This window comes from Salvia miltiorrhiza, unplaced genomic scaffold (genome assembly GCF_028751815.1).
Source record: "Salvia miltiorrhiza cultivar Shanhuang (shh) unplaced genomic scaffold, IMPLAD_Smil_shh original_scaffold_209, whole genome shotgun sequence".
Classification (NCBI taxonomy): Eukaryota; Viridiplantae; Streptophyta; class Magnoliopsida; order Lamiales; family Lamiaceae; genus Salvia; species Salvia miltiorrhiza.
In genome coordinates this window covers 318,209-460,714 of record NW_026651501.1, presented here as the reverse complement: position 1 = coordinate 460,714, position 142,506 = coordinate 318,209, and the positions used below count along the sequence as shown (strand labels likewise).

Below are 142,506 nucleotides of genomic sequence, written 5' to 3'. Positions count from 1 at the left end.
ATAAAGTTGCACTTTCAACATGTCCAATGGAACGCCAAGCTCTGGGAGTCCGTCTACGAGAAGTGTTGCGCCACTTGGGGGGAACGGAATAAGTGATGAACAAATCACTGAACAAGCGCAAGAGAGCTATCATGCCAACCATGGGCTCCATTCGAGTATTTCAAAGCTTGGTGAGTTCTGTGCAAATCTCAATGTTTCACATCGACCGACGAGGATATCCACTCATGAAAGAGCTTGAATAGGGTGTACACGACACAATTAACAACGGGACTAGAAAACGGTAAAGCGAGACAAAGGGAAGGGCAAGAAGATAAAGTTTTCGACGGGCTGGGAAAAGGTGAAATACTATAAGGCCATGGATCGCGTCGCAAAAGACATTGAGCTCTTCAGCCACACTCAACATGGAGCTCTCAACTTCCAACTCAATACGGACAAATCAAAAATGAATGCACGAGAATTAGCATTGCTTAATCAACTGCTCGAGGAAGTCATGAAGTGTTGATGATTGATTTAAATTTTAAATATTGTAATGCTTTTTAATTATTGTATTTTATTTTAATTTAATATAGTGTTGAAATTTTAATTTTAATGACATGTTGGATTTTAAAATTAAAAAATTTAATTGAATGAAATAAAAATGAAATAATTAGAGCCCATTTTTGTAGAGTGAAGGCTCTTAAGTGAGGACTACCTCCTTAGAGCCCCGAAAGAGGCTCTATGATTGTGGCTGCTTTTATATAGATTGTCCAATGAGTACAGATTAATTAGAAAGCAATGTGTGATAAGGGATGTGAGGAAAATAAAATAAAAACAATGAAAATGTGATTATAAAGCAAAAAAAATTGAAATTTAAAAAATATAAGAAATAAAATTTCAAAAAATTCCTAAGGAAAGAAAATTATGTAAGCCTTATACGAGCATCTCCAGCCCTTGGCGCTTAGGGGTGGCGCTAATTGGTGGTCCCCACCTTAGCGCCACCCTTTCTAGTGCATTAGCACTATAAGTGGTGCATGCTATAATCTTAATTTTCATTTAATCCAATTTTTACACTTCTATTTTAAAATTCAACATTTCATTTAAATTAAACATTCAACATTTCATTAATTAAAAAAAATAAAAATTACACAAATTTATATAATTAAAATAAAATAAAAATTACATAATTTTAAATCAATCCTCTACGCCACATCACGTCTTGGATCATCCTCTTGTGCACTGCCAATTGAGCCTCCGACATACTCGAAGTGTCCGCAAAGAAGATTTTGTAATCGAGCTCCTTCCTTCGTACTTCGGCTTCTTTGTCTCGCACCACAGCTTCTTTGAAACTCGCCTCGACTTCTTTGGCTCACACGTCGGCTTGTTTGGATTTTGCTTCGGCGATGGAGCCAGTTTGAAAGGCATGTTCCTTTATGCTCTCGGCTACGTGTTCAAGTGCTATATAGTACGTCGACTTTTCTGACGATGATTCCACCTTGTTCCCATTTCCTTTGTGTCGCAGCCCGATATAGCCAGTGATAACATAGTCAAGTAATTCACATAGTCATTCATACATTTAAAATAATCAATTATTCCACATAACACATTTTCACAATATCAAAAGTAAGAGAATTCGAACACCAACTACTTACTACTCTGCTCTGCCTCGACTTTAAAGAATAAACTGTTTCATCTTAGAAGAGCAGAGCTAAACCAACAGAGCAGAGCAGAGCTTAGCAGAGCTGAGCAGAGCAAAGCTAAACCAACAGAGCAGAGCAGAGCTTAGCAGAGCAGAGCTGAGCTGAGCAGAGCAGAGCTGAGCAGAGCAGAGCTAAACCAACAGAGCATAGCAGAGCTTAGGAGAGCAGAGCTAAACCAACAGAGCAGAGCAGAGCTTAGCAGAGCAGAGCTGAGCAGAGCAGAGTAGAGCAGAGCTTCGCTAGCAGAGCTGAGCTGAGCAGAGCAGAGCTAAACCAACAGAGCAGAGCAGAGCTAAACCAACATAGCAAAGCAGAGCTTAGCTGAGCAGAGCAGAGCTGAGCTAGCAGAGCAGAGCTGAGCTGAGCTAGCAGAGCAGAGCTAAGCTGGCAGAGCAGAGCTGAGCTAACATAGCAGAGCTGAGCTGACAGCAAAACGAAGTAGAAGTTTTATAATTTAAAAAGGTAGTAAACGAAGTCCAAATGACTTGAAATTTTACAAGCATGTTTAGGACACCTCTGTCTACCCACCATAAAATTTTCAAGATTTTTGGACATGGAAAACCTTGTCGACTCAGCAGTACAGAAGCTTAGTGAAAATTTCTCAAATCGTTGAAAAACCAAAGCTGAGATAATCAAAGTCTACTTCACATATCCTCATAGATCTATAATTTCCACCACTATATTCATGATTTTTCATACCAAGAACTCATCATGCTTCAATTGTATACATGCTTATTCATCTTATACATACATATACACATATAATAAGATGAGAATATGAGCTTACTTCCAATCAAAATTAATGAAGGTGGAGTAGAGGATGATGCTTGGTACTTTCTTAAAGCTTGAGCTAGAGATGAACACTTTTGGGAACCTTAATCTTTTACTATATTTGGTGAGACAAGGGAAAAAAAAAAGAGTGAGGCTACATGAAGGGAGCTGCTGGCCGAACTTAAGGGAGGAAGAAAGAGAGAAATATTCTTAGAGTGAGAGGTGATGGGATGGTGTGGTCTCATCACAATAAATGCTAAATCTTCATGAGATTGCCATGGTTAGGAGGCTGAAGAGTGAGAAGAGAGATGAGAGAGAGATGAGAGAGGTCAAGAGGTGAGGGGGAGAGAGAGGGGAGAGAGAGAACATGGCTTGTGAGAGCATGGATTGGGGAGGCTTGTTGGCTAGTTAGAGTTAGGTCTAGGGAGGGTTACTATGCATGCATGTGTGCTTCATGTAAAGGAAAGAAAAGAAGAGAACGAGAGGGAGGAGATAGGTGGAAGAGAGAGAGACAGAGATATATATATATATACGCTTGAATAATTTTATCTCTTATTTTGTGTGTGGGAATATATATCTCATGAAAATATATCTATTCATGTGAGGAAAATTTATCTCAATTATGATATTACTAATATCATAATAACAATGCATCAATAAATCATATGTGAATATTCTACTAAGTACAAAATTTATATCACATAGACATTTCAATAAAAATATAGGGCGAAGATAGGTTTCTCAATAATAGAATTTATAAGACCCGAGAAAATAATATCGCCTCCTATTAAACTCTCAAAATTTCTTATCTCATTTATTCGCCCACTTGCATAATTACTCTAGCTACTATTTAATAACTTAATTTAAATTCGAGCTAGGGCACAAATAGTTTCTCAAAATACGGGGTGTTACATCTTTACCCCCTTAAAAAAAATTTGTCCCGAAATTTGAAATCTCACATTCGGGAAACAATTCTGGATATTTCTCCTTCATTTTATCCTCCAATTCCCAAGTCGCTTCTTCTTGCCCGTGATGTCTCCATTGTATTTTGACCAAGGCAATTGACTTATTTCTCAATTGTTGGATCTTCCTATCCAACACAACTTCGGATCTTTCTTCATATTTCAGTTCTGGTTCGAGAGATATATCTTCTCGATGAATAACATGCTTCGGATCAAACACATATTTTCTCAATTGCGACACGTGAAAGACATTGTGAACATTTGCAAAATTTGGAGGTAACGCGAGTCTATAGGCAACAGGGTCTACTTTTTCCAATATGTCGTATGGGCCTATAAATCTAGGCTTGAGCTTTCCTTTTATACAGAATCGGTGAATTCCTCGAGAAGGAGAAACTTTCAAAAAGACCTTACTTCCCACTTCGAATTGAATCTCTGTGCGTCTAGTGTCGGCATAAGATTTTTGGCGATCTTGAGCTTCTTTAATCCGTTGCCGAATTTGTCTCACAGTTGTGATAATTTCCTCCACTGCGTCAGGACCTAACACTTTTCTTTCTCCTACTTCAACCCAATAAAGCGGAGATCTATATTTTCTTCCATAGAGGGCTTCATATGGTGCCATGTTAATAGTCGTTTGGAAACTATTATTGTAGGCAAATTCAATCAGGGGTAACACTTGTTCCCATTGAGCTCATCTATCTAACACTACAGTCCGAATCATATCTTCCAAAACTTGTATAGTTCTTTCAGACTGTCCATCCGTCTGTGGATGAAAAGTTGTGCTAAAATTCAACTTGGTACCCAATTCCTTGTGTAAGCTCATCCAAAAACGTGAGGTGAATGTTGTATCTCTATCGGAGGTAATCGTCATTGGAACTCTGTGTAAACGTACTATCTCACGAATGTATGTTTGAGCTAACTTTTCAGACCCATGCGGGATAGGAATCGGTATGAAGTGAGCACTTTTCGTTAATCTATATATGATCACCCAAACGGCGGTATTCCCTCTATTCGACTTTGGCAAAGCAGTGACAAAGTCCATGGCAATGTGGTCCCATTTCCATTATGGGATTTCTAACGGTTGTAATTTGCCATAAGGTCGTTGGTGCAACGCCTTCACTTGCTGACAAGCTAAACATCGTTCTACAAATGAAGCTATGTCTCGCTTCATGCCTTCCCACCAAAATCTTGCTTTTAAGTCTTGGTACATATTCGTACCTCCCGGATGTGCTGCGTAAGGCGTGTCATGAGCTTCACTCATGATTTCGTTTCTTAATTTCTCGTCATTGGGTACACAGATTCTTCCCTCAAACATCAATGCGTTATCTGTAGCTTCTTGGTATGAATCAAGCTTCTCGGTAAGGATTTTCACTCGCAACCTTTTCAATTTCTCATCCTCTCTTTGCATACTAACAATCCTTGATCTTAGGTCGGGGGTAACACTGAGTGTCGCCATGATCAAATCTGTGGTTTGTGGTGGAAATACCACTTCCAACCTTAACCTTTCGAATTCCCTAACCAAGTCATTTTCCTTGGTTAGGATACACCCTAACTTGACTCGTTCCATTCTGCTCAAGGCATCTACCACGATGTTGGCTCTGCCTGGATGATAATTGATTCCACAATCGTAGTCCTTGACCAATTCTAGCCATCTTCTTTGTCTCATATTCAGATCCTTCTGTTCAAAGAAATATTTGAGACTCTTATGGTCGGTGTAAATTTCACACCTTACTCCATAAAGGTGGTGTCTCCAAATTTTCAATGTGTGCACTACTGCTGCTAGCTCTAGGTCATATGTCGGGTAATTTGCTTCGTGTGGCCTAAGCTGTCGCGAGGCGTAAGCTATTACCTTTCCATCTTGCATCAATACACAACCTAGTCCTTTCTTTGATGCGTCCGTATAGATAGTGTATTCCTTGTTTGCTTCCGGAACGGCTAGTACTGGGGCAGTGGTCAACCTCTTCTTCAATTCTTGAAAGCTTTGTTCGCATTCGTCTGTCCACAAGAATTTGACTTCTTTCTTGAGCAGATGAGTTATAGGCTTGGCTATTTTGGAGAAATCTTGTATAAAAAGACGGTAGTAGCCTGCTAATCCTAGGAAGCTACGAATCTCGTGAGGTGTGTTGGATTTGTATACTGAAAGCAAGAACCTTTTATGCTTGTATACAATGATTCCTGTTTTCACTGTTTTAATCTCCTATCTGATTGTGTTCATGATTGCATGTGTATGTTCTCTATCTCTATATAAGTAGATTATATGGTGTGTTGTAGATCACAGAAGACCATATAATTGGATTAACCTTAAGAGATACTCCCTCCATCCCAAAGGAAATGTCCTCCTTCTTTTGGGCACGGTTATTAAGGATGCATAATCTGCCTAATCTAGTAGAATATTAAGGAAATTTCAGTTTCTACTAGATTAGGCAGCATATAAGATTCAATGACAGATTATGCATCATTTCAGTTTCTACTAGATTAGGCAGATTATGCATCCTTAATAACCGTGCCCAAAAGAAGGAGGACATTTCCTTTGGGACGAAGGGAGTATAATATAATCACAGCCGAGATGACTTTAGGATGAGTCATCGTTTTAGGCTGCGGTATAGATGGAAGTAGTTTGTCTTGACTACTTATCTATACTGGTACGTCATAACGTATTGATAGGACCACAGTGAGATGTATTCTTCTATCTGACTTAAATGAAGAATCAAGATCTCGGTGACTTAATAAAATCTTAATACTAATAAGATTTCGAATATATATGTTAATTCGTGTATCACTTTGATTTACTATGAGTGAGAGTTATATAGTAACTTGAGTACTCTGTATCTTGGGTGATAGCGGTTAATATATGATATTTGATTATATGTATTAGTACTCGTATCCGATATAGGATAATGACATCCCCTTAAGGAGCTCAATAATGTTTATTGATTTATGCTTAATTGTTCTAAATTTTGGGGTTTGAATGCGCTTATTTTAAAGATAATCTTCTGGAAATTGATGCGTTTTATGGTTATTTTATGCTTTGCAGGAGATTTAGGTTTTATAGATGGAAGAGTGCAAATTTTGGAGATTTTGGGCTAAGAATCGTGTTTATGTGCATACTCTGGACTGCAGAGCCAAAAGCCCGCGCCAGAGCTGCGAAGATAGCTCTGTACCAGAGCAGAGCAGACATCTCCAGAGCAGAGCAGACATCTCCAGAGCAGAGCAGACATCTCCATGCCAGAGTCAAACGCCAGAGTAAAACGCCATAGTCAAACGCCATAGTCAAACGCCAGAGTCAACTTCCAGAGCTGACTTTTCAGCTCTGTACTTTACAGAGTCAACTATGCCAGAGCTGACTTTTCAGCTCTGGACTTTTCAGAGCACTCGACGCCAGAGCTGACTTTCCAGCTCTGCCCTTCTCGCCAGAGCTAACTTTTCAGCTCTGACTACCTTTCCCGAGCTGACGCACCAGAGTTCGCCTTCTAGAGCAGAGTTACTTTCGCCAGAGCTAAATTTCCAGAGCTGACTTCCAGCTCTGCCTTGACTGCCAGAGCTGACTTTCAGCTCTGCACTGCCCTTTTTAGAGCTGAATGTGCAGAATTGATGATTCTCGCCAGGATGGGATTTCTTGAAGAGCACGCCAGCTGGAGTTACCTTATCTTGCACGATTCTATTGCTTTTAGGAGTCCAGCTTTGGATGGCAACTTTTGAGGAGAAGTCTATAAATAGGGCTTTGTTTTGCATTGAAGAACTAACGTCTGTTGCCCTAATTTTGAGTTCACGCCTAGTTAGCCAAAGTTAGGTTTTTATTGCTTTCTTAGTTAGTTTCGATTTATGTTCTTTCAATTCATGTTTTAGATTAGTTTTCGTTTAGAGTTGTGATTACGTGACAGATTACTTCTCAAGACGAATTTACGGTATTTCTTTAATCAAGTTTATTTATTTGCTTTTACTTATGCTTTCTCTAAATTCTGCAAATTTAGTTTATGCATTTTTATAATGCTTTCTTTAAATTATGCAATTTAGTTTCTGCCTAGTTAGATTAGATTAGAAGATTTTAATTAAAGTTATTTAAATTTAATTTGCCTAGTTAATTCTTTACTTTAAGTTCATTTAATTCTTGCCTAGGGTTTAATAGTTTCACGCCTAGATAATTTTAAGATTAAGTTTTTAGTTAAGTTTAATTTACAAGCATTAGTCAATAATTCATTTTCGCCTAGTTAAGTTTAATTCACGTAAATTTACTTTCCAAGTTTTAGTTAATAATCCAACATTTACTGCTTTTTAGTGACATAATTAAAAGCCCTTAAAAATCTTCCTTGAGAAATGACACTAGGTCAACTTACCATCACTAGGATGTCCTTGTTCTATTGTAAGTCAAACTAGAGGTGTTCTAGGTTGAGTCATTTATTGCGCTAAACCCTGCAGGTTGATTAAGTTCAGGCGCAATAATGACGTTTGAGTGGTACTGCTTAAGGATTACAAAGAGATTAATTAAACTAAAGCTGTCAGAGCTCTAATTAATTAATGGATGTCGGATATTTTAAATACGGGGATTTAATAAGTCTAAATACAAGCCCCGACTCATCACCGACAATAAAGGGGTAAGTCAATATTGGTTCTCTAGTGGAATGAACTAATATTTATAAATTAATTATGGTCTGGGCTGACCATAGATAATTAATTTATTTGAGGCCCATCTTTATTCCTTGTATTTGGTCCCTGGACTGGCCCAAAGTTTCCTAGCCCAAGAAGGGCTAGAAATCGCCCCACCCTAGTTGGCGCCCCCTCTCTCTGTATTTCTTATTTAAATACAGCTGTCAGCTCTCAGGAAATACACACTGATAAAATTAGGGTTTTGAGAGAGCAGTGGGAGGCGCAGAAACGTGTGGGAGTTTTCTAGCTTGAGACTTTCATAGCTCGTTGTCCATCCAACGGTGAAAGCTGAGCGGGATACTGTCGCAGCCCGAAAACCCGACACTAGTAATAGTGGGGTACGAGTATCGATACGACTATTTTTAAAGAATAAAAGATAAGAAGAACTAGGTGAACGTCATGCGGAAGCTCACGTCAAAACATGCTAAGGAAAACCTTATAAAATTAGCCCAAGGGTAAAATCGTCAACATTGTCATAACTTTTTAATTATTAGGAATTTCACAAACAAAAACAAAACGCGTATAGTTCATTTTTCATAAGGAAGCATAATTTGCAGAGTGTCGCAGCAAAAGGCGAACCGATTATATGTATGAAGACACATAACCGTGAGTAGATTGCTTGATCTCAAAAGAAACTAAGTAATTCAAACATCAAGACTCTATTATCATAGAGGCAAAATAGTAATTTAATTTACATCATTTGAAACTCTCCCCCATCAGCACCAGTCCAATCTCACTCCCAGCTTAGCCTGCACATTTAGAAATACATGCAGGGCGTGAGTACATAATACTCAGTGGGCAAATGCCGAAAAACAAGAAAAGTGCTCTTAGAGCTATAGGTTTGAAGCTTGCCATATCTCAGCAACACACAGAAATAAATTAGCATTAAAAGAATCTGTGCATGCAGTTTTCATAATCAACATCATAAATAAGTGTCTGCAGACAAAGTATACGTCATGTATGTACCGCATCTACAACTCATCATCAATTAAGGTACTGAGAAGTAGGCCTCCCTCTCAAGTACCGTGACCGGCCGACCCGAAGACGGCTCACAGTCACCTCTGTGCACAAAATCCCGCTTGTGGCAGGACCGAATTCGTCTCATCAGTAGAGGGTAACACACAAGCTCAACATCAAAAATTGGCAAGTCAAACAGTTCTCAAATATCATTTATCTCAAAACATTTGTTAATCTCATAACATCATTATATCATTAAATCATTTTAGAAAGCTCGGATAATATTTGTATACTCAAAATATTGCCCACCTGAAGTCCTTCGCTTATTCTGGAAAGAAATCAGGCAACTTACTTCTTCGTCTCGCTCGGGCCTTCATATGTCATCATCACATCGTCATCGTCATCGAAGGTTCATGTGATAAAACAAACCTTAGTCAGAAACTCAAATTCTAAATCCAATTTCTTCTTTACTCTAACTTCTCACTCAACATCTATTTACCCGTTAAAACTCAATCCCTAGGTATACTTGGCTTCTAAGGATTCACACGTCCAATTTTCGACTTAACTCTCAACTCGACTCAAACTTATAGCAAACAAGCACATAAACAAGTATAAACACTTAGGCATATTAAAACACACATAGACAAGTCGAAAACAAGCTTTACTCTGCACTGACTCAACTTTAAAACCTCACAAGGCTCTGTACAGAACTCTCCTGGGGTCGTAACTCATACCAAAAGAAACCTCTTCGAGTCTAGTTTCATCTAAAAAAAAGTAGGATCAAAAACTCCACGTATTTTAGGAGATATGACTGTTTTACTACAGTCTACCATATTCGGCAGTTTTTAGCAACCAAAAAGTTGGATTTTTTAAAACTAGTAAACGTTGTCAAAACGGTCTGAAATTTTGTGGGTACTTAGCTAGGACACTCAGGTCTCAACCATAAAAATTTGGGTTCCAGAACGCTAAGGAAAACTACTGGAAACGATGACTCTATTGGCTACTCACCGAACAATTCGGCAGAACGTAGCAGTTTTAGTATTACATTTTATAAAAATAGCAAACGAAGTCCAAATGACTTGAAAGTTTACCGGTATGCTCAAGACTCTCAAATATACCTACCATAAAAGTTTCAGGGCGTTTGGGTATCAAGAACCCCTCGAAAACAGTAGGTCAGTGGGTCGTGAAAAACGACTCCGAAACATACACACAAGCAAACATGCTCAACTCAACATTTATACCAAGCAAACACATCAAAACTCATTTTAAGCACTTAAAGCACTTAAAAACATTCAAATACATCAAAATACTCGTAATACTCAATCTCGACTCTTTTCTTACATCATCCACTCAAATCTCATAGAAAATACTTCAACGAACATATCTAACAAATTCCTTCTCAATTTCATGCTCGAAATTTCTCAAATACTCAAATATGATCATTTACATCATATAACTCATTATTCTCATATTTACTCTCTTTTTATCATAAAAACTATATTTATTACATTTTTATGAAAATCCATGTATCAACATAAAACTCTTAGCAAAACATGGATAAAAATTCTCAAAATGATCATAGAGCAAATAAACCTCATTTTATAAAGCATCAAACTTACATCATATAAAAACTCAAAAATCATACAAACTAAACTTAGCCAAAATTTTATTTAGCCTACAATAGACTTAATCAAAAATACAAAGACACTACTATCATGCTTAAAAACATATATCCCAAGCAAAAACACTTAAATAACACATAGACTAAAAAGTCCTAATTTTTACTAACTAACTCTTTGAAATTTTTACAAACACATACAAATCTTTAATCTACTCATAGATCTTTTATTTTTAACCAATTAATCTCACATCAAAACCATCAATTCACAAATAAGGGCATATATACACATATCCCTAAATTTTAATAAACTAACCCACATCAAAACTCCAATTGACATCATATACTTAAATTAATCCATCAATCATCATCATCTACACCTCATAGACTCATTTATATCATCAATTCATCATTTAACTCATTAACTCAAAAGTTACCATTTTTGGGGTAAACTAACTAACTTCCATCAAAGATTTCACATCTCATGACACATATTTCACAACATATATCAAACATCAATATACATCACATAACTCTCATTTTTCACCCCCAAACAAGAAAAGAAAAAGAAAAATTTTGAAAGGGGTGAAGACCCACTTTTTCGAAAATTTGGAAAAGAAAAGGGAGGGGTGATTTTCTTGCTCATCCTTCAAGAATACACTTACATAACATCTTCCAAACAAGATTTTAAGGAAAACATGGTTACTTACCCAAGTTCTTACCAAAAATTCTCACTTTCTCACTCTACTTTGGAGCTTCTTCTTCAAGGATTCTCTTGATCAATTTAGGATAGATAGTGTTTAGGGAAAGTTTTAGAGTGATGTGAGGTGTTTGGTAGTTTTGTTGGAAGCTTCGAAGGTTTGCTCTAATGGAGGAAAATGGTGGAAGTGTGAGGTGAAGAAGATGAGTGTATGTATGTGTGTTGGGCGAAAATTGTAGTGAGGGAGAGAGGGGTGGCCGAAAATTTAGTGAGGGAGAGAGAGGTTTGGCTTTTGCAAGATTGAATTTGATCTTGCATATCTTATGAAATATTTGCTAATTAATGCTCCTCTCTCTCTAATCTTTTCTCTCTCTCTCTCTAATCTTTTCTCTCTCTCTCTCTAATCTCTACACTCTCCCATCTCATACTCTCAATTCTTTACTCTCTCAATTCCATACTTAGCAAAATTGAGACATATAACATATGGTATGGGAAATTAAATAAAGTGTGAAGGGTGATTAAATAAAAATCACAAAACTATGGTAAAGTCACTCATTAATAAAATACCATAGTATAATTATTCATGTGACCAAAATAATGATCATAGCACTATTATTAGTGCACTCACTCAATTATAATACTCCTCTTCGTAGGAAAAAATAATTTAAAAAAAAATATATGCCCGGAAAAATTTTCATAAACCGGCATCATTCGATTTCTCGATAAAAATAAACCATACTTGCTTTGGAAACTCAATCAAAATTTCGAATGCTAAGGTCTCGAATAAAAATCATAATAACTCGGTCACAGTGACACACATCACGAAAATCACATAATCGATCAGTCACGTAAATTCACATAATGTCACATTAAAGCAGTCGGCAAAGCAAACAAACTAGACATCTCTCGGACCGACTCTTTTGATCAGGGTTCTCGCTCTTTCTTCCTTGACTCTAGGTCAGACTCATTATACCTATTCTCTTTAATAGGTCAGTCAAACTCTGATAACTCAGTATCTGGTAAGTTTATTCCCGGTAATCGGAAATAAATAAAATCTCAACTCAAATTCAATCAGCATCTCTATCTCAGCTCATTTCTCGAATCTCATCATTCTAACTCTATCCTCGGTTTAGTCACTCGTATCTCTATTTAAAGACAATCTGTCTTATCTAATCATAAAAAAAAAGAAAGTCTCGCATCTCGACATCTCAGTTCTCTCAGTAGTGTTAAGACACTATCTCACATCATAGGAAAAGTACGGGGTGTTACATCCTACCCCCCTTAAAAAAAATTTCGTCCCGAAATTTGAGTTATTCACCTTCGGGAAAAAGCTCTGGATACTTCTCTTTCATCTTCTCTTCAAGTTCCCATGTTGATTCTTCTTGACCGTGATGTCTCCATTGGATCTTCACCAAAGGAATCGACTTGTTCCTCAATTGTTGGATCTTCCGGTCCAGAATAGCATCAGGTCTCTCTTCATAGCTCAAATCTGGTTCCAGGGACACTTCTTCTTGATGAATGACGTGTTTTGGATCAAACACGTACTTTCTCAATTGAGAAACATGGAAAACGTCATGGACGTTCGCGAAGCTCGGAGGCAACGCTAGTTTATAGGCTACTGGGCCTATCTTCTCTAATACATCATAAGGTCCTATATACCTCGGTTTAAGTTTTCCTTTCACTCCAAAACGGTGAACTCCTCTAGATGGGGAAACTTTTAGAAAAACCTTGTCTCCCTCTTCAAAATGAATCTCCGTCCTTCTGGTGTCTGCATAAGATTTCTGACGATCTTGTGCCTCTTTTATTCTCTGTCGAATCTGTCTCACAATAGTGATCATCTCTTCTATCGCGTCAGGTCCAAGTACCTTTCTCTCTCCAACTTCATCCCAATAAAGTGGAGATCTACACTTCCTTCCATACAAGGCTTCGTATGGGGCCATGTTGATAGTTGACTGAAAACTATTATTGTAAGCAAATTCGATCAGGGGTAAAACTTGCTCCCATTGGCTTCCTCTATCAAGCACTACAGTTCGGATCATGTCCTCCAAAACCTGAATAGTCCTCTCGGACTGTCCGTCTGTTTGCGGATGAAACGCTGTACTAAAATTTAATTTAGTACCCAACTCTTTCTGCATGCTCATCCAAAATCGTGAAGTAAACTTCGAGTCTCGATCTGATGTGATCGTCTTCGGTACTCCATGCAATCGCACTATCTCTCGGATATAAATCTGAGCTAACTTGTCAGATCCATAAGTAATCTGAATCGGTACAAAATGTGCACTCTTCGTCAATCGATCGATAACTACCCAAATAGCGGTATTTCCTCTTTTTGACTTTGGCAGTCCTGTCACAAAGTCCATGGCTATATCACTCCATTTCCACTCTGGAATTTCCAATGGCTGTAACTTGCCATAGGGTCGTTGGTGTAACGCTTTCACTTGCTGACAGGCTAGACATCTTTCAACGAAAGACGCTATCTCTCGCTTCATTCCTTCCCACCAAAACTTCGTTCTCAAGTCTTGGTACATCTTCGTACTTCCTGGGTGCGCGGTATAAGGGGGTGTCATGAGCTTCACTCATGATTTCATTCTTCAGCTCCTTTTTATCAGGCACACACAGTCTTCCCTCAAACAAAATGGCATTATCTGCCGCCTCTTGATAATTCTCCACTTTTTCAGTTCGAATCTTCATTCGTAACTCTTCCATCTTCTCATCCTCTCTCTGAGCTGTGACTATTCTCGTTCGTAAGTCAGGTGTAATGCTCAGTGCAGAAATTACTATCTCTGTCGTTTGTGGTGGTATTACTACCTCCAAATTCATCTTCTTGAATTCCTTGATCAGGTTCTCTTCTCGAGTAGGGAGAAATCCTAACTCTCCCTGATTCTTTCTGCTCAATGCGTCAGCTACGACGTTAGCTTTTCCGGGATGATAATTTATCCCGCAATCATAGTCCTTCACCAACTCTAGCCATCTTCGTTGTCGCATGTTCAGATCTTTTTGCTCAAAGAAATATTTGAGACTTTTATGATCAGTGTATATCTCACACCGTGCTCCATAGAGATGGTGTCTCCAGATCTTCAAAGCATGCACTACGGCTGCTAATTCTAAATCATGCGTCGGATAATTCACCTCATGCGGTCGCAGTTGTCGTGAAGCATACGCTATAACTTTTCCTTCTTGCATCAGTACACAACCTAGACCATGCTTCGATGCATCAGTGTACACTGCATACTCTTTGTCTGCTTTCGGAACAGCTAAAACTGGGGCAATAGTGAGCCTCTTCTTCAGCTCTTGAAAATTTCGCTCACATTCGTCCGTCCAGACAAATTTGACTTCTTTCTTTAGCAGGTGCGTTAATGGCTTAGCGATTTTCGAAAAGCCCTCTATAAAACGTCGATAATATCCTGCTAATCCCAGAAAACTGCGAATCTCGTGCGGTGTGGTTGGCGATCTCCATTCCTGTACCGCTTGAACTTTCGCTGGGTCTACCTCAATTCCTCTCGCGGAAACGATATGGCCAAGAAAATTAATTTCTTTAAGCCAAAACTCGCATTTGCTAAACTTCGCATACAGCTTTTCCGCTCGTAAACTTTCCAACACGATCCTCAAATGCTCTTCGTGTTCTCGTTTACTCTTCGAGTAAATCAGGATATCGTCTATGAAGACTAACACAAACTTGTCTAAGTATTCGTGAAAAACGCGATTCATGAGATCCATGAATACTGCCGGAGCATTCGTCAAACCGAAAGGCATAACTATAAACTCATAGTGTCCGTATCTTGTACGAAATGCCGTCTTCGGAACGTCTTCCGATCGTATTTTCAGCTTGATGGTATCCCGTTCTCAAGTCAATCTTTGAAAAGGTGGCTCGCTCCCTGTAGTTGATCGAACAGATCATCGATTCGAGGTAACGGATACTTATTCTTTAACGTCACTTTGTTCAGCTCTCGATAATCGATACACAACCTCAAGCTTCCATCCTTCTTTTTAACGAAAAGAACTGGTGCTCCCCACGGGGAAACACTAGGTCGAATGAAGCCCATATCTAAAAGTTCTTGAAGTTGCAGTTTCAACTCTTGCAACTCAGCAGGGGCCATTCTGTATGGTGCTCTCGACGTCGGTGCTGCACCAAGCTCTAAATCGATCGTAAACTCGAGTTGTCGATCTGGGGGTAATCCTGGTAAAGTCTCAGGAAAAACGTCTTTGAACTCTCGCACGATCCGGCACGTCATCAACGTTTGCCTTGGACTTCGTCTCTCTGGTTCAGATATACAACGTACGCGGTTGTATCCTTTCTTCGCAAGAGCTTTCTTGCTTGCAATGCCGAGATGATCGGTGTCTTCTTCCATTTTCCCTCAATGCCAATGAAGGAAGTAGGTTCTTGGCCAGGTGGCTGAAAAGATATCCGTCTCTCCTTGCATTGTATCTTCGCATGATTCTCCTCTAACCAATCCATTCCCAAAATTATATCCAAGTGCCACATAGGCATCAATCTCAGGTTTCTAGCCTCGAGCTTAATCGATTCTAACTTAAATTCTAAGTTAGGGCATACGTGCGAAACCGTAGTAGTTCTGCCTATAGGTGTGGTGACTCTTAGAGATTGTGGGGCAGGCTCTACTTTCAATTCTAAGGTATCGACACAAGTATGTGAGATAAAAGAATGCGAAGCTCCAGTATCAAACAAAACTACGATAGGCACTCCTTTCAACTCGCCTATACCTGTCAAATTTCTTTGATTCTTCTCTGGTGCCTTCTGATCCAGTGCAAACACCCTCTGGTGATGCTGTTGATTTGCCTGCGGGGCTGGTGGTTGCCTTTTTGACTGACGCGGTCGATAGGCTTGTTGTTGTCGTTGTGGCGGAGGTAGCGGTAAGATTCCATCCATTGCTTTGAGTTGTGGCCGGAATTGGCTTCGGTCGTCCTCCGCTCCCACTTTGCTGTACGATTCGGACACTGGTTCGAGTAGTGTCCAACTTTTCCGCAGGTGTAACAGGCATTCTGTCCCATTTTACACTCTCCCAAATGGAGTTTATTGCACTTCGGGCAAGGCGGTAATCCTCGCGGTCCTTCGAAAAACTGCTGCTGGGGCAGCTGGGCCAACATAAGGTCGTTTATCTCTGTTCTGAAATTGCGGTGGCACATTCTGACTCTGCCACGGCTTCTTGGGACCTTGATTTCGGTCATCCCATTTTCTCTTGCCCTTTTGGCCTTTGTCCAGAAAAAGGATGATTTCCCGATTGAGCATTCGGGTTTGATTGTGGAATCGAGCCTTGACTCGGTCTCTCTGGCTGCATTGCCAGTTCCATGTCTAGCGCTCGGTTTAAAGCCTCAGCGTAGGTTAGCGCACTCTGACTCGCTAAAACGACTCGTATCTCTTGCTTTAATCCGGAGCAAAACAGTTCTGACATCTTTTCATCTGTATCTACTCGATATGGAGCATATCGGGCTAAATCGCAAAACTGTCGGTCATACTCAGCTACCGTCTTACTCCCTTGCTTCAAATTTACAAACTCCATCTCTTTCTTCTTTCGATAGCTTCGGGGTATGTATTTCTCACAAAGAGCTTCTTTGAACTGCTCCCAGGTAAGAGCTGCTATCTGCTCCTCGTTCATCGTCTTCTGCTTCGCTTCCCACCAGAAATCTGCGGATCCCTTAAGTTGATACGACATACACATGAGTCGCTCAGCGTCATTACATCGAAGGAATCTAAAAATTCTCTCCATACTTCGAATCCACTCCTCGGTTTCAGCGGGATCTCCTTGATCCATTGAATGTTGGTGGATTTTGTCGCAGAAAAAGTTCCTCTACCCTTCCTTTCTTGTTGTGGGGGAGGTGGTGGCGTGGGATCTCTCTGCTCCTCTTCCTCCTCTTCTTCTCGATCTATGTTCCTTCTGTTCCCCCTTCTTCTCAGAGGCATACTAAACAGGAAAAGAAACATATAACTATCGGCCTCAAAACTAGCCGTTCGTCATAAAAAAAAAACAAACAAACGATTTCTGTTTTTCTCACTTCGCTTCTATATCTCGTTTGAAAAACTTAAAACTCTCAAAATTCTCGTCTACTCAATTTTTCGTCTATCATCGATCATTATTCTCATCAACCTCTATTTCTCGTTTATCACTATGCATCAGCATCATCATCATTCTCAAAACTCTGATAAGGAAGGTAAAACTCACTAATCATCAACATCTCAGTATATATATATATATATAGGGAAAATTGCCTCTCTCTCGAGGACTTTTACAAAAGTAGGATCCTATATACAACGGTCCTAATACTAAAATGATGCTCTAGCTATACAAGCATCATAGGTACTAAGCACCTATAGATATATGCTATCTACATATACACACTATACTATGCCTCTCTACATATATATATATCAACTATGCATCTATACATATATGCGCGTCTACTAAATACACGATCACCAGTCGTCATCTCCTGCAATCCTGCTAGTCGCCTCGTCATAATCCATGTCCTCACTCGGCTCCGTCTCCTCGTCCTGCTCTGCCTCCTGACTTCCGTACTCGTCAATCAGTCGATAGACGCTGTCATCACTCGGCTCATCCTCAACGTCAGTGTCCATCATCGGTCCAAAAACCGGCACCTCGGGAACAGGTACCCATGTCTCAACTCCGTCGGCTGTAGTGTGACGCTGCAACGGCTGAGTCCGTCCGTATCCGACCGTCATCTCTGGAGTCTCCTCATCCGGGTCCTCCTCATCACTGTCAAGAAGTATGGGCCGAGAACTTCCCTCCTGGGCGTCTCGGGACGGTGGGTATAAAATCGAATGCATGTATGTCTGAAAGGCCAAAGTGCCAGGCTCAGGTAGCGGGGCAACCCTCGGATATGGATCGAAGGGGACATACTGCATCTCAGGCTCGGTGGAAACAATCGGCTGTGCCAACTCAACCGGTGGCAGTGGCGAAGATGCCGTCGTCGGTGTCCAATCCCAAGGCGGTAACTCGGCACTGGAAAAAGGAATAAGTGATAGAAACGCAAACGGGTCATGCTCTACCACTGGAGAATATGCCTCAAAGGTAGTCGGCTCAGGAAACAACAGGCTCAGATAGAACTGGCATCGGATCAACTGGGGGTGGAGGTGCAATCGGAAACTGCTCCTCGGGAAGTGGGGGCACAACAAGTAGCTCCCTTCCCTGGGCTGGTCCCTCTAACTGTCCATACGGCGGTGGAGGTGGCTCGTCAAAAGCAAAATAGCGGTGGCTCAACGTCGCGATGAAACCACGGAAATCGGCGCTCACTAACCGCCCAAACTCAGTCCTCCTGATATACTGCGGCACCAGCGAAGCCGCCCAGTCTTGCCATCCGAGTGGCAGCTGTGGAATCAGGTGAGTAATAGCCTCAGCCTCGTCTATCCCATGGGCACTAGCCTCCAACCAGCGTCGGTGGTAGTACGCTAGAAACTCCCCAAGAGTATCGCCCTCTCGCAGTCCAGTAGTCCTGAACCATCGGCGCATCGCCTCGCTGTATCGTCTCTGTATCGATGCCTCCTCTCGACTCTGCATCCTGTAAAATATCACGTTCATTAGAAAATGGATACGAAACTTACTTGGTTCATCTCAATCAACAACATACTCGTCCTTGTTTGATATGGTGGGGCATCGGCTATACTAGCCTCAACATTTCTCCTCATATTCCACATCAACTGCCTCATATCAGATTCCATCCTCTCAAACAATTCCGTCATCAAAACAATTCATAACTCATTAGTGAAACAAACTCAACTTTCAATCAAGAAAGCGACAAGAAACAACATCAACTTCTTACCTCGTTTAAGCCGGAGGAGATGGGGTGCTGGGGTTTCGTTTCAAACTAACTTTCTCAAATTAGTCTAAGAATTCAAATTAGACTAGTACTCAATTTTAAAAGAGTAGAAGCAATCAAGGGTTCAACTTAGTCAAGCAATAGACTCAGAGCAGATGACCTGCTCTGATACCACCCTGTCGCAGCCCGAAAACCCGACACTAGTAATAGTGGGGTACGAGTATCGATACGACTATTTTTAAAGAATAAAAGATAAGAAGAACTAGGTGAACGTCATGCGGAAGCTCACGTCAAAGCATGCTAAGGAAAATCTTAAAAATTAGCCCAAGGGTAAAATCGTCAACATTGTCATAACTTTTTAATTGTTAGGAATTTCACGAACAAAAACAAAACGCGTATAGTTCATTTTTCATAAGGAAGCATAATTTGCAGAGTATCGCAGCAAAAGGCGAACCGATTATATGTATGAAGACACATAACCGTGAGTGTATTGCTTGATCTCAAAAGAAACTAAGTAATTCAAACATCAAGACTCTATTATCATAGAGGCAAAATAGTAATTTAATTTACATCATTTGAAACTCTCCCCCATCAGCACCAGTCCAATCTCACTCCCAGCTTAGCCTGCACATTTAGAAATACATGCAGGGCGTGAGTACATAATACTCAGTGGGCAAATGCCGAAAAACAAGAAAGATGCTCTTAGAGCTATAGGTTTGGAACTTGCCACATCTCAGCAACACACAGAAATAAATTAGCATTAAAAGAATCTGTGCATGCAGTTTTCATAATCAACATCATAAATAAACGATAGCGCTATCAAAGTACTCATCATGCATGTACCACATCTACAACTCATCATTATCAAAGGTACTGAGAAGTAGGCCTCCCTCTCAAGTACCGTGACCGGCCGACCCGAAGACGGCTCGCAGTCACCTCTGTGCACAAAATCCCGCTTGTGGCAGGACCGAATTCGTCTCATCAGTAGAGGGTAACATACAGGTTCAACATCAAAAATTGGCAAGTCAAACAGTTCTCAAATATCATTTATCTCAAAACATTTGTTAATCTCATAACATCATTATATCATTAAATCATTTTAGAAAGCTCGGATAATATTTGTATACTCAAAATATTGCCCACCTGAAGTCCTTCGCTTATTCTGGAAAGAAAACAGGCAACTTACTTCTTCGTCTCGCTCGGGCCTTCATATGTCATCATCACATCGTCATCGTCATCGAAGGTTCATGTGATAAAACAAACCTTAGTCAGAAACTCAAATTCTAAATCCAATTTCTTCTTTACTCTAACTTCTCACTCAACATCTATTTACCCGTTAAAACTCAATCCCTAGGTATACTTGGCTTCTAAGGATTCACACGTCCAATTTTCGACTTAACTCTCAACTCGACTCAAACTTATAGCAAACAAGCACATAAACAAGTATAAACACTTAGGCATATTAAAACACACATAGACAAGTCGAAAACAAGCTTTACTCTGCACTGACTCAACTTTAAAACCTCACCAGACTCTGTACAGACCTCTCCTGGGGTCGTAACTCATACCAAAAGAAACCTCTTCGAGTTTAGTTTCATTTAAAAAAACGTAGGATCAAAAACTCCAAGTATTTTAGGAGATATGACTGTTTTACTACAGTCTACCATATTCGGCAGTTTTTAGCAACCGAAAAGTTTGATTTTTGAAAAATAGTAAACGTTGTCAAAACGGTCTGAAATTTTGTGGGTACTCAGCTAGGACACTCAGGTCTCAACCATAAAAATTTGGGTTCCAGAATGCTAAGAAAAGCTACTGGAAACGATGACTCTATTGGCTACTCACCGAACAATTCGGCAGAACGTAGCAGTTTTAGTTTTACATTTTATAAAAATAGCAAACGAAGTCCAAATGACTTGAAATTTTACCGGTGTGCTCAAGACTCTCAAATATACCTACCATAAAATTTTCAGGGCGTTTGGATATCAAGAACCCCTCGAAAACAGTAGGTCAGTGGGTCGTGAAAAACGACTCCGAAACATACACACAAGCAAACATGCTCAACTCAACATTTATACTAAGCAAACACATCAAAACTCATTTTAAGCACTTAAAGCACTTAAAAACATTCAAATACATCAAAATACTCGTAATACTCAATCTCGACTCTTTTCTTTCATCATCCACTCAAATCTCATAGAAAACACTTCAACGAACATATCTAACAAATTCCTTTTCAATTTCATGCTCGAAATTTCTCAAATACTCAAATATGATCATTTACATCATATAACTCATTATTTTCATATTTACTCTCTTTTTATCATAAAAACTATATTTATTACATTTTTATGAAAATCCATGTATCAACATAAAACTCTTAGCAAAACATGGATAAAATTCTCATAATGATCATAGAGCAGATAAATCTCATTTTAAAAAGCATCAAACTCACATCATATAAAAACTCAAAACTCATACAAACTAAACTTAGCCAAAATTTTATTTAGCCTACAATAGACTTAATCAAAAATACAAAGACACTACAATCATGCTTAAAAACATATATTCCAAGCAAAAACACTTAAATAACACATAGACTAAAAAGTCCTAATTTTTACTAACTAACTCTTTGAAATTTTTACAAACACATACAAATCTTTAATCTACTCATAGATCTTTCATTTTTAACCAATTAATCTCACATCAAAACCATCAATTCACAAATAAGGGCATATATACACATATCCCTAAATTTTAATAAACTAACCCACATCAAAACTCCAATTGACATCATATACTTAAATTAATCCATCAATCATCATCATCTACACCTCATAGACTCATTTATATCATCAATTCATCATTTAACTCATTAACTCAAAAGTTACCATTTTTGGGGTAAACTAACTTCCATCAAAGTTTCACATCTCATGACACATATTTCACAACATATATCAAACATCAATACACATCACATAACTTCTCATTTTTCACCCCCAAACAAGAAAAGAAAAAGAAAATTTTTTTTGAAGGGGTGGAGACCCTTTTTTTCGAAAATTTGGAAAAGAAAAGGAGGGGTGATTTTCTTGCTCATCTTTCAAGAATACACTTACACAATCATCTTTCAAACAAGATTTTAGGAAAGACATGGTTACTTACCCAAGTTCTTACCAAAAATTCTCACTTTCTCACTCTACTTTGGAGCTTCTTCCTCAAGGATTCTCTTGATCAATTTAGGATAGATAGTGTTTAGGGAAAGTTTTAGAGTGATGTGAGGTGTTTGGTAATATTATTGGAAGCTTCGAAGGTTTGCTCTAATGGTGGAAAATGGTGGAAGTGTGAGGTGAAGAAGATGAGTGTATGTATGTGTGTTGGGCGAAAATTGTAGTGAGGGAGAGAGGGGTGGCCGAAAATTTAGTGAGGGAGAGAGAGGTTTGGCTTTTGCAAGATTGAGTTTGATCTTGCATATCTTATGCAATATTTGCTAATTAATGCTCCTCTCTCTCTAATCTTTTCTCTCTCTCTCTCTAATCTTTTTTCTCTCTCTCTCTAATCTCTCTCTAATCTCTACACTCTCATCTCCACTCTCTCATCCTCTATACTCTCAATCTCTACTCTCTCAATTCCATACTTAGCAAAATTGAGACATATAACATATGGTATGGGGAATTAAATAAAGTGTGAAGGGTGATTAAATAAAAATCACAAAACTATGGTAAAGTCACTCATTAATAAAATACCATAGTATAATTATTCATGTGACCAAAATAATGATCATAGCACTATTATTAGTGCACTCACTCAATTATAATATTCCTCTTCGTAGAAAAAAAATAATTTAAAAAATATTATGCCCGGAAAAATTTTCATAAACCGGCGTCATTCGATTTCTCGATAAAAATAACCCATACTTGCTTTGGAAACTCAATCAAAATTTCGAATGCTAAGGTCTCGAATAAAAAAAATCATAATAACTCGGTCACAGTGACACACATCACGAAAATCACATAATCGATCAGTCACGTAATTTCACATAATGTCACATTAAAGCAGTCGGCAAACAAACAAACTAGACATCTCTCGGACCGACTCATTTCATCAAGGTTCTCACTCTTTCTTCCTCGACTCTAGGTCAGACTCATTATACCTATTCTCTTTAATAGGTCAATCAAACTCTGATAACTCAGTATCTGGTAAATTTATTCCCGGTAATCGGAAATAAAATCTCAACTCAATTCAATCAGCATCTCTATCTCAGCTCATTTCTCGAATCTCATCATTCTAACTCTATCCTCGGTTTAGTCACTCGTATCTCTATTTAAAAGACAAACTGTCTTATCTTGGTCATAAAAAAAAATAATCTCGCATCTCGACATCTCAGTTCTCTCAATAGTGTTAAGACACTATCTCACATCATAGGAAAAGTACGGGGTGTTACAGATTCCCCCTAAAAAAAGTAAAATAGTAAAATGATTGGTAAGCCAAGTGAAGCTCGCAAGCTTATCAAGTCGAATATCTTAAAGCTCGCTCAAATTTTACATATATTCGAGTAGTCTATACTATATTAAAAAGAGAGTTTTCAATTTGAAATCAATTTCAAATTAATTTCAAAATGGAGTGACAATTTTGTAGTTATAATAAAAGAGAAGGTTTATGTTTAAACTATATATTTTTATTTTTATTTTCATTAACTTCTTATAAGTTGTTACATTTCTTTTCAAAATTGTGAAATTCGATTAATTGTAAAATAATTAATATGCATATCAACTTAAAGATCACGATAAGAGCTTTAATATGATATATTTTATGAAAATATTTGATTTAAACCGTAAAAATTAAATTTGTTTAAATATTAAAGTTTTATAAATTCCTCTCTCCTCTCTCATGTTTTTTTTGAGGGGTCTCTCTCATGTTTTTTTGAATAAATATATTTAATTAGTATTTTATTTTTAATTTTTTTAACTTATTTTTTTTTTTGTTTTTAATATCAATTTTATAATTGTGATTTTTTTTCAATATTCAATTCAAATATTATCCAATTAAAATATTATTCAATTAAAATTAATTTTTATTAAATTTATAAGTATAATAATTGAATTAGTATTAATTTTATATAAATATAAAAATTTAAAATATTTTCCAATGCATTGCACGGGATGCAAATGCTAGTTCAAGTTTAAACTCCACTCAATTCACTTCAATTAAAATTTATATTATATTTTTGTCTAAAAAGAGATTATATTTAAAATAATTACAATTAATTCGAATCGACTCAATTTATTTATATCTTAATAACAATAAACTTTTCCCGAAATTCAAACAAAAAACGATAAAGAAAGAAAAAGATAAATCATCAACACCTTACTCAATTAGTTTGAGACTGCTCCGAATTCCGAGTCTCGTTTTATCAAGTGCATAATATGGTTAATTCCCCTCCACACGATGTGAGTTGTCTCAACTTGTGTAAATTTTTTATTGCAAAATAAATTATTTGCAAGTTGGTTTAAGAAAAAGTAAAATTCCCTATTTCGTAAGTTGACTTGCATTTTGTAAACCTCCCATAAAAGTTGAAGAAAATTTCTCTATGAATGATACGTTAGTAAACTAGACTAGAAAATTAAAAAATAATAAATATAGATATTAGTCTTAGAGAAATGGTATGGAACATATTTCATGTAAGCACCATTTACATTTAGCACACGCTTGCGTTATTTTTTTTATTTTACATCTTTATTTTAATTTTATATTTCATACATTGTTATTGAAATAAATCCTTTTCGAACTTTGATTTGTATGTAATTTTATAAAATTAATGATCTCAATGACACTTTATAAATTATTAAAATTAAAATAAATATATAAAATTAAAAGATAATTCAATAACTTAAAGAGTCAATGTATGAAAATATCCACTTTGCAATAGTAAAAATAAAAATTGTCCACACACATAAAAAAAAAAACTTAAAAATTAGCCCTTTTGTGCAAAAATAAAAATTTACCCATAACATTCAATTTGTTTCTCTATGCTCTCTCTCTCTCCTCACGCACTTCTCTCTATCTCTGCTCACGCAAACTCTTATCTCTCCCTGTTTCTCTGCTCTCATCTCTCTCACATTTACTCCTTTCATCGATGCCACCTCCTTCGGCGAAATTCGCCGTCGTTGTGCGCCTTCATCCCTCGGCATGCTAGGCCTCAGTAGAACTCATATATCTCTCCATAAACAAGCTTCAACGAAGCTTAACTTACCCGACACTCTCTGCCTCCCCTATTCCGACAGGAAATTAGCAGTTGAAATTAAATCTAGATCTGTTAAAACAACTTCGTTGATCATCAATCCGGTCAGCACTTACTCGATCTACATGATCGACGATCAACACTTACTCGATCTACATGATCGATCGGCGATGTGTCAGATGAGTATTTTATCGACGTGAAAGGCATCGCCGTCATCGGAGTTCGTCTCAATTTGTTGGATTTCTATTTCTCCATCGACAAAAATGGAGTCGGCGACACCAAACTCAACATGATGCAGCACTTTAGTGCGGTGCACAACTCCATCTACAAGCGGTTGACGAAGGCGTTCATGGCGACATCCAATACGAGGATCAAGAGCGCGGCGATGGTGGAGTCTTGCAAGGCGTGATTCAGCTCGGACTCGATCACGAGGATGGCGGTGGGCTCGACGGTGTCAGAGATTGATCTTGTTTTGGCGGTGAAGGATGTGACGTGAAAGATGAGGGGGGTCGAATATGATGGTAGAGATTGATCGGAAAACGATGTGCCTGGGATTCGTGGATGGCGGTTTGAGTTTGAGGACCACGGTGGTGATCAGAGCGTATCAGTTGGAGGAGAATTTGCTTGAGTTTGATCGAGTTTCGTCGTAGTTAAGTTTCAATGAGTCTTTTTTGTTGTTGAACACCTAATGCTTTAAGGTTTGATTGATTCATTAACTACTGTATTTCTCTTATGTTTATTAATGTTGTATTCTTGTGGTTGAATCTCAAATAAATGTTTCCAGTGGAAATTTTCCACTATCAAACTACGTGTTGTGTGTGTAAAAATAGGGTTGAAATGTTTCGATAAGAAATGGAAAATTTTAGTTGTACTCCTCTCGTCCCACTTCGAGTGTCCAGTTTATTTCGGCACAATAATTTTTTAAAAAAAGTTAATTAGAATATTAAGTGGAGTATTTCTTTTCTATTTTTGAAATAAAAAAATTTAAACACCGTGCCTCATGAGACTCAAACCCAAGACCTTTGGCATTAGGCATTAATCCTTTACTGTTTGGCCAACAAATACACACGGGACTAACATCTTTCATAAAGGGAAACATGACATTTTGAAGTGAAATGACTCAAAAAGGAAAACAAGACACGTGAAGTGGGACAAAGGGAGTATCAATATTAATTTATTTTTTTAAGAAATTCATCTTTGTAATTGATCGAAAATTGTTACAAGGTGAGTTTGTGTTGTTAATGTTCTTGAATTCACAACCAATTATATGAATTCACAACTGAATCACTAGTGTTGATTTTGAATTCGAGTTTAAAGCTGGGATTCACAACTAGTACTATTTATAGTTGTGTAATCAAGTTTTAAAACTCGAATTCACAACTGCATACTTAAAGCTTGAATTCACAACTATAAATAACGTTAGATGTGAATTTCGAGTTTTAAACATTGAATTCACAACTATAATTAGTGTTGATTGTGAATTCGAATTTTAAAGCTTGAATTCACAACAAGCACTAATTTTAGCAGTAAAATTAAACTTTAAATCGCGAATTAACAATTGAATAGTTAGTGTTGGTTGTGAATTCAATTTTTAAAGCTCAAATCCACAATTAGAAATAGTGCTAGTTGTGAATTCGAGTTTTAAAGCTTCAATTACAATTAAAAGTAGTGTTAGTCATGAATTCGAGCTTTAAAATTCGAATTCATAACTAACATTATTTATAGTTGTGAATTCAAGTTTTAAAACTTGAATTAATGACTATAAATATTATTGATTGTGAATTATAGCTCAAAAACTCAAATTCACAACTAAAAAGAATTGGTGAATAATTTTTAAGTTTTTTTTATGTGAAATGTGAAATAATACGTGTGACTAATTTTTTTTATTTTTATTTTAGTGAATAATTTGTATTTTTATTATTTTAAAATAATCATTTTCAAAGTCCACTCTAAATTAAACGCGAACAATATTCACAGAAAATATGTAAAATATTACTCTCTCTGTCCTATTAATAATGACCCATTTTTTTTTTCATCTGTCACATTGATAATGATTTGTTAAAAAAAATCATATTTTCTCACTAAAAATTGTAGGTTTTACTATTTTTTATTATTTTTATTTTTTAATAATTATTTTTCTTAATGGTCGTGTCGAAAAATAATGAGCAATTACCTATTGGACCGAAGGAATATTTATGATTTAAAAAGACATTCTTAAACAATCACGCCTATATGTAATAGGTTTCCACAATAGTCTTCAATTCGCGCCCACATCCAATAAAAATCTAGTGGCAACTTGGTAAATTAAGCAAATTTGAGAGGCCAAAAAAGAGACATCCACCCAATATGGTGAGCTGTGTTAGCTAATAATGATGATACATACAATCATTGGATACATACATACATACGCATACATTCATCCATAAGCATAAGAAGGAAGAGGATTTGACTTCGTTTAGAGAGAGAATGAAACGAGAAAGAAAAAATTCAATCCAATCAAATAGAATTTTGACGTCCGCAATAAAACCCCTCTAAAGGCTCACATACCCCTCTCTCTCTGTTCATCCCTCTCTCTCTCTCTCTAAAAAGTGAGCTCAAATAAACTGTCTGCCTCTCTCTCTAGTTTCGCTGAAAGATTTGGGGACGACTTTTTTCGCGATATCTGTCTCATACAAACACTGCGGAAACACACATGTTTTGTTGCGCTTGTGCGCTCTTGACTTTGGGGTTTCCTTGGAGTGGGGAAGCGGAATTCATTCATATTGACGCTCGAAAGAGCTAAAAGAGGAAAAAACATTGTATAAGTTTTTAACTTCAATTACGAGGATTTAACGGATTGCGAGTTGAAATCATTGCTTCTGTAAGTGTGTGCACTGCGTAGCTAGTGTAATTCGCATTATTGTCAGTAATCGAGTTTTTAAGCCTTGCGCGCGCGCTGTGTGTGTGAGTTCTTGCCCCCTCTCGTGCTGTGTGTCGTGTTTAGAGTTTTGAACCCTAGGTAATATCGCATCATTCTTGGCTTTAGATCGAGTGTTCTTCGTCTTTTCTTTGAAAATTAGGGTTGGATCGAGTTTTTGCTGTTTGTTCGTTTTTTGTACGCTAATTTTGGCTAATTGTTTTCTGTTGTTTAGGAAGTTCAGTTTAGTAATTTGTTTGTTGATGCATTTAATTTAGTTATCCTTTTTTCTAAAGTAAGAATAATATCGTCTAGTGGTCATTTTGGTCTCTAAAAGATTTGTTTAAAATGATTTGGCTTATACTTACATATGTTTACCTTGCTCTCTTTGCTTACATGTAGTAGAGGAATCTGATTCGACTGTTTATATGCAGGGATTGACCAGATAGCTGGTGAAACACTGCAACTTGGATAGAAGAGAATCCAAAAGTTAGGATGTTCACCAGTAAAGCTAGCTTCTCTGGTTTCAAAGGTTTTGATAATCGACGTGGATTTGGCACAACATATTTCGAGAACCTCATCTGCGAGGCCTATCCTTTTGCTGTTGCTCACATTAAACATCCCAGAGCTTCTAATGATTGGTTGTCTGTTTAAACTCTGGTCAAATTGTACCATTTTCCCACTAGGTTGTAGTCTTGTTTGCATTATGGTAGTGAAGTTTCTAGATTAATGTGATTTAGAGTGTGGGAGTAACTAAGGCTGTTGTAGGATAGACTGTGCTGGTTTCTGCAAATATGGTGCCGCAAGGGCCTCCCCCTCCGCATGGTGGAGCCCAGCCGGTTCCGCCTTCATTGTTAAGATCAAATTCCGGGTTGTTGGGTGGGCAAGGAGGTGGGATGCCCTCCCAGAATGCATTTCCTTCTTTAGTGTCGCCGCGCAATCAGTTCACAAACATGAATATGCTCGGGAATGGTCCCAACGTTTCGTCTCTGCTTCACCAGTCATTTGGAAATGGAGGCTCAAGTTCTGGTTTGTCTGGTCCAGGTAGCTTTCCACGGGCACTTGTTGATGGTGGTCCCCAGTCTGTTCCACTTTCTAGTAATGGAAATGGGATGGGATTCAACACTCCTCCTTCTTATATCTCTACTTCTGTTGCAGCCAATCCAAACTCATCTGGTCACGGACAAGGACAACAACAATTCTCAAACCCTTCCAGCAACCAGATGTTGTCTGAACAGCAACAAGCTCAACAGCTTGATGCACAAAGTTTTCAACATAATCAGCAGCAGTTACAACAGTTTTCTGTTCCCAATTCGCAACAACAACAACAACAGCAGCAGCAGCAGCAACAACAACAGCAGCAGCATCAGCATCAGCATCAACAATTTCAGGCAATGCGTGCAGGTTTAGGAGGTGCGGGACATGTTAAGTTAGAGCCACAAACCACCAATGAGCAAGCCTCACAGCAACTGCAAGCTTTGAGGACTTTGAGTTCGGTAAAGATGGAACCTCAACAACTCCAAAGTATGAGAAGCTTGGGCCCTGTCAAGCTGGAACCCCAGCAATCAGACCCTTCTTTATTTTTGCACCATCAACAGCAGCAGCAACAGCAACAGCTCCTTCTGTCCCGGCAGTCCTCTCAGGCTGCTGCAGCCGCACAGATTTTGCATCAACAGAGGCTTATGCAAATTCAACAGCAGCAGCAGCTCTTAAAAGCTATGCCTCAACAAAGATCGCCATTACAACAACAGTTCCAACCGCAGAATTTGCCTGTTAGGTCTCCCGTAAAACCTGTCTATGAGCCTGGAATGTGTGCTCGGAGGCTGACACATTACATGTATCAGCAACAACACAGACCTGAAGTAAGATGTTTCCATTGATTTGATTGCTTAAATATAAGCAAAGTCTCCTTTTCAATGCCTAAAGTGAGTTGTCATTTGATGATTTTGTATTATTGTTTTGTAGGACAACAACATTGAGTTTTGGAGGAAATTTGTAGCTGAATATTTTGCACCCAATGCCAAGAAAAAGTGGTGTGTTTCGATGTATGGAAGCGGTCGCCAAACTACTGGAGTTTTCCCTCAGGTGTGTCGGGCTTAAGCCATTATTAGTTGTTTAATTATTGTCACCAGGTTTAATATATAACTAAACCTTTTCTTTACTCAAACGTCAGCTACTCTCTTTGACCGTAGCTTCTAGATCCATTTCTTCACCTATTATAGTTTTGAAGTTAATACGATCCTCATTGTCTATATACAGGATGTCTGGCACTGTGAGATTTGCAACCGCAAGCCTGGGCGTGGATTTGGTGCGTATATCTCTCGGTTCTGCTACATTATTTGTTGGATTGTTTCCTCTCTGCGATAAATTGGTCTGCACAGTTATTGATTCTCTGCGGTTCTGTTTGGAAGAATGTGCCTAAGAGTGTCATTCTCCAGAACTTTAAAGGGCATTACTATTGAAATGTGAAATAGATTGGAAAGAGTTAGTATAACATCTAACTACTAAATTTTGTTTTTCTACTACCAGAGGCAACTGTCGAGGTTTTGCCCAGACTATTTAAAATAAAATATGAAAGCGGAACTATAGAAGAATTGCTCTATGTCGATATGCCCCGAGAGTATCAAAATCCTGCTGGGCAAATTGTTCTGGACTACGCAAAAGCTATACAAGAGAGTGTCTTTGAGCAACTTCGTGTTGTTCGTGATGGTCAGCTGCGAATTGTATTCTCTCCTGATCTCAAGGTTAGATAAAAGCTTTCGATCATGCTTTTCGTTGTTTAAATTTGTACTTATGTAATCACATTCTTTTTCTGTTAATAATTTTGTCAGATATGCTCCTGGGAATTTTGTGCTCGGCGTCATGAAGAGCTTATCCCAAGAAGGTTGCTGATTCCTCAGGTTGACCAGTTGCTTTCACATATATAAAGTTTTTTTCCGCATACAGTTTACATATTTTGGTTTGTAAAATGTGCCATATCTAACATCACTATTTGAACTGCAGGTTAGCCAGCTTGGCACTGCTGCCCAGAAGTACCAGGCTGCTACCCAAAATGCGTCTCCCAGTACCTCTGTTTCCGAGCTACAGAACAATTGCAACATGTGAGTTTGTGTTACATACCTTCTGAGGATCTTTTAAATGCAAATTATTCATCTATTTTTTTGGCAAGTAGTATTTAATATCTATTTATAAAGGTACTTTGTTTATTAAGTTAGTCATGTCGTATACATAATGTTGTAGTCGTTAACCTTAGCTCCATTCATTTGGCATCAAATTAGTTGAGCATAATCTGTTAGGTACGGTGGCTGCTTTCGTTATTCAGGTCGTATGTTTTTATTTTAGTTACCTTGCTAAGAATAAAATTAAGCATTTAAATTAATACTACTTTTTGGATTGTCCCATCCCCACTTTACACTCTTATCACACAATTCTTAATCTCCGTGCCCAATTTTTTTGGGTTATTTAAAGCGGGACGAAGGGAGTAATAAATTCATTTCTTCACTCACAATATATTCAACTATTTTTTTGGGTTACTTTGTTTATTAAGTCAGTCGACAAGTATACATAATGTTGTAGTCGTTAACCTTAGCTCCATTCATTTGGCATCAAATTAGTTAAGCATAATCTGTTAGGTACGGTAGCTGCTTTCGTTATTCAGGTCGTCTGTTTTTATTTTAGTTACCTTGCTACTGTTTTCTAGAATTGTTTCAGATCTTAAATGTAAAAGCTCATTCTCGTTTGAATTTGTTTCTCTTGCTAACTTCCACTGGTTTAACAAAGCCTTGGGATGAAGTGGTAGAGAAAAAATATGTGCTCATGTGGGAAAGATGATGTCGTGTTGACCTTCTAGTCTTTAGAAGTGTGGAAGTGAGAAAAATTCATCAATTGACCATTAGTCTAAGATTGCAATTAATCACAAATAACCAATACAAGGGTTACTATCTTTTATGTTGACATCCTTGCCTGAAAAATCTGATGCTAATTTGAAGATAAATTTCTTATTTGTCTATCAAATTTTGTTTCAACAATTTTGTCTGCATCAAAGGAATTATGACTAGTTGCCAAGAAAAACTCATTCATGAGAAAGACATTATACTATTTATGTTAATCTTAAATTACTGCTATTTTAGTGCTTGGGGATTTGCTTCCTCCATATGGTATATAAATGTGTTTCCAATTATCAACCTGCAATTTTGCCTTTCAGGTTTGTTGCGTCTGCACGTCAGCTGGCCAAAGCTCTGGAAGTTCCATTAGTAAATGATTTGGGATATACGAAGAGATATGTGCGATGCCTGCAGGTAATATGCATTTCTTCAACTAGTCCTTTCCAGTTTCATTGTTAAAAACCATGTTGAGTTTGGCTCTGATTACTTGGTACAATTGCAAGAATGCTAGAGGCGATCTGTACTCTATGGGCCTGTTTGATATGGGTTTAAAAGCAGGATAAGTTAAATTAATATGGATTTATGTAGTGTTTGATATTATGTGTTACTAATATGGTCAACTCCAGGTTTATCCCAAGACCCTAGCTTATTTTGTGGGATTAACCCACACTAATTATCCCACCTCCCCCATGGGATTAACCCACACTAATTATTCCACCCCCTCCATAGCCTACTAATTTAGGTATTTGATATGTTAATCCAACCTATTTCAATGGATACCAAACACTTTTTGAGATTAATTACCAATGATATCAAACACCCATCTGAGATTAGAAATCATGACTAATCCACACTAAATTATTTGGATAATTTATATCCTGATTAATCCAATACTGAAAATCAAACGGGCCCTATATGTGTTAGTTGTTACTTGTTAGGAGCAAACTAAAGATTCTGCCATGATCGAAAACTATAACTAGTATGAGCTGTGTCCTTACTTGGTGGCTGTAATGTTCTAACTGCTATTCTTTTCAACTAACTTTAATGTTTTTATACTATAGACATGTTCCCTTGCTAAGGCCATGATAGTTGCCTTTACTCTTAGTAGGTATGATAGTTACCCTAATTATTTTAGAAGTGGGGATTGTTATTAGGTTGTAGTTTTTTACTTTTTTCCATCAAGAGGGAGAGACAATGTCCTTTGCATTTCTTTATTCTGCGTTTGGTGAGTGACTAAAATGTGCATTACCTTGGATTTTATAACTCTTTTCCCATAGATGGTGATTAGCACATAGATGATTATATCTAGCCTTCTCTTGTATGTTGTAAAAAAACGACCTCTGACCCAGCTTCATTAATGATGTATGGTAGTTGCTAAAGGTATTAGTCAGTTGCATGTCTTATGCTGTACTAAGAGGTAGAAGTTCAGTTGAGGTCGTTCCTGAAATTCCATGTTTCCTTGAGGCTTGCTATTTGCTAAAGTTACAGCTCTATACTTGAAATACTTCCCATTGTTGATTTTTTATGTTCACTTCAACATTGCAGATATCAGAAGTCGTCAATAGTATGAAGGATCTGATTGATTATAGCCGTGAAACTGGTTCAGGTCCTATGGGTAAGCTTTTTTTGTACTAAGACTTTTATTGTATTGGAAGCTTGAAACTGAATCATACAACTCTAGCTTTATGTAATAACCTGGTGGGGTGCTTTTAACGACTTTGACAGTAGATATTAAATGACAAGAAGTAATATTTGGGAATTACAGTTGTTTTGACCGATCTTATCTCCAAGATTGGCTATGAAGGGCCTTCTGATTTCTGAATCATGATAACAACCATACCCCTCTCAGTTATGATTCCAAGTTGTTTTTTCGACCCCTGCATATGCAGGATTGTTATGTGTGACCAAAATTGTTATATTATTTCTACAGAGAGTTTGGCGAAGTTTCCTCGGAGAACAAATCATTCACCTGCATTTCAAGGACAACCTCCACAACCTGACAGTCAGCTACAACAGCAGCAGCAGCCACAACAGCAAACAGGTCAAAACTCAATCAATGATAGTTCTGTTGCGGGTGCTGCTACACAACTTGCTTCTGCGGCTGGTACGCCTAGTGTTAATAATCCTGCGAACTCAGCTACCACTACTGCATCTACCAGTACAATTGTTGGGCTTCTTCATCAAAATTCGATGAATTCTCGACAGCAAAATCCAATGTCCAGTATTAACAGCCCTTATGGTGGTAATAGCGTTCAAATGCCATCTCCAGGATCTTCGAACACCATGCCACAGTCTCAACCACCTCCGTCCCCTTTCCGTTCCTCGACACCCCCATCGTCTAACAATCAACAACTGGCTTCACATGGTCCATTATCAGGAGGTCATGTGAATTCTGCGAGTTCGCCAAATATTTCAATGCCACAACCTACTCTTTCTGGTGATGCAGATGCAAATGATTCACAGAGCTCTGTCCAAAAAATCATACACGACATGATGATGTCTTCTCAGCTTCCTGGGGGTGGTATGGCAGGCTTGGGGATGATGGGTGGTGATGTGAAACATGTTAATGGAATGTTGTCAACAAGCAGTAATGGCAGTGTTAGCGGGGGCAATATCCTCGTAGGAACTGGAGTAGCTAATGGCAACCCCGGTATGGGTGTTTCAGGGTTTGGGAGTATGGGCAACGGGCTTGGCCAATCTGCTATGGTAAATGGGATCCGAGCAGCGCTTGCTAATAACTCTCTTTCCATGAATGGGAGAGTAGCCATGGCAATGGCACGAGAACAGGGCATGAATTCACAACAGCAGGATATGAGCAACCAACTGCTCACCGGTGGTCTCGGTGCAGTTAATGGTTTCAATAACCTTCAATTTGATTGGAAAACATCTCCATGATAAGCTTTACATCATTCTGGCATTGGACTAACGGCTGTTTGTGCAGTGTAGAGGGAGTGAGTTCCGTTGGTTGGGGATTGGAAATTCGTATATTGAGGGGGAAAGAGAAACAGGGTTTATGAGTTTGCATCCCTCCCTCCATGTTGTGTACTAATCTCAAGGAAAGGAAATGGTAAAGCATAGGTTTTTTGTTGATTGAAACAATACGTGATTCCCAGCGTTTTGAAGATTTACTCTTTAATTGGAACAAGCCCTGGTTGCCTGTTGGACTAACAGTTTCGGGGGAAAACAGCAGGAGTGGCGCATGGCCATCGGAACGTGCTTGTATTGCCCGTCTCAACACATTTGAGGCGTCTGCCAAACTCCGGTGCGGTTGCTGGTTCTTCCACTTGACTCCCACACCCTGCTCTGCAGTTCTGCTTCAACTTTCCCCAATATGTGAGTGTATATAGTTTGGATTGCCTTGAAGCTTATTGTAGAATTTTCTTATACTTCTGCTCAGGATTTATTCACAATAGTTTGATTACTATAATCATCTTTCACTAGTTCTAATATCAGTTTTCTCAACTTCCATCCACAGCTTAAAATTGTAATGGAGAAACCAGAAAAGAATTAAAGAAATCATTAAAGAGCTCTCTGTTGTCTTAGTTTTGAGTCCATTCTCTTACGAAAAACAAGTAAACAAAAGAAAAATGACATATTCCCTTTTTAGTACTGAATACTGATGTTTCTGAATTCCCCCTTTCTCAAGGAATAAGGATGAGTCTGACACTTCACTCTTAAAAAAAATAATAATAATAATAAGGATGAGCCCGACACTGATACAAATTTAAAATAAGGGTGCGTTTTATTTGATTGTAAATTTATCATCGGAAAATGAAAGATAAATAAAATTTCACCCTTTAAATCATTCCTTTCTTTTTTTACATTTCCTATTTGATCTTTACTCATTTCTCATTTACATTACAAATGAGGGATAATATTATCACACCATTTTTGGAGGGATAATATTATCTCTCCTTGTTAGTATAAATGGTCAAGTAGAAAATGTGGGAAAAGAAAAGATAATATTATCACATCATTTTTTGAGGGATAATATTATCTCTCCTTGTTAGTATAAATGGTCAAGTAGAAAATGTGGGAAAAGAAATGAAGAATTTAAAGGGTGAAATTTTGTTTATTCTTCTTTTTCTCAAAATAAATTTGCAACCAAAGAGAACGTATCCTAAGGAAAAGTAATGGGGAAGATCATAAACACTATAGATATTTTAATGTATGCATTTTAAAATATACTTTAAAAAGTGTGTTTATTTTGTTGTTTTGGTCCATCCACAATAAGTGAATCAATGCAATATTTTTATTTTGATACACTTTTTGTATTTTCAACTTCATTCACATTCAATATTTCTTAGGAAAATCATCTCATAAATTATCTGTGGGTTGTTAGTGTCTAAATATATGATCTTTGAGCTCATTTTGACTTTTTCCACAAACTTTAAAAGTTGTCAATAAATATATGAATTTTGACTTATTTTATTTTTTTCACGAACTTTGAGAATTATCAAAAAATGCACAAACTTGGACTCATGTTTTCTCTCATGAAATATATTATCATAAAAAATTATTCAAATATTTTTTTTAAAATTAACAATACATACGACTTTACTTGAGATATATTTTAATGAAATACTCCGTTCATCCCATTGCAAATGTTTCACTTTTCATAATGATATGTCTCATTATAATTTTTTTTGCAAAATATTCTCTCTTTATACCTAATATTTAAACAATTTACACCAACCCATTTTATCTACTAATTACACATTTCTTAATCTCTGTGTCTTAAAGTAAGTAGGACATTTGTAACGGGACGGAAGGAGTATATTTTATTTTATTTTTTAAAAAATAATGTCACCCATGAATAATTGTAATCTATCATTAATTAAATTAGTTAAGCTAGCTAATTAGAAGATAACAAGAGATAATGAGTGTATTATTAGCTATCACCCCATTGCATAATTATAATTAGCATCTCCCAATCCATTAATGACGTGAATACCTATCAAGTGATTAAGAAACTTTCCAATGCCTAATTTCAAGTGAAGCGATATTTATTGTTAATTACTCCCTCCGTCCCATTATTTATGGCACACTTTCCTTTTTGGGCTGTCCCAACCTATATGGCACGTTTCTATTTTGGGAAATAATAAGGGCTCACTTAGGCCTTAATTTAATCACTAATTATCTGCCTAAAAAAAAATTCTCCTACCCCTAATTAAATCTCCTACTTCCTCTCTCTCTCTCTCTCTCTCACACCCCTACCAGCCGCCTCTCTTCCTTCAAAATTCTCGTCCACCACCGCCTCTCTTCCAGCTCTACCGCCCCTGCACCACCCACACCGGTGACTGCTCGACGCCGGCGAGGGCACGGCGGCAGAGCTGCCTCCCTTCTCTCTTCAAAATTATCGCCCACCATCGCCCGTCGAGCTGCCTCCTCCACCGCCCACCACCGCCCGTCGAGCTCCATTTTTTTTCTCTCTCTGGTGCTTCCACTGCGCCTCTTCGACCACCCCCACCTCCGAAGCCGCCATCCCCTCACGCCGCCTCTCTCTCTCCTCCACAGCCGCTCTGCCCCTCTCCCTCTCCTCCACCGCCGCTCCGCCGCCTCTCTCTCTCCTCCACAGCCGCTCCGCCGCCTCGCCCTCTCCTCCACCGCCGCTCCACCGCCCCTCTCTCTTCTCCACCGCTTTGCCCATTTCCCTCTCTTCAATAACTAGGTTTTGGGATTTTGAAATTTTTAAAATTGTTCGATCTGCTTGCTCTCTCTCTCTCACACGCACATGAAATTGTTCTACCTTTCGTACAGTTCGTGGCCATGGGAGGGCAAATTTTTGAAATTGTTCTAGCTTTTGTACAGTTCGTGGCCATGGGAGAACAATTCCTAGAGTTAAATTTTATTTTCAGTAGTTTTTTTTCTTGTTTTCTTTTGAACTTGGAGTTTTGAGATTTGATTTTTGAAATTTTGTGGATTTAGGGATTTTGAAATTTGGATCTTTTGGGGCAGTCACCGGCGCCGGATTTTGGGAAGATGCCATCGCCGGAAAAGGGAAGTCAGCTATGCTTCACAGTCGGTTGAATTTAGGCTGAGGAAATGGAGATGATTATTTAATTAACAATAACTCTAAACATCAAATTCCTTTAATTCTGCTCTTCTTAATCTCCGTGCCGAAAAGTTTTGTCCCATGAATAATGGGACGGAGGGAGTATAAAAGAATTATTTGAATCATTTTTTTATAACAATATATTTTGTGGAAAAAAATAAAATGGACCAAAAGTTCATGTATTTTTTTACAATTCTTAAAATTCGTAGGAAAAAATAAAATGAGTTAAAATTCGTGTATTTTTTTGACAATTTTTAAAGTTCGTGGAAAAAATTAAAATGTACCAAAAATTTATGTATTTAAGCGCCAATAACCCATTATTTATTAAAAATCGTGTCTTTTATAGCACACTATATTTTTGATGGATGGATGTAGACTTTGTAGTACATAATTATAATTAAACACCTCGCTTTGACAAAACTAACATATATATCTAAAATTCATTTTTCGGCTAGAGAAAGATTATGTTGTTCGTTGGATCGTGAAATTCTGATATAAATATAGGGATAAGTATCAAATAAGCCCCTATCATAGTGACCCTTATCACGTTTAGATCCCTATAGTCGAAGTTGGGCCAACTAAACCCTCAAAGTGCCTAATTTTTAACAATCGGGCCCTCCACCCTAATGGTTGTTTAACACCGTTAAGATTTTTTTTTTTAAATTTTGCCACAAGATCGCCCACTGCTTCTTCATATTCGTCGCCGGCCACTCGATTGCTCATCAGGCTCTCATCCAGAACGGCACTGTCTTCGCCGATCGCCCCGGCCCCTCGGTCACCAGCACCAACCTCAACGCGCCTCGAAAAACAATCAACGCCTCCTCTTACGGGCCGACGTGGCGCCTCCTCCGCCGCAACCTCACGCAGGAGATCCTCCACCCGTCCAGCGTCAGGGCCTACTCCGCATCGCGACGGTGGGTCTTATCTCTCCTCATGGACCGTATCCGCGACGCCGCTGATTCGGAGTCCTCCGTCAAGCTGATCGATCACTTCCAGTATGCCATCTTTTGTCTGCTCGTGCTGCTCTGTTTTGGGGACAAGCTGTAGGAGAATCAAAATAAGGAAATCGAAACGATCCAGCGCAAAATTCTCCTGAATATCCAAAGATTCACCGTTCTCAATTTCTGGCCTCGATTGGGGTGGATCATATTCCGCAAGCGGTGGAAGCAGCTGTTTGAACTCCACGACGAACAAGATAGGATCCTTATTCCTCTCATAAGAGCGCGAACTGAATCGAAGGGAACGAGGGAGACGAAGGAAGAATTGGTGGCGTACGTGGACACGTTGGCGGATCTGGTTCTGCCGGAGGAGAAGAGAAAGCTTGAGGGGGAGGAAATCGTGAGCTTATGCAGCGAGTTTTTGAGTGCGGGGACCGACACCACATCGACGGCGCTACAATGAATGATGGCGAACCTAGCAAAGCACTAAGAAATTCAGGAGAAATTGTACCAGGCGATAATCGGCGTGGTGAAGAGCGAGGAGGTGGTGGAGGAGGAGGATCTGCAGAAGCTTCCGACGAGTTTCCGACCACTTTGGTGAAATTTTAAAAAAAAATCTTAATGGTGTTAAACAGCCGTTAGAGCGGAGGGCCTGATTATTAAAAATTAAGCATTTTGAGGGTTTAGTTGGCCCAACTTTGACTATATGGATCTAAACATGATAATGACCACTATAATAGGGGCTTATTTGATACTTATCCCATAAATATATTGAAAATGAGCTAGCACTAAAATGATGTTTTGCAACGTATGATATAAAAATAAGGGTTAATCCTGTTTTGAGTATCCAATTTTCAATATTTTTTTAGAAATGTCTCAAAATTTTGTTTTTTATTCAAAATTTTCTATCATTTTTCAAGAACTGTATAACTATACAAAATTTGATAATAAAATGATGAGTTATCTTATCGAATTCTTAAGTGGAATTGTGTTATTTTATTGAGCGAGGTTGAAAAGAAAGTCTCAATCTAAGAGTCCAATGAGAGAAATTATTCCATATCTAGATTTTGTATAACGAGATATTTTTTAAAAAACGCTAAAAGTTGGGGACTTTTGAATAAAAAATAAAATTGTAATTTTTTTTTAAACATTGAAGGTTGGGAACTTGGGATACAAAACATAATTTACCTTAGAAATAAAAATAATAGTATCATGCAACCACGCAAGTTTTGCGATCCAAAATTGAATTTTGAAATATTTTTGTTAATTTTATGATAGCTCAAGTATTTAATTATATTCAGAATATTTTAATTAAAAAGTAAATAGTTCACATATTTGACAAATCCGGACCCGTGTTACGATTTGGCCCATAATTTTGTGGACTTCAAATCGAGACATCCTAAGATATTCCCATCGTTCTATTGTATCTGAGACTTTTTCTATTTAAGACGTTCCACTATAAATGAGACTCTTTTCTTTTTTGATAAAGATTTTTCTTTTTAAATACATTTTCACTTTTTCACTTATAACTAAAATATACTTTTTTAAATTTTTGTGTAAAAAAAAAGGTCTCAGGGAACGAGGATGGAGCATATAGTTTCAAACAATTTTTTTTTAGAAATGAGCTTCCATTCCATAAACGCTTCCAATACATGCTACTAGTAAGCATAAGAAGAAGAGGATTTGACTTCGTTTAGAGAGAGAATGAAAGGAGAAAGAAAAAGTTCAATACAATCAAATGGAATTTTGACGTCCGCAATAAAACCCCTCTAAAACTACCCCTCTCTCTCTCTCTCTTCATCTCTCTCTCTCTAAAAAAGTGAGCTCAAATAAACTGTCTGCCTCTCTCTCTAGTTTCGCTGAAAGATTTGGGGACGACTTTTTTTAGCGATAGCTGTCTCATACAAACACTGCGGAAACACACATGTTTTGTTGCGCTTGTGCGCTCTTGACTTTGGGGTTTCCTTGGAGTGGGGAAGTGGAATTCATTCATATTGACGCTCGAAAGAGCTAAAAGAGGAAAAAACATTGTATAAGTTTTTAACTTCAATTACGAGGATTTAACGGATTGCGAGTTGAAATCATTGCTTCTGTAAGTGTGTGCACTGCGTAGCTAGTGTAATTCGCATTATTGTCAGTAATCGAGTTTTTAAGCCTTGCGCGCGCGCTGTGTGTGTGAGTTCTTGCCCCCTCTCGTGCTGTGTGTCGTGTTTAGAGTTTTGAACCCTAGGTAATATCGCATCATTCTTGGCTTTAGATCGAGTGTTCTTCGTCTTTTCTTTGAAAATTAGGGTTGGATCGAGTTTTTGCTGTTTGTTCGTTTTTTGTACGCTAATTTTGGCTAATTGTTTTCTGTTGTTTAGGAAGTTCAGTTTAGTAATTTGTTTGTTGATGCATTTAATTTAGTTATCCTTTTTTCTAAAGTAAGAATAATATCGTCTAGTGGTCATTTTGGTCTCTAAAAGATTTGTTTAAAATGATTTGGCTTATACTTACATATGTTTACCTTGCTCTCTTTGCTTACATGTAGTAGAGGAATCTGATTCGACTGTTTATGTGCAGGGATTGGCCAGATAGCTGGTGAAACACTGCAACTTGGATAGAAGAGAATCCAAAAGTTAGGATGTTCACCAGTAAAGCTAGCTTCTCTGGTTTCAAAGGTTTTGATAATCGACGTGGATTTGGCACAACATATTTCGAGAACCTCATCTGCGAGGCCTATCCTTTTGCTGTTGCTCACATTAAACATCCCAGAGCTTCTAATGATTGGTTGTCTGTTTAAACTCTGGTCAAATTGTACCATTTTCCCACTAGGTTGTAGTCTTGTTTGCATTATGGTAGTGAAGTTTCTAGATTAATGTGATTTAGAGTGTGGGAGTAACTAAGGCTGTTGTAGGATAGACTGTGCTGGTTTCTGCAAATATGGTGCCGCAAGGGCCTCCCCCTCCGCATGGTGGAGCCCAGCCGGTTCCGCCTTCATTGTTAAGATCAAATTCCGGGTTGTTGGGTGGGCAAGGAGGTGGGATGCCCTCCCAGAATGCATTTCCTTCTTTAGTGTCGCCGCGCAATCAGTTCACAAACATGAATATGCTCGGGAATGGTCCCAACGTTTCGTCTCTGCTTCACCAGTCATTTGGAAATGGAGGCTCAAGTTCTGGTTTGTCTGGTCCAGGTAGCTTTCCACGGGCACTTGTTGATGGTGGTCCCCAGTCTGTTCCACTTTCTAGTAATGGAAATGGGATGGGATTCAACACTCCTGCTTCTTATATCTCTACTTCTATTGCAGCCAATCCAAACTCATCTGGTCACGGACAAGGACAGCAACAATTCTCAAACCCTTCCAGCAACCAGATGTTGTCTGAACAGCAACAAGCTCAACAGCTTGATCCACAAAGTTTTCAACATAATCAGCAGCAGTTACAACAGTTTTCTGTTCCCAATTCGCAGCAACAACAACAACAACAGCAGCAGCAGCAGCAACAACAACAGCAGCATCAGCATCAGCATCAACAATTTCAGGCAATGCGTGCAGGTTTAGGAGGTGCGGGACATGTTAAGCTAGAGCCACAAACCACCAATGAGCAAGCCTCACAGCAACTGCAAGCTTTGAGGACTTTGAGTTCGGTAAAGATGGAACCTCAACAACTCCAAAGTATGAGAAGCTTGGGCCCTGTCAAGCTGGAACCCCAGCAATCAGACCCTTCTTTATTTTTGCACCATCAACAGCAACAGCAGCAGCAACAGCAACAGCTCCTTCTGTCCCGGCAGTCCTCTCAGGCTGCTGCAGCCGCACAGATTTTGCATCAACAGAGGCTTATGCAAATTCAACAGCAGCAGCAGCTCTTAAAAGCTATGCCTCAACAAAGATCGCCATTACAACAACAGTTCCAACCGCAGAATTTGCCTGTTAGGTCTCCCGTAAAACCTGTCTATGAGCCTGGAATGTGTGCTCGGAGGCTGACACATTACATGTATCAGCAACAACACAGACCTGAAGTAAGATGTTTCCATTGATTTGATTGCTTAAATATAAGTAAAGTCTCCTTTTCAATGCCTAAAGTGAGTTGTCATTTGATGATTTTGTATTATTGTTTTGTAGGACAACAACATTGAGTTTTGGAGGAAATTTGTAGCTGAATATTTTGCACCCAATGCCAAGAAAAAGTGGTGTGTTTCGATGTATGGAAGCGGTCGCCAAACTACTGGAGTTTTCCCTCAGGTGTGTCGGGCTTAAGCCATTATTAGTTCTTTAATTATTGTCACCAGGTTTAATATATAACTAAACCTTTTCTTTACTCAAACGTCAGCTACTCTCTTTGACCGTGGCTTCTAGATCCATTTGTTCACCTATTATAGTTTTGAAGTTAATACGATCCTCATTGTCTATATACAGGATGTCTGGCACTGTGAGATTTGCAACCGCAAGCCTGGGCGTGGATTTGGTGCGTATATCTCTCGGTTCTGCTACATTATTTGTTGGATTGTTTCCTCTCTGCGATAAATTGGTCTGCCCAGTTATTGATTCTCTGCGGTTCTGTTTGGAAGAATGTGCCTAAGAGTGTCATTCTCCAGAACTTTAAAGGGCATTACTATTGAAATGTGAAATAGATAGGAAAGATTTAGTATAACATCTAACTACTAAATTTTGTTTTTCTACTACCAGAGGCAACTGTCGAGGTTTTGCCCAGACTATTTAAAATAAAATATGAAAGCGGAACTATAGAAGAATTGCTCTATGTCGATATGCCCCGAGAGTATCAAAATCCTGCTGGGCAAATTGTTCTGGACTACGCAAAAGCTATACAAGAGAGTGTCTTTGAGCAACTTCGTGTTGTTCGTGATGGTCAGCTGCGAATTGTATTCTCTCCTGATCTCAAGGTTAGATGAAAGCTTTCGATCATACTTTTCGTTGTTTAAATTTGTACTTATGTAATCACATTCTTTTCTGTTAATAATTTTGTCAGATATGCTCCTGGGAATTTTGTGCTCGGCGTCATGAAGAGCTTATCCCAAGAAGGTTGCTGATTCCTCAGGTTGACCAGTTGCTTTCACATATATAAAGTTTTTTCCGCATACAATTTACATATTTTGGTTTGTAAAATGTGCCATATCTAACATCACTATTTGAACTGCAGGTTAGCCAGCTTGGCACTGCTGCCCAGAAGTACCAGGCTGCTACCCAAAATACGTCTCCCAGTACCTCTGTTTCCGAGCTACAGAACAATTGCAACATGTGAGTTTGTGTTACATACCTTCTGAGGATCTTTTAAATGCAAATTTCTTCATCTATTTATTTGGCAAGTAGTATTTAATATCTATTTATGAAGGTACTTTGTTTATTAAGTTAGTCATGTCGTATACATAATGTTGTATTGTAGTCATTAACCTTAGCTCAGTTCATTTGGCATCAAATTAGTGAAGCTTAATCTGTTAGGTACGGTAGCTGGTTTCGTTATTCAGGCCGTCTGTTTTTATTTTAGTTACCTTGCTACTGTTTTCCAGAATTGTTCCAGATCTTAAATGCTAAAGCTTATTCTCATTTGAATTTCTTTCTCTTGCTAACTCCCACTGGTTTGACAAAGCCTTGGGAAGTTGGGATGAAGAAATATGTGCTAATTTGTAGTGACCTGACCTTAGAGCCAGGATTTCTTGCTGACATGGTATGGTAGAGAAGAAATATGACCTCTTGGTTCAATAATATTCACATAGTAACTATAAGTTTTTGCATTTGTTTTAGTCATGGAAAAAATGACACTATAAAAAATGCTCAATTTAGCTATGAAATTAACTATGGATTTCAATTTGTAGTTATTTTACGACATAATCACAATGGAATCACGATGAATTTAGTTTGCCAAATTAACAACAGATGTCTGTTGCAACACTTTCACAACGGATATAATCTGTCGTTAAAGATTGAATGTGAATGAAATTAAAAATATAAGAATATGTGTATCAAATATAAAAAGGTATATATATCCTGGGTTTTAAAAAGCCCGAGGCGCACAAGGCGCAAACATTCCCCGGAGCCTAGGCGCAGGGCTTTAAGCTCAGGCGCGGGCTTTTCGTAGGCGAGGCGCACTAAAGCCTAAAAAATTCTAATATATTTACCTACAATATATTTTATACCAAAAACACAAATATTTAACACCACAAATACTTAAACACATAAATACTTAATTTAAAAACACATAAAAATTCAAGACACACAAATACTTAAGTTTTAAACTACACAAGTCTAAAAGTACGATCAAATATCGAATAACTAATCAATAATCATCATCATTAAGTGCATCATCCCCATCTCCTTCATCATCTTTGTCTTCACCAATGTCCTCTTCCATCTCCTCCGCACCCTCATCCCATCCTCATCTTCATCCTCATCTAAGAGTCTTCTCGTCCTCGAACCCGAAGCAACTACACCCTTTCCTTTATCAACTCTAGATGCATGTCTAGTGCTATAAATAGGGTCATTAGCTCCCGAAGCCTTGCTAACGGCACTCCATGTCAAATTATCATCCTCAAACACAAGATCACTATCTTCATTAGAAGAGTCCCCATCCATATGTCCAAGCAACCATTCATTGCTATCATCAATCTCTTCTAATAAAATAGGATCTATCGTGTCTTTCCTCTTGTATCGCCTTTCCAAACTGCGATTGTACTTCACATAAACCAAGTGATTGAGCCGATCTTGTGCCAATCGGTTTCTCTTCTTGGTATGAAGCTATAAAAATATAAAAGACAATAAGTTAAAATTATAGTTTATGTATTCTAGACTCTAGTGAAAGTAAAATAAAATAATGACTTACATGTTCAAAGACACCCCAATTTCTCTCGCACCCGGTAGCACTACAAGTGAGGCTAAGAACTTTTATCGCAAATGATTTGAGGTTGGGACTTGAAGATCCATAACAAGACCACCAATCCGCTATAGACATTTAAAAAATGAATTGTTGTTAGAATATGAAATGTTAATTATTTGAACACTTAATTAGAAATTTCAAATATTAAATCTTACCCGGTGATTTCATCTTTCTATGTCTAATCGCCATTGCATTGCCAAATAGACCCGTTGCATTTTTGTAGGCATCTAGCTCAGCCATGATCTTGTCTTGTGTTGAATTATCTCGAACTAGCCTTTGAATGCTTTCATACAAGCCATGCTCAATTTCTTGACAACTCACTCCCTCCGGATTATCATAATAGATTTCCGGATTTAGAAAGTATCCGGCCGCATGTAAAGGGCGATGAAGTTGGCAATCCCATCTTTTATCAATTATCCCAAAAGCTTCTTTGTAATGCTCCTCCTTGTGACCAAAACTCTTAGCAATAGCCTCCTTTGCTCTATCCATAGCTTCATAAATGTATCCCATAGCCGGTTTTTTATCCCCATCAACCATTCGAAGTACTTTCACAAGAGGACCTACCAACTTAAGAGCATACAACACATTCCTCCAAAATGTGTCTTGCAAAATAAAAGATGTCAGCTTCTTCCCCCCCGCATCCTTTTGCCACTTTGAAGCAATCCACTCTTCCGAAATGATCATCTTCCTCAAATTATTTTTTTGCTTGTGATATTGTGCAAGAGTGATGAAGGAAGTTGCAAACCTTGTGACCGCCGGTCGATGCAAATTCCTTTGATTGGTGAATCTCCTCATCATGTTCACAACGCCGACATGGTTATATATATAACCATTCATGAAGATCGCCTTCTTAAGGGCATTCTTGATCTTTGGAAGCTTTCCAATATCCTCCAACATCAAGTCCACACAATGTGCGGCACATGGAGTCCAATAAAGATGTGGTCTTTTGGCCATAAGCAATTTCCCTATAAAAAAAGGATTAAGCTTTAATCATTAAGTAAAAACAACTTGGAAGTTGGAACTAAAAATTATAAAATTAAAGATGAATAGATGATTTAAACTTCTTACCCGCCTTAACATAGTTAGATGCATTGTCCGTCACCACTTGCACAACATTCATCTCTCCAACTTCCTCGACAATAGAATCAAGCATCACAAACAAAGTGGTTGAATCTTTCACAACTTCGGAAACTTCCACCGATTTGATGAACACGGACCCTTTTGGAGAGTTGACAAGAAAGTTCACAATATCCTTTTGCACCACCGAATCACGCCATCCATCGGATAAAATAGAACATCCCTTTATGGCCCATTCTTTCTTGAACTCCATCACTTTGGTGTTCGTGGCTTCCACTTCCTTTTGAAGAAAAGGAACTCTTAGCTCATACATGCTCGGTGGAACCAACCCCGGACCATATTGTCCAATAGCTTCAACCATTCCTTTGAAGCTATCACTAGTAGCCGGATGGAAGGGAATTGCATTGTCATAAAAGAACCTTGCAATAGCTTCACAAGCTTTATCCCTACATACTTTGTCACTAGGACCAAAAATTCCCTTTCTTTCTTTCCTACCCTTCAATACTTCTTGAGATTGAGAACTAGGTTGCTTAGATGCAAATAAAACATCTAAGGGACCTTTCATTCTTTTTGAAGCCGGTGGCACTTTACTCGTGATGGTGCGTGACGAGCTACCTTCAATTTCCACCTCTTCCTCTTCTTCATCATAATCACCAACATCTTGAGACGGATTTCTAGCAAATTGATTAAGCACTTTACTAGTTGCTTTCTTAATCATATAAGCATTCACTTCCGTCCTTACATGCTCGGGAGCCTTAAGACATTTCTTTGTATTCCTAAAACCTCCCACCAAATGTTGCTTCATTCGATAGGATCCTCCATTTGTGACTTTCCCACAAAAATGACACGTCCATGCAATTTTATTCGAAGGATTGGGAGTCCCATATTTTTTAGTAGGATCATCATGATCATCCTCCGTTGATGATACACGTGACTTATCCGAAGCCATTGAAAGTTAAAACTGAAATTAAAAAAATGAAATTTGTTAAACTATAATATCAAAACTGAAATTATAAAACTAAAATTAAAAAGAACTTAAAAATTTGAATTAAAAACTGAATAGAACTTAAAAAATAAATTAGATAGACACTAAATCGAATAGAAATAAAAAACTGAATTAAAAAAATTACTTAAAGACTGAACTGAAGTATAAAAGAAATTTAGAAAAAGTTAAAAACTGAAAATATAAAAACTAAAAAGGAAAAACTGAATTAAATATAGTTAAAACCTAAAAACTGAATTAAAAACTAAAAAGGATTTGAAATTTGAAATAAACTACAAAAAAGGAATGGAAGTACTTACCTGACTGGAGCAGACTGCCGGCGGCGGCGGCGGCGGATGGCGGGCGGCGGCGGCGCAGCGGCGTGCGGTGGGCAGGGGTCGAGCGGCGCAGAGGAGTGGAGTGAGGGAGATGCGTGTTTTGTTTTTAAGTTATAACTCTAAACCTAAATTTGAAATAAATACTCCTAACCCTAAATGCACAAGAGGCGCAGGCTTTTGGGCTTTTGCGCCTAGGCGCGCTTTCGGCGCCTACATGCGCCTTGGCCGCGCCTCTCGTAGGTTTGTGCGCCTGGCACTTGAAAAAGCCCAAACCGTGCGCCCATACTAAAGCCCGCGCCTAGGCGCGCTTTTTTAAACCCAGTATATATCAACATAAAAATACCTCACTTCGTATATTTATAGATAATTTTTTTTGAATTAGTGTATTTATAGATAATTAATCCTAAAATTATTAGAAATACTATATATAGCAATATATATTTTATATCAGCTAGCAACAAGCACTCGCGGAACCAACTTAGTGCAAGGCTGGGGTGCAGTTGCAGCCCCAAAACAATTAAAATAATAATATTAATAATAATATAAAATCATTTTATATTGATGATTTGTACCTCCGATTCAAACTTATACCCCACTTAACCTAGAAAATATCTATCACAAAATATTTAATCCCAACTAAAAAAAATCATTACAAACTAAATAAAAAAGTTAAACAGACAACATCAATTAGTTTCAATGAGAGAAAAAAAAAAGCGCACAGAAATTTTATTTTGTTATCGTGCTAGCGTCTTCTTCCGTTCTTTCGTTGGCTCCTCCGATTATCGTCGCAAACAGTGCAAAATTTTCAGCTATTCCAACTTTCGAAGTCTGCCTATTGTCACAGCTTCAAATATAAAATCCTGGCTCTGAGGTCAGGTCACTGAACAAGAAACCTTTGCCTAGCATGAGTGTAGTGATTTGTCAAAAACTACAAGGGTTACTGAGATCATCAACAAGAAACCTTTGCCTAGCATGGTAGAGAAGAAATATGTGCTAAAACTCATCAATTAACCATTAGTCTAAGATTGCAATTAATCACAAATAACCAATACAAGGGTTACTATCTTTTATGTTGACATCCTTTCCTGAAAAGTCTGATGCTAATTTGAAGATAAATTTCTTATTTGTCTATCAAATTTTGTTTCAACAATTTTGTCTGCATCAAAGAAATTATGACTAGTTGCCAAGAGAAACTCATTCATGAGAAAGACATTATACTATTTATGTTAACCTTAAATTACTGCTATTTTAGTGCTTGGGGATTTGCTTCCTCCATATGGTATATAAATGTGTTTCCAATTATCAACCTGCAATTTTGCCTTTCAGGTTTGTTGCGTCTGCACGTCAGCTGGCCAAAGCTCTGGAAGTTCCATTAGTAAATGATTTGGGATATACGAAGAGATATGTGCGATGCCTGCAGGTAATATGCATTTCTTCAACTAGTCTTTTCCAGTTTCATTGTTAAAAACCATGTTGAGTTTGGCTCTGATTCCTTGGTACAATTGCAAGAATGCTAGAGGCGATCTGTACTCTATATGTGTTAGTTGTTACTTGTTAGGAGCAAACTAAAGATTCTGCCATGATCGAAAACTATAACTAGTATGAGCTGTGTCCTTACTTGGTGGCTGTAACGTTCTAACTGCTATTCTTTTCAACTAACTTCAAAGTTTTTATACTATAGACATGTTCCCTTGCTAAGGCCATGATAGTTGCCTTTACTCTTAGTAGGTATGATAGTTACCCTAATTATTTTAGAAGTGGGGATTGTTATTAGGTTGTAGTTTTTTTCATCAAGAGGGAGAGACAATGTCCTTTGCATTTCTTTATTCTGCACTTGGTCATCTGAAAATCACAATGAGTGACTAAAATGTGCATTACCTTGGATTTTATAACTCTTTTCCCATAGATGGTGATTAGCACATAGATGATTATATCTAGCCTTCTCTTGTATGTTGTAAAAAAACGACCTCTGACCCAGCTTCATTAATGATGTATGGTAGTTGCTAAAGGTATTAGTCAGTTGCATGTCTTATGCTGTACTAAGAGGTAGAAGTTCAGTTGAGGTCGTTCCTGAAATTCCATGTTTCCTTGAGGCTTGCTATTTGCTAAAGTTACAGCTCTATACTTGAAATACTTCCCATTGTTGATTTTTTATGTTCACTTCAACATTGCAGATATCAGAAGTCGTCAATAGTATGAAGGATCTGATTGATTATAGCCGTGAAACTGGTTCAGGTCCTATGGGTAAGCTTTTTTTGTACTAAAACTTTTATTGTATTGGAAGCTTGAAACTGAATCATACAACTCTAGCTTTATGTAATAACCTGGTGGGGTGCTTTTAACGACTTTGACAGTAGATGACAAGAAGTAATATTTGGGAATTACAGTTGTTTTGACTGATCTTATCTCCAAGATTGGCTATGAAGGGCCTTCTGATTTCTGAATCATGATAACAACCATACCCCTCTCAGTTATGATTCCAAGTTGTTTTTTCGACCCCTGCATATGCAGGATTGTTATGTGTGACCAAAATTATTATATTATTTCTACAGAGAGTTTGGCGAAGTTTCCTCGGAGAACAAATCATTCACCTGCATTTCAAGGACAACCTCCACAACCTAACAGTCAGCTACAACAGCAGCAGCAGCCACAACAGCAAACAGGTCAAAACTCAATCAATGATAGTTCTGTTGCGGGTGCTGCTACACAACTTGCTTCTGCGGCTGGTACGCCTAGTGTTAATAATCCTGCGAACTCAGCTACCACTACTGCATCTACCAGTACAATTGTTGGGCTTCTTCATCAAAATTCGATGAATTCTCGACAGCAAAATCCAATGTCCAGTATTAACAGCCCTTATGGTGGTAATAGCGTTCAAATGCCATCTCCAGGATCTTCGAACACCATGCCACAGTCTCAACCACCTCCGTCCCCTTTCCGTTCCTCGACACCCCCATCGTCTAACAATCAACAACTGGCTTCACATGGTCCATTATCAGGAGGTCATGTGAATTCTGCGAGTTCGCCAAATATTTCAATGCCACAACCTACTCTTTCTGGTGATGCAGATGCAAATGATTCACAGAGCTCTGTCCAAAAAATCATACACGACATGATGATGTCTTCTCAGCTTCCTGGGGGTGGTATGGCAGGCTTGGGGATGATGGGTGGTGATGTGAAACATGTTAATGGAATGTTGTCAACAAGCAGTAATGGCAGTGTTAGCGGGGGCAATATCCTCGTAGGAACTGGAGTAGCTAATGGCAACCCCGGTATGGGTGTTTCAGGGTTTGGGAGTATGGGCAACGGGCTTGGCCAATCTGCCATGGTAAATGGGATCCGAGCAGCGCTTGCTAATAACTCTCTTTCCATGAATGGGAGAGTAGCCATGGCAATGGCACGAGAACAGGGCATGAATTCACAACAGCAGGATATGAGCAACCAACTGCTCACCGGTGGTCTCGGTGCAGTTAATGGTTTCAATAACCTTCAATTTGATTGGAAAACATCTCCATGATAAGCTTTACATCATTCTGGCATTGGACTAACGGCTGTTTGTGCAGTGTAGAGGGAGTGAGTTCCGTTGGTTGGGGATTGGAAATTCGTATATTGAGGGGGAAAGAGAAACAGGGTTTATGAGTTTGCATCCCTCCCTCCATGTTGTGTACTAATCTCAAGGAAAGGAAATGGTAAAGCATAGGTTTTTTGTTGATTGAAACAATACGTGATTCCCAGCGTTTTGAAGATTTACTCTTTAATTGGAACAAGCCCTGGTTGCCTGTTGGACTAACAGTTTCGGGGGAAAACAGCAGGAGTGGCGCATGGCCATCGGAACGTGCTTGTATTGCCCGTCTCAACACATTTGAGGCGTCTGCCAAACTCCGGTGCGGTTGCTGGTTCTTCCACTTGACTCCCACACCCTGCTCTGCAGTTCTGCTTCAACTTTCCCCAATATGTGAGTGTATATAGTTTGGATTGCCTTGAAGCTTATTGTAGAATTTTCTTATACTTCTGCTCAGGATTTATTCACAATAGTTTGATCACTATAATCATCCTTCACTAGTTCTAATTTCAGTTTTCTCAACTTCCAACCCACAGTTTAAAATTGTAATGGAGAAAAAAAGAAAAGAATTGAAGAAATCTATATTATATACTCCCTTCGTCTCATTATTGTTGGCATATCTCTTTTGGGCATGGGTATTTAGGATAATAATATTGTTGTGTAAAAGTTTGTAAAGGTGTGTGGAATCATATTGTTTATAGTGTAAAATTATTATCAAAAATAAAACTTGACCAATATTAATGAGACAAAGGGAGTATAAAGCAGGAGTTTAACAGTAAGTTTTTATCGGGGAGTATAAAGTAAGTTTTTATCGCCTTTTTTCGGAGTTTAATTATTTTAACTATAACTATCTTTTATTTGTCGCAATTTATATAGCAAAATCATTACATTTCTCTACCCACATTTTGGATATTCCTACATGTCAAAATGACCCCTATATTATCCCTTTTCAATTTTTTTTTTTCTTTCTAGTGATCTAGTTTGATCAATGATAAAATACTTAATATATATATATATATATATATATATATATATATATATATCAAATTAAATATAAGAGATAGAAGATAAAATTATTCATAAATATTTTAATCCTCAAATTTTACATTTGCTAATGTACTAAATAAAGGCAAGACGATAATATCGATAAATGGAAATAAAAAAAGTTATATTGTAGCTTAATCAGGTTGTCAATTTTCTATGAAATCAAGACAATATTCAAAGTAATTATAACCAATGCATGCATCAAAAAATAATTATTATATATACACACATTAATTGATATTCTTATACACGAAAAATATAATTTATATTTAATTTTTGTGACTTTGTAACAAGCAAGTCAAATGCTGTCATGCGGGCATCGTCACTCAAATCAGGAATTTCTTTGATAGCATCCCAAGTTGTATTACTTTTTTCTTGTTCTCTTCTTTCCAGCATAGTATCTCGTTTCACGAAGAGGCTTTCAACTCGATCCATTGTGCTAGTGATTTTTTTAATTTCTACCATGAGCTCCTGATGCGAACTATTTTCAGTGTGGCCTGAATTTGTCTCAAACTGGCATTTGCTTCTTTTGGCGGGAGCTCTTCTCTTAGTGGACTCCACAGGCACTTCAGTGGACTCCAAAGGTGATTTGGAGCCGGATAACGGTGGATCATCTTGACCCAGTGCTACAAACGCATCATTATCAACATCGTAATTCAACTCCTCTATGAGCGGACCTCTACTTTCATCAACTCCTATTGTCCTAGCATCAGTAGCACTGCCCACTCCAATCGCGCTTCTTCCTACAGCCACACCGTTTCCAACAGCAAGCCCCAAGTCTTCAAAATCCGAAAAACTCCCAGCGCGTAAGTATGCATCTTTTGGGTGAGCCTAAAATAATAAATAAGAAAATTATTAATTAACTGTATTATTTAAATAACATTGTGTTTAAAAAATACTCCCTCCGTCCACGAAAGAACTTCCTACTTTTTCCTATTTTGGGACAATACCCCACCACTTAAAAAATACTCCCCTTTTAAGACAATTCCCACCACTCAAATAACATTAATTAAAACAACACAATAAATTATTAATACTTTTTCACAATTCCCAATACACTTTACAACTTTTTCTCCACTCTCAATACACTATACAACATTTTTATTAAAACCCGTGCCACTCCCTCCTAGGAAGTTCTTTCATGGACGGAGGGAGTAATTGATAACAAATTTACCTCTATATACGCATCTCATACTTCATCTGGGGCCGTGAATTTTTTGGTGTTGTTGTCATAGTCAAAACCAGAGTTAAACTTCAAGAGTGTTGAATAAGCATTCCAACGGCTCTTAAATCATTTGATACAACTTTGGTAGTGATTATAATTTTTATTGCACCTAAGTCTTTCATTCAGAACAGGCAATATCCTTTCCTCTACTGTGGCTTTGCTAAATAAACCACTATTATCGCGCCATCCCCAATGTGCAGACTCAACCAGAATATCTAACAATGCATCACTTTGTTCCTTTGTCCATGCTTCATACACTGCCCTTTTTTGGAATCTTGTGGTTGAGAGTCTCCCATAATAATATTACTAGACACCGAAAATAAATACAGATACAGTACTATATCAATGAATAAAAATAAAAAATAAAAAATATCAACAAAAAACTAAAATCAACTCACATGCAATATAAACACAGCATACAGTTGCTAACAACTTATAAAGGTACAACATTCATGCTATAGAAAAATTGCATAATTAAAATAACATGAAGATATAAAATTTATGAAAAAAATACCTGGCTAAAAGCTAATATAGAACCCTAAACTTGTCTTCTTTTTTGAAGGGGGGTAGGCGTCTGTGGAATGTGGAATGAGAGGGGAAAAAAATCGAAGAGGGTATTTAAAAAGCGTTGCTGGGCTGGGCTGGCTGGGCCCAGCGACCGCTGCAACCCAGCGGCCGCTGGGAACCCAGCGCTCGCTCAAATCCAGCGTATGCTGGACTCTCTCAACGGTGGCTGAGTTCCAGCGCTCGCTGGCTTCTTAGCCACGGGCGCTGGAACTCAGCGCTCGCTTAAAACTTCATGGATTTCAATTCTCGTGGTTCTTGGCCGGATTTCGTCGTGTGTATTTCTTGGATGAAATCCATGAAAGTCATTCCGGATTTTAAGTCAATGGAATAACGAATACACCTAGATTTGTATGGATTTTAAAAAGTCTGAAACGAATACACCCAGATTTATATGGACTTTTAAAAGTCTTGAACGAATACACCCAGATTTCTGCAGACTTTTAAAAGTCTGGAACGAATACACCCAGACTTTTAAAATCCATAGAAATCCATTAAATTCCAGAACGAATACACCCCCCGTAATAGAGTAATTATTTTATTGTTAATTACATATAAAATAGACTATATAATTGTGAAGTCTGTAATATATATATATATATATATATATATATATATATATAATTGATTTATATAAAATAATCTCAAATCGTGTTATTGTTATCATAATTCTACTATTTTATTTGTAATTTAATATTGTTATAAGTCACTCATTAAATTTAATATAATATTCATTGAGTTGATAAAATCATTATCATACACTACTTCAAATAAAATACTAATATATAAATTAATAGAAATTATTTCTTTGTTATTAATTGATCTAAATAATAAATGATGATATATTGTTGTATATAGTATAAAATATATCATGACACATGCATTGCACGAAAGAACATAAAAATAATGTCATTTAATTTCGATGATCTTTGCATCGCACAAGCAGGCAGAGACGGATCTATGTGTTCTAGCGTGGGGGCACGTGCCCCCACAATTTTTTTAAGTAATTATATACATATTTATATATTTATAATTTAAATATATAACAAAAAAGTAACTTTTTAAACTCTCAATTCGCAATACATTGGTTCCACTTACCCATTTCTATTTGTTTATGCAAAAAAACTTTACTTCACCTTTTGAATTATTATATCTTGTTTATCTATAAATTGTACTTTTATTTTAACTAGTACACCCATCCGTGCATTGCACGGCGAGTATTATTCTTAAATAACATTTTAAATAAATAAATATAAAAATAAGACATTGTATCCATACAAATAAAATTAAGTTATAACTAAATGCAAAAAAAAAAAAATCACACATAATGTCATACATTTTTAAAACCTTCCCTATATACAACATTTATAGTAGTAATAGTATCATCATTTCTACCATCCTCATAAAGCAATATTTTAAGTCCTACTCGACTACGTACTCTTGACATTGCAACATACAATTGGCCATGTGTAAAAACTGGTCTTGGCAAGAATAAACCAACATGAGAAAACGATTGATCTTAACATTTTTTTGATCGTCATTGCATAAGAGACAATCAAGGGAAATTGTCGTTGTTCAAATTTAAATGGCAATCTTCGATCAGCAAGAGTCAATGACATTCATTTTTTTTTATTCAAGAGTATTTATTTTATCCACCCTCAGCCCATCAAGTTGTTGTTCCCTTTTAAATTTACGATATATTTTTTAAAATATTTACAATTTAACGTTAAAAACATTTTTACATGTTTCTTTGAAATTATTGGCCCATCAGTTAATGATAGAAAATTTATGATCAATTAATAAAAGGATAAAACAAAATCTATATATTGAATATAAATTGAATATAACTGATGGGCCAATAAAATTGAATATAGATTTATAATCAGTTAAATTTAGCATCCCAAACAAAATCTATATATTGATTATAAGAATAAAAGGAATTTTGTTTGGGATGCTAAAAATTTAAAGTGTGAAATTGGATTAAATTATAAAATTTAAATTATGGACTATTGATTATTTTTTTTAATTTTGAAAATTAAACCTTATGACTAAATATTAATGCACATGAAAAATACTCCATATTTCTATTTAAATATAGTTGCACACATTTGTTATCTAATATATAATAAGCAATAAACAATAATATAAAACAATCGAGCTTGTCTAAAATAATAACAACAACAACTACTACTACTACAATAATAATAATAATAATAATAATAATAATAATAATAATAATAATAATAATAATAATAATAATAATTATTATTATTATTATTATTATTATTATTATTATTATTATTATTGTTATTATTATACAAAAATATTCATCTACAATTAATATGCAATATATTGTTCCCTCAAAAACTAAATTTGGGCTTAAATAAATGACACCTTATATTTTATATTAATATCATAAACAATTTATATTTTATATATTAGTTTTCGTTGTAATTAATAATTTTATTTTGGTAAAGTACCAAGTCACCAACATGTGGCATGGAATCATATTATTTGGCTCTAGAATCATGACACGTTATTGTTGTTATTATTTTAGACTATTCCCTGATACTAAAATTTGACTTACAATAGTAATTAGAATATCAGTTATTCTAAACGTCTTATTACTTCCGCTATCTCTCTCTCTCTCTCAAAAATATCAGAACTTTATTTTCTTATCTTTGAGAGCTTGTTTCTTTTGTAGTGCATCGAACACAAAAATGTGTATTCACAAAATATTGTTTTAGCTTCATTTGAGAACTTGTTCACAAAAGTAATATTTGAGAGCTTCGTTTTTAGTTCGATGCATTAAAACGAAATAATACTTATATATCTTTTTATTTTAGCTTTTTTTTTCAGATTCGTATTTTTATTTTGTTTAAGTCATCACTTTCGTTGATCTATAATATCTACATAAAGTTGGTAGATTTTTAGGTAGTATATCTATGAATATATCTACATAAAATTGTTAGATAATGAGAGTATTTATTTGAAATCTGTGCAAATACAATATAGAATGAGTAGTTGAGATTTGGGTCATATTTATAAATGTTTCATATTTTTTATTTAATAATTTTTATTACTAAATCGTGCTATGGAACTGATGCAATCGTGGAGGATGACAGTTAATATTTTACATCATTGATTTTTAATTAAATCATTTAATTTAATTGATGAAGTTAATTGCAGATATTATCTTTATTTGTATAAATTTTAAAAGTTTTGTGGTTTAGTTGCAATTATGAAATCGTGGCTTAATAAAGTAGTAAATGACAAAATACAATGAATTTAAATCCCACAAAAATCGGTTCCGAAAAAGGTGATAGAAGTTTTCAAAAATCAACAAAATCTCAGTTAATCGGTTCCGAAAAAAGTGATAGAAATTTTCAAAAATCAGCAAAATCTCAGTTTTAAAAATTGGCGGCAGCAGTGGCGGGAGAATATAGCCGTTGAACTGCTCTTTTATATTATATATAGATTTTTAACTATAATGTACATTTATTCCACTTTTTTGTATTAACATTATCCCTACAAATTATACACTTATTTTACAATTCTATTTACAATGAGACTTTTTTCGTGAACAAATTAAATGGAATAATTTTTTTAACGTATTTTATATTTATAGTTATTTTGTGCCCCCATAATAAAAAAATTCTGAATCTGTCCATGCAAGCGAGCATACTAGTTACTCATTAAAGAGCTCTCTATTCTTTGTCGTCTTAAGTTCGAGTCCACTTTCTCCTACCAAAATAAAAAGAAAAGAAAAGAAAAATGACATGACCTTTTGAATACAGAATACTGATTTTTCTGAATACCTCGCGTAATTTTCAAAAAAATAAAAAGTCCATTCATTCTTTAACAAGATCCTTACAAGACAAGACAGAAATGCGGATATAAAAACCCGATAGTTACATAGTTAGTTAGTCATTACATTACATAACCCAAACTAAAATAACCAACTAACCAACAAACTAACTAACAACCATTTATCTTCTTTTTCCCTCGCATCATGTGATATCAGCTATCGCCAAGCTGAGCTGACTATCAATGTCTTCTCCTCCCATCCAAAATGCAGAGCCCCTTTCTCCTCTTTCACCTTGTACCTCTCCGAGTACTGCTGTATGAGCTTCTCGATCTCGCTCCGAACGTTCCAGCTGATGCCGCACGCGGTGAACCCAGCCATGGTCATCCTCGACCTCCATTTCCCGGCCACCTCGTACCGCTCGATCCTCTCCTCCCCCTCGCATGCCACGACGTTGATGATGTCTCGGGCGAGGCAGTGCTTCTCGACGTTCATCCGGTCCTGGCTCTCCCTAGCCAGGGTCGCATCGAGGGATTCGAACACGGCGGAGTAGTAGTTGTAGGCTTCTGCGAACCTCTGCGGGAAAGGGGAGGTGTTCGTGTTCATGTCCTGCTCGACAACGGTCACGAGTTTTGGTTTCAAGCCCTTGATCATCCGGAGGAGCTGGTCGCGGAGGTTCACGGTCGACACACTCTCGTCGGGTAGGTGGTGGAGCTGGAAGGCGAAGTTCACGACGAGCGCCTCCCCGGGCCGGCAGTCGAGCACAGACGGTGAGACTAGAGCGGTTTCGGCTGGGACAGCTTTGAACTCGAAGGAGAGGTGCAGCTGTTTAGCAAGTAGCTCCAGCCTCTGCCCTATGATCTTTAGGCCCCCGACCGGACGTTGGACCGATTCTGGGTCGTCGACTCCTGTCAGCCGCACGTGCGGGCGGTCGCCGGAAGTATTAGCTAGCGTTTGCAGCAAAGTGTAGTACTGACTGCCTTGGTTCACATCAAAATCCACAATGTGAACTCTTTTCTCATCTCTAAATGCCTCGAGAATTGCGCCGTTTGCTGCCATGAAACCAAAGCGAAAGCACGGGCACACCTCGAAGAGAACCTGCATCGCCGAGAGGCGGTCGGACGAGGGGGCCTCTTTGCATTTCAGTGCTCGGTAGAGACCTCTCCCCGATGCTGCAATCCGGGCTACGAGAGCTTCAACCATGTAAGCTGCAATACGCTCCGAAGGGTCTCCCTGGATCGAGACATGCTGCCTGAGAACACTGATCATGCTCGATGCTCGCTTGAAATCTCCGTTATGGACGACAGCAGCACACTCGAAGAGCATATGCTTACGAGACAGTGGACCGGAGATCACCATTTCCTTACCGCTGGTTGTGCTGCTGAGATTAGAATCAGAGGATGAAGATTCCTTTGGCGAGTCGAGGAAATTGCCATCAATCTCCATGGTGGCGGCATTATCATCGAGAAGCGCCTTCTCGAGTTCTTGAAGCTTTAAATTCAACTTATCTTCATCATAGTCTATGTTACGGGGACTATCCAATTCAGAGGCGTAATCGAACCCTAACGAGGATTGGAATGGATTTTCACCAGAACTATGCTGAGAAGACGAGGACTGAATCTGGTGGCCTAACACATCAGAACTAGATGGTGAGTCGAGGAAATACTTTGGATCGTAACTGTCACTGCTGTACGAATAAAAACCAGATGTTGATAGCCCCGAGCTATCGTTGTCATCTTTCAACGAATACGGCTCAGGGCTCCTAAACAGCGCGGCAGATCCGACCAAAGACATGTTCAACTCTTGGTTCAAACAAACGAAGCAAGAAAGAGAGTTACAGCGTCTACTTCAGCAAGGCCGTGTTAGGATTCCTACAATCATCATACGAGGAAGAATATGAACACGAGAAAAGGAAACACTTTTTGCCATCATTAACATGAAAACGCTTAATCAAACATTTTATGAGTGATGAGTAACTCTCTTTTATTGCATTCAAGAATTATCAATGAGCCTTAATGCTTAATGAAATCCCTCTCGCACAAACACACAGCGGCGAAGCCACATGGTGATGGGAGTCATAAGCCCATCTCGATCAATTATTTTTTTTTTTTGCTTAGCTTCCTCTTACAAAATCGTCAAATTATTGGTATTTTTCTGCATACACACACACACACACACACGAGCACCAATCCAAATTCGGACTATAGAAACACAGATGCTAACCCCAAAAAACATACCAAAATATGCAATTTCAGCAGTAATTAACAAGAAAAGATGTTGAAAGTTAACACGTCTTCCAAATAAAAACTCAGAATTGAACAAAGACTTCTCCATATAAGTGACAATAACTTCTCGAAAAGCAACATCTAAGTTGAAACAGAATCACCGTCCAAATTCAGAAAAAATAGTAAAAAAGAATCAGAGATTATAAGCTAAAAACAAAGGGTTTAAGCATCAATTTACCTGTTCACATAGAGAGCAAAGAGAAAGAAAGCCCTAGATGATCAAGTCAAGCACCAATTAAAAATCTGCAAATCCCTAAATTAAAAAAATCAGCTCAGAATTGGATTTGAGGGGTTTTGACACAGACAAAAACAAGGTAGTCTTTGAAGCAGATGGGATTAAATAACCTTTTAACTATGCAAAATTCGTAGATTTTGAGGTTTAGTTGGTGGAGAAGCAACAAACAGACAAAATCAAAAGTCCAAGCAAGAAATATCAATTATAAATAGTAAAAATGTTGAAAAGAAGCAGCAAGAAATTAGTGAAGCGAAGAGCCTGAAGAATTATCAAATGATATAAATAAGTACTATGATTATGACATTCGAAGAAGAAGAGAAAATCAAAGTCCTCTAGAAAATGAAGAACTTACCACTGTCATTCCTATCTCCCTTTAATTATGTGATAGAAACTTCTGCAACTTTGATTGATTATTTATCGTTGCTGGTTTTCTGTCTACCAAACTCGGCGTGGACCCACTGAGTCAAAGAGACGACCCCACCTCCATTTTCCTTCAATCAATCATCGCCATTCAATTTTCATCCAAAATGCTGCTATGGCCTAAGCATTCTCATTACTTCGCGTCATCAAATTCTTCAATCTAACATTCAATTTGTAAATCATAAAATTTCCTTAGCTCCTCCTCAATCCTAATTATTCGTAAATCTAACACTGAATTCAATCCAGATATATCTAGTCATCTGCAACTCGTAATAAAATATATTTTTATTAGCATTATTTAGATATAAATTATTATTCCCCAAACTTTAATTTGAAGTTTTGAACTATGCAAATAAAGGTAGCGATATAAAAGAAAGAGGCAAAATGGAAAGAGTAATGCTAAACAGCCACATTGTGGCTACCCACAATTTACTTAAGTAGAAAATAATTTAATTTATTTAACTTATTTTTTAAAATAAAAATAAGATTTAGTTATTTTATCATATTCTATACATTATAGTTATTTTTTTGCAATTTTTTGGTAACTTTTTATTTTTATTAAAAAATAAATAAAAAATAAAAAATGCAAAAAAAATTTAAAAAAATAAGTACAATGTAGAAAATATAATAAAATAACTAAATTCTATTTTTATTTTAAAAAATAAATTAAATAAATCAAGATTATCCTTATTATATTAGTGTGTGGGTGGCCACAATGTGGCTGCATAGATTTATTGAAATGGAAAATACTCATTCTCAAAGACAAAAACAAAAATATACCCACTATTTCCAAAGGGGTTATTGCCAGAAAATACATATACTTTGTCAATTTTCTGGTTTATATCATGACTTTATAATTTTGCCAGAAAATACATCAATTTTCAATTTAATTGCAATTATAACATGACTTTATAGTCTCGCCAGAAAATACACCAAATTTCAATTTATTCTCAATTATAACATGACCTTATTTAGATTATTTTTCATCATAGATGTATTAATATTTATTGTATTTATATTAAATTTTTATGTATAAAATATTTTTAATTGATTGATTAATTTTTATAAAAATTAAGTAAGATGATTAATTATTTCATAATAATTATTTCATATAATATCTTGTTATATATATATATATAAATTTGATTTTAATATTCTATTAATATATATTATATATAATAAGTATTTATTTATTTAAATTGTGAAATTATAAAATATTAGGACCAATTAAAAAATTACGTACATATATAATAGAAACTATGTTAAAAAGTAAATAATATTATATATTATTTACATATAGATGTATATTTATCAAATATATATGTATTTATATATAGTATATTGTGAGATGAAAAGAAAATTAAAAATATTTAATGTATTAAACTTGATATTATTATACTAAATTAATTACAAGGTCATGTTATAATTGAGAATATATTGAAACTTGGTGTATTTTTTGGCCAAACTATAAAGTCATGTTATAATTGCTATTAAATTGAAAATTGATGTATTTTCTGGCCAAATTATAAGGTCATGATATAAACCAGAAAATTGACAAAGTATATGTATTTTCTGGCAATAACCTCATTTCCAAAACATATAAAATCTATCCACTTGAGACAATTTTGCCCTTATGTACATTATTGTGCATTGCTCGCTACAAAAATGTCGAGCATGTAATTCTACCCTTCAGCATGTGATTCTCTATAATTCATTATGAATACAATTCCTCGTTCTTATTGGAAATAGTCGGTAAAGACTTATCAGGCCCAACATGCTTCCGTTAACATAAATAATTCAAAACATAATCCAACTTTATACATTTAGTTGATAACTGCTCCTGGAGTCAGTTCTGTTGCGTTTTACGGACCGTCTGCCACTCCCAGGCTCCGTCCAACCACGCACTTGCAAGTAGGAATGTCAATGCAGCCCGAAACTCGTGGGCTGACCCGAATAACCCGACAAAATTAGAAGGTTAGGGTTGAAAAATCGCAACCCGAAAAAACCTCCAGCCCGATTAGCCCGCACTCGACTAACCCGGAACCCGATAGGGCTAGCCCGAAAACCCGGTGGGCTGGCCCGGTGAGCTGACGGAATTGTGACTGATGCATCCAGTTATAACTTCTGCTATGTTTAGATCTATGATATTTGCTTAAATATATATATGTAGCCTCATTAAAAAAAAGTGAAATTAATTAGTTAGAATATATATGTGTGTGTGTGTGTGTACAATCTCATTAAAAAAAGTGAAATTAATTACGAATTTTTTGTAGAAATTGATTATTAGTATCTCATTAGTTAGAAATTAATTATTAGTATCTCATTTTAAAGTGATACCAATTTTTTTTTTTTCTGTCAATGAGACGTGCATGACAAATCTACTAATTATTCAGTAATAATCCAGATTGATTCTAGTGCATTGATACATGTTAAATTTTACTATCTCATTTTAATATAATTTTGTTTATGTAATCTTGAATATCTTATATTTTTGCATTTCATGCTTTGCTATATAATTTATATCTTTAATATCTATGTATATTCTATACATTATACATTAGATCATTAGGAATAATAAAATACAAATGATAATTTTATTTTTACGCCTTTAATTTGATTAGCCCGATGGGCTAGCCCGATGGGCTAGCCCGAAACCCGAAAGTTTAGGGTTAGGGTTGAAGATTTACAACCCGAAAAAATCTCCAACCCGATTAGCCCGCACCCGACTAACCCGAAACCCGATAGGGCTAGCCCGAAAACCCGGTGGACTGGCCCGATTGACATCCGTACTCGCAAAAGATGGTTGCGACCTTCCTTCCTCACAGTACCTTTTGAATTGCCCAGAATCTATCACCCTTGTTTTACGGATAAATCCAACCACGCACTCGCAAGAGATGGTTAAGCGATGATTTTTTTTTTTCTAAAAATTCTAAGGCTTCGACGTATAATACTTAGTGGGAAAATGAATGAAAATCTTTTCAACACCGGAAAGTTGAGCAAAAACTAAGCGTTTATAGAGGAATTATAAAATACTTAATTTATTTCATAAAATCTCCCTTGGGAAGGAGACAAACTTATTTTAGCTACTCATTAGTAGCTAACACTAGTATACATAAAAAACAAACAAACAAACTAAAATTAGAACTGAAAAAACTTTGAAAACGGAAATTTAAAATTACAAAGATAAATTCTAGAGAGAGAGTGTGTTGTGTGAAGATGTAGTAAAATTTTCCGGATGCCTCTTTAATAACCTCGTCTTCCTTAGTCTGACTCGTCTCTGGTTGATCCATCAGACATGTCCGAATCTTCAGAGCTGAAGACTTCTTCTTGTTCATATATACTCTCGTCAAATGATATATCTTCAAACTGATACACTGGTATCAGATCCTGGTTGTAGAGGGCATCTTCGATATCCGGTGTGGATTCGAATTTCCTTATCCTTCTTCTCTCGTTGTCAAGGCAATTGGTAGAAATGTGCCTTTTTGCACCACATGTCCAACAGTTGCAATCCTTAAAACTTTCATTTGTTTTAGTTTAAGTACGCCTGAAAGTTTTTCTCGCCGGGGTTTCCTTTTTAGATGAAAATCGGCTCCTGGATGGTCCGCTCCGTTGTCCTGATTTGTAGGAGCATGCCTTCTGTTTGGTCCATATTGTTCTGGGCCTCCAAGAATTTTGCCTTATTCTTGGTTCATTTTCATAGGGTTGATACCTATGTTTCTTCTTTCTCCTCCGTTGATACATCAACTCAGCCCTAATCTCTGTTGGAAGGTCTAGGTTGTCGCACATCAATGGAGATCATTTATTGAGCCTTCTCAATTTCTTGAGATTTCTCTGGTCTGCTGTCTTCTGGCACCATTCAGACAACTTCTTGTGAACATATGATATCCTTCTTGATGCACTATCAAGTGGATATTCCCCTGGTGATACGTACTCGTTGATGAGCATTTCCCTCCATGGACTTGGAAACTTTGTGAAAAAGTGGTCCCTGGTTGTCTAATCACCAACCAATCCCATATGGATATATAAGGCATAAAGGCGCAAAAATTCATCAAGAGCTTTTGGCTCCAGCACTACCAATCTTAGATTGGAAAGTGCTTGTCGATATTTTTTGCGCTTCTCTTCTCCTGATGCTTCGAATAAACCCATTCCAAGAAAATGGATTTTAATCTGGTGGGCGGCATTTTCAAGGATTTCCAGAGCTGATTCATTGGTGAACACTCATTCTTAGCCTCTGTTGATGCTTTATCCCAGAATTATTTTGTCATTCCAGCAAAACTTGCCTCAAAGATTTTGATAAATTCATTTCTATCATATTCTATCGTGGCAATCACGACTTTTATAGCTGAAGCCCAGTCATCGATGAGAACTTCTCAATCTTTAAAGCTGGCTTCATCGAGATTGAGAATCAATCTGTATGGGTGGATTGGTTCAAGTGTGGCTTTCCCTACAGGAGTGTCCTGCATCTTGGACCGGCGTCTTCTGGTTCATTGATAATGACTCGATTCTTCACGAGCCTTACCTCTCCTGAACGATTCTTCTTGTGGGTGCTCTGCACAGTACATTTAAGGCCGGACCTAATTAAAATCCAAACAATACAAATTTAGTTGGGAAAAAAAATTCAAATGTGAAAAAAGTTTCCGTTTAAATACAAGCTTTAATAAAAAAGAAAGAGACGTATATATAAAAAATAATACTACGACTAATTACACTAATCCAGACTCCACCAACCATATCCACTGGGACAACACAGATAGATGTTCTAAAGTACGTTAAAACTAAACATACAATAATACAATCCACTCCAATAATTGAGTCCTTCAGTTCAAGAGAAACTTACATAAGAGTCCAAGATTTTATATCTAATTATATATGAGTATTTGCTTTACCGATATTTTTCTCATTGGAATGCTAATATAGTAATATGTGAGAAATTGGAACCTTTATATTTTGCTTATGTACAATAATTTATAAATCAATTGTTGTAGCGATTGGGGGGAAAAAATCTGATTTTTGAACCAAAAACGATAAAATCTCGAAGCCCCAATAAGAACTTGTCACAGTGCAGTTATATTTTATTACTTGGTGTAATCATTATCAAGTAACAAATTGTCACGCCTAATTATTACACATATTAACAAAAGAATGTACTCATATAGACATATAGTATATTTTATATACCAAATTATTGATTTGGATAACTTTAAAATTAACTTTGATGAAAACACGTCTTTAGTTTCCGCGTGACAGGATTTTCCAAAAACGAGTCTTCTAGAAAAGGACAAATAAAGAGCATCATGTGATGGCCTATTCAACTATTTTGCCAATTTAATTTGCCATAGGTCAAACATTAGACAAATATATTTTTGGTAGAGTTATTTATTTTGGGGTGTGATGGATTAAGATTTGTATCGTATCCATCGTTTATATATAAATATATATTTATTTATTAATATATTCAATAATATTTCTTTTTAGGACAATCATAGATCATAAAAAGATTTAGTGCAAATTGATTCTAAAAAACTACACATCAATACTAGTCCTATATAGTACTCCCTCCGTCCCAAACGAAATGTCCTATTTCTTTTTGGCACAGAGATTAAGAAATGTGTATAAAGTAGATAAAATGGTTGGTGGAAATTATTTAAATATTAAGTATAGAGAGAGTGTGTATTACCAAAAAAGGAAACATGACATTTCGTTTGGGACAGCCCAAAAAGGAAAACAGGATATTTCGTTTGGGACGGAGGGAGTATAATATTAGATAAGTGATATGCTGCATACTGTCTATGAGCCTGCAGTAAACAATCCTAATGAATCACGATATTTAGATTCAACAGATTTTTCTTTTATTATAAATTTTAGTATTGTTGGTCTTGACACGTAGCATGTAAAATGAGACTCTATTTCTATTCTCGCTCGATTAATAAATTCTCTAATAGATTTATCAAACTATGGAGTGAATTAATTGATGAGTATTCGATTTATTCTTTGGCGTGAAATAAATTTAGAGTGCTTTAGAATTATTTTTTTTATGTTCATTTTCATTTTTCTCTTATATCTCATAAATTATGGTCATAATTATCAAAATTATATACTCCCTCCGTCCCAGAAATAAGTTCCTCTTTTTCCTTTTTGGGACGTCCTCCAAATAAGTTCCTCTTTCTTTCTTTCCATTTTTGGACAACTACCCCACCACTAATAATACTTTATTTATTCTTACTTTTCACTATTTCACCACTCCCAATACTAATTATAACACTTTTTCACCTTTTCACAACTTCCAATACTAATTATAACATATTTTTCTCCACTATCAATACACTTTACCATTTTTTCTTAAAACTCGTGCCGTCCCCAAAGAGGAACTTATTTTGGGGACGGAGGGAGTAATAATTAATGCCTAATTTATTAATTCTATTGCTCTCGTTGAAGTGAAAGTGGAAAAAAAAGAAGCAATAAATTCATGTTTTTCCAGAAAATAGAAATGCATGAAATGGTCACATATGATGCTCGATCCCCACATTCCACGGTTAGTGTGAAATGAATATTTTTGTTACACTATTTAAATTGTGTTTACAATAGTGAAATTACAGACCAACTTCAATCATATTAAGGTGGAACAAAAACGAACACTCGTGCATGCGTGTATTGGTCAAGCGATAGAATAATTAATGTTTAAAGTTAAAGATCCTGAGTTCGAATTCATCATGAAATAATTTTTAATTTTTGTTATTTAATATTGTTAATTTATAAAAAATAAAATTGAAGACTCATTATTTCGCAATTGTCAGTTCTTAATGCGTTCCTTGCTTATCCAAAAAAAGAAAAAGAAAGAAGAATCACTAGTGGAATTTGTTCAGTTTTTATCCATAAAACAATCAAGTGCAATATTAGCTAAATTCTTTATTTCAATTTCAACAAGCCCCACCTAACTTACCACATTCAAATTGCATATTTATAACTATCAAGTGTACGAAAATACAAAAAAATTTCGTGACATGACTCGTTTTGTAATAGTTAAAATGAGTACTGCTTTTTACCTACAAAACGCGTGATTCGATAGGACTTGGTCCAACGAAATTCCTAAATCAAATAATAATAATAATAATAATAATAATAATAATAATAATAATAATAATAATAATAAAGTATGTATAAATCTCGAATCTTTTTTTTTTTTTTTAAATATCTCGAATCTAGTTTGTTTTCATTCTTCGTCATGAATTTTAATGGGTAAGAGTTGGCCATGATTAGGCCCAACTAAATTCCTTTTTTCCCAGAGAGAATAACTTTCAGCCCAATCCATTTGCTGATCTCAAAGACAAAGAGCATAAAGCTCAAAATATAATTCTCCAATTAAGCGTTTATTTTGCATGATTGAGTATTTTATTTTTTCAAGAATATATTTTTCAAATTCCACCATTTCCATGGAATAAAAATTAAATAAAATTAACTTGAATAATAAAAATAATCAAGAACCTTGGGATATCCCAAAGTTTCAATGCATCAAAGTACATAAAGGATTAATCTTATTATTTTTATCTATCAAGACTAATCTTCCAAAATAAACGCCCCGCTACAAACCCTGGCCAAGACCTTCGGTTTAGTAGACTAATGGTGGAACCATAGTGAGTAAACTATACACTAGTACTATATTTAACTAAGTCAAATATATATATATATATATATAGGGGGCCGCTCCAATGAGACCCCCTAATTTTAGTGAGATCTAGGGCACGATCTGGTGCGTTTATTTTATCAATCCTATGGCTGATATTGTATCTGGAGGGTGATTTTTTTTCACAGGGTTCGAATCCTGGAGGGAGCAGAATATTTTAAATTTTGTTATTCATCAGCATATACTGCATTGTTCATCAGTATATACGGCCCTGTTCATCAGTATATATGTCTTATTCATTACGAATTTTTTAAATTTTATTTTTCATCAGTATATACATCTTGTTCATTAGATATACGTTTTGTTCATTAGTATTATATGTCTTATTCATTGTCCTAGTGTTTCACGAAAATTATGGGGTCTCACTGGAGCGCGCCCCTATATATATATATATATATATATATATATATATATATATTAAAATAGAAAGATGTTTAAATGAGAACCTTATTTAAATTAAAAAGTGAGAATCAAAATTAGTCATTCGATTGCGAAAATATATCTATGATAAAAACGTTATATTGATATATGAATGCATCACCTGAATTCAATTTTATGAGGAACAAAATTTTTAATTTTTTTAGCACAATTATTTTATAGCGAATACAATAATTTTTTAAGTTTAGTGCAATAGCATTGAGATTAGAAAACATATGGTTTGAATTTCTAAAAATTGGGGTTAGCTAGCATTTCTAAAAAAATTTATGCCACGCCAGTTTCGAGTCGAAATTTTAATTTTGGTTAAGTTCCAACAATTATCAAAATTCGTGTATTTATCACCAATTTTATATAATATGGTGGGGGGGGGGGAATCAAAATTCGCTAATGTTAACAAATTAACCATTTATAATTCTCAAATTTAATAATGTGAACATATTTGATAGGCAACATTGCAATATTTGTGTGTCTTCACCAATTTCTCCCACCCAAAAAGGAAAAAATGAAGAATTCTTTTTTCATTTCTAAGTTAATTGGCCGTGTGACCACTATGATTTTCCATTTCACAAATTAGACAAAGTTATATAAATGCTCTTTAGTGGTGCAAAAAATTAATAAACAAATATACATATATAGACTAGGTACCTTATCACGACATTATTATTATCCACCTAGAAGTTGACATCACAACCACTCCATTAATATTCAAAACATGCACTTCGTAATTTCATACAATTGTTACACAACGTTGCAAAATAACCTTTGATTTCACTGATGATACCTCAATATTGCAGCAGATTACAAGATTAAAATAAAAATAATATTCATGTATGCCTCATTGCCCCTAACAAAACACACACACATATATATATATCCAAAAAAAAAAGTCAAACACCATGGAGGTCTTCCATCTGCACATTCTTAGCCATCAAAGGCACATAATCCCCCAAATAAACCTCGAGATGGTCCGAGAGCGCAGACTTATCGATGTTCTCGTGGTGGTACGACTTGCACACCAGGTATAGAACTGTCTGAACTACCAAACCGAACAAAATAGTCATCAACAAGACGACCAGAAAAAAAACCCCTAACCCTAAACTCCGAGCCAGGCCCACTGATCTAAAGCTCCCGTACACCACAAAAATCTTAAAGAAAATGTTCAACAAAAAGATGGAAATGTTGAGCTTCAAGAATATGGCCGCCGCCACCACCATCTTCCCCTTCATCAGCCTCTTCCCCTTCATCATCGCCTCGATCCCACGTGAATCTTCTAGAACCGAAACCACGCTGGCCAGCTGCCAAACAATGGTTAAGTACACGAAAACGACACCGTATAAGATCAAGACCACCACGAAAATTAGGATTCCGACCGTGGAATCGGATACGGTGGCGCTCCACACAAGTAGGGTTACGACAAACCCTATGTTGTAGAGGAAGAATGCGAAGAAGGCGCAGAGGAAGGTGATCATGAGCCTCTTCCAAACCCTAGGGACGACGCTCATGACGGTGGTGAAGGTGGCGTCGCGGGCGGTGTAGGCGCAGGCGACGGTGTAGACCACCGCGGAGGTCGAGAGGAGGGAGAATACGAGGACGAATGCGAAATAGGCGAGCTTGAGGAGCACGTACTCGGCCCATTCGGCCGACACGAGGTCCGAGAGCTTGTCGTGCTTAGGGCTCCCCGGCGCGGAGCTGTGGAGCCGGAACTCGTTGGTCCGGATTTTCCAAAAGAGGAGCTCGGAGATTCTCTCCTGAGCTAGGAAGATGAAGGAAAGTGGGAGGATTAGGGCTAGGGTTATTTGGGAGAGGATTTTTCTTAGCTTGTAGATGAGTTTGAAGGTTTCTTTGTAGATGCCGAATAGGCCTAGGAATTGGAGTTCTTCTTGCTCCATATCCATGGTGATGTCTGAGAGAGAGAGAGAGAGAGAGAGAGAGTGTTTGGCGATAAACTAATGAAGTTATAAATATATTGATGAAATGACCAATGAAGTTGCCTTGGTGTTATTGAGGTTTTTGTTTGGGTGCAATTTTTTTATTTTCTTTCCAGGGTAGGGGGGTGGGGTTGGTGGGTGGGGGGGGGGGTGGACTTGACTCCGTCTACATGGGGCCAATTCCTGTAATTTTTTTGTTTGAAGTGCTTTGAAAAGGATAACATAAAATGGAAATTATGGAATATATGGCTTGGAATCGTAGAGAAAGAAGGCAGGAGAGGAGAAAAGTCCACTTCTTGAGATTATATGCTAGTTTCATTTTTGTTTTATTTTATTAGTTTGTACATTTTTTTTATAAAAGGATAAATCCGAGAAAATTGAATGAAATTACTTCACAAAAATGATGGTATATTACTAAAATTGAGTCTGACTCTGACACTCTGAATCGATGTGCAAAATTAAAGCATATGCAATTTATGAGTCAATATATCGAACAAAGAATACAAGAGAGTGAATGTGGAATTTGTGGCCACACCGCACTGACAGAAATTGACCAAGACTAGTCAATTAATTGACAAGTCACCCCTAAGAATATTCAATTGAAAAGGCAATATTGCAGTCTGTCTGCAATTTTCCCAATGTTCAAACCTCCTCCTTTTCTTTTCGATCCTTCCTATTTCTAACAGTATATTACTAATAAACTCTCAAAATGCAAACGGTGGAAATTTCATGGTTGGAATAGATATTTCAAATATTATTATAATTGAGAGATCTCATTGTTGTCCCAACATTGTAATACTCGAGCATTTGTTTCTCTTGTCCATAATACTTTGTCGTCAGATAAGGTGCAAATATTTTCTATCGATTTTTTGTATTTGATTAGAAGAGATGGGCATTCGTGCCTACATCTCTCATTCTCACAGAGATATTAAAGTGGAACCAGAAAATAATATATGCTTGGGTTGAGTCATGAGGAGAAACGAGGAGCTATTGTTGATCCTTCTTTAAAAAAAGTTTTATTCTACCTATGGCAAAGGTAGCATCAAATTTACCTGGTATAGTAGGCCAAAACAAGTACAAGAAAACCTTTCCCACATCTCAAAATGTAATCCCTTTTTTGCAAGTAAAGAAATCAAATCAAACATAAAAGCAGACCCCAAAGGCAGCCACCAGGTTTGAGATGAGCATAGCACACCTGAGATTCAGCTTTGATCAGCAGTTTTGCTGAATTTTCGCCCGGACAAGTTTTCAGACTCATATAGCATATGGTTGATCAGTCCTCTTGCCGCACTGTTGTATAACAAACAACATGAGCGAGCCTCGATAGAGGATGGCAAATGCAACATGCACTCACAGATCTTATCAAAGGGTCTCAAAAAGAAAGAGCAAATGGGACTCACTCATCCTTCATCTTTTGAATCTTATCTGGATCCGTCTCATGCATGTTCTTCTTGAACTGCTCTCTCACCATAGTAATTAGAAGTTCAGTGTTGAATTTCTGCATTCAAATAGTTAAGGGAAATAGGTTAGTTCGCATTGTTTCTCCCTGAAAGAAACACTGCTGAAGGAACTCAATCATCATCCAAATAGTGATGAACTTGAAATAGTAAAATTAACTACAAGGCATTTTATAATTTGCTTGATTCAGTGTGTAACCTTGATAGAGATATTTTTTCATTTCTCTCATGAATACTACACAATATTCCCACCTACTTCACACAGTTCTTCAAAAGGTTAAGACTGAAATACCATGGACTAAATGTGGCAATCCACTAGAACCATCCTTTCAAATAATCAAAATGAATTACATGGATACTTTGATATTTACAAGATTATTTATGTTTAATAATAATTAACATTGATTTCTTTGAGGAGTCTCTTTTTCTTCTTAGCATTATAGTAGTTTCATAGTAGTACGTACGAATCTTAATTTGTTCGGTATTTATAGGTCCTTTTTGTGATTATTCGGGGTTTATTGAAATTTCAATAAAAAAAATCAGAACTTTAAACTTTGTATCAACTCAGTTCATGGGGTTATCCTTTGTTGTTCGTTATGAGCTTGTGGGAAACAGTGAAAGTTTTCTTCCTAATTACCTGCTAAGGGGGGCTAAAGACATAGCCGTTCACTCTAGGAAAACCGAGATTGAGAGGTTGTGGACTATTCCCTATACTACACTATAACCTAATCCAAGCTCATTCACAAACCCTCGTGAAGCATTCCAAGCTAGACGAGGCAAATGTTTATTAATCCACAGCTTAGTCAGACTGCAGTCATGTGTATGCATTGATAAATCCATAGCCTAATATACAAAAACACATGTGGCATGAAGTTGAGCATCAATTTTCAGCTCTTCGGACTTAAGAAGTACAATCCCGAAACTCGCACAATTTAAAAACAAGCATGAAGGATCCCCACCTTATGTTATGCATTGTATGAATACTAGATCGAGAGACAAAAACCAACTCAGCACATCAAAGAATCACGCATACTCTGCAAGCTCATAAAAAAATATAATTCCATTTTACGAAATACCTTTTGCCCAATATATTTAGCTCGCCTTAGGCATTCGCGATAAAGCTGCATACCAAAAGATACAAAATAAGTTGCAGAACTAGCATAATCAAACCGATAAATGAACTTCTATTTTAGTTTGATAAGGCTGCAATTGGAAAGGGGCTAGAACATTAACTATATGACTACTAGATAAAACTGGAAGTGTTGATTTTGATGTTTCCAATTCTTATACAGCTCTGTTTCAGCATGAAGTTCATGACTCATAAGCAATAGCATAAAATAACAGCTAAACAATTAAGAGAAAGAAACAGAAAAATTCAGAACAAGAACTACTCTGACCCTGATGGTATTGTTGGCGAGCTCAGGAGGCAATGCTGTTTGCAGAGACGGCATTTTTTCTGCAAAATATTTCTTAGGTTTTAAATCACAAAACTAAAAGGGGAAGAAAAAAAAAAAAAAAGAATGCTGAAGTTTTGGCTGAACACACCGAATCAAGAACTGCATTAACAAACCATAAACCATAAAATTTGGTAAATCAATTCAACAACATTCAAATCGAAATAGCTGGCCGAATGATTTGGAGAATCGGATTACCTTATTGCTGGAACTCAAAAAAGGGAATCTGCTCTGTTTGAGATTGATGAAAGAAGTTCCCGTTTCAAAGATGAGAGCACATCTTTTACCAATGCAGAACATTCCATCCTTATTGTGTTAAAACAATTCTAAAGACAAACCTAAATTTGAAGTGCTATGCATACAACTATATGAATATCTATGGTTCCACAGCTCTTATCTATCTATATACCTATAAAAGCCAGCCAACATTCATCATTCATCGACGGAAAGCTTATTCTAGAAAGAGTAACAAGTGTGCCACAATTTACAGCGTAATAAATAAAAAAAAAAATCGAACTTCTAAAACATACAAATAGCCTGCCGGTTTACCTGCAATATCGGATATTGGGCGTTGGAAACTGCTGCGACTGAGGAGTCAGCGGACGGAGGCGGGGCGGAGTCACCCACTGCTGCTGCTTGCAGAGCTGGGACGGAGCGGGGCGTGGCCACGCGCGACTGGATGAAGAGGGCGGCGGCGGCGACGGAGATTTCTCGTCGGACGGCCTAGAGAAGTGAGAAGAAAGGGGTGGGGGATTGTGTGAGAGATAAATTGGATAGAGAGATGAGGGTGGTCGTGGTGGTGGTCGACGGCGAAGAGACGCCGGATCTTAGGAATGAAGAGAGAAGCTGATTTCTTTTCAGAGAGAGAGAACTGGTGAGTGAGAGAATGGAGAGATGCAGGATAGAAAAGAAAAAGCAAAAAAAAAAAAAAAAAAGTATTTTAATGGGCATCTTTGGGCTTGGTCAGGCTTAGTTATTTATGTTGGCCCTTTATTCCCTTCTTCGAGGTAATGGGCTTGCTTATATTAAGCTTATTTATATAAGTTTAATAAAGGGTGATTCTATTTATGACCCTCGTTTTACTCTCTATAGCTCCAACGTAAAATAATAATTAAAAATATTTAAAAACAATTATCCTATATTTCATAGCTCCTAAATTAAATTAAATTTAAAATAAATTATCAATTTCAAGTAAATTTAAAAGAATATATATGTATAACTCGCAATCATAATCTGAAAATATTTATAGCCCTCTATAATAATATGATAAAGAAACACGTTTATATAAATATAAACCCTACAAAAGAACTGTATAGCCCCATCTCAAAATTCTGAGTTTTGGATTCGATCATTGAATATATGGGCTTAAGATTTAAAGAATTTCCAAAGAGTCGATCCAAGGTGTTGAGAAAACTGCCTCATCGCATGAACAACAACATGCTTATCCTAGAGATTGTGGAAGTTGTTAGGAGGTGGGAGGAATTGTCGAGGTTGCGTATCTATTATCTCATCAAGAGAGAGATGAGTCGTTCCTTGGAGGAATGGACGCAGTGTGAGAGTGAAGCTTTTGAAATCACCAGATAGTTGCTGCATGTGTTGGTGGATTCAATTCTGATGGATCTTTGCAACATGGTAGATGTCACAAGGTATTCTTTGCACTAGAATTTTTTGCCCTTGTGCAGCGTCGAATTCCCACAACCCGACCAGCTTTCACCCTCACTTACACTCGTTCCCAACACTCGTGTGGGATGCTCTCAAATTATGTGGCAAGCAATACAAAGTTCACACGCAGCGGATCAACATAATGAACAACACAAGCATATACGGGCAACTCACCCAACCTTATATTATTTCCCACAATAAATACAAGGAATATGCTCAAGGCTTGCGCACACACATGCTTGCACGGCTCACGGCCAATTACATATATAAATATGTGAATGACATCCCCCTTCACTAGGAATAACCGTCGGGAACTGCCCAAGTAGCTCACGCCAATTGTTTGGCTTACTTCCCACTCATTCGGCGGTTGTTCCAGCCCACAACCGCCTAGAACATGTCTTGTTACTCCTCATAACTGCCTACGTTCGTGCTTGCTTGGTCCAAGTAACTGCCCGCTTCTGGGTCCCAACCACCAGTAACCGTCCTTGCTTGCAACTATCGGGAATCGTCACTCTCGGCAGCAACAACCATTATCGCACGCGCATCAGACGCCCATCGCCCGTGCCACAATTCTCGAAACCGCTTGACTCGGCATGCCTCGGCTTCAACGGCTGCTCGTGCCCCGGCCTCGCACACCCAACGCGCAGCGCTCGACAGCATGTGCGCCCAGCGCACGACACTCGTCCGATGCTCGCACTCGGCGCCCCGCACGCCCGATGTGCAGCGCCCGGAGTCACCCGGCACGCCCACTCGGCAGCGTGCGTGCTCGACGCACGACACCCAATATCCGTCATCCGTCTTTGACCCGATGCCACTCTACATCGGCCATCCGTGTTTCGATCGGTACTCACCCGAACATTGTGTTGCTCCGCATCGACACTTGGCTCCGTTGCCTAGCTTCTCGACAACCTTGCCCCAATCTGCCAAGGCACGTCGCACGGACTCGACGTGTCTCGGGCCTCACTTCTTAAGGGTCTAACAGTAGACTAGTAGAGACATCAATTCTTGTGTAGGACTCCATGGCCGAATCCAGATTGAAGGTTTTGAATTAGGGAGCGCTTCTTCGTAGGGTTCATATTCTTCATCATATTATTACGAGGGACTATAAATATTTTTAGATTATAATGGTGAGTTATATAGTGTTTATTCTTTTAAATTTATTTAAATGAAGTTGTTAGTTTATTATAAATTTAATTTGAAGGTTATAAAATATAGGATAAATTTATAAAATTTTAATTATTATTTTAAATGGCTCTTAAAATTATAAGTTTTTGAGAAATTTTAGATGATAAATTTTAGGTAAGACAAAATTTACGTTTGAATAAAATAAAGTATATATAATTAAAAAATTATTGAGAAAAATAGAAAAAATGCCGAGAGAGATGAATATTTTTTTTATTTATCATTTTGTTAAAATTTTAAATTTCCATAAAGAATTGTTAAACCGACTTAACAAAAATTACTAAAGTAATGGGGTTTTAATGCAAATTAATATGAGTATTCTGATTTTATATTAAACTTAAAATATTATTAGTCTATTTTAGCACGTGTTTTATAATTTAGTGAATATATAATTATAATTTATTTTTCTAAAATATATATAAATGTTAGTTTATTTTGAATTGGTATAATGTATATATATTTAAGATTTTATAATGTTGTAGTTCCTTCAAATATTTATATATTGTAATAAAAATATTATATATATGTATGTATATAACCGGATTTAAAAAGATAATTATCCAATTTAAATCGGATAAATCAATGATCATAAATGATCGGTTCATTGCCCAATTTAAAAAGATAATTATCCTTGGTAGTAATATCATCTTTAATGGACCTTCTCAAAAAAAATATATCATCTTTAATGGACGGTACAAAATGGAATTGTACATCTAGGTTTGAAAATTTGATTAGTAGTGATGATGAGAATTGTACATTTATTAAGAATGTACATATATTAAGAATGTTGTGTATGTGACAATTTTTCAATTTTACGATGTAAGATGTTTAACATGTTGTTTTAAAATATAATTAAGATATTGATTTTGTATATATGTAAAAAAATATGTATATATTAAATTTTGATATCGTGCATCGCACAATATAACACTAGTTGATGTAATTTTAAATACGTGAACTTTCAATTGCTTTGAGTTTTCACGCTATTATTATTTGCTTACATTGGTGTCGAACGGCTGCAGCTTGGTCAGCTTTGCAAACATGTTGTCGTAGAATTTGGCATTTTTTTTGTTGTATTCCTTTATTTTTCTCCTCAAGAACTTTGTATTCGAGCTTCACGTTCCTTTTTAGATATGATGGATTGAACAAAATCAGGATTCTCTTATTTCTGTTGTAATAATGATTTGAGAATGAGGATTATCATGTCAGCTGTTGGTTGGGTCTATTTGAGGGGCTCTTTTGATATCGATCTCAACCAGATCCAAGTCTGCCATGTTCATGTAAACTTGGGTTATTCTGTATAATGCTTTCACGTTCGTGCTCTTGAGTTTTAGTACCTGTTTACAGCAAAATCATGGCAGCGAGGTGGGCTGACATGGCATTTTCTGGCGAGCTTGGCGAAGAATAAATTGTGAAACTTGCATATTAAATGTGGTGGATCCCACCACATATGTAATATAAAAAAAATGAAAAGAACTAACAACGTTTAGGGAAGAGTTTAATTGCACCCAAATTGGGATATTGGAGGCTTGATTGTTTCATTGTTGAGTATAGGAGGCTAAACGCCATATGGGGTGTCCATATTAGGGACTTAATTGCTATTTTTCCCTAATGATAATAATAGTATAAGCCCCTTTTTAAAAGTTATTGATGTTATCACCAATTCCAAGTCCTGTAGGCCACAACGCTGGTAACCATACTTTACTCTACATGGACCACATTAATTGTGATTAGTTGAAGTGGTAAAATAATATCATCGTGATTAGATGAAGTGATTTTGCATATATAATTATATTATTCAGTTCATTGTCCATTTAAGCCGTGTAAATATTTTAGGCGCCAACTTCAACATTTTTTTAAGAGTAAAATTTTGAAGTAGCCAAAATGAAGCATAAAACACAATTTATGGCCACACATTGAAAAAACATAAATTTTGGCCATTTTTATTGATTTGGACGTTTTTACCCTTAATGAGGCGGACCGGATAAAATCAGGCACGCGGGTCGCGTGCCGGGTCGGGTTAGACACTTATGGCACTATTAGTGCCATAAGTGCCAAGATTTTACTTTGGTTTTATTTTGGATTTCCAATGGCACTTATGGCACTATTAGTGCCATAAGTGCCATCGGAAATCCAAAATAAAATCAAGTAAAATAGTCATCTTGGCACTTATGGCACTAATAGTGCCATAAGTGCCAACGAAAATTCAAAATAAAACCAAGTAAAATGATCATTTGGGCACTTATGCCACTAATAGTGCCATAAGTGCCATACGTGCAACACAAATACAGAAACAACATCATTTAAACCCTAAATGGAACATCTAAACCCTAAATGGATAATCTAAACCCTAAATGGATAATCTAAACCCTAAATGGAACATCTAAACCCCAAATGGATAATCTAAACCCTAAATGGAATATCTAAACCCTAGGAGGAAGCGTGCACTTATGGCACTAATAGTGCCATAAGTGTCATACGTGCAGCACAGATCAGATCAGATCAGATCAGATCAGATCTGTCGATGGCTGAAATCGAAGGAGGCGAAGATCAGATCTGCCGATGGAGGAGGCGGCGCAACGATCAGATCAGATCCACCGCCGCCGCCTCATCAGATCAGATCCACCGCCGCCTTATCAGTTCAGATCTGCCTTCGCCGCCGCCTCATCCTTCGCCACCTGACCGACCTCCTCCACGCCGCCGATTTCAGAGGACCAGATCTCCTCCACCGCCGCCGCCTCATCCTCTACTCCGACGAAGTCTACCCAAGCCGCGAGAGCTCCGACGAATTCTTCAAGCTCGGCGCCGCTAGAGAGAGATAGAGGGAGATGAGAAAGAGAGATGAGAGAGCGGGAGCCGAGATGAGAAAGAGAGAAGAAAGAGAGAAGGGTAGAATAGTCATGACATACAAAAAATGACCAAAATTTATGTTTTTTCAAATGGTGGACAAAATTTGATGTTGTATGTTGAATAGGGCCATTTGACCCTATTATCTCTTTTTTTAATGCAGTCAACCTCAACATTACTTTAGAGATACTTGTGTGAAAAATCATATTAATAATTAAAATACTGTATATTTGAAAATATAATTTTAGTTCGTGTGTAAAATTAAAAGATGTGTATTTGAAGATATAATTTTTAATTTATATGTAAAATTGAAATTATGTAAAAATCCGCGTATGTACTTCAATTATTTTTAAGTTTTATATTAAATATACTATGACACAAATAAATAAGCACAATGACTAGCAGAAAAAGTACAATCCTTTAGGCACAGGGTACAAACCTTCATCTTTATCGCTTTTGCCGTTTCCCACCGTCACGAAGCAAAATCTTTTTCTCAAACGACCGCTTTAGCCCTTTTTCATCAGTTTGCTTTCTTCAGACTCAATCAGGAGTATTATTTTACAGTTGTTAGGCGTATAAATTTAAGGATAACTACACACACGAAATTAATTAATATTCATATTTGTAAGTGCATAATTTGACGTTTATATCAGATCCGTTCCGTGGTGTGCATCCAGCATTCAATTATAGGTCATATTTCCATCTGGGTTTTTGTTTTTTGGGCGTCTTCTTTTCTAGGTCACAGTTCCCGAAGATTTTATTCTGTGGGCATCCGGTTTTATTGCAAGAAAAAGCTGAGATTTTGACAAGAAATATGGAATCATCATCTGGGGCAGCGCCGGAATTCGATTATTTGTTCAAGTTGTTGATGATTGGAGATTCTGGGGTTGGGAAAAGTAGTCTTTTGCTGAGTTTCACATCTGATGCTTTCGAGGAGCTATCTCCCACAATTGGTAGCTCAATGATCTATCTTCTTCGTGTTGCTTGATCTGAATATGCTTGTGTTTTTTATCATATGATTCCTATAAGTTTGTGCATTATATATTGAGTTTAGTTAATGTGGTGGGAAATTGGAAATTTCAATGTGGAGATTTTGATCCTTTTGTGCAGGGTCTTGATTGATAGGGTTGAGGAATTGTTGTGGTTATTGACATAGCTAATGGGTGGATTTCTTTTTCGGTTTCCCCCCCTCATTATTTTATGATCTGAAGCCAATTGCTAGGTTCTTGGGGTTGGATGATTTGTGATGTATTTGAGGATAGCATTCTGTAGGTTCCTGTAGTATATTTGATCATGGACCTTCTGGAGGATGAGCGTCTCACGTAGTATAATTTTGAATGTTGTAGTATTTGGAGTAATACCTCAATGCGATAGAGGGTTGGTTTATACTATGGGGGCTTTTACTTGTTATGATTGATAAGATACATGATTGAATATTTTTATCTTCTAGTAGGATTTCTCCAATCCCGCCCTTTCAATAGGATATGAATCAAGCAATATGAGCTCAAATGATGGAAATTATAAAGGGCCTTGGGATATCCCAAAGTTCCAATTCATCTTAGTAAACAATGAATTAGCCTATTCTATTTTTATATATCTAAATCTTCAAATAACATCCCTATAGATACTAATAATCTGGCTCTGTTTCCTCTGACTCGTGTTTATAAATGAAGATGTTTAACTATTCATCTAACCAACCCTAGTCATTTTTGGTGTTCGTTCGAGTTCTTTTTTATTTTGAGTTATGTGGTTTCTTAGTTTGTTTAATTGATTCCGTAGCCATTATGCTGTTTTCTTTTGTAGTACAAAACTACAAATGGGGTTGTGTTCTGTATCTTCTATGTGATATACGACTGTCAATACCCCCCCCCCCCAACAGCCGCCCTCACACACACTAAAAAAGTTGGTTTTCGGTTTGTGGAACCGTTATATTGCTACTGTTGTTAATAGATGCGGTTTTTGTTGTACTCATCAAATCATTTTACAATCATTCTCACTTTACGTCTATAAACGGAACCTGTCTATGAGTAAGTACCTACTTGTTTGGCCGTGGTGTAACAAGAAACTAAGCAAAGCATGTTTTTCTTGTGGATGGTATGGGTCTTAATCTTGGGAGTCGTGTTTATAATGCTCACTAGTTTGTTGCTTTCCAGTTTTCTTAGTGTTGAGTCTATCATGTCGTCATTTATTTGAATTGTGAATACTATTCCTTCATACGTGTGGTCTCTAGGATATGTTACCTCTGGCACTGAAACGTTCCATTTCTATCTACAGGAGTGGATTTTAAGGTAAAACACGTAACACTTGGAGGAAAGAAACTGAAGCTTGCAATCTGGGACACAGGTAAGAATGCTGCAGATTTTTTCTTCCAATGGCTTATATTCAATTAGCTACCTAGAGATTGAGTGATGACCAGACGGCTCAGTTTCTTTAGTAGCAAGGCTAGAATTATTGTTCTAACTATGAGCATTGGGGGGCATATAGTAGAATCATTCACTAACCATAACATATATGCATTATATGTATGTATATTCCAGCTTCTTTTACTAACTATCTTGTATTCAATTGTTGAACATCATTATTCATTATAGTTTTAATACCTAGCCAACAATTATGAACTTGTGATATACCAATAGCTTTTAAGGTGAATGTATCTTCTATTTTTTCTACCCCACCGAAAAAAAACTCCTATTTGGCATTTGCATGTGTTGTCTGTTTTATATGGATCTATATTACTTCAGAGTAATTGATTTCAGATTGCTTGCAAATCTAACTTCCCCTTTTGCAGCTGGACAAGAAAGATTTCGGACTTTGACTAGTTCCTACTATCGAGGGGCTCAAGGAATCATCATGGGTATGCCGAATGCCGTATAAACACCAAATTGTCTATTTCGACATTAAAGCGTTTCTTTTAATTTCACTTCCTAGCATTATTACTTAATATTTCCCAGTTTCTTACCCCCAAAACCATTTGTTCATGATACAGTATATGATGTGACACGAAGAGACACCTTTACGAATCTATCTGATATTTGGGCTAAAGAAATCGATCTCTACTCCACAAACCAAGATTGCATCAAGATGCTAGTTGGCAACAAAGTAGATAAGGTATTAATTCCCCTTTTTAGCACTAGCTGGCGCATGATATGGAAAATATTATTAGGTATATGTCATATTCTATTATCATTTAGGTTTATCTGTTAAATCTTGTCTCTGGTCACTTTCTCCGACTGTATTGTGTGGTAGTGTTCTTTTCTGCTTGCGATATCATTCACATCTTTTGCAGGAGAGCGAAAGGGTTGTCAGTAAAAAAGAAGGAATCGACTTTGCTAGGGAATATGGCTGCCTCTTCATCGAATGTAGTGCCAAAACTCGTGTCAACGTGGAGCAGTGTTTTGAGGAACTTGTTTTGAAGGTCAGTAGGTTTGCATAATCTATGTGTGGATTTCTTGTTTCAAAGATATAAAGGCGCGTTAACCTTAGCTCCTAGCACTGGATGGTGTTCTAAAATCGTAATTGGTTTTAATTTTGTCTTTATATCGACAGATCTTGGATACGCCTAGCCTCTTGGCCGAGGGCTCGGCTGGTAATAAAAAGAACATCTTCAAGCAGAGACCTCCCGAGTCTAGCGATGCATCGAGCAGTTGCTGCTGAATCTTTTATCGCTTGTGTTTTCGGTTTCGTGTTTCTGCAACTTTCATCTCTTGCATAATATCGTATGTTGCTTAAGTTATCTAACATGGCATTCTTGTTTGATCTTTTGTTTTCATCCATAGATTGGTGACTGCAAAAGAAAGTATAATGTAGTCTTAAAAGTTGGTTTCAGATTTACTTTTCTCACTTTTTATATAAACTAGAATTATCGTATAAAATATATTTTGCTGAAGGATTATGAATTTGCTGTAAAATATTATGAATTTATTGTGAAAAAGACGAATTTGGAAAATAGTAGTTTTACCACCTATAGGATTCAAACTATGTATCACGAATTTATTAAGCAAATCGATGAATTTATGATATATATCGTTAGATTTTTATAATTTAAAATGGTTGGAAATCATTCATTTTATATGACGAAATAAAATTGTTGTTACTTATATGATTCGAATTATGAAATTTTTAAGTAAAATGATTACATTATTTAAAACTGGAAAATGATTTTTATTTGAATGTGTATCTAGATTTAATTGAACACACTCCATATAAATATTTTGCTATCAAAATACTTTATCACATGTACGTGGCACTTTCATAACCTGTTATCATGATTGTTTTTATGGTGACCGACTTCATATCTAAATACAAGACAAAATAGAAGATAACTACAAAATTAAAAAACATTTTATTCCAAAAAAGTGGCACTTTCATGACCAGTTTGTAAACACAAATTTTTGTATTTTAATTTGATAAAATACAAAATGCGTTACAAAGGTAATTTGATAGAATTTGATAGATAGATTTATGCGGGTTGTAATCTCTAGTTAATCCTCTGATTCTTCTATTCCATTTGATTCTTGAACAAGCTCGAAGGTTCTTGAAATACTTGATTTGATGACGATAAATCCAAGGGACTCAAGTCATGATTTTGGATTGAACGTTGAACTTGATTTGATTTGAGAACATTCTTAGAATTTGTAAGAATGCCTTGAAGCTTTTGAACTTGATTTCTTTGGATACTTGAAGATCACTTCAAAGATTTGCAGGAATACTTGAAGAGTTTGAAGGATACTTGAAGATTTGAACGCTCAAATAATTGAAGATTCGAAGGATACTTGAAGATTTGAATGCTCAAATACTTGAAGATTCGATGGATACTTGAAGATTTGAATGCTCAAATACTTGAAGATTCGAAGGATACTTGAATGTTGCCTTGAAGATCTTGAAGATTTGAAGGATACTTGATGAATACTTGAAGACTTGATAGAATTCTTTGAACTCCTCAATCTTCCACTTCAACTTGCGATACTAGAGAGGATTTTTTATGCTCTTTGATCTTCCGCTCCTTCGAGTTGTTCCTAATGAGCACCCCAACACCTCTATTTATAGATTTTAGAGATGGGCTTCGTGGGCTTTATGGGCTTTGGGCCTTCATGCATGGGCCTTAGGGCTTTAGGTGTCCATAAGCCCATTAATTTATTTATGTTAAATATTAATTATATATCTATTTAATTTAGGAATAAAATCCCATTTAATAAAATAGACAATATAATTGAATATTTAATTCATGAATTTACACGTGGCACGATTTAATTCGACGACAATTTAATTGCCTACAAATTGCCCCATCGAGACTTGTTTATAGACAAAATGCCTTTGGTAATAGACGAGTCTCGAAATATATCTTGATAGTTTAAACTCTTATCGCGGAGTTCTTGATTTTGAATTTTGTAAATAGTTTATACTCGTATTTAGGAGTTCTTGAATTTCTTTGAATTTTGTAAATAGTTTATACTCGTATTTAGGAGTTCTTGAATTTTTTTTTTTGAATTTATAAATAGTTTATACTCGTATTTAGGAGTTCTTGAATTTCTTTGGATTTATAAATAGTTTATACTCGTATTTAGGAGTTCTTGAATTTCTTTGGATTTATAAATAGTTTATACTCGTATTTAGGAGTTCTTGAATTTCTTTGGATTTATAATAGTTTATACTCGTATTTAGGAGTTCTTGAATTTCTTTGGATTTATAAATAGTTTATACTCGTATTTAGGAGTTCTTGAATTTCTTTGGATTTATAAATAGTTTATACTCGTATTTAGGAGTTCTTGAATTTCTTGGGATTTATAAATAGTTTATACTCGTATTTAGGAGTTCTTGAATTTCTTTGAATTTTGTAAATAGTTTATACTCGTATTTAGGAGTTCTTGAATTTGGATTTGAATTTTAAATAGTTTATACTCATATTTAGGAGTTCTTCATTTGATTTTGGAATTTTAAATAGTTTATACTCGTATTTAGGAGTTCTTGAATTTGAATTTGAATTTGTAAATAGTTTATACTCGTATTTAGGAGTGCTTCAATTTGATGACCGATTAGGCTTTGTATTTTTAATCTGAACATATATTGACAATTGGCTTTTTAATAGTAACATATAATTGCCCCACAAAAAGCCCACGTCCATTATTTGAAAAATTAACTCCAATTTTGGCTTGAAACTTATTTTGGGCTTCTCAAAGTTAACTTAGCCCAATTCTCCATGGAGTGAGTAATTTCTTGTCTTGAGACTCAATCCCCATCATCGGACTAATTTTCTGCGGCAAGAAACCAGCACCTTTGATTCTAAAGCAGGAGAAAGCTGAGAAGTGACCTTATTCGAACTCTTCGCTGCCAACTTCCCTTTTTAATCCCATCTTGTCGTGGATAGAGGTTGAACAAATAGATGAAAATGGAGGGTATACTTTCGATAATTTGATGAAGGTGACAGCTTGCAAATTATGTTAAGGTATCAAACACCCATTTTGACAGAGTACTCTGCCCTCCACCTTTCACCATGGCCCAACCAATCAATTTAAAGTGTACTATTTCTGAAGTTTTGTTTTGAGGTTATAGTTTGTTGAAAGAGCCGTTGGCAGCCTGCAGAGGACTACCTTTTTCGAATGACATTGCTCATTTTTGCTGTGTTCTTCCAAACGTATTAAATGAATCTTAGGACCACATCCCTTTTAAGCTTTAACAGCTTGTTTTGAAGGGCCTTTCATAGCTGGAAGAATAGCTGGAACTCCACTCTTCGTACACTGACAGCTATGTTTAGAGATTTGGTAGCTAGGATTTTTTGGTGAGAAGTTTGCCTATAAATAGAGACAATGTTGCCACTCTTCCTCATTCACCAATTCGTTTGTATCTTACTTCTTCCTTCATTGAGTGCAGCAGAGCTCCGGCCAAGATTTTTTTGCAGAAAATCGGAGCAAATTTGGCGGCTGTGGCGGCGTCGAAATGCTTCATTCTCTTATGAGCCGAGAGGAATGCCGAAGGGAGTCGGGGGCAGCTGGAAGTGCGGCAAAGAGCTTGGCAGCATCGGTAATTTCCTTTTTCTTCTCCGTTAACTGAAACCTTGCAGGCGATGGAACAGAAGCGATTAGGCAAGTCTTGAATGTGCCTGCCACAAGCTTCACAGCAAGTGCCACCACCTTTTGTCTTTGAACTTTTTGCATCTTTTAGCTGAGGCCTTGGATTCAAATGTACTGCTTTCTCCCCATTTATTTTGTATGCTTGTATGAGAGAGCAGTCTAGATACGGCTGAATATCGTGGAGGCGAACGACATCGCGGTAGACGTATTTACAGATTTGCAGGAGGCGATGGAAGCAGCGGTGGTGCGGCGGCGTGAGTAGGGGCGGAGCTCCAAGTATCGGCTACTGGAGCGACATCGTCCGGCTCCAGTTTCGGGCTCCGGCTGCGAGGGCACGTCCTTCTCCGGGGCAGTGGGTTTTCTCCGCCACCGGCACCTCCTCAGCCGCGCATGCTGCCGCTGTCGGCTTTCTCGCGGTCTTCAAGTATTGCCGAATCACGTCGCCCATCTTCTTTCTTCTTCTCCGCAGGCGCTGCCACCTTTTCCGGCTCGGGCTCGGGTTCCGGCTGCGAGGGCACGTCCTTCTCCGGGGCAGTGGGTTTTCTCCGCCACCGGCACCTCCTCAGCCGCGCATGCTGCCGCTGTCGGCTTTCTCGCGGTCTTCAATTATTGCCGAATCACGTCGCCCATCTTCTTTCTTCTTCTCCGCAGGCGCTGCCACCTTTTCCGGCTCGGGCTCGGGAAGGATGGAGCTTATCGGGAGTGAACTTAAAGGCACGTGACGGTGGTGATACGAAACGACGGCGGCGGATCCCACCACTACCATCATGCAGAGAAGGACAGGCGATGGCGGAGGCTGTTGCTGCTCATGCCGGGAGATGGCAGTGACCGCGGCCGGAGGGAGAAGGGCCGTTGCTGAAGCTCTTGCTGTCGACAAAGGCGGTCAACCGCGGCGGTGCTCTTTCAGCGGGTGAGCTGTTGTCGGAGCTATACGGCGGCGCGACGCCGGATTCAAGAAAAGGAACGGATCAGCGTCGTGCATGTGTGTACGATGATGGCGGTGAGAGTCTGTTCGTAGACTTTGCTTATCCAGACGCGAGCGGAGGGTCCTCATGTTGCTCTAAAAAAAAAATTGACGAGGCCATTGAACACACTCCGACTGTCATTGATTTATACTCGGTGAAGAGCCGGATACTAAAGCATGCTGGTGATCCAGTAGCAGCTGCTGCATTGGCTGATGAAGCTAGATGCATGGATCTTGCTGACCGCTACGTGAACAGTGAATGTGTCAAACGTATGTTGCAAGCTGATCAGGTTGCATTGGCTGAAAAGACAGCTGTATTATTCACTAAAGATGGAGAGCAGCAACGTCGGCGGAAGGAGAGTAACGGCGCCAACAGACGCGCCTCGCCGGATTCAGAGGCGGCGCAGAAAGAAGGAACTTGAGGTCTGTGTACGCATCCTTCTGTTTCAGCGTGGATAAAATTAAGAGAAGAGAGGCCCACTAAATCATGTCTATTTGGAGAAAGCCCGTCTCAATTATACCAAGCCCATTTCTATAAATCAAATAAATCGGGCCCAATTTTGGAAACAAAGTATGGCCCAAGTTTTGAATTGATTTTTTTTTTTTTTTTTTTATCAAACCACTTATTGTTATTCAATAATTTGTATTTTTTTTTTTTTTTTTTTTTTTTTTGCAGCTGGTAGCAGCGAAAGCTTGGTGATGGCGATTTTGGAGGGTTATGTTCAAGATTGGCGCAGTCTTATCAACCAACTTCATGACGGATTTTGTCCCAAACGAGATGCTTTGAGTATTTGCAAAGTTTGGAATCTATTGTTATTTTTCTTCCAGCCTTGACATCTCCATTAGCCCGACTAAAGACCATCCTCAGAGAGTTCATCCAAAAAAATCTGGCAGCAGCCCATCTAAGACCTTATTTGAGTGATGTTTACTTTGCACTTCAGGTGGTTCAATTGGCTTTTAATCAGATATCGGGTGCGCTCGGATCTGGGCCATTGTGAGTCCAACCTTTGAAGATTGCTGGTTACATCTTCTATTTGCGCGCATTCGAGCAGGCTAGATGACTCAATGGTGTTCTATTATGTTTGGCGAACATGTGTTTCAACTTCACGAGCGGATTCAACTTTAGCTTGGAGAGAAGTGAATTTGTCGATGCATAGCCGACCTCAATGCCAGATGACTCAATTCTTTGACAGGTCTTGGGTGCGCTCAGGCCTGGGATTGTTTGAATCTGGTTTGAGTGAGGTTGTTGTTATGTTTGGCATCTCACGAAGTTGGGAGAATTCTGCACAACGGCTCGAGAAGATTGAGTATTTTCTTCTTGATGCTTAAGCCAAGGAGAATGAAGCCATCGTCCGAATTGCTTTGATCAAGGAAGTGCTTGCTATGATAGAGAGGTGGAAGACAGAGATGATGTTGTCCTTCAAGCAAGATAGTGCCTCCTTTCATATTGTCCGAGGTGCAATCCCAGAATTCAAAAGAGATTTTGACAAACATAAAGTTGCACATGTTGATGAGGAAATGCTGCGGAATTTTGAAGACTTCAGAGTCACTTTTGATCTCTGCTCAGAGAACTTTGGAGGATCAAGACCCATTTGCTTAGTATTGGTGCAAACCGCAGTTTCTATCATTTCTCTCTTGATGATTCTTATTTGGTTTGTGATGGATATTTTGACATCTTCTCCAAATGCTTGTGCTTCTTTTGATGGCTTGATTTTCTTCCCAATTTGAGACATATTCGGCTTCACATAATCAACTTAAATCATAACTTGATGATATAAATTGAAAAGAGTCAAACACAACTTATGACTGAACTTAGAAATTATCTAAGCTGCCTACGTACCCTTTTGAAAGGGATCAAGTCAAAACGTAGTTCATAAGATCAACAAGTGTTTGAGATTGGGTGCCGTGCACAGTTTATACTCATGCGGGCCAGGAGTAACATGCAGTTTAGGCTCGTGCGTCAAGGAGCTGTCTTCATACACTCCATTTTGTTGCTTTTCTTCATTTCTGGTTTTTCATCTGACTATCTTTTTGGCTTTTCTGCTTTTCATTTTTTTTTTTTTTTTTTTTTTTTGGCTTTTCTGTTTTTCTATTTTTTTTTTTTTTTAAATAACTATACACATATATACATGCTTCAACTTCTACCACCCTTCAAGGATAGTAGTACTTCAAGAACTTTCCGTTGAGAGTGATAACAATTGGCCTCCTTGCAGCGAGGGCCATGTCTCCAATTTGAAAAGAGGGCGCTCGCACTGCTTTGTTGAAGGATCTTGAAGGAAGAGCTTGATAGTATTCCAATTTTTGCTGGACTTCTAGTCTCTCTTCATCCAGAGTTTCCAGTTCTTTGGGGCTCAAGTGCGAATTCTCTTCTCCAACGACCATTTTCTCGCAGGAGGTGATATGGTTTGCTGTGACAATGTCTTCATCTTTTCGGCGATGATCTTTGCAATCAAAACACTTCTTTATGCTTTCATTTATCTGACGTATGAAGGCTATATTCTCTGCGACGCCTGTTGTGATAACGCCACTTCTAACGAGACTTGCAATTTCACGGCGCACTTGACTTTGAGTAGTATGAGGAAGAGGAACTGGATTACTAGCACTATTAGTAGTGTAGTAAGAGAAAGCCACACTTTCTCTATCTTCTTGATCTATGGCATCTCGTGTGAAGATGGTGGTCTTCATTCGAGCTTTCATTTTTTTCCCACATGACATAAGCAAAGTGGTGTATCTTTTCATTCGAGGAGGGATCAAACTTCTCCATTTCTCTGTTATGTGCAGTTCATCACTCCCTTTTGTCTTGCTTCGTTTCCATGATTTGCCTTTGCCAAGTCTTTTAAAGACAGATACTTGTTGAGCTTCTCTTCTACCCATCCTATTGAAAATAGAAACCCTTTGGGTTCTCCGATTGCTTGAAGATTCCAGGATTTGCTTGGTGCTAGCATAGTTAGCAGTGGCTCTCTTGATGGCAATTCGAATGGGGCTTTGCACTGTATATCCCAAACCTGCTTTGGAGTTTTGGCCTGCGTTATCAGTCTTTTCCAAATGAGACCTTGACATAGAGCTTTCTTGAGGATTGTATCCAGCATTCACGAGGAGTTTATATGCCTTCGGACCAAAGTGCTTTGAGAGTTCTTTGTTTGAGAGATCTTCATGCTCTGTGACGCCAGTTTGCTTTGGTCGGACAAACCCTTCAAATGGTTGGAGAATTGGCTTCTTGGCATCAATCTTCGTTAAAGGCATGGTGAATCCTTCCATCTTTAGAAAAGATTCTTCATTCTTTTTCTCCTGGCAAGATCTCAACTCGTCATGTGATGTATCATCTTTCACCATTGAGACTTTGGTTCTTTCCAAATAGAACTTAGCATCAGCAAAATGTGATTCTGCTTCCGTAAACGGCTTTTGATCACCAACCACTTTTCTTACGGCGCCATTTTGATAGTACTTGAAGCATTGGTGCAATGTAGAAGGAACAACACCATTTTCATGAAGCCATGGTCGACCCAGAAGCATATTGTAGGACGTCTTGGCATCGATAACATGAAGCAACGCCGTCGAATCCATGTCCTGCATCAGCAATCGCAACCTTATAGTTCCAAGAGCTCTTTGCCCTTCATGATTGAAACCTTGGATCATCAATCGACTTTTTGACAGCTCATCTACTTGGATTCCCAATTGCTTCAAAGTCCTTAGTGGCAAAATATTGACCGCTGAGCCTCCATCGATGAGAATTCGATTGACTTTCTGCTCCTGTGTATAACAACTCACGAACAATGGCCTGTTATGAGGTTCAGATCCAAGCTGCAAGTCTTCATTGGAGAATGTGATTGCCAATGCATCATCGTCTTCATCCAAATTTAGCTCAGGTTCTTCATCTACTTGATTGGATGTATCATACAGAGCTCCAATACCTTCTATTATGTCATTTAAGTCGGTGGAGACCATATTTACAGCAGTAGCGTCTTCTTCAAGAGATATTTTCCCTTCTCGAGCTAAACGCATGACCCTGTCTTTAAAGATGAAGCAATCATGTATGGGGTGCCCAACCAGACGATGGTATTTGCAGTAACTTGGATCATCTGTCCTCCCTGCTTCATTTGGTCGCTTCATTTCTGGCAACTCGATAAGCTTTTCTTTGAGCAGGTCATCAAAAATTCCTGAAACATCAGAGTCTAAGAAAGGGTATTTCTTTTGTTGCATTTCTTTCAAGGTAGATCTTCTTTGCCCCATGTCTCGGGAAGAGTTCTGATTGTCTCGTGAAGTGTTCTGGTTGCTTTCTTGATTAGCTTCTTTCTTTAGAAATTTCACCGAAGTTGCCTTAATCGCCATAGATTCATTCTTTGGTGCTTTGTCATATGGTTTTCCTCCTTTCTTGAATTCTGGCTTGAATTTGCTAGATTCCTGGATTGGTGGTCCTTCGATCCCGCTTGCCATCATGCTCAACTCCATATCATGAGCTCTAGTGGCTAGTTCCTCGAATGTTCTTGGCTGGATTCCTCGCAAGATGTATTGCAAGCCCCAATGCATCCCTTGAATACACATTTCGATGGCAGATGACTCAGACAATCGGTCCTTGCAGTTGAGACAAAGGTTTCTCCATCGGTTGATGTAATCAATGACTGGCTCTTCTTTGAATTGACGCGAACTTGTGAGCTCCACCATGCTGACAGTTCTTCTAGTGCTATAGAAGCGGTTGAGGAACTCATGCTCCAGTTGTTCCCAACTATCAATTGAGTTTGATTCTAAATCGGTGTACCAATCAAAGGCATTACCTTTCAATGAGCGAACAAACTGTTTGACCAAATGATCTCCATAAGTACCAGCGTTGTTGCATGTTTCAATGAAATGAGCCACATGTTGTCTCGGATTTCCTTGGCCATCAAATTGTTGGAATTTGGGGGGCTGATAACCAAGAGGCATCCTCATACTGTCAATTCGCCGAGTATATGGCTTGGAGTAAGTTAACGATGACTTGGAGCTTCCATCGGAGTTATTCTTCATTGTTGCTTCGATGAACTCTTTGAGTTGGTCAATGGGAATGAGGCCACCAGACGAGAAGAGAATGTCTTTTCCTGAAGCCCTTTTTCCATCACTCTTTGATTTGTCTTTGGAGATTTCTTCATCGTTATTCTCTCCATCTTCTTCGCTTTCTTCGCCTTCCCTATCGTTGTTGGCGTGGCTTGAATCTCCTTTTTCTCCTTTGAGCTTTGCAATCTGGGCATCTTGCTCTTGGATGTGCTTGGTTAGAGATTCAACCATCTTTGTCAAGTTCAAGAGTTGTTCCTCCATGGTGGAAGTGTTTGTCATCATGACACTTGCATGGAGTTGATAATTTTCAGTGGGGAATGTGAAGCTTCTCTCAAAGTTGTCATCTTCTTCATGGATAGATGGAAGATGAAAGATCGGCTTGGACACTCCTTGCAATGATTTCGATTTGCTTCGCGTGATCATACCAACGTTTGCCGAAGAAGCTTTGGATGAAGCTGGAGCAGCTGCATTTGATTGAGTAGACATAGTTCAAGATTTTTTGGTGAAGAGTAGAGATGAGAGGTAGAGATGTCCCACTGGGCGTGCCAAAATTTGTAAACACAAATTTTTGTATTTCAATTTGATAAAATACAAAATGCGTTACAAAGATAATTTGATAGAATTTGGAGATAGATTTATGCGGGTTGTAATCTCTAGTTAATCCTCTGATTCTTCTATTCCATTTGATTCTTGAACAAGCTCGAAGGTTCTTGAAATACTTGATTTGATGACGATAAATCCAAGGGACTCAAGTCATGATTTTGGATTGAACGTTGAACTTGATTTGATTTGAGAACATTCTTAGAATTTGTAAGAATGCCTTGAAGCTTTTGAACTTGATTTCTTTGGATACTTGAAGATCACTTCAAAGATTTGCAGGAATACTTGAAGAGTTTGAAGGATACTTGAAGATTTGAACGCTCAAATAATTGAAGATTCGAAGGATACTTGAAGATTTGAATGCTCAAATACTTGAAGATTCGAAGGATACTTGAAGATTTGAATGCTCAAATACTTGAAGATTCGAAGGATACTTGAATGTTGCCTTGAAGATCTTGAAGATTTGAAGGATACTTGATGAATACTTGAAGACTTGATAGAATTCTTTGAACTCCTCAATCTTCCACTTCAACTTGCTATACTAGAGAGGATTTTTTTATGCTCTTCGATCTTCCGCTCCTTCGAGTTGTTCCTAATGAGCACCCCAACACCTCTATTTATAGATTTTAGAGATGGGCTTCGTGGGCTTTATGGGCTTTGGGCCTTCATGCATGGGCCTTAGGGCTTTAGGTGTCCATAAGCCCATTAATTTATTTATGTTAAATATTAATTATATATCTATTTAATTTAGGAATAAAATCCCATTTAATAAAATAGATAATATAATTGAATATTTAATTCATGAATTTACACGTGGCACGATTTAATTCGACGACAATTTAATTGCCTACACAGTTAAAGATGTTTTTCACGATGACCGACTTCATATGTAAATACAGGAAAACAAAATAGAAGAGAAGTACAAAGTCTACAAAAAACATTTTATTCTAAAATAGAAGATCACCAAAAGGAAAAGAAGGAAGAAATAAAGATACACACGGCCAGGGGCGGAGCCAGACTTTTGATTCAGGGGGGTCCAAATTTTTTTTAACATAACTTTGAAAGTGTGGCGAAGTAACTCACTCATCTTTTTTAATTTTTGCAATTTCATCCCCCAATTTTTTCGATTGTCGAATTGTTAACTTAAAGTTTGTGTGAATTATTTCTCCATGTAATATTCATGTTACGGTGTATTTTTCAATAAAATTACTACATATTGAAAATTATGGTGCAAATACAAGATACAGTCTCTTTCTAATTTGGAAAAAAAAAATTGAAATTGTACGAAATGACGTCGTTTAGGCCTCACAAAAACGACGTCGTCTTTACTAATCCACGTAAGTTACAATTCAACACTCTGACGATCTAAAAAAAATAGGGGACGTAATTGAAAAAATAGTGATTTAATTCGCCACAGTCAAAAGTCATGTTAAAATTACAAATTTGAAATAGTTTGTGATTTTATTTGCAAAAATCTGATAAAACTTTGTAAGATAAAGTAACTTTCAATATCAAATTAAAAAAATAAATATCTAAAATCCAATCCAATCATGATATGTATAAATTAATTATGTGTTCACTTCTTCAAAACGTTTAACTCTAAATATTGCATACCAATTACTGTTTAAAATAGCTCAACATAATAATGTAGATCAAATTATATATTTTTTATTTTTAATATAAAATTACGAAAATACCCCCACTATTTTTGAAAATCCCAGGGGGGCCCAGTGACCCCCCTGCCCCACCCCTAGCTCCGCCCCTGCACACGGCTATAAAATTATCGATTTTAATTGCATGAAAATACATGAATTTTAATCACTTTTTCATTCGGCACACGAACTTTGAAATTTATATTTTTAATTATGAACTTTGCATTTGTTCTAATTTTTTCTAAAAATTGATTACCCCCAATTTGATGATGATGTGGAGTCCATGTGGCAGCCGGAAGTGTGCCATTTAAACCGTCGTCCGACTAAATAAACGACGTCGTTTTTAAAATAGATAAACGACGCCATTTCATCCCATTTCGAAAATTCTAGGGTTTCGATTCTTCGTTTCCATTTCAATTTCGTAATTTCTAGGGTTTCGATAGAGAAGGTTGTTCGCAATTTATTCATCCGTCACAATCCTACTTCTGCAATTTCTTCCCAAAATCATCGACCCAATTTGAACAACCCAGAAACAACTAAGAGGGCGGAATTAGGGTTTTCACGCAAAGCGAGCTCTATAGCCGCTTAGAACGCGAAAGGGGCGGAATCGGATAGGTGGGGGGACTCGAAAAATTTGAGGGCACTTTGGAAATCCGAGAGCTGGCGGGTGATTTTGAGGACGGACGGTGGAGAAGAGATCACCGAGCTTAGGGTTGGCTGGCCAGGAAATGAGATCAGAGGTTTGTAGGAGGGAGAACGTCTCAGAGATGGGGCAGGACATGTCTGGTGGTGATGGAGGCGGTGGTAGGGTTGTAAATGAATCGAATATTTTTGCTCGATTCGAGATTCGATTCGAAATTATGTTATTCGTATTCGAAATTATTCGATTCGTATTCGTTCGTATTCGATAACAAATATTCGATTCGATTCGATTAGTATTCAAATACTTATATGAAATTATGATATTCGATTCGATTCGATTCGATATTCGCATAGATACATGATTAAATATTTAAATATTATATATATGTATATATGTGTGTGTGTGGAGGGGCTAAAATAAATTATGAACTAATTTTCACCCTTAGATTGTAAATTTTGTGGTGGATTCATCATTTTATTGGATGAATTTAATTTTGTATTCATCAATATTTAATTATATATATAAGAATTATAATATTATAAAGAAAATATAATAAAAAGAATTATAATATTATATAATAATTGACAATTTAAAAAAAAATGCAAATAATCATAATATACATGCATTAAAGTAATTCTCCACAATTTTAAAAGTAAAACTTTACAATTTATAAAATCAAAATTGTAAATTGAAGTCATTCTTCCATTACAAGTCGCGCTTCGTCATTGCGATTGTAAACTAATCAAATAATTCGTATTCGATTCGATATTCGAATTTTGATATTCGTATTCGATAAATATTCGATTCGAAATATAAATATTCGATTCGATTCGGTTAGTATTCAAATACGAATACGAAATTATGATATTCGACTCGATTCGATTAGTTTACAACCCTAGGCGGTGGTGGCTGCCGGAGGGTTTAGGGAAACCCCCATCATGGCTATGAATTGAGGAACATAGTAGAAATAAATTTAATTTAGTGTAAAAATGATAATGCTCTAAATTGATGCTTTAATTCAATTTTGTGATCCAAACGACGTCGTCCTACAACAAAATGCAGTGTTTTGACAACCACTATCAAAACGACGTCGTTTCTGTTTCCACGTCGTTTTAAGTAATGAAATGTGTTACATACGCGTGGCATGTTTAAAGACACATCAGCTTTCCGGTAGCCGGACTTCAATTTTATGGAAAAATTGAAACATATGCAAAGTTCATGATTAAAAATGTAATTTTTAAAGTTCGTCTGCAAAATGGAAAAGTGACTATAATTCGTGTATTTTGATGCAAATAACTCATTTCTTTTTGAAGCGTAATTTTTGTTACCATTTTGTACTCCTCTTTGTTCACAAGAAGTATAATTTTTTAATGGTTTATTTGCATGTAAATACACGAACATTTAGCATTTTTTAATTTTTTCGTGAATTTTATTTTTTGAATATAAATGCACAACTTTGTGTTTGTTTGATTTTTTTCACAGTGAACAATCCCGATCAAATTGTAACTGACTTGGCTTTTACGTGGTAAAATATTGTCTATGTGGCGTACATATCTCAAGTTATTTGCGAGTAAATACACAAACTTTCAGCATTTTCTAGTTTTTCCCATGAACTTAATACTTTTCTGATTTTTCCCACGAACTTAAAACTCTTCTAATTTTTCCCACTAAATTATTTCCCTCATAATTGTCAATTAGTTTGTATTGCAATATTGGATAATTTTTTTTAGAGGCAAATATTAAAATAGCCATTTTGCTTAACAAAAGGTTAATTGTATCCATCAAAATAATAATGTATTAATTGTAAACACTCTTACCAAAATACCCTTTTATTATTTAATTTAATTTTTTTTCAATATTTTAAAATATTAGATTTGTATTAAATAATAAAATTGAAATTAAAAAAAATCAAATAAAAAAGTTCATAAAACCCCCCTCACCCAACCCAACCCCGTTGCTTTCCCCCACGAAGTCCATTCCCCGGCCTCCATAAATTCCTTGCGTCGCCGCCTCTGTATCGCTACCTGCGTCGCAACTTCGGCCCCAACATGCATCGTTGCCGCCGCCATAGGCACCAACCATCTACAACAATTTTCACGCCAATCGCCAAAGATTCCCCCCTAGTCGAAGTTAGCAAATTCAAAGCGGAGAAATGTGAGTAATTCTCCTATACTTGCAGAGAAAAAGGAAATTGGTGGAGGTGGGATGGGGGAGGGGCAAGCAGGGTGGGAGAGTGGGAGGAGGGGAGAAGAAATAAATTGGTGGCGGTGGCCGGTGATATCATGTACAGAGAAGAATGAAGTGTGGTTGAAATTGGGGGAAGGGGGAGGCTGCAGGGGGTGATTGGGGGACGGGAATATATTTACCTTTTTTCAATTTTAGTATTTTTTATTATAAGTTTATTAAGGGTAAAATAGTCTATTTACTTATAGATTGATTAGAATTAGTATTTTTATTTTTATTTTTGTTGTTAATATTAATTTTTTACTAAGACAAATGGTTATTTAAAGGTATTAACACTTTTTTTTATTGTGTCGAGAAATTGAAAATCTTTAATAGTGTAATATTTGGATCTAAAACCTCTATCATGACATATTTCTCAATGAGTTTGCACTTAATTAGTTATGGTTAAAATGCTAATTTAATTTTTTTTATTGTGTTAGTAAATTGAAAAGCTTTAATATGACATTTGGATCCAAAAACTCTATCATTGAGTGAGAAATATGGGGGAGATGAATTTCATGGGAAAAATAAGAAAAACATGAAGTTCGCGGGAAAAACCTAGAAAAGTTGAAAGTTTGTGTATTTACACGCAAATGACTCAAAAAAATAACTAAGATCGCCATCCGGTCATTCCACGATGGTAGCTCCGGAGGACACGTCAATATTAATTTGGGAAAAAATAAGTTTCATGGAAAAAATCAAACAATCACAAAGTTCATCTATTTATATTCAAAAAATAAAGTTCGTGGGAAAAACTAAAAAAATAAAGTTCGTGTGTAAATAATCCTTTTTTAAATTGATTCATGACAAATATAATATAATTATTTTAATACACATGCCCTTATATTTTAATTTTATTTAAACTTAATATTATTTATAAAAATTTATCTAATAACAAATTATTTAACAAATCAACTTCATTTATTCCTTTCTCTATTTATATATAAATTATTTATTAAAATTTTGTATTTTCAAACTGTGCCATAATTTTAATGGAGGAACAGAGTATTATTTTATTGATATATATTGTCAATGATTTTATTTTTATATAATCTCTAATTCTCTATAATTTCCAATTTTCCGATAGGACTTCGAAATGACTCTGGAAATATAGTAATATGACCACCCCATACACGTAGCCACATGACAATATCTCACAAGTCTACATCAAACCGTTGTAGTTATAAATAGGCTACATAAAAGAAATATCTAGCATAACATCCACATCCAAACCGATCATTCTCATCTCATCACTGTCCAAAATCAAATGATGTCGAAATTCGTTTGCTACGCTGCCATTATTCTTTGCATCTTCTCATCGGTGGTCTCGTCTACAGAGGTCACGTGTGTGCAAATCGAGCAAGTCCCGACGGGGCGATCGGTCAACTCGAAGCCAGAGTGGAAAGTCAGCGTCGCCAACAAATGTCGGTGCGCGCTCACTCTCTTGAAACTCATGTGTCCCAAATTTTTATCTAGCATCCAAGTCCGACCTCCCGTCGTTTCAATTGATAGAGACGGCCACTGTCTCGTGCAGAGAGACCGTGGCCGTCTCCAAATCCATCATGGGGAATCCATCGATTTTAGGTATGCTTGGGATCCTATTCAATTTCAAGTCTTGAACTTCAACCAAACTTGCTCTTAGTCTTAGATATTAGATGAACCTAGGGTTTCTATGCATCATTATGTATATATTATGTGATGGTTTTGTGAGAATTAATAAAGCTTACCTTTCGACACATGTTATAGGTAAAAGTGAGTTCAAACTTCAAACATATGCATGCATAATATATTGCTGAATATATCTAATTCCTATTATTGTGAAAAACACAGCTCAATTCGATTAATTTACAGTTAATACAGTAAACACAGAAACAATGGAGAAACTGTACATGTTTTAGCTCGGAAATTACATGAAAATAATTACTAGGTAAATATTTTTTGTTTCTCAGTGAAAGATAGTCCGAAAATATTCCTACATAGATATGGTTGAATTTAGCTTCATAGCCAAATACTACCAGAAACAGAAGCATGTTGTTGCATACTGCTCAAATCTGCAATAAGGAAAAACAGACTCCTATGATCACAGGCTCTAATCGAAGAAAAGGAAGAATCTATAACACGAAATCAATGGATACGATGTTGTTGTCTGATTGTCAGTTCTCAAATCGAACGACTAAACAGGTGATGTTGTCGGAACTCCCCTTGCCGTAGGCTTCTTCCACCAGTTTTCTTGATGCTGCTTCAGCATCTGCTATGTCTTGCACGATGTTTACAGCATCCTGGATGAACGACGAGTAGAGTTGGACTTAAGAAAACGTTCGCGTGCAGATCCAGACGAAAGCAAATCATGCAATGCGAGCATATATGCTAGCTGAATTCATGCGCGTAATAGAAAGGGACTAACCTTATTTGAGAGGACATTCCATAGGCCGTCGCTTGCAATTATAAGAAAATCTACACCGTCAATTTGTTCTTCCTAGATTCCATAACAAATGTCAAAACAAGGAAATCCCATTAAGTTATAGAACTTGCACGTTTGGTTTGCTTTCACATAATCTTCAATGAAGCATACCAGATTATCATCAAATGCTTTGTGGTCAAGAAACACTTGTGCATTAGAGTAAAATTACAAACTGCGATTCTAGAATGCAAGTTGGAGAAAATGCAATAACAATACCTGAATTTCAGGCTCCGCCACTACATATGGTCTAAGAAGTTTATCTCCAAATGCTCGAGAAACAGCAAGAACGCCACCAACCCTCCATGTACCTGACCAAGAGGCACAGTGTTGAGGCAAAAAAAGTAGCTAAACATGCAGCCAGACGAGAGGGGGATTGATTAACTACAACTCGATTTCAATATGTAAATGTCTCGGCAAATATTCCTATTTCGGTGGACACCCAAAAAACCACAGACAACATTTGACACCATAGTTGGTATGTGGTATACTGGTATTTAAGAATTATTACATGTGTTGGATACAAATTAAACAGAAACTAATGTGGAATACAACAGAAATGACAAAATCAAGCGTTATGATTTCGAAACACCAGAAGAAATCATGAGAAGCACAACTGACTGTAAGATATAATATTGACAAGAACAGGAAAGACGTGAGAATTCAAAGTTACCAGCCCAAACGATGAAACCACCAGCCTTTTCAATCCGTTCACGTTCATCAGTCCTATCAGGCTTGTGGTCAATCGACAATGGAATTGCTACATAAAGCAGCAAATGTCAGCAAAGTGCTAGAGCTAACGACTCGAGATCTCAGTATATGCATAAAGCGTAGATATAAAATGATCTCAAAAGAAAGAGTAAATCAATGGGCAAAAACCATATAGGACCATGAGTCCACTCGCTCCACCTCAAAAGCCTGATCTTAAGCTGAATTATAGTTGATTGAGTGATGAAGCATTTCAAGCTCTTCCTTAGAGAGTTTTCTAGATATACTATGAAGCAAATTCATCATTCCCCAATAAGGGTCGGATATGAGAGGTTCTTTTAGCGACAAGATACTAAATATTTCATATATTTATACAAAGATACTAAATGCAAAATCAGACAAAAACTATCCATGCAAAAAGATCGAGCTCCCAAGATGGCATCAAACCTGAACCAGCTCTAGAAGCAACAACTCTAGAATCTCCCACATTTGCAACAAATATCTTGTCCTGCACAAGGACAGCAGTTGATGCAGTCGAACCTGCATCTTTCTGTTGACCTTTCTCTTCATTGAGGTACTCTGTGTCAGTTTGTTTAAAAGCTTCAACTGCAATCAAGAGCGTGTCGTATTACAGGATACACCACCTCAGTTCTTCTTTTTTTTTTACAATATATCACATTAATCGTTACTCTTGGAGTCTTGAAATCCATACCGATAGCTAACTTTGTATCTTTGATAAAATCAGGGTGGCTTCTGAGATTATTAAAGAGATTCTTCTTAAGGTACTCTGCAGTTCGGAACCCACCATGCCCTGGTATCAAACATAAAAAAAAAAAAAAAAAAAAAAAACAAGAAAGCATCACACATTAAATAATTTTCACTTTCTCCATTAATACATTATAGCATAAATAAGATCAAGAGAGAATTGTGGTTGGATTCATCAAGGAGCTATAAGATAACCGAAGTTCATAGTGTCGTTATTTTCATAAAATGATGATGTACCATCATAAACGCCAAAAAGGGCAACCATTTGACCATCCACTTCTGATATCCGAATCTCGTAATAATCCTCCATGGATGAACGTTTACCCTTGAAACTGGAATATCCATAACTTATCCTTCCATTCTTATCTCTAGTGAGATTGCTGCAATTTTGAAAAAATAAAATAAAAAAAGACTGCATTTTCTCTTAAAACAATTAAACAAGTAATATCTCTCATGGTATCACAATCCCACAACAATAAATCAATCAATTCCATCCCCCAAAATACGCCTGATCGCATACAAACCTAGTTTCAATTTCAAGCTATCAATAACAACATTTCACCCTGCAAGCACACTGCAAGTTTGACTCTTTTTTTTTTTTTTTTTTTTGCATAATCCCAAAGCTATTATTTCTCTCTTAATAAAATAATCTCTCTCAATACATCATAATCCTACATTCAATAAATCAACCCATTCCATCCCCCAAAATACGCCTGATCGCAGCTAAACCTAGCTTCAATCAAGTTCATGCTATCAACAACAACATTTCAACCTGCAACAGCACACCATTGTAAATAAATATAACAAAATGATCAGAAAATAAAAAAAATGCACCTGGTTCCACCACCGCTCAAGATGGCATCGGGATTTTTAGACGGAGCATTTGAATTGGGCGGCGGCTCCGCCGCGGGCGACGGCGACGCATCCTTGAGCGGTACCGGCCGCTGAGATTGGTGTCGATCTTGATCAGTGTTCATTGTACATTCGGACAAAACCTTATTCCATAAAATCGATTTCTATATTTCATTCATCGTCTCTCTCTCTCTGTAGAAAAACGTTGGAGTTGGAGGGCTCATCCTTAAAACAGTTAACGGGCGGGGCAGCTAAGACTACGGGATAATGCAAATTTTTTTCTCTTTTCTTTTCCTTTTTCTTTTATTATAAAATTGCTATATAAAGTCAAAAACAAAATTTCAGTATTTATTAAATCCCTTTCCCATTTTAAATTTTAATTATTGTCGTTGTTATATTAAGGGTGCATTTGAATTTGCTGGCGTGATGATGTAAAATAGAATTATACTGTTTATAGAAATTGAAGTAAAATAGAATTAGTACTTTTCTTTTTAACAAAACAATTGATTACTAATCAACCATTTTTACTAAAGTGCTATTCATAATAAATTTGGACTGTGGGGAATGCCTAAACTGTCCTCCATAGTTCTATTAGTAAAAATTTAAATAGTTATTAGTGCTTAAATATATTATATAAGTTCCCTAAAATTATGTATTTTTCTACGTTTCAAATATATACATTTTTTACTTATAAAAATATTCTAACATTTATATTTATTTATTCATAATTAACTTGACAATATGTGTGAAATCATTTTTCACTATTAATACACTCAATAGCTTTTTAATAAAATTTGTGTCAAAAGATTTTCTACATATATTGGATGGATGAAATATCAATTTTGAGTGTATTCTAATTTTGCGAGTAAATTTTGAAACAAGTAAAAGACAACGCATAAATTTAATGGTTGGAGTAATAATTTTAGCGCTAATTCAATTCTCGCCCAAATTAAACATAACATGATAATCGAAATGTTGATATGAATAGACCGAAGGTATAAATTCTTGGATTAAGCTATATCTAAAATTTAACTTTTAACCATATTTATTTTTCTGATTAAAAAATGCATACATTTTTATTTTTTTTGAAATTTAACTTAAGCTGCAAGTTTACTGACTAATAACTTGATTGTCTGAATTTTGATGGACTATCCAAAGGCATGTTGGAAAGTTCTTAATGTTATACTTCTAATATTACTTATATTAATGGTTTTTGGTCATTGAAAGTGGTAAAAAAAATGGGATGAAAGCTAATGGCATGAAACTCTATATCTTTTTTATTTTTCGAACATTTTTTAGGACCAAAATCCAACAATATAAGTATAGGTTAAGTACCAATTACCCCTATCGATGGCGTCCTTATCGCGTACAGAACACTATAGTCAGGGTTAGAGTTGTTTACTACCTCAATGTGACAAAATCGCACCAAATACCTCCCGCTACTTAACAGATGTTAACACCGTTATAAAAAAAATATTTTTAAAATTTTTAATTATGATGGCCCCAACTATCTCTCTCTCTCTCCAGCCAAACCTTCGCCGTCGAGCTCCAGTCCACTTCACTACATGAAAATTCTCGTCGATCTGCATCTTTAATTGAAAAATATGAGAAAACCCTGATAATTAGAAGGAATCCAAATCTGTTGCTCTCACCCTAGCTAGCTCGATTCAAGGAAAAAAAAAGGGGGATCCAGATGGGCGGAAGCCGGTGATGCGCGCGGCGACGATGTGCGGTCCAAGGCACGAGAAGCGAATTTGATCGGCGGTGAGGAATAACCAGCTATTGTCTAGACGCCCAGCATCTCAACTTTGACTCTCTCTCTTTGTTCAAAAAATCCGATATGAGTTCTGAAAGAAAAATGGGGATCTGAGGGCTCGATTAATCAGCAATCGTTGTCTGATCTGCCGGAAAAACCTCTGCATCAAAGTTTTTATAGCAAGGAGTATCCACAATTTCAGTCTCCGGCTTTTCGCTCTTCAAGATTCCGTCCAGATTCTGACAAGGGTAAATCCCCTCAATCACCGGCCACCACGCCCAGGTCTGGCTCCGGGGAAAGCTATAGAATCTGAAGACCGCGAAACCAAGTTCCCGGATAGGAAGGTTGAAGAGAGTTCGAATAAGTTTGGCTGGAGAGAGAGAGAGTTGGGGCCCACCATAATAAAAAATAAAAAAAATATTTTTTTTAACAGTGTTAATGTTCGTTAAGTAGCGGGGGTATTTGGTGCGATTTTAACACGTTGAGGTTAGGGATGGCAGTGGATCTTGGACCCGGTCCAGATCCGTGGATCCAGATCCGTTTTTACGGATCTGGATCTCAATTTTTTGGACCCGACGGATCTGGATCTGGATCTGGATCTCAGTTTTGAAAACGGATCTGGATCTGGATCTTGAAATTTTAGATCCGGATCCGGCCCAGATCCGACCCGTGGATCCGTTTTATTTTATATGTATATTTTATATTTTATATTTAGTTTACTAATAATATTAACTAAATTAAAAATAATAAATAAATTATATTCAAAAGAACAAAAACTAAAAGTAATTAGATAAAAGTATTTTGTGTTATATTTTTCATGATGGAAATCAGATGTTGTTTATTTTGTGAAATTTTTTTAATTTAATTTAAAAATAGCAGATCCATGGATCTGGACCCGTGGACCCGCGGATCTGGATCTGGATCTAGTATATGAAAACGGATCTGGATCTGGTATTGGCCAGACCCGGTCCAGATCCGGCCCGTTGCCATCCCTAGTTGAGGTAGTAAACAACTCTAATCCTGACTAGGAATGTCAATCGGGCCAACCCACTCGGTTTCGGGCCAACCCATTCGGTTTCGGGTTATTTTCGGTTCGGGCTAGTCGGTTTTTTTATTTTTCGGGCTAAAAATTTTCGACCCTAACCCTAACCCACTCGGTTTCGGGCTAGCCCGTTCGGGTTCGCAAGTTTATGATTTTTTTATATGTTTAATTTTTTTTTATAAATAATCATATTCTTGTAATAAAAATATGTCATATTTTTTAAATAAAAAACATTCACCTTATTTTCGATACAAAAATTAGTACTCCCTCCGTCCCAAAGGAAACGTCCTCCTTCTTTTGGGCACGGTTATTAAGGATGCATAATCTGCCTAATCTAGTAGAATATTAAGGAAATTTCAGTTTCTACTAGATTAGGCAACATATAAGATTCAATGACAGATTATGCATCATTTCAGTTTCTACTAGATTAGGCAGATTATGCATCCTTAATAACCGTGCCCAAAAGAAGGAGGACATTTCCTTTGGGACGGAGGGAGTATTTTTTAACGTAAGTTTACATAATATCTAACTTTAACTTCGTTTCCGATATAAATTGTATATAGATTTAATATAAATGATTATCTTTCTTTGACTTTTATATCATAGATATTTGTTATTAACCCTTGGAAAAAATCAAAACATATTCTACAAGCATCAAAAAGTTATTATCGAATTAAAAAGTAAAGTATTAAAATTTAAAAATCAATTAATAAGAAAATGTTCGGTTAATTGGGCCAACCCACTCGGTTTTCGGGCCAACCCTATCGGGCTCGGGCTATTTTCGGTTCGGGCCATTCGGGCTAATTTTTTTTCGGGCTAAAAATTTTCAGCCCTAACCCACCTTTTTTATCGGTCTATTCGGGTCAACCCATAGGTTTCGGGCTTTTTTGACATCCCTAACCCTGACTATAGGGTCCTGTACGCGATGAGGACGCCATCGATAAGGGGGAATTTGATACTTAACCCTATAAGTATTACTATTAGAGAGCTACTGTCAAGATGTTTACAACAATATCTTTGAATAGGGGTGGATGGGTACGGTATACCGAAATTTTTTTGTCATACCGTATACCATACCGTAAATTGCGGTATGAGAATTTTCATACCGTTGCCGTACCGTACTTTTCGGTATACCGAAGATCGGCATACCGAAAATTTCGGTATGAGAATTTTCATACCGTTGTCGTACCGATAGTGCGGTATACCATACCGAAAGTCGGTATACCATACCTTACGGTATTACCGAAATTATTGTTATATCGTTTCATGCCTAAATTGCCAAACTATTAAGATATACCGTATATTTGTACATATTGAAATTTCATTAAACAAATACAAATAACTTTCTAACAATTAAACTCCACATCTTCAACAAAGCAAAAAAATAATTTACCACTAATATATATATACCGGTTTTTCGGCATATACCGTGGTATCGGTATATATCGGTATACCGCGGTATGAGGAAAATGATACCGTTGCCATACCGAAAATCTTCGGTACGGTACAATACCGTACCGAAATTTTCGGTATACCGAAATTTCGGTATTTTCGGTATTTTTTCGGTACGGTAAGTGCGGTATACCGATTTTTCGGTATTTTGCTCCATCCCTATCTTTGAATTATCCATCGAATTTTGGACAATCAAGTTATTGGCCAACAAATTTTTAGAGTCAGGTCAAATTTTTAAAAAAATAAAAAATTTATGTATTTTTTTTATTAAAAAATAAATTTAATTTAAAATCAAAATTTAAGTATAGTTTATTACTCCATATAGGCAGATAATTCTAAATTCTTTGTACTATTTTCAGAGAATTATTATATATATTTTTTACAAATATAGTGGGAAGTGAAAATAAGAGTGGAAAAAAGATAAATTAAGCACTATATAGTGAGCAAAATACCCGAAATCCGAATATCCGATCCGATCCAATCCGAAATTTAAACTTTGGTTCGGATTAATCGGATCTTTGGATCGAATCGGATTGAATTTTAAGAAAATTTCGGATATTCGGATCGGATCGGATCAGTACTTTTCAAATCCGAAATCCGAATTGTATTTAATATATATATATATATATATATATATATATATATTGAATATGTTAATTTATATATATATAAATTTTGAATTATTGAATATGTTAAAAAGTAAAACCTAAACCCTAATTTCCTAACTAAATCAGCGCCGCACACACAGCCACAGCTCCACTCCACCACCGCGTCTGACTCCCATCGCTCTCCAGCCTCCACCACCGCGCGTTCCGCGCCGACGCCGTCCCACCCCGCCGGCCACCACCCCACCTACTCTTCGCCTGCAATCCCCCACCACGCCACCTCCGCGCTTTCAATCCCCCAGAGCAGCTCGAAGCTCGAGCGCAGAGCGCCGCAGATCTGCGCCTCTCTTCCCGACGGCCGACGCCCTCCACCTCTGACCTCAGAGTTTCAGACGCCCTCCCCAGAGCACCTCATCGGCGCGTCATTCCTTCAGGCTGCAGGTAGGTTCGACTTTAGTTTTTAGTGAACCTCAAGAATGTTGAAAATTGATGCTTAATTATGACTTATGACTTATGAGTTATGATTGTGTTCGAATTTTGTTGATGTGTTCGAATTTTTCAGCCTTATGAATTGGTGCAGTTGTTTCAATTTTGTTCGAATGAATTGGTGCAGCCTTATGAATTGTGTTCGAATTTTTCAGCCTTATGAATTGGTGCAGTTGTTTCAATTTTGTTAGAATGAATTGGTGTAGCCTTATGAATTGTGTTCGAATTTTTCAGCATAGATTCTTCAGTTGGATTTTCGGATTGTTAGGCGTATGTATTTCGGATTTCTTGTCATTTTGGATTTTCGGATTTTCGGATTTTGCTTATATTTCGGATTTTTTCGGTTTGGATCGGATTTTATCCGAAAACTTCGGATTTTCGGATTCGGATCAACGGATTATATGGTTCGGATTGGATTTTATTTTCTTCAAACTTCGGATTTTCGGATCGGATCGGATCAGGCAAAAATCCGATCCGTAATCCGAATGCTCACCCCTTATATCATCAACAAACAATATTTTATTTTTAAATGTAGAGTTTTTTTCTCATAAACCCTAAAACCCATTTATAGCACAGACCAACCGAAGGCTATTTGCCATCTCCCACACTAAGCGGCGCCGGCTATTCCATCATCGCTTGCCGCCGCCATGATGAGAGCCGGAGGTATTCTAGCTGCTTCGAAGACGGAGTTCAAGAAAAAACAGGAACAAGCTAAGAAATCGAAATCATGCGGATTCGAGTCCTTGGGACTAAGTCTTAATATCTATAATGGGGTGAAGAAGAAGGGTTATAGGGTTCCGACGCCCATTCAGAGGAAAACCATGCCGTTGATTCTAACAGGATACGATGTGGTCGCCATGGCCCGCACCGGCTCCGGAAAGACCGCGGCCTTTCTGATTCCCATGCTCCAGAAGCTCCAGCAACACGTGCCGCAGGCTGGAGTGAGAGCTCTTATTCTGTCGCCCACGCGTGATTTAGCTCTTCAGACTTTCAAATTCGCCAAAGAACTTGGCCGCTATACAGGTAATTGGTTAAATTTTGTTGTTAGCGGTGTGATTAGATGGATAAACGGAATGCGTTTTTTGTTTGAGTGATTTCACGAGTGTTGAGAATTAATTCTGTTTTAAGCGTCATCATGTTAGCATATCTATAAGCATAATGTTCCCTGTGATTTTATTCGTATTTTAGTGGTAGGAGTTGATCTTGCTTAGTTATGATGGTGAATGTTTGGAATGCTGTAAAGGCACTAGTGTGTTTATATGTGTTAAAGGCTCAATGCGATAAGAGATGTAGGTTGCTATATAAATGTTTTTGGGACGTATGATTTCTTAGAGTTGATTTACTTCAACTGTAAGTAATTATCATATTCGTTAGTATGGTCGCATTTGACATCATTTGAGGTATATTGAAATGAGTATAGAGAAACGAGCTGCCATTCTTGAGTGGCTATATTGATTTGAGTTGATTGGACAGAATCTACATAAAGGTGCACGATTGATATGCTCATTTTCATGTACGTATTCGTTGCTTTTTCTTTGTAGGCCTTCGTGCCAGCTTACTAGTTGGTGGTGATAGTATGGAAAACCAATTTGAGGAATTGGCACAGCGTCCTGATTACATAATTGCTACTCCTGGTAGGCTCATGCATCATTTGGAAGAGGTTGATGACATGTCTTTACGTACTGTGGAATATGTTGTTTTTGATGAAGCCGACTGCCTCTTTAGCATGGGATTTGCAGAACAATTGCACAAGATCCTTGCACAACTGAGTGAGAATCGTCAAACTTTGCTTTTTAGTGCAACTTTACCTAGTGCCCTTGCAGAGTTTGCGAAGGCTGGTCTTAGGGATCCTCAACTAGTCAGGCTCGATTTGGAGACGAAGATAAGTCCGGACTTGAAGCTTTGCTTTTTCACTTTAAGGGAGGAAGAAAAACGCGCTGCAGTGCTTTATTTGGTTAGGGAGCATATACGTTCTGATGAACAGACTCTAATTTTTGTTGCAACCAAATATCATGTTGAGTTTCTCTATGCTATGTTCAAAGAAGATGGTATCGTGGCATCTGTTTGTTATGGGGATATGGATCATGATGCGCGTAAGATCCATGTATCAGAATTTAGGGCTAGAAAGACTATGTTGCTGATTGTGACGGATGTGGCTGCGAGGGGAATCGACATCCCTTTACTTGATAATGTAATCAATTTCGACTTTCCGCCGAAACCCAAGCTTTTCGTCCATCGTGTGGGGCGAGCTGCAAGAGCTGGTCGAACAGGCGCTGCTTATTCTTTTGTTACGTCAGAGGACATGGCTTATGTATTAGACCTTCATCTCTTTCTCTCAAAACCAATCAGGCCTGCTCCAACAGAGGAAGAGCTGCTGAGAGATATGGATGGTATTATGAGTAAAATAGATCAAGCAATGGCAAATGGAGACACTGTTTACGGGCGGTTGCCCCAGAGACCTATAGATCTAATTTCAGACAGAGTCCGAGAAATAATTGATTCATCTGCAGAATTGAGTACTTTGGTGGGACCTTTATCGAAAGCATTTGGCTTATACTCAAAGACGAAAGCAAAACCTTCCAAGGAGTCCATTAAAAGAGTGAAAAAATTGCCTCGTGAAGGTTTACATCCAATGTTTAGGAATGTCTTGGGTGGCGACGAACTAACTGCTTTGGCCTTTTCTGAGCGCTTAAAAGCATTTAGGTATGCCTTAAATCAACTATCTTATCTGTATTTTAGGACTGTATGATTGTAATTGTGTCTGTTTTCTTATCTCTCGCCGTTGCATGACCTATCTCAATAGACCCAAGCAAACCATTTTGGAAGCTGAAGGCGATGCTGCAAAATCAAAAAATCATCAGGTAATATATTCTCGTACATCTTCTCACGTGCTGAATGTTTTTATTCGACTTTTACAAAAAATCATTTTGATTGCCATCTCCGCCAAATTTGACAATTAAGTGAAATTTCAGGGATCTGCTAGTCAATGGGCTGATATAATGAAGTTGAAAAGAGCTGTTCATGAGGAGGTGATAAAAAAAGTTCAGCGACAGCGTTCCAGAGACGATGATGTTAGGAAGGTGATATATTTAGTAAAGTATTTGTAAGTTCATGATGGACTGATTTTTCGTATTCACCAATAAACTGCTTGTTGCTTGGTATTTGTCTGAGACGATGTTTAGAGTATGCGGATTGATGCCACTTCTTTATTTATTTATTTTTCTTCCTAATTTCTTTTTGTTCTTGTAGGAAACTGAAGCTGAAACTGACGCTGATCATTGTCCTTCAAAAAGCAAGCGAAAACAAGGTGCACGTTACATTATATCTGTCAATACATCTATTTTTCTGAGCTTCAAATGTTATATAAAATTATGTGAGTGAGAGGATTAGATGGAACTCAGGGAATTCCTATATAAGTTGGAACAGAACCGATCACCTACCCACGGTGGGCATGCATAACGTGCCCACCATTGATGTGACAATTTTAATTAGGAAAGATAACTAATAAATCTTACTCTAATTAAAATTATCTTACTATAATTACAATTGCCACATCATGGTGGGCACGTTATGCATGCCCACGGTGGGTAGGTGATCGGTTCTGTAAGTTGGAAATAGTGCTGCCTGCATATATTGATTGTTGGCTAAAAACAATTTAACACAAATTAGTTGTGGTTTAAGAACTTGGTTTGTGGCAAATGGATGAGCAAAAGACATGAGGATATTTATTTTCGTTTATTAAGTTTTTGATGTGATTGTCTTTGGCATAGACATATTGATGCTTGGTGAGTTTCACAATTTAAGTAGATGGACATTAGCACAATAATTTGACTGTTTCTCTTATTTTTTGTTCTGTGCAGTATCCGGCACCAAAAGGAAAGCACAGAGTTTCAAAGATGATGAGTATTTCATAAGTTCTGTGCCCGTAAATCAGGTTAGTTTGATCAACTTCACACCATACCTGTCACTTTGATTACCTTGTGTAATTTACACTCGCAGAACCGCTTGCTTAGTAGCTATTCATCTATGATAGAATTGTTTTTAATACTCATTTGATTTGATGGCCTATTATATTGAGATAACATTTTTGTATCTGTGTCAATTACAGCATTTTGAAGCAGGACTTGCAGTGAGAGGTAACCAAGGCTTCGAAGCAAATAGGTGAGCGTGTTATTTGATGATAATTGTATATATCTTGGTATCTTCTTATAGCATGAAATCATCCAATCCTCACTTACTGTTCCCATATTTCACTCCTTGAATATGGCCCAAATTTTGCAATCTAGTGTTCATTTGACTTTCATATGCTAATGGGGATTGACTGATCCTAATAAACAGGTTGGACGCTGCAGTTCTCGACATAAATGCCGATGATGGTTCAGGAATGCAGAAGCAGAAATCTACTTATCACTGGGACAAGGTACTACAAGCTGTTCTTCCAATACCAATATCTATTTTGCAATAGAATATAAGAACAAGAGGCACCCACAAGCACATGAACAGAGCATCTTGATCTAATTTGACGTGTGTCATCCGTGTTGTGCAGAGAAGCAAAAAGTATATCAAACTGAACAATGGAGATCGGGTGACAGCCAGTGGGAAGGTACTTTGTCCAATACAAATTAGTTGCCTAATTTGAAGAATTTCTCAATGTTATATTGCGAAGGTGTAAAGAAAATTATGCCGTTTATGTTCATTTATTTGGCTCGTTAACTGTTCGCGCATTTTGTTTGCATGTAATTCTGGCTCGCAGATTAAAACAGAAAGTGGTGCGAAACTGAAAGCCAAGAGCACTGGGATATACAAGAGATGGAAAGAAAAATCACACAGTAAGGTATCTCTTAGAGGAACAAACGACAGCGCTGCAGATGGAGCTGCTAGTTCATCGGGTAAATCTTGAACACCAACCTACTATAGCGCGATTGTACCCAACCCCTACCCCCCGAGGAAATCACACCATTGAAAACACAATCAACCTCTGTGTTTGATCATCTCGGCTTCTTGTTAGGACAGGTGCTTCTGGTTTTCGAGGGGACAACCGGAGATTCAAGGGTGGAAACCTTAAAAGGCCGGTGCCAAATGCGCATGTCCGTTCAGAGATCAAAGATCTCAACCAGGTTAGTAAGGATCGGCAGAAGAAGGCCGACCGCGTCTCGTATCTTAAGAGCCAACAGAACAAGAAAGGAAAGAAGTTTGTGAAGAATAGCAAGAGAGGAAGTAGCAATAGAGGAAAGGGTGATGATAGAGGAAAGGGTGGCAATAGAGGAAAGGGTGATGATAGAGGAAAGAGTGGCAATAGAGGAAAGTTTGACAATAAAGGAAAGTTTGGAAGCAAGGGAAAATTTGACAATAAAGGAAAGAGTGGCAATAGAGGTAAGGCCAAGTACTAGGGTTGGATTCATTATAACCTGCATGAGCTTCAATTTAATGGGAAAAGATGTAAATTTTGGCCAAGTTATTACTGATTTAAGTTGTATTCAAATTTTGATATTTATGTGTTGTTATAACATTCCATCAATGTCACATGAATTTTGCTTTTTGACTTAGTGTTCGAGTAATGAGACTAGATGATATGCATGAGTTTACAAGCTACAATTTGCAAAGTTGCAACTTCGTATATATAATCAAATCTTGCTAAGAAAAGAGAAAAGATTAGTATTGTATTTTTTTTATAAAAGAAACACTTATGTAACTCAATGATGTGAACACATTCTACAAATTGATATCTTTAAGTTGAAATTCTAATTTCGCTTTTTGTAGAAGAGCAAGGTTGTATTATTTATTTAATCTTTCAAGAAATCCATGTTTTTCAGTGTGTAGGGGATCCTTTGTGGGGTTTTGAAGAAGATACGATCTAAAGTTGAAATAAACGGGATCTATAAGGGTAAAAGAGATTATTGTTTTTCTTTTATTATTTTTAAATTTGATAAATTTTGGAAGGTTGTATTGAGAAAAAGATAACCTACTGTACGAAAACACTTTTAATTTATTTTTTCTGCGTCGAGTTGAAAGTAGTTGGAATACAGTTAATGTTGTATAAATAATAAATGTCTAGAAAAGAAGAAACTACAAAATATTTCAAGTCACCGTCACATCATTTTCTCCTTTAAAGATAAGACCGTAAACCAACCAAATAAATTTCACACAAATTTGGCATTCATTACTATAAAGATTATATCGAACAATTAAATACTACTTGAGCATAATCATCGTGAAATTATGTTGAAAATTTCCAAATTTCACTTACCTAATTTCTTTTCGTTATTTAAGTCTAACCTTTCCAATGTCAAAATATATCGAAATTTGACTATCGTTGATGATACATAACTTATCATTGAACTTTTTTTTGGGACTACCATAACATTTGAAAGACAACGAACGAAACACTTGGAATAATTTTTATTGGAATTAAATTTTTAGCACTTTAAAATCAAGAAAGGAAAGAAGAAAAAAAAGTTAGAAGCAATGGACAACGCATCGAAAATGATCAGCGCCACAAAGTGACAGTTAAAATACTGTTTTCCTCCCGCGAAAAAGCTTTTACAAAAAGTGACTTCATTACCTGGCTTTATTCAACTGGAAAGCCCCAACTCCAACATGCCCACACCTCCCCCTATTTTTTTTCACGCTACTTTTCTTCGTCTGCTCTCCTCTCTGCTCCAAGATCACACTTTCTCCATATTCTCTGCAAAAAATGGTTAAAGAAACTGAATTCTACGATATTCTCGGCGTCAGCCCCGCGGCATCAGAGGAGGAAATTCGCAAGGCCTACTATCTTAAGGTTCGGATTGATTTGATCTTCATCTTCTCGCGCAGACGCCTTTTTGATTTGTTAAGCAGCTGATTGTTCTTGTGCAGTTTAGCTGATTTTGTACTCTGAGATAATGTGCATTTGTGTGCGTGTGTGTGATTGACGTTGATGAGATGAGTGAAGTTTTTGATGGGTAATTATCTTGTTTTGAGGGTTTATTTTGCCATCAAGGAGTGATGGATCATAAATCATCAAGTTTTTTTTCAAAAAAATTTGCATTTTCCGTAAATATGTAGCGAATTTGGGGAGAATCCATTGTTATTACTTGTATCATGAGACTTATGTGTGTGTGTGTGAGAGAGAGATGACGATGATTAGTTGAGCGCAGTTTTTGATTTATTTTGCCTTCAAGAGTGACGGATAGTAATTCATCAAGTTTTGGGGGGATTTTACATAAAAATATGTTTCAAATTTGGAGAGAATCCACTGTAATTACTTGTATCATGAGAATAGTGGATGCATGTGTCAGTTTTTGATGGCTTAACTATTTGTTTTAGAGGCGGTCTTGTTTGCTCCATGGAGCACCGTGCTCCATGACACTAACACTTGCATTAAATGACACTAACACTAACACTATCTTGAAATGACACTAACACTATTTTGTTTTATAAATGACACTATCATGTTACGTAAATAACACTGCTTGAAATGACACTAACACTATCGCGAATAACACTATCATGTTAGTGTCATTTAATGCAAGTGTTAGTGTCGTGGAGCACGGTGCTCCATGGAGCACAGAAGAATTTGCGTTTGTTTTAAGGGTTTACTTTGCCATCAAAGAGTGAGGAGCATATACCAACTTCAAAAGTAACTACAGATCATAATTCATCGAGATACTTGGTCCTTTCCATAAATATGTATGAAGATTTGGAAAAAAAATTCATTGTAATCCAACAATTCTCCATGATTGAGGGAGTTCATATTCTTGATAGTTTATTGTTCTCCTCTGTTCTTGCACATTCATCTGCAGGTCTAATGATGCAATTATGAAAAAAAGGGTTCAATCTCTAGTAATTTGAGTAGATCTTCAAAGAATTCCATCAAGAAATTTCCTGATATTATCATGTTTGGATCTATGTCACAACATTGGTTGATCCTTTCTTTTTCAAGTTGATGATAATATCAGATATTCAATCAAACTTTGTATACACGCGATGTTTAGCGATCTTCATGTTTGCAGGCGAGGCAAGTTCACCCCGATAAGAATCCAGACGATTCCCAGGCAGCTGCCCGATTTCAGGCAATCCCACTTCATCTCTTCATAGCATTTTCTTGATTGATTTAACTTGCTCTATTACATTTTGAGATACTACATATTATTCTTCACAACAATGAAGTTTATCCTTGCTGTCATCAGGTGCTAGGAGAAGCTTACCAAGTTCTGAGTGATCCATTGCAGAGAGATACATATGATCAGAATGGGAAGAATTGCATATCTAAGTAAGTTTCTTTTAGAATTTGTGAGTTTTTTTTTATAAAAGGAAGTGTGAGTTTCATTTCCCATATTCATTCCTTCTTGTAGGGAGACAATGCTCGATCCAACTGCTGTCTTCGCCCTCCTGTTTGGGAGCGAGCTTTTTGAGGATTACATCGGCCATATAGCAGTGGCATCAATGGCCTCAAGTGAGCTAGCTGGTGAGGGTGACAATCCGGAAAAAGTCCACGACAAGCTCAAGGCAGTCCAACGAGAGAGGGAGGAGAAGCTTGCTGCGAAACTGAGAGACTTCCTTCAGCAACATGTTGGTGGTGACAGAGATGGATTCATCAGAAAAGCTGAATCAGAAGCAGAGAGGCTTTCACATGCATGTTAGTATATATCCAACAAATAAATTCTCTTGACGTCTGATCATCTTTCAAGAACACGAACTAGGAGATTCATATACTCATCTTTTCTGCTGAATGATAACTACCTGCAGCTTTTGGTTCTGAAATGTTGAATACCATCGGATACATATACACGAGGCAGGCAGCGCTGCAGCTAGGGAAGAAAGCCATCTATCTAGGGGTGCCGTTTGTGGCTGAGTGGGTTCGCAACAAGGGACACTTTTGGAAGTCACAATTCACTGCATCAAAAGGTTCTAATGCGCCTTGATCCTCTTGCTACTTCATCTCCGCCTGTACTTTGTCTTGTCAAAGTCGGTTCAACTGCCTTCTTGCAGGTGCTTTTCAGCTTCTGCAGCTTCAGGACGACATCAGGCGCCAGTGCAAGATCGAGGGCAGTGGTGAGGAAGACGACGTGGAGGCTCATTTACGACAGAATAGAGAGACGCTCATGAACTCGCTATGGAAGCTGAATGTGGTAGACATTGAGATAACTCTGGTGCATGTCTGTCAAATGGTTAGTTCTATGCAACATTTTGTCTTTAAAAACAATAAAATTAATAATGGACTCGAAACAACGTTTCTGAACTCAATTTCTGTGCATTTTGTAGGTGCTGCAGGATGGCCGTGTGAGAAGGGAAGAGCTCAAAATGCGAGCCGTCGCTCTGAAAAATCTAGGGAGAGTTTTTCAGGTAGTTTTCTTGCACCGTTGGTGGCATGCTGTGTTCAAGAATGTGTGACTTGATCTCATATATCAAGTTTCTGATCAACTTTTTTCAATTTTTTGTTTGGTGTATTTTATTCATTGACGAAGTTTTGGATCACAAAATCTAACAAAAGAGGGTGTGTGTGTGTGTGTGTGTGTTTTTTTTTTTTTTAAATCAGAGTCAAAAGTTTATGCAGAATGGTGGAACATCAAAGAAGAAAGTTGCTTCAGCAGATGAAGATGACAGCAGCTCTGATAGCAGTGATGATGAAGACTCTCACAGACCACTAAATTACAGGACTCCTCTTGTTACACAGGTCTCTCTCTCTCTCTACACATATTTATACACACACACATACTTGTACATTCATTTGAATCAGATAAGCAGCAGAAGCAGTTGAGTCTCACTGTGATTTATTTCCATTTGTGACAGGGCATCGGCAGGCTCTTCAGGTGCCTCTGCAACCCGGCATTTGACGTTGATGACGATGAAATTGTGTACAGAGGAAGATGAGTGATCAACAGATTATTGCTTCTGTTTAGACAAGCCTGGTTTTGTTAGAACAACTAAATGGTGTTTTAACTGAGGCTCAGTTCATGTTACAAGAAAGTGTCTGTATCTATACAAAAAAAAAAAAAAAGAGGCATTTTGATTCAGATATTGATTATTTCATGTTTTTTGTTTAGGAGAAAACCACAGTTTCTCATTTTCAAGAGCGTGTATGTAGGTTTGCAAGAAAAACTGAAATTGATTCTGTTTGAAATTTTGCTTGTTTTCCATTATATTTGAAATGATAATTCACAAAACAGATTTTTATAAATCGAAAATAGAGTCCAAATTCTGGTTTGGACACCATAGAGAGATTATGTCAGTAAACTATTACTACTATATTTAAAACTGATTTTAATTTTGCGACCAAAATCAAAGTCAACCCCTTAATTCCAAACTAATTTTTTTTTAGTTCAAATCCCAAACTGATAATTATTCAAATACTTTCTCGGTCAAGCCCATATGCTTTTATCCTTTAACTCTCTGTCTAATTTGATCTCAGTAGGAAAATCAGAATCAATAAAAAGTCATGCATTCATTTATAAAAATTGTACTATGATTTGAAAATCCGGGTTTAATTAATTAATTAATATATGTTTATAAAATGAAAAAATGAACTTATATTTTCCTAGACGAAGAGAGTATAATAATAGGCGGAATCTTTTGTGGTTTTCAAAACCAAAATTCGGCCACTATTCGATAATTTACAGGCTATTATCCGAAAGAAAATTATATAAATAGAGAAAAAGATTCAACCAAATCCATTTGCATTCAGACAAAACTTCTATAAGCACAGCCAACAACCCAAGGAAAGTCAGAAGTTCTTGCCTCAACAGTGAAGTTCAGTGAGCCAAGTGAGGCAGCGCCGTCGAGCCACGGTGCGCCTGGACAGCGCAAGCACAGTGCACGGACGTCAAGTTGAGGCAGCCGCTGATGATCAGCGAGTGACGGCCCGAGCACGTGTGGAGCGCAGGACACAAGTCGCACAGCGCCTGCACTGCTGGAGGCGTCAGGGCGGTGCACTGGCTGATATTGAGATTCGTAAGCCCCTCCTCCTTGTTGTACCTGTTCTTCACGGACGCCCACACCTCGTGCTTGTTCTTGACCCGGCTCTGTGCTAGTGAGTACATGGCTCGATCCGTGATGTTCTGGCAGTAGTAAAGGCCGAGGGACCTCAGGTGAAGGCAGCTGTCAGCCAGAGCTATCACGCTGTCGTCTGAGATATCAACGAACCAGCACGTGTCAGGCCAAAACGCACGAGAAAATAGTAGCCCGAAAAAAGAAAAAAAAATCAAAGGCGTATAATCAGCAAGAAAGTTGATCTATAAAGCAAGACCAAATGCAATCAAAGTTCATCTTAGAATAAACCTAGGTTTAAAAATTCATTGAACAGGCCGGGTAAAGAAAGCTCGTATATTCAGCATTCTTGATAGCACGAGACACTCACTAAAGCTCGATTTTCACATATATAGTAAACAAGAACGATTACCGGTTATGAGAACGCATCCACACAAGTCGATAGCTCTGAGATCGGGGCAACCGTAGGCCAAGCTCTTTATCCCTTCGTCACCAACTCGATCACACCATCCAAGGTTCAAATATTGCAATCCGTTGCAGTTGTATCCAATGGCCTACACAAAATATGGTGAAATGAAATCGATGAAAACACTTCACATGTCATGAAACGAGCAATATTTTTTACAGTACCTTTAGGGCCCTATCAGATGCAGTCCCAACACATCCACAGAGATTTAGAGATTTGAGTTTCCTGCAATGGCCGGTTAGATATCCGAGAGCAGTGTCGCTGAATGCCGAGCAGCCACTTATGTTCAGCTTTATGAGATTTGGACAACCACGAGCTATGGCATACAAGGACGGGTCTCTGAGTAGGAAGCTCTTGCTGAGATCCAGCTCTTGCAGTTCATGGCAATGGCTCGCGATTTCCTCAACAGCATTGTCTTGGAGCTGAGGCACGTCTTGTCGTAGAATCAGAGATTGCAGTTTTGTGAATTTGGGAGCTAGTGATAGGACCAAATTGTTCATGTTTCTCTTGCACCTGAGGAAACATAAATCATAATCATCATCATTCATCGCCATCTCAATCAAACACTAAACCAACGGCACAATACACTCTCTACTGCAACAAAATGAGAAATCCTTCGTGTGCGTGTATTGGCATAGTGGTAGAGTGATTAACCCCTGAGGCCAAAGGTCTCAGGTTCATATTTGAATCCACAGTTACATGGTCTTTTAATATATTTGTTACCAAAAAAAAAAAAAATGAGAAAACGTCCTGTTTGTCTCAACAGAGATGATGAGTTAAACAATGCGATAGATCACTAGAAATGAACCTCAGCACCATCAAAGATCTCCGGTTCAAGTTCCTCCCTCCACAATCACACAGTTCATATATGCTAATATGAAAAAGTAAAAAACGATCGAAACAACCAATCTTCGCATGGCCTAGTAGAGTTTTTAATCTATGTGGAGACTCATAGAGCTGTCTGCAAGTACTTGATACACTATCAAGAGATGAAATGAGAGTGTAAAGAAGTTCTCTTATGCCTAAATACACAAACTTTCACCAAATTCTGGTTTCGCACATGAACTAGAAATCCTCCCTTCAAATACATGAACATCAAGTAGTTCATGATCATAGTAACATGATCATCAAATAAATGTAAACAGTAATCTAATAGCATTGCAAATAATTTAGAATAGGGGGATTCCGCCTAAATACACGAACTTTTAACTCAATTCTAATTTTACACATGAACCAAAAATTGTCTTCTAAATACACGAACTTAAAATTATTCTGATTTTCACACGAACTCAATTCTAACTTAAAATTGTCTTCTAAATACAAATTAATGTCATCGTGGCTAGCTAAAAAGTTCAAACTAATGCCATTAATATTATAATCGGCTGAAATGGCGTATAAATCCAACTATATCGTTTATTATATCGGTCGTTTAAGCCATGCAGATATTTCAGGCGTATTAATTTGGAGGCAATTAACAACGGTGTAAAAAATCAGAATTCTAAAATTCAGTTAGCACCTAGCTCTATTTGCAGTCAAAATTCTAAAGTTATACATGGATCTTGATCTTCGAAAATATGCCATTACAAATTGCTAAAATTTGTTATTCAAAAAGTAGAAACACAAGTAAATATTTCCAAAGTCTAGAGAAAATATCTAGATAGAGAGAGAGAGAATGTGGATATATACCAAGAGAGAGAGAGATGAGTGAGGCCCCAGCAAAGGGCATCTCTCCAACCACGGCAAACCCCGGCCGCCGCCACCGCCGTCCGATCATCCAGCAGAGACAGAATCCTCATCAACAGCTCCACCGGTATATCCTTCCACTCACTAAGCGTCACCCCGCCGCCGCCGCCGCCGCATATAATCTCCATATTTTCAAAGGAGAAATCAAGGCCCTCTGCTCCTCCCATTCTCTGATTTTCCTCACGCACCCTCCTTAATTATATAGAATCCAAAAGCAGAAAAGCTAAAGATCATAAAGCTGCTACCTTTTTTAATTCTGTCAACCAGAAAATCAAAGGATAAGCAAAACAATTATCTTCCGCAATATATATACTTTAATATTTTCTTGAATGATATTTTGGGACTGCTTCAATGAGCGTGAAAAATATGGGGGTGGAGATTTTTTTTTTCTTTTTCGAGATGAGTCAAATATTGAAATTGTGTCTTCGATTGTTGTACGTATCGGTCGCTTTTGAGAGAGAGGGAGAGAGAGGGAGAAGTCCACGTGTTGCATGAGTAGAAGAGGTGTGCTATTACAAGACTCAAGACGTATATATCTTTGTCATTTTATATTGATATTTTAGTTATGTTCTCACTATTTTTCGCAATATTGAATTATCGGATTTATCACTTATAAATTATTAATTTTGTAGTGTTAAATGTTAATTATATGAAGTCGGTTATTTTTCGACTTTGAAAAGTTGATAGAGCTAACTGAGTGACATGACCTACGACTTTACTAATTAAAAAATCTCCGAAGTTAAAATAAAAATATAAAATATATAATATAAAATCGATAATTTTCAAATTTATAGAAATTAATGCATTTTTGGCATTGGCTCTAAACAGAAAGCAAAAAATTGGTGCAGTTTATTTTAGAAAAATAAAGGTGCAGTTTATTTTAGAAAAATAAAAAACGCGTTACTCCATGTTGCATTCAACTTCACACAATTTCTTTTTGACCTTTACTATTGTTTATTCTAGTATTTGTAATACTCATTCATTGATTATTATATATGATAAATAATATTATATATATATATATATATCATAAGTATGAGATTTCAAAACTCTATATGTGACACCTTAATTAATTTGAAATTCCATAAACACTATTTATTGGAATTATTTTTGCAGTGGGCTCCATGCTATAGTTGTTCTCTTTAAATTACGACCTTGATGTGATGGGAAATTAAGTAAAAAGGCAGAAATGACAACACCGCCGCATATCAAGTATAGAGTGACAATTTAATAGTGTTCGTTAATAGAGTAATTAATGTTTGAGTTAAAAAATTTAAAAATTTTATTTATCAAATCAAAAGGAAAGTGGTAATTTGATAAAAATTAACTTTTTTTTTTCACAATTACAAAAATGAAATTTCTTATGAGATAGTATAAAATATATACTCCATCCCATCCGTCTCACATACAAAAATATGAATATTTCTATTTTTGTACATTACCCCCGTCACAATTTCTTTACTTTTTATCTCTATTTTTCATAAAATATGACTCCTTTTTCACCTATAATATACTTTGGGTCAAAATTTAAAATACCCACCTTCATAACTTATCTATCAAAAATACCCACTTTCACAAAACCCCTATCAACCATATCCAACTCATCATTCATGCCAAAACTACCCCTCAACAAATCCTCAACAAATCCATCATTAAACCATTTTATGTTCAAATTATCATAATTCAATTAAGACATAATCAGGCCCAACATGCTTCCGTACAACTTCTAAATAATTCAAATCATAAATCAACAGTATACCTTTTGTCGACGGGTCACCTTCCGGAGCTTTAATCGCGTTTTACGGACTTCTTGCCTCCTCGGCCTTCGTCCAACCACACACTCGCAAGTGATGGTTGCAACCTTCTCCCTTCACTGTGTTCCGGCTTTCGCCGAATGGTCACCTTCAGGAATCAGTTTCCCTCCTTCACTGTGTGTCGACTCCAAATATTTTGTTGAAAAATGAAAAGAAAATATTTTTACTAAACCGGAATAGTTGGACAAAAACTAAGTGTTTATAGAGGAATTATATAATAATTAATTTTATTTCATAAAAACTCCCCAAGGGAGGAGACTAACTTGTTTAGCTACTCATAGTAGCTAATACTTGTGTACATAAAAATAAAAAGAACTAAAACTAAAAACGAAAACTTTGAAAACAAGAATTTAAAATTACAAAGAAAATTCTAGAGAGAGGAAGTGTTGTGTGAAAGTGTTGTGATTTTTCGATGCCCTTCTTCTCTCCAGCTCTTGTGTTTATATAGAGGTTTGAGCCCCTCTATAATTGCTTGGTTGGTGGCCTCGGATTCTTCCTTTGTGGCCAGCTTGCTTGATTGTGACATCCACCTTCTTTTGTTGGCCATTATTGCCGACGCTTGTTAGTGGCCTCACATGGTACTGGACCCCTTCTTTATCTTCTTATAATAATGCTGGTAGGGGCCGGCTGCTTTCTTCTCCACTTACTTTTGTCCTAAAGCTTTTGGTAAGTGGTCCTCCTGTTCTTCCACCCACTTTTGTCGTTTCTTTTGTGGGTGCGATCCTGGCTGTGAATCACATGATTCAAAATATTCTGTCGGCCACCTTACTTTTTTGGTGCCCGAGGTGTCCTTCCCTTTGGGGTCTGATGCTTGTCATGTTCATCAGACCGGAATCTCCTTTTATCCGGCTTCGGAAAGAATCCTTTGCCGAATTCTGGCTCCTTCTGCGATGAGCATTGATCGCAGATCCTATCGATCCAATGGCTTACGTGAGCCATATTGCAGAATTTGCGACGAGTCTCTTTGCTCCCCGCTATCCTGTTACTCCAGATTGTTTGCCTCTTGTCTTCAAAAGACTTTTCAGCAAACTGAGTGGTGGTTCCTGTCATTGTGTTGACCAGGAACGTTCCCAGATCCGAGCTTTGATTGAACTTGAACCTGGACTTCATTTTGTCCATCTCTGTGAGACAGACCCAAAGACCCCATGCTCGTCTCGTGGAGATTTGATCCTCCGGGATTGTTGAGACGATTGCAGCATTAAACTCAGGAACTTTGATTCGATTCAAAGCTCCTGTATCTGGCCTCCGAAGCTTGATGAAATGGAAGGCTTCGTAGACTCCCTTGCCAACTGGTTCTGGAGCTGCACTGAAGAAATACAGTTCCAGGACATCTCCCCTTTTGAGGGACTCGTTGTTCTCCCATGTGTCGAACACCGTTTTCTGGATCCATTTGGGTAGACCCTTGATTTCGGTGAAAGCCGGAGAAGTGGTATAAACTGAAGCTAATGCCCCAAATTCATACCATTCTTTTACATCGTTTGGATTGGCTCCTGGAGTGAACCAAACCCTTGGATATTTTCCTGCAACATCAACCCGGCAATTTCCCGGATTAATGCCTCTTCTCGTAAGAAGTTTCTCCCACCTGTCTTGATAATTCTGCCAAGAAGGAGAAGGAATAAAAAGATTAGTATCAACCTTAACTTGGCCTGTCATGGGCCTAAGGCTGATCTCTCCCTCTTTTACCCCAGAGGTGGAGGGTTGACATGTTGCTTCAGGGATTGACTCCTTAACAACATCTTTTCCTCGAGCGTCCGGCTGTGAAGCCATTCTCTCAGGACTTGGGCTAGGGGTACTTGAATCCCCTGCTACAGGTAATCCGCCCTGTACGGAAAGCATTGCTTTAGCCCGATTTTCACGGACTGCGCGCAAGAGCGGCTTTTCGGTTGCTTCCTGAAGATTGAACATCTTCATGAAACAGACATCAATTTGGCTAGATACTTTGGCTTCGTCAGCCGCTTGTATCTTTCCTGCTTGTTTAGTATGCAGCACACATCTGTGCCACTCTTGTTGTAGCAGCTCTAGGCTTTCAAAGAGCTGCGCCTGTATTGCCTCGATGGCCTCCACTTCAGGGAGCTCCATCCCTTGTAAGGAAATCTGCAAGAACATTCTGGTCAGATTTCAAAACGACAATATCATAATCATAATATTGGCATTCTGCTTGCCATCTAATTAATCTAGCCCTTTCGGGTTTAGATTCAAACTTTTTTGTTAAGAAAGCTTTAACGTTAGTGTTATCAACTTTCAAAACGAATTTTTTAGCTAGTAAGAAAAGCGGCCATTTTTTAAACGCCTTTCGAACTGCAAAGAATTCTTTCTCGTTGATGTGCCATCGCACAGCTTCGTCGTCGGAGAAAAGACCGCTACAGTATCTGCAAGGTTCTTCTCCATATGGGGTGATCTTTGTAAGCACTGCTGCCCACCAGAAATCACTCGCATCCGTGTAGAGGACCAAATCATCCTCGTCTTGTGGTATTGAAAGTTTTGGGAGATTTTTGCAAATCTCTTTCAACTTCTTTATACCCTCTCGATGTTCTTCCTTCCAAATAAATGGAACATCTTTCTTTAGTAATGGACTAAAGATTTTCCTGTGCTCTGCAAGATTTTTGATGAACATTCCTGCAAAGTTAACAACTCCGAGAAAGCTTTGGAGCTGCTTCTTTTCCTTGAGATCTTCTGGAAAATTCCGGACCTTTTCCACAATATGATCTTGTAGAATGATCCCAGATTCATCAATCTCAATCCCCAGAAACTCCATCTTTTGGGTAGCTATAACTGCCTTCTTTTCTGACAGCACTAGTCCTTCTTGTTGGCAAACATCAGCAAAGATCTCCAGATGCCTGACATGTTCATGAATGTTTTTTGATGCAATAAGGATGTCATCAATATAAACAAACATAAACGAAGAATAATCCTTAAATAGATTATCCATCTTCCTTTGGAATATCTGAGGCGCGTTGGCTAACCCCATTGGCATGACATTCCATACATAATGTCCCTGTGGAGTTGAGAAGGCTGTGAACTTCTTACTTCCTTCCTCCATGCGAATCTGGTAAAAACCTGACTTGCAATCGAACTTTGAGAATACCCTTGCATTTCTAATGCAGTCGATAAGGTGTTCTCTGCTTGGGATGAAGTATCCATCAAACTCAAGAATATCATTAATCCCTTTATAATTAATGACTAATCTTGGTTTTCCTCGCTTGATCTCCCCATGGTTTCTTACCAGAAATCCCGGACTACTATAGGGTGATCTTCCATCTTCGATCAGCTTTAAATCAAGGTGTTCCTTGATTATACTCCCCATATCCTTTTGATCTTGAGGATTCATCAGGATAGGTCTGAACCTTACGAACTCATGCTCCTTTCCAGTTTTAACTTTTAAGGTTGCTCTGAGCCGGTTCTTGTTCCACCATGCCAAAGGATCCTCGTGGTAACACTTCTGGATTCTCCTTTTGACGTCGGCAATGGACACCTGTTCGTCTTCCTTGATATCTTTGTGTGATATCAGGGATACTTTGAGGATTTGAGTTTCTTCCTCAGAGAGATTTGGGAATCCCTCAGTTCTGCATTTGAGCAAAACTTCTCCGAATCTCCTTTGATCCTTCATTTGAGGTCTCCGGAGTCTGCCATCATCACCACGCTTGCTGCGAAATTTGATTGGCATTGATCTATGAAAAGCTCCACCGAGCCTTTGCACAATGATTTTGTGGTCACAATTGGTTGTGAACACTAGCCGTCTGGCTTCATTGTCTTGTATGTACCGCTTGAAGCTTTGCAGAAAATTATTTCCAAATAATATATCTGCTCCGGTATCATGGAAATAAATTGGTGGAGTTTTGACCTTGTACCAAGGTGTCTGTCCTGCCCCGCCGATCAATATTTCCGTCTGTTTTACTCCTTTTGATAAGAGCAAAATCTTTTTGGAGAAATCCCTTCCTGCAATTCGAGGTAGATCTTCTTCCACTTCTGCTGGAAAGACTCCTCGTTTTGCTGTACAGATTCCTGCTCCCGAATCCACATAAGCAGCAAAATATTCTGCTTTGTATTTCTCGTATAACATCCCCACCGAGATGTATATTGAGAATGGGCTGGTCATTGGATCATTACTCTTTGGCGTCCAATGGTGATCTCCATTCTTCCTGATTTCCATGACCATGGTTTATATTTGTCAAGGAAATCTCGTCCTAAGATCAGGACGTCTGCTTCTTGTCCGGCTTGGCCTTCCGTCTGGATTTCAAAACCTCCAACCTCCAGAATTCCGATGTATCGGTTGTCTCCTGGATTTGCCAAATAATACAACGAACTACAAGGAAATTGGTTCTCCCTGCTTGTTGTATCAAATCTTGTGGAAACTTGTCTCCATCCTTCGGGACATTTGAGTTTAACCCTCATGTCTGGAGCTGGTGTTTCCTGGATCGTCATTCTCTCATACGATTGAGAGAAACTCCTTGTAATAGGCCCTGAAGTTAGCCTATTTCCTTGGAATGATAGCCTTGGTGCTCCAATTCTGAGACTTTGAGTATGGCTAAGCACCGTCTTGTCTCCAATATCGATGTCGATTTCTCCGATCTGAGGAATCTCCACTCGGTTTGGTTTGACTGCCTTGGCTACCTCCTTGAATATTTCTGGAATCTCAATAAATTCTTTTCCCAGAAATAATTCCGTGTGATGAGAATTTGATAGGGCATACGAGACTTGATAAGTCAGTGAGTATGGCCTATTCCCATCTGTCAACAGCTCCTTCTTTTTGTAGTCCTGATAGAGGGTCAGGGCTCTGCTGAAGGATGAATCCTGTAGATTATAAGCGATCTGTGGATAGAACTCGGTTATAATCGTCTTGGCATAGAGATTGCCTGAAAAGGCTCCCAGAACTGATGCTCTAGTATCTCTGATTCTTTTGTCGCAAAGTGCAACATCAATTGGTTGGTCTGTCCCAGGGGATAGGGATGATTTGATCACCAACTGAATTACTCCAATATGAATCCATTTCATCGTACTTGCGACTTCTGGCTTCATTTTCTTGAGATCCTGCCTAATATCTTCAGCAGGAACCAGCTGGATCTCCACCTGATTACTTGTAATCTCCATCGGAAGCGCCATTTCTCGGTTTGTGACACCAAAATAGACATGATGCTTCCTCTTGGATGGTATCAAGCTATTAAAAACTCGATTCAATCTTCCATTGGAAAACCCTTGGTATGTTTGTACCTCTCCAGTCTCCCGGTTGAGTTTTCTTACGAGCTTCTTCACCACTTCTTCCTGTGGAATCAGAAAATGGCTAGTAAATCCATTCTGATCCTCTTTCTGGGTGTGGTGGACCTCTTGTTCCTCTTTAGTCTGACTCGTCTCCGGTTGATCCATCGGACATTCCCGAATCTCCAGAACTAAAGACTTCTTCTTGCTCATATATACTCTCATCAGAGGATATATCTTCGAATTGATACACGGGTATCAATTCCTGGTGGTAGATAGCATCTTCGATATCCGGTGTGGATTCGAATTTCCTTATCTTGTTGTCTGGGCAATTGGTTGAAATATGCCCCTTAGCACCGCATGTCCAGCAGTTGCAATCTTTAAAACTTTCATTTGTTTTGGCTTGAGTACGCCTGAAAGTTTTTCTCGCCGGGATTCTCTTTTGATTTGAGAATCGGTTCCTAGATGGTCCGCTCCGTTGGCCTGATTTGTAGGAGCGCGCCTTCTGTCTGGTCCACATAGTTCTTGGCTTCCAAGAACTCCTTCTGGACTTCCTTTCATAGGGTTGATACCTATGTTTCTTTCGGCTTTTCCTTTGATACAGCAACTCAGCACCAATCTCCGTTGGAAGATCAATGTTGTCGCACATCAATGGGGACTTCTTGTTGAGTCTTCTCAATTTCTTGAGATTCCTTAAGTCTGCTGCCTTCTGGCACCATTCGGACAGCTTCTTGTGGACATAAGACATCCTTCTTGAGGCACTATCAAGGGGATATTCTCCCGGTGATACGTATTCGTTGATGAGCATCTCCCTCCATGGACTTGGAAACTTTGTGAAAAAGAGGTCCTTGGCGGTTGTATCATCAACTACCCCCATATGAACATATAGGGTATAAAGGCGTAGAAATTCATCAAGAGCTTTTGGCTCTAGCACCATTAATCGAAGATTGTAGAGTGCCTGATGATACTTCTTGCGCTTCTCTTCTGCAGATCCTTCGAAAAAACCCATTCCCAAGAAATGGATTTTGATCTGTTTAGTAGCCTCCTTAATGATTTCATAAGGTTTTGTGCTATTAAACAGTTCTTCCCTTGCTGAGATTTCAATTTTATCCCAGTATTGTTTTGCCATTCCTGCCAGACTTGCTTCGAAGATTTTGGCAAACTCCTTCTTATCGTACTCAATTGTGGTGACTACGATATTCAAAGCTGAAGCCCACTCATCGATGAGATCCTCCCAATCTTTGAAACTGGCTTCGTCGAGGTTGAGAATCAATCCATATGGATGGATTGGTTCAAGTGTGGCCTTCCCTACAGGAGTATCCCGCATCTGTGGCCTGCGTCTTTTGGTTCGTTGGTAGTGGCTTGCATCGTCTGAAGCTCCACCCCTTTTTGACGAACTTTCTTCTTGAGGCTCGTTTTTGGGCACCTCATCTCCTTGGTTCATCTTTAGATCAACCATATTGAGGTTAGCAAAAGATTCTGCTAACTCCTGTAGATCTTCTAATCCGATTCTGTCAAGGCTATTCATGATATTTGCCTTTCATGATTCGGATTATATCCTTTGGCTGCAACTCCTTGGGTGCTGCATCAAATATAGGGGGATTCGTCGGGTCGTTGGACCATTGCTTCCGGATTTTCCCGGAACATGGTTTTCGCCTTTCGATCTCCTTCATTCTTTTCTGGATATCACACAAGAGGGTTAATATTTCCTCTTGTTTGAGTGATATTCTGCTCAGCTCCATCGGTAGATCGTATAGCTTGACGCCATAATATTCCACCGTCTTTTGGATCTCCCGCAAGTTGACGTTGTCGGAAGAACTTGGCTCGATCTTTTGGTAGCCTGGAAAAGCTACTCCCGCCTTGTCTTTTGGTTCCATCAATCGTGGGACTGATGGGCCTCGTCTCTGGTTCGTTCAATCGCCGTTCTTATCCCGACGATTCCCATGAGAGTCTCATGGTATGATTGGATACCCGTGATGATATCACGAATAATTTCTGCATCTTCTCCTCGCCGAATATTCGTCACGAGGGCTCGATTATTCCAGTTGAGATCGTCTATAAGACGAGTCGTTTCTCTCTCCAAATCTTGAAGAGATTTCCTGTACACAATACATCTCGGACATTCGTCCGGATCCATATTTTCTAATGGAGTCTCCTCCCATATGGGTTAATCATAAAATATATTAAAAATTACATAATTCCTCTATAAAAACCCGCTCTGATACCATTTTGTGAAGCGCGGGATTAATTTGAACAATTACCAATTTTAATCATTTTTGCTTAACAGTACGTGGCGTTGTCTCACAGTCCAGACCCAGTTTACCGAAGTAACCTATCGGGCACGAGGAAAGTTTCCAGCCGATATACTAGTCAAGCTTAATTAGGCAAAAGATGGGAGATAAAGAGAAATTAAGTATAAGGGTAGAAATGGTATTTCACTATGAAGTGGGTATTTTTCATAGATGTTTTATATAGGTGGGTAGATTTGATAGATGTATTATAAAAGTGGGTATTAAAAACCATTTGCCCATATACTTTTATCTAATATTTTTTAAAATTTGTGCCACTCACAAATATTTATGTTTTTGTGAGACGGAGAGAGTATTATATTATGAATTCACATAAAACTACAAATAACTCGTACAATAATTAAACTAGATTTTGGTACCATAACTTTATTAATTGAACTAGATTAGACCTAATCGACTTTATTAAGTATCGAATTATGGTACCATACACACCTTCCTCAAGTTGCATTTCTCTGTGCAAACACGAAACCGTGCCATAAAGTAGTTGGAATAACTATTTTCATTCAATTATATATTTAATCATTCTAGAGTTATCGATTACCTTTTTGAAAATAATTGTTTTTCCAGTCTATTTGATAAGATAAGACACGCAAATTTGTTTGTGTGCGCAACTTGCATATCACTAAAAACAAGGTTTTTGCAGATGCTTATTATTTCACCAATTAAATTATAAATAAACTATTCATATTAGTTTTGGCTTCTAGTGTTGAACCAACGGAGAAATTCATCTCATATTGTAGATAAATTCAACTTCAATTCAATAGTCAGTAATTCAAATGAAATAGGATGTAATATAATATACGATGATAATGATGATGATCAATTTGAGTTTGTGCCAATAATTATTAATTTGATGCATGGTGAAATATTTATACGGTATACATGTATATTATTTTTAAATGTTTTATAATTAATGAACCAAGGAAGGGATGTGAAGTTTTATTGAAATATTAATGAAATAATCCGCATAACATTTTATGAATTTATTAATGAACTTTTACTCTATCGTCCTTTCTTCATAAGTAGGTATTCAAAGTAGGTACACAGCCAATTTTTCTTCTTATTAATATGAATTTATTAGTGAAATAGACGACTCATTATTAGGGATGTCACCCAAAACTCGTGGATTGATCCGATTAACCTGCCAATTCGAGAATGTTAGAATTGAAAATTCTCAACCCGATAAAAATTATAATCTGAATAGTTCGAATAGCCTGACACCCAATAAGATTGACCTAAAATTAACCCAAAACCCTACAAGGCTGACCCGAAAATAATGTGTTCGCATGATTATATGAAAATTTTCTCGTAATATGATTTTCGATTTCATTACTTTGCTTATGAAAATTAGGATAATAAGATTTTTTTTTTCAAAAGTTTGTGAAATGTATTTTGATTCAATATTAGAAAGTTATACTCAACATTTCACATCTCTGTATTTTTTATTCAATAATTAACATAAAATATTTAGATGTAAAAGTTAAAAATTGATACTTATTTAATAAAAATGTTGTATCTTTATATCTCTAAGACTTGCATATTAATTATTATGTAAATCGGTGTTGAAATGTTACTTATTTATGTGTGCAGTTATTTATTATAAATATAATATTGTCAAAATAAATATATTAGATACTTTTTTAAAAATAAATGTTTGAGTCTGACTAACCCGATGGGCTAGCTCGAAACCCGAAAATTTAAGGTTAGGGTTGAAAATTTTTAACCCAAATTTTTTTCAACCCGATTAGTCCGCACCCGAATAACCCGTAATCCGATAGGGCTAGCCCAAAATCCGGTGGAATGACCTGATTGACATCCCTACTCATGATCATTAATATATGTGTATGAATCTCAAATCCAATAAAATCATTTAATTTGAGTAATTTAGAGAGCAAAATATATCATTCATTTGAATATTTTGATTAATTCAAACAAACCACAATATATCATTTCAATTGAGCAATTTCATTAATTCAAAACAAACCAAAATACATCATTTCATTGAAAATCGTCTTTACAAATCAAATCAAATTGACACATCCCAATCCCATAATGTAATGTTATTATTTATGACATACATGAGATGCAGGGCCCAAAATATATAATATTTTCAACAACATCTATTTACGTATTTGAGCAACCAATTACTTCGTTTTAAGCCACAGATTTTAAAATCTATAACAATGCAACGACCTCTAAATAAAAGCCCTAATTTATTTGTAGGTTGAGAATTTATTAGGTCATTTGATGAGTCACGTACGCTTGAGATAAACTTCGTCTCCATGCAGAAATTGCAATTAGACATAACAATGAATTGTAGGCCGATTGGGCGTATTTATACGCATTTATTTGGGTATTTTAGTATGATTTCTATGCTTCATTATTTATATATATAATCATTTTGGTATGATTTTATGAGCTTAAGTGGAGTTTGATGGTAATTGATAGGTTTTGAAGAAAAGACTTGCTTTTGAGAAGAGTTTTGAAGTCTTAAGCTGTGAAGAAAGAATCTGTGCGCGCAAGCTGGACGGCGTGCCCATACCGTCTGAGATGTCCGAAATTCAAGATTGGCGAGAATCTTGTGGGCTGAAGTTCTTTTGTCTTTTAGTGGCCTTTCTTTTCATTATTTGGTGGGCCAATACACTGATATTAGGCTTAGGCCTTTTTCTTATGATTTTATTGTTTAATTAGGTTTTAGTTTAGGTTTAGAATTATTATATATACATTTATGCATCACAATTCACGCCAACTTTGGGGAGAAGCTGCTGGACGTGATTATTTTGCTCATCAATTCAAGTTCTTCTTTTATTTTGTTCTTCACGTTTTTTTTATTATTTATTTTATTATGAGTTCTAGCTAATTTCTTTTATTCCAGCAACGATTAGGGAAGCACTAGCAAGATTATTCTGTGAGATCTAATTGTTCTTATACTTTATTTTTATGCTTGCATATGCGATTCTCCATATTTAATGATATTAATTATTTTAATCCATTAGATAGTTGTAAATATTTATTGGGTTAGAATTAATTATATAGCCAATTAAACCGACCATCCGTAATTGTGGTTTAGGTTTGATTAGTGGTAAATTGACACATCAGGGTCAAGGAAAAAGCAGTCTTAATTCAATAATCCTGCGTCAGAGTTTATTGGTTTTGAATCGGGTTTCTCTAGATATTAATGTTGTCGGCTCATTAAACCTATAGAGCGTCTCTTACGGTTGTCAGTCGATTAGGGTAGTAATTAGTGAAGCGTCTTCCTAATTACCGAATAATTAAGGAGAAATAAGATCACGTCAGAAGCGTCTTCGGTGGTTATAACTGGTTTGCTTGCATGAATTAAAGTTATATTTGCATCAATGATCGGAATAATTAAGCTAGGGTGGACTTAATTGATTGTTGTAATTCTTTATTAATTGTTTGATTTTTCTATTTATTTATTTAGTATTAGAACCATTGCAATTCTTATAGGTTTTATTTATTTATTTTTAGATTTAGTATTTTTTCATATTTTTCCCCATAATTTCGTTTCTTGAGTTTCTTTGCAGGTTGAATTTTAGGAGAATTCTCACCGATCCCTTGGGAGACGATTTTGCTTACTGCTGTCTGCGCAGTGTGGGCATACCGGCTGACCGTCGAATATTTTTGGTGTAAAACGACGCATCATAGGCAAATACTTACCAAGCCCAATATAAAAGATATTGATCAAATTCAAATTCATTACATTACATTTTAATATGAATTCATTATAAATTGGTCACCAAGTCGTGTATCTTTATAGGAAATGGATCAAACCCACTTTATGAATTGATGTTGAACAAGTGGTTGATATTAATTTTTTTAAGAATGAAGAGGGGTATCTAATACTCATTCCGTATTCATAAAATGCATCCAATTTATCATTTTCACCCGTTCTCATAAAATGTATCCAATCTATTTTTAGTAAATTTTACACTCATAATAAAATGAGACTCTTACTCCACTCATAACACATTCAATTACGTTATTAAAATTCGCGTCATTTATAAAAGAATACTTTTTTTATAAGGACGGATGAAATATATAATTGAATAAATAATCCGCATGTAGGTGGGATCTCTATACCACATAATAATGAGAAAATTATCCATATGTAGGTGGAACTACTACTCACACAAAAGTAGAAAAATTACTCACACACAAATAAAATTAAACCGAAGACTTTTTATAAAGAAGAGTTCTTGAATGCATCAGCTTATTGATTGATATTAATTGGATGGCAAAGGATGGTCGTTGACAAGATTTTAAATTAATGTAAATTTTGATGTCGAGTTTAGAATCACTATTATAATATATTTTCGAAAGTGGAATAGTGAGACAAGCCCAAGTTCAGCCGTTTTCTGCCTCTTTGAATTTTTTAATATATATATATTTTTATTTTACAATAAGAATTTTGATTTATTTTTGAAATATGGCTCAATTTTATGTCTATAAATTCTATATTTATTGTTTTGTAGATAGACTTTCATATTATTTTTGAGTTTTCAATAAATTTTTATTTTTATTTTTGTTGAATAGAAATTGTCTACTATAACATATTACTAGCTATAAAATTAAAAATATCTTTTCTTATCAATCATATCATATGCGCGGTGCCGCGTAGGATTGCAATGTCTGGTTTATGCATATAAATAATAATCCTATATATAGAGGACGACTTTAAATTAAATTATGTTGGATTGTGGCTTAGTTAAAATTGGCATATTCCAATATATTTTGTACATATATTCTCCCAAATAGCATAAAACATACTGCTCCTGAACAAACACTAATATCCCTACACTTTTGTCCAATTGCTTTTGAATGTTGCATCAATTCTTGTCCACATTCATTCTTCACCCTACTAATCACTATTTTGTATGGATATGTTGCGTGTAACGATAACAAGTTAACCTTTTTATCTTATTTTTCCAAATTTTATCGATAGCTATCAATTTTGATATGCAATAATTGAAAGGATAAATCTATTCATACATAGTATGTATAAACATAATTGAATATTTTAGTAAAGAGTAGTGATAAACGGACACCAGGTGTACTGAACACCTGGTAAAAAACCGATTTTTTTGGTGGGTAGAGAGTGGGCCGGTTTTAGGGATTTATTGGTTTTACTATTTTACCCCTTGATTTTTTCCATGTATATATATCTGAAATTAGTCTCTCTCCCTTGATTTTTTTCGTCCATTTTCTTTCCTTATTTTTCGGCTAATTTGTTTCTAATTTTCACAAAATCTTCCATTTTGTTTCCTTAATTTTTGAAGACTTTGTTTCCTTATTTTTATGTTTTTATTTCAGAAAATTTTATAAATTATATAATCCGAATATATTTTTTTTTCGGTTTTGTTATTGATTTATTTGTTTTTAAATTTTATTTTTGATTTGTTACCAATAATTTAGTGTTTCTTGTTATAATAATTCTAGATTTGTTTCCGAATTTTTTTTTCTAAATTAATATTATTTATTTATTTTTCAAAAATTATTACTCCTAAATTTTGTGTTTATTTGTTTTTTATTAATTTGTTTCAACTGATTTTGTGTTTCTCCTTAAAAAAAATAAGTACTAGATTTGTTTTCGGATATTATTTTTTAATTTTTTGAAAATTAGATTTTTTTTATAAGATAAAAATAAATTTTTATCTAATATTAAATTATGTTATTATTTTGGATATTTATATTGCTAAAATTTTGTTATTTTTATTTGTTTCCACTAATTATCCGTTGATAAATATACTCAATATATTGTTTCCAATATATTTGGTGATTCTTCTAAAAATAATCATAGATTTGTTTTCACTAATTTAGATATTCTCATTCTCCACAAAAAAAATGTAACACATTCAAAAAATATTTATACAGTTTTTTCACACGATTTCCCTACGTATGAATCACTGAGTAATTGTATTTCTACTTTGCTATTCACACTAATTTATTTCAATTATATTATGCAACTTGATTACATTGAGTATAGTTATACGAGTTCATTAGACACACTATAGTAGTTCTTCGAGCAAAATTCCATCGTATGATTCATGAATATTAATTTTTATTTCAAAGTCACTACATTATTTCATTTAATTAATTCAACTTTATTTCATTGAGTTTTAATTATTTCTTATTATTATATCGAGTTTAATTAATAATATAATTTTTTTATTATTTCAATTATATAATTAAACTTGATGAATGTTGAGTTTAATTATTTCGACTATAATACTATATTATAATATATGGTCTTTAAGTATATTGTTATATTGTTATATAATTTCAACTAATCAATTAAATTTGATTTCATTGAATATAATAATTTTGGCTTCGTTACTCAGACAATTGTGGTTCATTTTGCTATTACCACATCGATTGCAATACTTGCTTATATTATATTCAAATAAAGAATATGCTATATAGGTTTACGATCAAAATCCCTGCATATGATTTATCTTATTTAATTTTTTCTCATTACTCACCCTATAGTATTTCATTTTCTTATTATTATGTCGCTTTTAATGAAGTATATGTTATATATACTTTTTTCTAGCAAAATGCCATCATATGATTCATTCTTTTTTATTACAAATTCACTAATTAATTTCAACTATCAATTAAACTTGTTTGCATTGAGTTTAATTATTTTGACTTCGTTACTCACACAATCGTAGTTCTTTTTTTTTTTTACGATTAAGCAAGACATATAATCTTATTTTTTTATGATTCATGGTTGATTTTATTTAATTTTTAATTTCCAAATTAACTAGTTTATTTCAATTAATTAATTCAACTTTATTACATTGAGTTTAATTATTCATTATTATTATATCGCGTTTCATACTAAATTATAATTCAAGTATATGATTCTTTGAGATTAACTATTTGGACTTTTCTATTCACACTGTCACTATGGTAGTCAATTTTCTTGTTATTGTATCAATTACAATACTATAACATACTACTTTGTCTTCAAGTGTATGTTATAAAGTTTACCGCGCAACCTCCCTATTTTTTCTTTTCTTTCAAAATCACTAATTCTTTAAACTTTATTTCATTGCGTATACTTTATTTTTAAAAAATTCAAAACTTTATTTCAATTATATTATTCAACTTTATTACATTGTATATAGTTATTACATTGCAAAAAATTATTATTATATCGTGCTTAATACTATATTATAATACATTGTCTTCAAATATTTGTTATATAGTTCTCCGACCAAAATACCACCGTATGATTCATTTTTATATTTTTATTTTTATTTTTTCAAATTCACTAATTTATTTCAATTAATTAATACAACTAAATTTCATTTACTATAATTATTTCTTATTATTTTATCTCATTTAATACTATATTATAATTCATTGTATTCAACTATATGTTATATAGATTCCAATAAAAATCTTTGCATACGATTGACTATACTTTATTTTTGATTCCAACTTTAATAATATTTCAATTATATAATTAAATTTGATGAATGTTGAGTTTAATTATTTCGACTTTAATATTATATTATAATTTATGTCTTCAAGGGTTCGAGTCACCCTAGGAGCTAGAGTGTGAGTGGGTTTTTTCATTTCTTTGGTTGTAACAATTTTAAAAAAATATATATATTGTTATATAATTTCAACTAATTAATTATTTTTTTTCATTGGGTATAACTATTTCGACTTCGTTACTCACACGATCGTGGTTCAATTTGTTATCATCATATCGATTACAATACTTTATTATAATATAAAGTATATGTAATATAGTTTTAATTTTTTTTTCAAATTCACTAATTTGTTTCAATTAATTAATTCAACTCTATTTCATTGAGTATAATTATTTGTTATTATTATATCGCGTTTAATACTATATTATAATACATTGTCTAAAATGTATATAGTTTTCCAACCAAAATCACATCATATTCACATTTTTTTCCAACCTTCACTAATTTATTTCTATTAATTAATTAAAATTTATTTCCTATTATTATATCGCATTTACTGCATTATTATAATACATTTAATCCAAGTATATGTTATTTATTTTTTCAACCGATGCCCCATTATATTGTTTTCAAACTGAACAAATGTATATTTGTACATACAATTCAAAAAATACAAAATAATTATCGAAAAATAAAATATATGTTGAAAGGATTATTTTTAGGAGAATCTCTAAATTAGGTAATCAAATCTAGGATTAGTTTTGGGAGAATTAGAATCCCTAAATTAGTGGAAACAAATCTACGATTAATTATAGTAGAATTAGAATATCTAAATTAGTGGAAACAAATCTATGATTAATTATAGGCTTATAGCAGAATTAGAATATCTAAATTAGTGGAAACAAATTTTAGATTAGTTTTAGCGGAATACACAAATTAGTGGAAACAAATAAAAGAAAATTAGCAATATAAATATCCGAAATAATAACATAATTTAATATTATTTATTTTTATCTTATAAAAAAATCTAATTTTTGAAAAAAATTAAAAATAATATCCGAAAACAAATCTAGTATTATTTTAAGGAGAAACACAAAATTAGTTGAAACAAATTAATAAAAAACAAATAAACACAAAATTTAGGAGTAATAATTTTTGGGAAAAAATAAATAATATTAATTTAGAAAAAAAAATAGCTGGAAACAAATCTAGAATTATTATAACAAGAAATACTAAATTATTGGTAACAAATCAATAATAAAATTTAAAAACAAAACCGAAAAAAAAATATTCGAATTATATAATTTATAAATTTTTTTGAAATAAAAACATAAAAATAAGGAAACAAAGTCTTCGAAAAATAAGGAAACAAAACGGAAGATTTTGTGAAAATTGGAAACAAATTAGCCGGAAAAAAAAGGAAAGAAAATGGACGAAAAAATCAAGGGAGCGAGAGAGAGAGAGACCAATTTCGGATATATATACATAGAAAAAAATCAAGGGATAAAATAGTAAAAATAATAAACCCCTAAAACCGGCCCACTCTCTATCCACTAAAAAAATCAATTTTTTACCAGGTGTTCAGTACACCCTGGTGTTCAAATGTCATTATTGATATTTGAATTAGTCAGTCGGAAGCGTCGACTGAGCTCAGAATACTGATAAAATAAATGTGGAAATAAATCTAGGATTATTTTAGGAGAATCTCTAAATTAGTGGAATCAAATCAAAGAGTATTTATTGGAGAATGAAAATCTCTAAATTAGTGGAAACAAATTCATGATTATTTTAGGAGAATATCTAAATTAATGGAAACAAATCTAGGACTATTTTTAGAAGAATATCCAAATTAGTGGAAACAAATAAAAAAAAAACATAATTTCAAAAAAAAAATCGAATCAATAAAAAAAAATAATATGTGGAAACAAAAATAGGATTATTTTTAAGAGAATCATAAAATTAGTGGAAACAAATAAATAAAACATAATTTTCGAATAAAAATAAATAATTTAATAATCAATAAAACTAAATAATATTAATTTCGAGAAAAAAAACTGGAAACAAAAAAACCAAAAAAATAAGGAACTATCTATAAATTTCGAGAATTAAAAAACAGAAAATACAATACAATAACAATAGGAAACTTAATGAGGGATAAATAAGTAAATACACAGATCAATTAAAACCGGCTCATTTTGGCTAATTAAAAAAAGCCCGGTTTTGACCGAGTGTATTGGACACTCGGTGTTCAAATCACATTTCCGTTTAGTAAATTCTCATTAACTAAAATGTGTTTTGACATGTATAGCCTTGACCTAATTTTATGGAAATAAATTTAAGCAACAAATTTCAAATATCAAAATAAATCTCTTTCCTTAATAGTTAAAGATTATTTCCCTATATAAATTAAATTAATTATATTATGTTTGACTAATTAACTACAATATATTGATTTATTTGAAGCTTACGAAACAAATTTAATGTGAATCAATATATAAAGCTTTACACCTAATATGTATTGATTTATTTCTAGCTTTACGTAACAAATGTAATGTAAATCAATATATATAAAGCTTTAGAACTTAATATTAATTTACTCTCAGACCTCAATAAATAGATATACCAATTACTAATTTTATATATAAAACTTTACGAAACAAATTTGTTCTCCTATAAATTGGCTTATTTAAAAGATGCATTGTTGTTAATTTTATATGTTGTGATTTCAAAATTTGGTTTTAGTAAACAAATATATAGTGTTACATATATTACTCATTAATAATTTATATTCCTGTTTAAAGCTTTTTATAAATTTCATATATTTCATTTTATATGGAAAAGTACATATTATTTGACATATATAAAAGATTTGTTTTATTTATTTATTATTGAATATAGCAAGTAGGAAAGATGGCAATGAGTTAGGTTAATATTTCATAGGTCTTAGGATCATGAATTCCTTTTAGAAGCATTCTTTTTTCTTTCTTTTTTTTCATATTTTTTCATTTTTATTTTATTGTTATGTATCTGTAATTTATTTAATATTCTTCTGTTATCTTTTTATTTTATTAATTAGTAATTTTATTTTATATATTCAATGTGCGACACCCTTCATTTATATTTTATATATTTATTCATATTAAAATATGAGTGTTAGAATCCCAGTTTTACTAATATGTTGTTATTCTATTACATTATAGTTTTATGTAATAATTAAATAATGTGGTTAATGATGATTTATTTTTAAAATAAATAAATGTTAATCTTTTATTTGTATTTAATTACAAAATTATAATTTGTAATATAAATTTATCAATTATCATATTAATTAGTTTTATAATCGTAAATGATGATCTATTTTTCAAAAGATTGTAGCATCATAGCATGCATTCCATGATGACATAACTTCTAACATAAATAATACTATAATCAATGTAAATATGAGTTTTTTTTTGTCATATTAGGACTCTATCATAAATTACACTCTATATGTAACTTAAAAAAAAACTCGCTATACGTAACTTTAAATACTAGTGAAACAATAATAAATATTTTATATATTTATTCATATTGAATTTTGAGTGTTAGAATCTATTTTTACTAATATGTTGTTGTTTTACTACATTATAGTTATATGTAGTAATTAAATAATATGGTTAATGATGATTTATTTTTAAACAAATCAAGGTCAAGCTTTTAGTTGTATGTAAGTACAAAATTGCAATTTGTAATATAAATTTGTCTATTATCATATCAATTAATTTTATAAATGTAAATGATGATTTATTTGTAGCATGCATTGCATATTTGCGTAACGACATAACTTCTAACATAAAAACTAACACTCTACACATATAATCAAGGGTTAATTGCCTGTAAATACATAACGTTTACACAGAATTGGTTTTTGCTCCTAATTTAAAAATTCCGCCTCTAAATGTATAACCTTTCATTTTTGTCTCGTTTTTGTTCGATGACCGATTTTTTCTTACGCCGGCGTCGGAAATGACACGGTGCAGCCAGAATTGATGCGGTGGCAGCCGGAAATTGACACCTAGGCACATTTAGAACAC

The 142,506-nt window shown here is 36.4% G+C and overlaps 11 protein-coding genes, 2 long non-coding RNA genes and 1 pseudogene across 29 annotated transcripts; 7 read left to right on the top strand and 7 right to left on the bottom strand.

Annotated features, from left to right (window-relative positions):
- Positions 1-27,783: 27,783 nt before the first annotated feature.
- Positions 27,784-35,577, top strand: LOC131003393 (transcriptional corepressor SEUSS-like). 4 transcript variants are annotated; one of them, XM_057929920.1, is made up of 11 exons: positions 27,784-28,208; positions 28,679-29,288; positions 29,403-30,106; positions 30,210-30,329; positions 30,504-30,552; positions 30,774-30,988; positions 31,076-31,144; positions 31,248-31,345; positions 32,449-32,542; positions 33,674-33,743; positions 34,059-35,577. In XM_057929920.1, exons 2-11 carry the CDS (start codon positions 29,039-29,041, stop codon positions 35,021-35,023), a joined length of 2,634 nt encoding a protein of 877 aa, XP_057785903.1. In that variant the 5' UTR covers positions 27,784-28,208; positions 28,679-29,038; the 3' UTR covers positions 35,024-35,577. The 4 variants fall into 4 exon arrangements, with proteins under 4 accessions (XP_057785903.1, XP_057785900.1, XP_057785901.1 ...); XM_057929919.1 differs by having other exon boundaries at positions 27,891-28,291; XM_057929917.1 differs by having other exon boundaries at positions 27,812-28,208; positions 28,679-30,106.
- Positions 35,578-38,548: 2,971 nt separating this feature from the next.
- Positions 38,549-39,722, top strand: LOC131003360 (cytochrome P450 89A2-like; annotated as a pseudogene).
- Positions 39,723-40,824: 1,102 nt separating this feature from the next.
- Positions 40,825-52,551, top strand: LOC131003390 (transcriptional corepressor SEUSS-like). 4 transcript variants are annotated; one of them, XM_057929915.1, is made up of 11 exons: positions 40,825-41,213; positions 41,684-42,293; positions 42,408-43,117; positions 43,221-43,340; positions 43,515-43,563; positions 43,785-43,999; positions 44,086-44,154; positions 44,257-44,354; positions 49,711-49,804; positions 50,559-50,628; positions 50,937-52,551. In XM_057929915.1, exons 2-11 carry the CDS (start codon positions 42,044-42,046, stop codon positions 51,899-51,901), a joined length of 2,640 nt encoding a protein of 879 aa, XP_057785898.1. In that variant the 5' UTR covers positions 40,825-41,213; positions 41,684-42,043; the 3' UTR covers positions 51,902-52,551. The 4 variants fall into 4 exon arrangements, with proteins under 4 accessions (XP_057785898.1, XP_057785896.1, XP_057785897.1 ...); XM_057929916.1 differs by having other exon boundaries at positions 40,909-41,296; XM_057929913.1 differs by having other exon boundaries at positions 40,829-41,213; positions 41,684-43,117.
- LOC131003391 (uncharacterized) lies at positions 45,524-46,283 on the bottom strand. The gene is made up of 2 exons (XR_009094631.1): positions 46,143-46,283; positions 45,524-46,052 (listed from the first exon to the last, which is right to left on the bottom strand). It is a non-coding gene; the product is annotated as an uncharacterized LOC131003391 (long non-coding RNA).
- A 682-nt stretch (positions 52,552-53,233) lies between the features above and the next one.
- LOC131003358 (uncharacterized protein At2g29880-like) lies at positions 53,234-54,665 on the bottom strand. The gene is made up of 2 exons (XM_057929877.1): positions 54,636-54,665; positions 53,234-53,821 (listed from the first exon to the last, which is right to left on the bottom strand). The coding sequence occupies exons 1-2, from the start codon at positions 54,663-54,665 to the stop codon at positions 53,234-53,236; spliced, it is 618 nt and encodes a 205-aa protein (XP_057785860.1).
- A 3,941-nt stretch (positions 54,666-58,606) lies between these two features.
- On the bottom strand, positions 58,607-61,740 carry LOC131003389 (scarecrow-like protein 1). Of its 5 annotated transcripts, none has more exons than XM_057929910.1 (3): positions 61,457-61,740; positions 61,048-61,112; positions 58,607-60,455 (listed from the first exon to the last, which is right to left on the bottom strand). In XM_057929910.1, the coding sequence occupies exon 3, from the start codon at positions 60,376-60,378 to the stop codon at positions 58,804-58,806; it is 1,575 nt and encodes a 524-aa protein (XP_057785893.1). In that variant the 5' UTR covers positions 60,379-60,455; positions 61,048-61,112; positions 61,457-61,740; the 3' UTR covers positions 58,607-58,803. The 5 variants fall into 5 exon arrangements, with proteins under 5 accessions (XP_057785893.1, XP_057785890.1, XP_057785894.1 ...); XM_057929907.1 differs by having other exon boundaries at positions 61,048-61,122; positions 61,457-61,713; XM_057929911.1 differs by having other exon boundaries at positions 61,215-61,458.
- Positions 61,741-70,391: 8,651 nt separating this feature from the next.
- Positions 70,392-71,895, bottom strand: LOC131003387 (uncharacterized). Its single transcript, XM_057929905.1, has one exon. It carries the CDS (start codon positions 71,536-71,538, stop codon positions 70,531-70,533), a length of 1,008 nt encoding a protein of 335 aa, XP_057785888.1. The 5' UTR covers positions 71,539-71,895; the 3' UTR covers positions 70,392-70,530.
- Positions 71,896-72,608: 713 nt separating this feature from the next.
- On the bottom strand, positions 72,609-75,394 carry LOC131003388 (uncharacterized). Its single transcript, XM_057929906.1, has 5 exons — positions 75,032-75,394; positions 74,426-74,484; positions 74,105-74,149; positions 72,972-73,069; positions 72,609-72,861 (listed from the first exon to the last, which is right to left on the bottom strand). The coding sequence occupies exons 2-5, from the start codon at positions 74,477-74,479 to the stop codon at positions 72,774-72,776; spliced, it is 285 nt and encodes a 94-aa protein (XP_057785889.1). The 5' UTR covers positions 74,480-74,484; positions 75,032-75,394; the 3' UTR covers positions 72,609-72,773.
- Positions 75,395-80,607: 5,213 nt separating this feature from the next.
- LOC131003386 (ras-related protein RABC1) lies at positions 80,608-83,998 on the top strand. Its single transcript, XM_057929904.1, has 7 exons — positions 80,608-80,865; positions 80,951-81,126; positions 82,448-82,516; positions 82,962-83,027; positions 83,160-83,281; positions 83,460-83,588; positions 83,720-83,998. The coding sequence occupies exons 2-7, from the start codon at positions 80,988-80,990 to the stop codon at positions 83,825-83,827; spliced, it is 633 nt and encodes a 210-aa protein (XP_057785887.1). The 5' UTR covers positions 80,608-80,865; positions 80,951-80,987; the 3' UTR covers positions 83,828-83,998.
- A 4,552-nt stretch (positions 83,999-88,550) lies between these two features.
- LOC131003385 (uncharacterized) lies at positions 88,551-89,889 on the top strand. Its single transcript, XR_009094630.1, has 2 exons — positions 88,551-88,775; positions 88,881-89,889. It is a non-coding gene; the product is annotated as an uncharacterized LOC131003385 (long non-coding RNA).
- Positions 89,890-100,225: 10,336 nt separating this feature from the next.
- Positions 100,226-103,451, bottom strand: LOC131003384 (probable protein phosphatase 2C 11). The gene is made up of 8 exons (XM_057929903.1): positions 103,116-103,451; positions 102,519-102,661; positions 102,229-102,327; positions 101,964-102,122; positions 101,482-101,568; positions 101,028-101,119; positions 100,755-100,826; positions 100,226-100,629 (listed from the first exon to the last, which is right to left on the bottom strand). The coding sequence occupies exons 1-8, from the start codon at positions 103,256-103,258 to the stop codon at positions 100,504-100,506; spliced, it is 921 nt and encodes a 306-aa protein (XP_057785886.1). The 5' UTR covers positions 103,259-103,451; the 3' UTR covers positions 100,226-100,503.
- Positions 103,452-108,073: 4,622 nt separating this feature from the next.
- On the top strand, positions 108,074-114,013 carry LOC131003383 (putative DEAD-box ATP-dependent RNA helicase 29). 2 transcript variants are annotated; one of them, XM_057929901.1, is made up of 12 exons: positions 108,074-108,429; positions 109,051-109,497; positions 110,016-111,177; positions 111,278-111,335; positions 111,447-111,554; positions 111,724-111,781; positions 112,335-112,408; positions 112,583-112,635; positions 112,813-112,894; positions 113,021-113,077; positions 113,228-113,363; positions 113,488-114,013. In XM_057929901.1, exons 2-12 carry the CDS (start codon positions 109,122-109,124, stop codon positions 113,862-113,864), a joined length of 2,541 nt encoding a protein of 846 aa, XP_057785884.1. In that variant the 5' UTR covers positions 108,074-108,429; positions 109,051-109,121; the 3' UTR covers positions 113,865-114,013. The 2 variants fall into 2 exon arrangements, with proteins under 2 accessions (XP_057785884.1, XP_057785885.1); XM_057929902.1 differs by having other exon boundaries at positions 108,099-108,429; positions 109,046-109,497.
- A 925-nt stretch (positions 114,014-114,938) lies between these two features.
- On the top strand, positions 114,939-118,579 carry LOC131003380 (chaperone protein dnaJ 10-like). 4 transcript variants are annotated; one of them, XM_057929895.1, is made up of 9 exons: positions 114,941-115,255; positions 116,469-116,528; positions 116,646-116,728; positions 116,811-117,094; positions 117,205-117,363; positions 117,448-117,626; positions 117,721-117,801; positions 118,013-118,132; positions 118,249-118,579. In XM_057929895.1, exons 1-9 carry the CDS (start codon positions 115,169-115,171, stop codon positions 118,327-118,329), a joined length of 1,134 nt encoding a protein of 377 aa, XP_057785878.1. In that variant the 5' UTR covers positions 114,941-115,168; the 3' UTR covers positions 118,330-118,579. The 4 variants fall into 4 exon arrangements, with proteins under 4 accessions (XP_057785877.1, XP_057785878.1, XP_057785875.1 ...); XM_057929893.1 differs by having other exon boundaries at positions 114,946-115,255; positions 117,995-118,132; XM_057929894.1 differs by having other exon boundaries at positions 114,939-115,255; positions 118,013-118,579.
- LOC131003382 (F-box protein SKP2B-like) lies at positions 118,004-122,152 on the bottom strand. 3 transcript variants are annotated; one of them, XM_057929897.1, is made up of 5 exons: positions 121,595-122,152; positions 120,073-120,421; positions 119,855-119,996; positions 119,194-119,581; positions 118,004-118,435 (listed from the first exon to the last, which is right to left on the bottom strand). In XM_057929897.1, the coding sequence occupies exons 1-4, from the start codon at positions 121,816-121,818 to the stop codon at positions 119,208-119,210; spliced, it is 1,089 nt and encodes a 362-aa protein (XP_057785880.1). In that variant the 5' UTR covers positions 121,819-122,152; the 3' UTR covers positions 118,004-118,435; positions 119,194-119,207. The 3 variants fall into 3 exon arrangements, with proteins under 3 accessions (XP_057785880.1, XP_057785881.1, XP_057785879.1); XM_057929898.1 differs by having other exon boundaries at positions 118,004-118,364; XM_057929896.1 differs by having other exon boundaries at positions 118,004-118,350; positions 121,595-122,151.
- Positions 122,153-142,506: the final 20,354 nt, after the last annotated feature.

What these genes read in the sequence shown, in the direction of transcription:
- LOC131003393 (XM_057929917.1), top strand. Translation starts at nt 29,039, where the DNA reads ATGGTGCCGCAAGGGCCTCCCCCTCCGCATGGTGGAGCCCAGCCGGTT. An exon ending in CAAGCCTGGGCGTGGATTTG is followed by an intron (nt 30,553 to 30,773) that starts GTGCGTATATCT and finishes TTCTACTACCAG; the next exon opens with AGGCAACTGTCGAGGTTTTG. An exon ending in AACTGGTTCAGGTCCTATGG is followed by an intron (nt 33,744 to 34,058) that starts GTAAGCTTTTTT and finishes TTATTTCTACAG; the next exon opens with AGAGTTTGGCGAAGTTTCCT.
- LOC131003390 (XM_057929913.1), top strand. Translation starts at nt 42,044, where the DNA reads ATGGTGCCGCAAGGGCCTCCCCCTCCGCATGGTGGAGCCCAGCCGGTT. An exon ending in TATTCTCTCCTGATCTCAAG is followed by an intron (nt 44,000 to 44,085) that starts GTTAGATGAAAG and finishes TAATTTTGTCAG; the next exon opens with ATATGCTCCTGGGAATTTTG. An exon ending in GAAGGTTGCTGATTCCTCAG is followed by an intron (nt 44,155 to 44,256) that starts GTTGACCAGTTG and finishes TTTGAACTGCAG; the next exon opens with GTTAGCCAGCTTGGCACTGC.
- LOC131003358 (XM_057929877.1), bottom strand. Translation starts at nt 54,665, where the DNA reads ATGTTGTACCTTTATAAGTTGTTAGCAACT. An exon ending in TTTATAAGTTGTTAGCAACT is followed by an intron (nt 53,822 to 54,635) that starts GTATGCTGTGTT and finishes TTATTATTTTAG; the next exon opens with GCTCACCCAAAAGATGCATA.
- LOC131003389 (XM_057929910.1), bottom strand. Translation starts at nt 60,378, where the DNA reads ATGTCTTTGGTCGGATCTGCCGCGCTGTTTAGGAGCCCTGAGCCGTAT.
- LOC131003387 (XM_057929905.1), bottom strand. Translation starts at nt 71,538, where the DNA reads ATGGATATGGAGCAAGAAGAACTCCAATTCCTAGGCCTATTCGGCATC.
- LOC131003388 (XM_057929906.1), bottom strand. Translation starts at nt 74,479, where the DNA reads ATGCCGTCTCTGCAAACAGCATTGCCTCCTGAGCTCGCCAACAATACC. An exon ending in TCGCCAACAATACCATCAGG is followed by an intron (nt 74,150 to 74,425) that starts GTCAGAGTAGTT and finishes TTTGGTATGCAG; the next exon opens with CTTTATCGCGAATGCCTAAG. An exon ending in ATTCAAAAGATGAAGGATGA is followed by an intron (nt 72,862 to 72,971) that starts GTGAGTCCCATT and finishes GTTATACAACAG; the next exon opens with TGCGGCAAGAGGACTGATCA.
- LOC131003386 (XM_057929904.1), top strand. Translation starts at nt 80,988, where the DNA reads ATGGAATCATCATCTGGGGCAGCGCCGGAATTCGATTATTTGTTCAAG. An exon ending in TTGGCAACAAAGTAGATAAG is followed by an intron (nt 83,282 to 83,459) that starts GTATTAATTCCC and finishes CATCTTTTGCAG; the next exon opens with GAGAGCGAAAGGGTTGTCAG. An exon ending in TTGAGGAACTTGTTTTGAAG is followed by an intron (nt 83,589 to 83,719) that starts GTCAGTAGGTTT and finishes TTATATCGACAG; the next exon opens with ATCTTGGATACGCCTAGCCT.
- LOC131003384 (XM_057929903.1), bottom strand. Translation starts at nt 103,258, where the DNA reads ATGAACACTGATCAAGATCGACACCAATCTCAGCGGCCGGTACCGCTC. An exon ending in AGATACAAAGTTAGCTATCG is followed by an intron (nt 102,123 to 102,228) that starts GTATGGATTTCA and finishes TCTTGATTGCAG; the next exon opens with TTGAAGCTTTTAAACAAACT. An exon ending in TGGTTTCATCGTTTGGGCTG is followed by an intron (nt 101,120 to 101,481) that starts GTAACTTTGAAT and finishes CCTCTTGGTCAG; the next exon opens with GTACATGGAGGGTTGGTGGC.
- LOC131003383 (XM_057929901.1), top strand. Translation starts at nt 109,122, where the DNA reads ATGATGAGAGCCGGAGGTATTCTAGCTGCTTCGAAGACGGAGTTCAAG. An exon ending in AGAACTTGGCCGCTATACAG is followed by an intron (nt 109,498 to 110,015) that starts GTAATTGGTTAA and finishes TTTTCTTTGTAG; the next exon opens with GCCTTCGTGCCAGCTTACTA. An exon ending in TGGAGCTGCTAGTTCATCGG is followed by an intron (nt 113,364 to 113,487) that starts GTAAATCTTGAA and finishes TTGTTAGGACAG; the next exon opens with GTGCTTCTGGTTTTCGAGGG.
- LOC131003380 (XM_057929892.1), top strand. Translation starts at nt 115,169, where the DNA reads ATGGTTAAAGAAACTGAATTCTACGATATTCTCGGCGTCAGCCCCGCG. An exon ending in AGAGAGGCTTTCACATGCAT is followed by an intron (nt 117,095 to 117,204) that starts GTTAGTATATAT and finishes AACTACCTGCAG; the next exon opens with CTTTTGGTTCTGAAATGTTG. An exon ending in TGGTGCATGTCTGTCAAATG is followed by an intron (nt 117,627 to 117,720) that starts GTTAGTTCTATG and finishes TGCATTTTGTAG; the next exon opens with GTGCTGCAGGATGGCCGTGT.
- LOC131003382 (XM_057929897.1), bottom strand. Translation starts at nt 121,818, where the DNA reads ATGGGAGGAGCAGAGGGCCTTGATTTCTCCTTTGAAAATATGGAGATT. An exon ending in CATCTGATAGGGCCCTAAAG is followed by an intron (nt 119,997 to 120,072) that starts GTACTGTAAAAA and finishes TATTTTGTGTAG; the next exon opens with GCCATTGGATACAACTGCAA. An exon ending in TGGATGCGTTCTCATAACCG is followed by an intron (nt 119,582 to 119,854) that starts GTAATCGTTCTT and finishes TTGATATCTCAG; the next exon opens with ACGACAGCGTGATAGCTCTG.